We start from the raw sequence: 144,179 nt of genomic DNA, 5'->3' as shown, positions 1-144,179 counted from the left end.
AAGTTTGACATGTTAACATATGCAATTTGTATGGGGAAAATAAAAGGAGGGACAAAGGGAAAATTTTCCTTGAAAAATAACAAACTGTCACACATATTGCTTGCAAAAACAACTATTCATTTAACCTATTTCTTTATGGATTTCTTGCACAAAATTTATGATCATTACCTTCCTTTCCAATCCCAACACCATCATCAAACATGTGAATGAGGCATACCTTAATAACTTGAGAGAATTTGAGGGTGATTTCAGCGTTTGAGTGAGTTTTTAGGGCAAACAGAAGTTCTGGTCGCGCACGGGCTCAGACTGGTCGCGCGCACCTTTAACACTTGTGCTTTGCAGAAACTTGCCCGAATTTGCTCCTTTCGCCTCTAACACATATTTTTGGACTTTCAAATGCACAATAAGAGTGAATTGAGAGGGAAATTAGCTTTTATAGGGTCACTTTTAAAAAAAAATTAACTTTAGAACCCACTTTCTAATGTTTTCAACTTGCTTTGCTTTTAAACACTGTTTAGAGTCTTTTTGTCCTGAAATGAGCTCTTTTGATGCGTTTCACTCCGTTCTTTTTTTTTAGGTTGACCGCCTGAGGGACTGTAGTGAAGGAACCAGGGTTGTTGCCGGCACTTTTACAAATTCCTCATGACCTTGGATTTAAAAACAGGGTTTTTTAAATCCAAGGCATAAAGTGAGCTGTAGCTGAAGAAAATGATAATGAAACATATGTACAAAACTCCTTCCGGCTTGCTGGGCACTTGCTGACCATGACTCATGACCTTGAAATGATTTTGACTCAAAACCCTAGACCTAATACCATGGGACCTCAAGACAAAAACAAGAACAAGCATGACTCAATTACATTGTTGTATGACCTGATCCAGCAAAGCCAAGAAGGGAACAAAGACCGGCTCCTCCATTCAGTGTTATGGCATGCCTAATGAGATGCAAAATTGACACTGAATGAGACACCTAACTATGCATATGCAAAGAGCTATTGATCACTGATGGAGGGCTCAAGACCGACACTAACACCTACTACAGCTAATTCATCTATCCATGCAACTTCATGTTCTTCCTGAGCTGTTGCTTCAGCACATTCAACTCCTTCTTTATTCCATCTTATGCCTTCACATGATCTTCATGTCGCACTGTCACTTCATAGCCGGAGTCTCCGAAGTTGCCTTCATCATCAATGGACCTGCTTGAGCTTGCAACCTTGTTCTGCCTCCGTGTTGTCAACAACCCTCCTCTTGCATTCGTTGCATTTGGTATGTTGTCTTCAGTTGTTGTTCATAATGCTACTCATTGTTATGATGTTGTTGTCATATATTGATTTCCTTGTCTACGAACAACTTGATGTCTTCATGGGTAGGCAAGTCCATGGACACTTGATCGATTGCATCCCCAAGCGTGCTCTGAATGGTGTCTTCATCTCTTCTCTCATGTAAACCATTGTACCTCTATTGTTGAGAGGCAGATAAACACTTGCGATACCTGGAGAGATGGAAACACTCATGGCAAGCAATTTGTCAGTCGAAAACCAAAATGAACATGAGAACTAACTTGCAACATACCTGGGTGAATGATCATGAAGGTTGCGCAATTTCGACCGGGAGGTCGGGAGACCGACTGCCAAGACTGCTGAAGGAACAATCTGGGCTGCTGAGAGACTGGTTGACTGTTGGAACTGCGCAATTCATAGTCCAGTTTGGCTGCTGACTATTGGGATTGTGCAATGCGCAATTCTAGCTGGGAAGGACTGCTGGCCAAAGACAGATTTGCGCAATTTCTTGGGCCAAGCAGCCATTTTCCTCCAGAAATGTGCAAAACAGTCCTAGATGGTAGTGTTGGGTAGGAATGCACAAATCTGGACAGGAAGGTGAGCCTTCCTTTCCCAGATTGTGCAATGCAGCCTTGGTGAAGGCAAAGCCCGGGCCATGGTTGGCCCGACTCACCGACGAGCAACTGAAAGCAAGTAAGTCATTGAATGCATGGTGACACGAAGTGATAGTAGAAGTGATTAACAGTGCATGCAAGACATGAATGAAAGATTCAACAAACAGATCGACATGTATGTGGGTGAGGTAGTTCGCTGGTTGGGCGAACGTCTATGCAAAACAATTTCATGCATGCGACAGCAGTGAGATAGCAACGAAAATTGAATAGAGCTAGGACAAGCTAGTATACATGTAAACGACAACAAGCATTCAAATAAATCAAGCAAATAGTACTCCCACAAGCGAAAACACAAAAAGTGACAAAAATGCAACACTAGGCATGGGAAGTGGGCTTACCCCAAAACAGCTGCGCTGAATGTGCCAACTGCTCCTAGATGTGATGTGGGATGTCAAAACTACAAGGTTGATCTAATGAATGAGCTCTGTAGCATCCGGTTGATGAGTTTTGATAACATTGAGGTTGTGACACGCATGACACAAATCCAGGGGAAGCGACACTTTGTGGGAGGTTTTTGAATTTCTCCTTCCATGTAACCTCCAACTGCTAAACATAGATCCCTGAAACAAGGGATGCATTTGCATGATGCCTTGGGAGAAGTAACCCATGCATGCAAGTTTGTTTTTCTTAGCCCCGGAGGGAACCGGTCAACTCAGCTGCACATGCAAGAGACTGCTTGACTGCTGGAGAAAAATGCACATTTCTAGCTGGGAGCTAGGCTGTTGCCCAGAAGATTTTCTCAACTTCTGGGCAGAGCAGCTGACTGTTGTCCAGATTTTCACAAATCCTAGGCTGAACAGCCTGCTACTGGGAAAATTTGCTCAAATCCTGTTGAGAAGGTTGGCTGGCAGGATTGCACAATCCTGGAGCTCAGCAGGCTGTCAGAGAGGATTGCACAAATTATGGAGGGAAAGTTGGTTTCCCTCCAGAAATGCACAATTTTAAAGGGGAAGTTGCTCAGCTTGCAACTGGACCAAGTCCAAGTGAGCAACCTGTGAAGGTAAAAGATCAAACTGTGATCAATAGGTTGCGTTTGAGCAAGAAAGACACTGAAGCTTGAGGACTTGACGAAGCAAGGCAAGCTGTTGTGAAGGTTGGTAGGGAGACTCCAAAACAGGCTAAGGCAAAATTTTGGAGGGGGGTTGTAGCCGCTACAACATGTTAGTATAGTCCCTTATTGTTATTATTGTGCCCATGTATCCCCCATATTGTTATTGTGGTGCCCCATAGAAGCCCACTATTGTTATTGTTGTTCCCTTACATTATTATTGTTATGTAGGCCCTGATTATATTGTGACCCTTTAGACCCCTATATATACCAAGGAGGTCTTATCATTTGTATCATACAATGATTGTTCATTCATGTAATATAAAGGACATTTCCCCCTCGAAGAGGATAATTTTTATGTCGTTGATCTATCTTTTGTTTTGTTCTATGAGTTGGTTGCATAACATGATTCATCCAGTGATATTCATTTTCTTCAAGAATAGTTATAATTGTTATTTTTTCTCTTCCACCACTCTTCTATCTCTTCCAAAATCGTTATTTATCTATGCATATCTAATGTACTCAAGTATAGAAACCGCCAGCAGTGGAACCAATGTTATAATCTAGTGAATTGGATGCATTAGTTACTAGCAATATGTACACAAAGAAATCTTATACAACAAAATACATAATGAAAAAAAGAGAAAATAGATAATAAAAAAAGTAGTGGAGATCCATCCAAAAGCACACTTATATTATATATTTCAGAAGCCAACAACAACCTCATAGTGTCAAATGCATACATATTTATATTTCCTTTAAACAATTACAACAGTTATACCAACTAGCCGACTCGACTAAGGCTAGTTGACAAATTTATAATACATACCAAAACTTGATCAAATATGTCAACTCAACAAGGCTAGTCAACTAAGTTTACTAGCCCTTCCAATATGACTACGCAAGCTATGTCTCACTAGTAGGTGGTTGTGTTAGAAATATAGAGCACTACTGAGAGGGGAGGGTGAATCAATAGTGATAACCTTTATATTATTTTTAAAATATTTTTTCCAAATTATCAAATATCCACACACATGAACAACCTTAGCAGATCTAATGTAAAAGAAGCATAGAATCAACACATAAGAACCATTAAAAGCATCAACACAAGCATGGACAATAATACACAAGTATTTCTGAATCAGAATCTTAGCAAACCGCGCGCGCCAGAGATGGAGCTCCGCCCCCGCCTCTGAAACCCTGATCGTTCCCGCTTGTGCCTTGGCAGCCCTGCTGCCGGGCTTGCAGGCCCTTTCGGGCCCTCCCTGCTGCGCTCTTTGCCCCCCTTCCTTGATCTAGGGGCGGCCCTCTGTCGCTGCTCGCCCTCCTGGGCCTCCTGCCCTCCCCCTCTTGCCTTCGATGGATTCTCACGCTCCCATTCAGCCCGACCTTGAGAAAGCCTTTGCCTCTCTCGTCCCTGGAAATAACTCGGAGAGGATCCGACCTTCTGCCTCCAAATTTATCAAAAAACTTGATGAAATTCCAGAAATTCCTCTTCCCCTTTCTCTTCCAAGGAGATCGGCTGTAGCATTAGCTGAGCGAGGATTGGTTGGCCAGTTCACGGGGCTATGGCCCTCCCCTCGAACTGTCCAACGTTGGGTAGAAAGAAATTGGAATGCCATGGTCCAAGGAAAAATTGCCATAAGGTTCTGTGGAAGAGGATATTATGCATTCCTTTTTGAAACAGTGGATGATCGCAACCTAATTTTCAGAAACGGACCATACTTTATGGACTCAAGAGGCCTTTATCTCAATCGCTGGACCCCGGACTTCGATCCTGAAATGGATGTACCCAATGCAGTTCCCGTTTGGGTACGCCTTCCGCATTTGCCGCTTCACTGCTGGGCTGATGAAACTGTTCGAGCAATTGGAAATGCTATAGGTAAATACGTGGACAGATCAGAACCAAAGGAAAACATGTATGCATGCGCAAGGATCTGTGTGGAGGTAGACTTGGGCAAAGGCCTTCCAGAGGCAGTAAAACTCAGAGTGGACCAGTGGACGCATATTCAACAGGTGGACTATGAACAGCTCCCCTTCAAATGTAAGGTATGTCATGAGTATGGTCATTTTGCAAATAGGTGCCCTAAGTCCAAACCAGAAGTCAATAACAATCTGTCTGAATCTCATGAGGAAGAGTGGGAATTAGTAAGAAAAAAGAAGAAGTCAAACCCTCCTCCTGAGCCTGAGGCACCTCATGCCGGATCCCCTCTCTCTTCCCCTGTTTTCCCCTCGTCCTCCAATCCCTTTGGATCTCTTGCTTCAGAGGATCCCCCTTCTCCCCCTCCTTCCCCCAAAGATCCCAGAATCTCTCCCTCTTCCCCCCTCCGAACTTCCCCTCCTCACTCAGTGGATAGGAGCTTATTCAAAAATAAATCGAAAGTATCCGATGATGGCCCCCAATCTGATCAACCAGTTCTGACCCGCATTGAGCCCCCTTTGATCTCTTCGACCCCAGCTCAGCCAGTTCTCGGTTCTCAGCCCATAAGAACCACCAGAAGTTCCTCCAAAGACCTTGGTGCACCCGGTGACAACCACAAGAAACCTGGACCAGGCAGAAAATCAGCCAAGCAACATCGGGAAGAAAGCTCGCAAAAGGACATAGCTCTAGGGATACAGACCCCTATGGATTCATTCATAACAGGTTCTCAAGAGAAAGATATAGTAGCCAAAGAATTCGAGAGGCGAGCACCTCATCGACCGAACGCCTTATGATGAAGCTTTTATCTTGGAATAGTAGGGGTATGGGGCACCCCTCCAAAACAGCGGCCCTAAGAGACCTTCTTCATTCAGAAAGGCCTGAAATTGTTCTAATTCAGGAAACCAAGCAAAACCAGAATGATATGCAGTTAATCATAGATACACAAAAATCCTTCATAGGGATAAGTAGCAGTTCCAGAGGAGCCTCTGGAGGAATCACTACTATGTGGAATAAGCAGCAGTGGAATTGTGTTTCCTCCGTCATCAACTCAAATTGGATCAGGACCAATCTAGTCAATAAGGAAGAAAGCTGTGATATTATCATTTACAATGTATATATCCCCAATCATTTTAGGGAAAAGGATCAATGCTGGAAGGAATTGAAGCAGGAAATAGACAAGGAGCAGAATACAAATCTTATCATGGCGGGAGACCTCAATCTAATTCTCCACGCGAATGAGAAAAGGGGGGGAGTCTTCACCCCCGACCCTTTCAGAAGACAGTTAGAAACCATCATGGCTGAATGCGAATTGCTGGACATCATCCCAAAGAATAGAAAATACACCTGGAACAATAGGCGTATGGGGCCAGGTAACATTATGGAAAGGCTGGACAGAATCTTGGTTAATGTTTCTCTCCTTTCCTATTTTGCTGCAGGACACACCAAAATTCTAAGCGCTACAGCTTCAGATCATTTCCCCATCCTTCTATCGATGGACTCCCACGCCAATTTGGGACCAATCCCTTTCAGATACAATCCACTGTGGAGGAACAGCCCTGAAGCTGAGTCTATTATAGAAGAAACTTGGAAGAAGCACGTTGAAGGCTCCCCAAACTACATTTGGGAAACTAAAATTCGAAACACAAGGAAAGCTCTCAAGGATTGGGCAAAAGCTAGCTACAAGGAACCAGAAAAAATAAAGGAAAAATTACAGCAGAGATTGGAAGACATTCATAAGCAAATAGAAGAGCATGGATTCACTAATCAACTCAAAAGCAAGGAATGGGAACTGCAGGGACAGCTAACTCAAATTAAAAGGGCGGAAGAAACCAAATGGAGGCTCAAGTCGCGAGAAATATGGTTAAAGGAAGGTGATAAAAATACGGCATATTTCCATAAGCAGGCCACTGTCAAAAAATCAAGAAACATTGTAACTACTATCACAGATAGTCAAGGCAGCAGGCATGAAGATCAGGAATCTATTAAAAGGGCAGCATTCCAACATTACAAAAGTCTTCTCACTGAACACCAAGGCGACAGGGATTATACGGCCTTTCTCCAACACCTTCCAGGAAAAATCTCTGCTGAGGAGAATGAGAGGATGAACAGAGAAATAACTGAGGAAGAGATAAGAAATGCTATCTGGACTCTTCAACCAGATAAATCTCCAGGTCCAGATGGGTTCTCTATAAATTTTTACAGAGACCATTGGCATTTGATTAAAAAAGATCTTGTAAAGATGATAAAAGGAATCCAAAGAAAAAAGAAAATGGGGGGGTTCACAAATTCAACATATCTTGCTCTCATTCCCAAGGAATCCAGGCCTACTTCCTTCTCCAGGTTTAGACCAATCTCCTTGTGCAACACTTCTTATAAGATCTTTGCTAAAATCATAGCTGCTAGACTCCAACCCTTGCTTCCTTCTATCATATCTGAAAATCAGGGCGGCTTCATGACCAACCGACAAATTCACGACTCCATCTCCTTGGTTCAAGAAGCTATCCATTCTAGTACCTCTAGACAAGAGAAAGGCTTCGTCCTCAAGCTCGATTTAGCCAACGCATTCGATCGAGTAAGACATTCCTTCTTGTACGCTGTCATGAGAAAAATGGGCTTTAACTCTGACTTCATAAGCACCATTGCTGCCTGCATCTCTGGTCCATGGATCTCGCCTCTCATTAATGGCCGCCCCTGTGAAGCATTTCAATCTTCAAGAGGACTAAGGCAAGGATGTCCACTATCACCCTATCTTTTCATCTTGATGGCGGAATCCTTCAGCAGCAATCTTGACCACAACCGAAGAGTCGGCCTCATCTCTGGCATCAAGTATGGGAATGGAGTTAAAAATATCAATCATTCACAATTCGCTGATGATACCTTGCTAATTGGCGGGGCTTCCACCACAATAGCAAGGCGCTTCAAATCTCTCCTTGATCAATTCATGGAGTGCTCTGGGGGAGAAGTCAACTTTCAGAAAAGTTGCATCTATGGCTGGAACATCTCTAATCAAACAACTCACAATATTGCCAACATTTTTGGAGTTGCCTACAAAGAAAATTGGGACCACTTCACATATCTGGGGATGCCGGTTACCTTGGGCGCCCTCAAAGCCTCCACCTGGAATGAAATAATCGACAAAGTCAAAAGAAAGATGCAGCAATGGGGGACTCAATGGCTCAATCCAGCGGGCAGACTAATCTTGCTTAAATCAGGTATTTCCTCCTTACCTTTGTACCGTTTCACTCTTTACCAAGCTCCAGTTTCGTTCCACAACAAGTTAGAAATTGCTCTTCGTAATTTTTTATGGCAAGGAGGGAAAAAAGAAAGAAATAGATACAATTTGGTCAACTGGAAAAGTGTAATTCAATCTCCAGATAGAGGTGGATTGGGAATCAGAATGCCCAAACTGCTAAATCTCGCCTTTGGGATTAAAATGGCTTGGAGACTTATCAGTGAACCAAAAGCCTGGTGGAAACAGGTCCTTGAATGCAAATACCTATCAGATCACAGACAAAGACTTCTTGAATCTGATATCCCAACAAGAGACTCCACTAAAATCTGGCATCTCTGCAAAAAAGCAATCCCCACTCTTATTCAAAACACTTCAAAGATTCCGGGGGATGGGAGCAGCATAAACTATGCCACTGACAGAATTATGGGCCTTCAACCCTTAATTTCTGTTGAAGAAGCCATTCCCATCATTCTTTACCTGCACAGTAAAGGCATTCAGAAGTTGGATCAAATCTCAAAATGGGACGCAGAGAGCGGTGCTTGGCTTAGCTGGGAATTCCCGGTTATTCCCCCACACTTGGACTCTAGCTATCAAGTCCTCCTTAAGAATCTTCAAAATAGAGCTCCTATTAAAAAAGGAACTCTAGATGGACTCAGATGGGACCCCTCGGGCTCAGGGTACACCATCAAATCTGGCTACCAATTCATCTGCAACAACAATTATCAAGCACCGGTTTGGAACCAGTGGCGAATAATCTGGAAGTCAGAGGCCATCCCAAAGGTCAAATTTTTCATTTGGCTGCTGCTTAAAGGGAAAATTCTCACTTCGGAAAATTTGCGAAAGAGAGGGATATATGGTCCATCAATCTGTCCTAACTGCTGCTCCGAGGAGGAAACCATCCATCATCTTTTTCTTGACTGTGCCTTTGCGAAGAATTGCTGGATCTTTATGGCCAACCTTGGCAATATAACATGGCATCCTCAGCAAAACATTGCTGAGACAATCCAAGATTGGAAAAGAACCTGCCCCTGGAAAGATAAGCGGAGCAAGATGGTCAAAAGAACCTGGGACATCATCCCCCACAACCTTCTTTGGAAGATCTGGCTTACTAGAAACAAAAAAAATTTTCAAAATCAAGAAGGCAATGTTAGAAAAACTTGTAACAGTGCTCATCTTCTGGCACAGGAGACGATGGCTGTTAAATATTCAGGCATCATTAAAGCTACTGACTATACAACTGAAGAGAGAATCATGATCAGGCACATCTTAGGTAGCACAGGCCAACATCAGAGTACTCTGAGAAGTGGAATGAAACCTCAGCACAGGACCAAAGAATGGGAAATAAGGCTTTCTTCTCAGGATTTCAAGAGATGGATTCTGAGCAAAAACTGTCCAACTTTATTCTTTGATGGAGCCTCCAAGTCCAACCCAGGACCAGCAGGAGCAGGAGGAGTTATTTTAGATGAAAAAGGAGAAGAGATATGCAGCTATGAATGGAGTTTAGGAGTAAAAACAAATAATAATGCCGAGGCTCTTGCTCTGTTTCAAGGACTGCTGCAGTTAAAAAATAGGGGAATCAAAATTGCAACTGTTTTAGGAGACTCCTCCATAATCATCGGCTATATGAACCATCACAGGACCTCCTCAAACTGTAGTCTCCAACAGCACCTCCATCGCATCACCCTCCTCATCGATTATTTTGAAACAATTCGATTCTACCATATTCTTCGAATACACAATGGAAAAGCGGATACTCATGCTAATAAAGCAGTTGGGAACCAGGAAGGAACTCTAAGGCACAGTCAACGTACTACCTTCCAGCCCCTGCCATGAACCAGGCCAACTCTGACAATGCCCAAGCGCGCAATCCTAGCAAGCGTGTGAGGGGTATGGTGAATCCCGTCTCTGGAAACAGCTCGAAAAGCTCCATCAATCAACCTCAGAAAATGCCCGGCAGACCAGTGGATATCCCAAGCAAATCTCATATCTACAGGGAAGGACTGAGGAAGGACTTCACCGCCACAGTCAATCGTCCTAGAAATCTCGAAAAATATTTAATTGATGCAGAGGATCGGGTTGCGGATACGAATCCAGGACGCTGCAGTCGAACTTATCCTATATATTTGAGCATAGGAACTCATATCTCTCAGCATTGTGACCAAGAGCAGCTCTGTGAAAGCCAAGGAAGCGCCCAGGATCAGCCTCGACAGAGAACTCTCGCTCTGGTATCGGGTTTCTTTTTTCTGTTTAACACTTCTCTAATAAATCTGTTGATCTCTTACAGGATAAAACCTAAAGGGAAGCTCAGAGCTTCAGTTGCCCTCTTTCATAATCTTCTTCTTCCCCCACAGCTTCTGTGCTGGCCGTCGTCCTGCTGTCCGCCATCCGGCTCCCTCTCCTTGCATCTTTCTGACTCATTCCCCCTCCTTTCAATCTCTTATTCCCTTGTCCTGTGCGCCTTCTCTCTCTTTTATCCTTTGAAGTTGAGATCTGGGATCTCGAACCTCCTCTGCCTGCTCTTACCCCCTCTCTGCTCTTTCTTAATCCCCTTCAGACCCGCCATTAATCTCAGATTTATTTCTCGGCCCCCTCCCTCTTGTAGCCTGAAGAAGTCATTGGACTATTTTTGTGATCCCGCCTCTTTTAGAATCCATCCCTTTTCTGTGATGGCTCGTGCGGAGCAATGTTTCCATTGCCGAGACCTTCAAGCAGAATTCGACGAAGTCAGAGCTCAACAGCGAATTCTGGAAGATCAAGTGCGAAACATGGAAGCTAGGCATGCTGAGCAGATGCGATGTCTGGAAGGAAAATTTGAGGAGCAGTTCAGAAACATCCATGCTAAATACCGCACAGAAATGGGTTTATTTCTCCACAGGGTTCATTCGCTTCAGGAGCAGTTCAACGGGCTCAACAATAGATGCATTCATGCAGAGGAATCCTTGGCAATTTTAAGGGAAATTTTGGAAACCAAACAGAAAGAGAAATCAACTTCTTCAAGCGCAAAGCCAATGGAAGCAGATCAGCACCCAGAAGACTCTACTGCGAGAAATATCAGTCATATTTCCATTGAATAATTATGTATTGCAAATGCAAACTTTTGAATCATCAGTTCGTCCGGGTCTATAGTAGTTCTAGTCCTTTAGTAGTCAGAATTTTCAGGAAGCAGCTCAGGGATAGGAACCTCAAGCACTATCCTTGGATTTGTAATGCTTTTGAAGCAAACTATGTACGGCTTTATGCCCTATCACTCTTTTCAATCAATATATAGCAACCGACTTTTTAAAAAAAAAAATAATACACAAGTATTTCTAGTGGAAACACCACCCTCTTATTGCATTGTTCTAAATCTTCATTAATAAAGTATTCTTTTACATCAATTTAGCTAGCCTCCACTAGCAAAGAGCTACCACTCCCATGATCAGTATTGCTAGCATCCACCAACTAGGAATTCTCTACACACACGACTCTACAATCCACCACTTGTTGAAAGAAAGTTAAACACTCCCAACAAGCCTCACCCAGCTACCACTAGACTACCCAACACCACGGATGGAGATACAACTCCCAAAATATTATTTTTCTGGCTGCTACCAGCAAGGAGTGTTACACAAAAATATCGTCACCATGACTATTTGCAGTTAGTATGGGTCTATCATTACTTGTACTGTCCTCCTAAGCAAGTCTCAGACCTCAGCTCTTCAAGTCAAGCTTTGAAAATGAGAGAAAGACATTGAAAATCAACAAAGCTCTGGTTCTGCACTTTCTCTCACTGTTGCCTGTGGTCCCGCACCCTCTGTTCACAAAAACTGCGGACCTGCCCGCTCTGTCCCTAAAGGAGTGGGTGCGGACCCCTGTGAAAGTCAAAAAGGCGCAAGTTTATTCTAAAAAACTCACTTTGGGTTAATTCTAGATGATTCTAGAAGGAATTTTGACATGGATTGGTCGCTCTTAGGTGGTTCATGCATCCCAAAAGAGAAGGAGCTAATCCCTTGATGAGAGGAGCTATCCCTTTGAAGGAGGACCTAGTAACTCCCCTCCATTACACTATAAATTAAGGCATTGGGCTGGTTGCTAGGGAGGTTAGAAGCTGAAAATTTTTTAGGGTAAATGCTGGTGGAATTGAGACTTCCTAGTTAAGCTTGAGAGGAGAGATCACATACCTTTTTGGCTTCATTGGGAAGAGAGTGAAACTTGTCAAAGTAGAGGAGACTTCTTTTTGGACCCTGGGAGGAGCTCGTACAGCATCAAGGCACAGGTTGTAAAGTTCTTCTTTGATTTGAATTAATACAATCAGATTCATTTTTCTCAACAAATTGTCTTATGTCATTTGTTTCATGAATTCCTTGATCATCATGATAAGTATGCTTTATGATATTGGCTTTTCAGGTGCTATTTAATTTGTTTGCTTGTTTGTGTTTGCATATTCGCAACAAGGGAGCTCATTTGGATCAAAGGAGCGAGGCTTCCACAAACTTGCATTGGACCCAAGGTAGGCCTAAACACTTGTTTGCCTTTGTTTATAAATGCATATTTAGAGAAAGATAGTTTTTGATTGGCTTGCTTGTCACTAGATATCGTTAGATTCTGGAAAGGTCTATCTTGTCTGCAAGATCGACTCATTCCGTGTGACAAAATGGCGACTCCGCTGGGGACTTGATTTTTTCCTTGTTTTTACTTTGACCTGAGAAATTGTGTTTTTGTTTCTGTTTTTGGCTTGTTGTGTGTGGAATTGGGTAGATTTAGTAGATCTAGGATTGTTTTTTGTTTTTCATAACTTTGGGAGAGGACCGCACCCTCGGCTTGGGACACAGTGCAGACCTATCCACACTTTTGTTTTTAGCACAGAGCGGTACCGCACCTGTGTGAACTGTGGGCCTGCGGACCCTGTCAAAATTTTGGAAAACCTAAGATTTTCTCTGTTAGTCAGCTTAGTTTTTGTTTAGATGTTAGTATCCCCTGCCCAGACCTGCATATAACTTGTCAGAAGTTTTTCTTAGGTTAATTCCATTGGTGTTAGGGTTTTAGGTGAAATTCCTAGAAGTTTTTATTGTTGGGTTTGGTTTTCATTTTGGTCTTGTAGTAGCTCTGACCTTAGAAGCTGTAGAAGCCTCATATCACCTTGGTTTTTACTAGTCTTCTTATGAGTCTGACCATTTGCAAAATCTACCTTTGTTGAGGAATCCACCTTGTGTTTTCTCTTTATGAAACTTCGAAAAGGCTTGTGTTAAAAGTTTGGATTTCATTTTTAGAAAAGAAAACAAAAATTGGTTGTTTTTTGACTGATTTGTGATTTTGGACAAATTAGTCCTTAGTTTGCTTGTAGCTAAGTAAAACATCATTGAAAAAGACATCTTGTAAGCTTTGACTTCAAATAGGTTTTTATAGTTTATAGATCTCAAGATTAGTTAGTTCCACAATTTTGAGTGTTTTATAAAAAAAAAAAAAATCTCTTTTGGAAAAAGTTTGTTTTTGTAGTATTTGAGTGTTTTGAAAGAAAAGGGAAATTTTTGTGAAAATAACTAGTTGTCTCGTTTTGAGTGCATTGGAAAAGACAAAAAGCTCTTCTTTTAATTTGTTTGTTAAGAAATATTTGTGTTTACAAGTATTTGCATTCTCAAACTCTTTCCTAGCTAGAAGTTCATTGAAGGGAAAAGATTGCTTAATCATCTTAAGTGCATTTTTTTAGTGATTTCGAGTCGAGTCTTCACACCACGAGTTTCATCTCCGCACCTCTTGACTTAAACAAAAACCAATAAAAATAACGCTTAAAGTAAAAACACATCTCAACAATTTGGGTTAATGGACAGATTTATGAATTGGATAGCACAATAATGATTTCCTTGATTGCTACATAAAGTATATAATGAACTTTGTCAATGGATATAACCTCTTTTGAATGCAATGATTCATTACATTCTCTTTCCTTCATGCATGTTAGAATAGTTTACTTTCTTATTCTTAAGTTAAGACTAGGTTCCCTTTTCAATGCAACTTTCACATCCTGCAATTAGGCTAGTGTTTGATTTCCATTTCTGCAATTACGATTAGTGCTTACATTTGAGCAAGTAGCATTTCCATTTCTACAGATAGTTTAGGTTGGATTTCATGATATTCACTCCATTACATTAGATCAACGAAAGAAGGACACATTGTATGTTGCACATATTTTGTCGACACCTCTTAAGTTTGTACGAACCTCGGGTTGATAATTTAAGTCGGTAGCCTTGGGAGTTGCAATACTAAGGCTCATCATTTTTTGGTGTCATTGTTAGGAAGGTGTCAAAGTATGCATTATTTTCTTCCCTAGTTAATCCATTTCTGCAAAAATAAAAATAAAAATTGAATTAGGTATCTTTCATTTCAAAAACAGAAAATTGCATTGCATTAGCAATTTCATTAGAAAATTCTCCAACACCAACGCCCCCCCCCATTTGATCACGTGGTGCAGTAAGAACCACATAACCATCCACTTTTGCAGGTAGAAGAAGAAGAGGTGACAGAGAAGGTAGAATAAATGGATGGAGATGATAACAATGAAGAAGATCCTCTTGGATTTCCCATTCAAGATATTGATGTCAGTGTTCATATGAAGAACATCCCTCCATCTTTCCTTCCCAAATTCCATGGTATGAGGTCGGATCCAGAAATATTTCTCTTTGAATTTGAAATCCTTTGTAGATCTTATGGTTACTTACTAAACACTCAAAAGTTGAGATTATTTCCAGCAACATTGAAGGATAGAGCTCTTAAATGGTTCATGAGTTTAGGGACTAATTCAATAAGATCATGGAATGATATGCAAAAGATATTTCTAGAAAAATATAAAGATCGTGATCTTAAAGAATAAATATTTAGAATGAATCAAAAAGAAGATGAGAGCCTTGAAGATCTAATAAATAGGTTCATGTATAATGTTAAGAGGGCAAAATTACACCATTTAGGTTCCGACACACTAAAAACCCTCTTACCTAGAAAAATTAGGGATGAGTGGATTGATCTCCTTAATCTTATGAGTAAAGGTGATATACACCAATTATCATCTGAAGGAATTTGTGAAACATGCAAACACATATCTAGAGGAAGGGCAAGAGTAAGTAAATCAGCATCAAGATCGATAAGTCATGCTAAACTTGGAAATTTGTTTGATGACTTTAAAATAAAAATTCTTAGCAATCTAAGCAAATAAGTAGAAATGTTAAGAATGCAATATGAGGAAAAAGGAGATGCTAATATTTGTGTTGTCCAGGCAGAATCACATGTTGTTAAATATTTCCCATCATTACCAAGGTTGACATAAGTTTACCAAGAGGACAATGGAGCAAGTCAATCACCAAAGAAAATATGTTATGTAGCTCCAAGAGGACAATGACAACCTAGTCAACCTAGTATGATGCAATAACCTAATTCATAATTTCAAGGTTATGCACATCCACCTCAAAGTAATTGGAACACACCCTTTCCTTGGCAACCTTGGTCTTCTTAACCCCAAAACCAATCTTGACAACAAGGTTGTCAAGAAACTTATGGGAGCAATCCACAATATCCTCAATATTTTCTGAAATATCCTCCATACCTAACTCCATGTTATCCCTATCATCCACCACAACCCCAACCCCAACCACATCCATCTCAAAGATCCACTCCCACTCAACTACCTGTACCACCATTTCCAAACCCACACAAGGAAGTAGCTCAGCCCACTTACAATGTTGAGGTACAACACTTCCTAACATCTCCTCTTGATCTTAATGGTATTCATATTAACTCAGGAAGAGTATTGAAAAAAGGAGATTCTCTTGATGCCAATGGAGGACAACATTCAGAAAAAGAAGATTCAAATGAGAAGACCAAATAATCATGGGATGCACTTGACAAAGAGTAAACATCAAAATCGGAGATTGAGAAAGTTTCCTCATGCTTACCATTAGATCCTCCATGTGTTCAAGAGAATAATTTGCAAAAACATGAATATTTGAATGTCATAGTAGAAGAAGACATGAAGAATGATCCAGATAAGCAATCAAACCAAGGGAATCAATGTTATATTGAGGTTTGGTTCCAGAAAATCAACAAGATGGAGCATCACTCTCTTGTTCGACAGTACTTGATATCGTCAAAGTTAAAGAATTTGGTCTCTAAAATTCAAGTACATGTCAAAGTATACATTTCGAGCCTACACATGGGTTTATCTTTCATCTTGATGTGCAGATGGCTCCATTGGACTTATTCCTATACTTGAAAGAGATTTTGTTTTTCAAGTAGAGTGGGATAAAAAAAAGAAATGAAAAAGTGAAAATGAGAGAAAAATAAATAAAATCTTAAGTGAAAACCTCCTTTGGGGCGCCTGAGATTTGATCATTGATTGAAAACCTCCACAAGGCAGTCAATGGGTTGGAAAAAAAGATAAAAGAAATAATATCATAGGTGAAAACCTCTTCTAAGACACCTAGGCAGACCTACTAGTTGAAAACCTCATTGAGGCAACTAGTAGGCCTAAAAAAAAAAGAGAGAGAGAGAAAGGGAAAAGGATGAAGTAAAAAAAATATTTGTTTTTTCAGTTGCATATACGTACTTGCATGCAGGGACTCCTCCACATGCATAAGGAAAAGAAACAAACCAGCGCCACAAAAAGAGAAAAAGAAAGAAATGAACAGTGAGGCAAGCAAAAAGTAAAAAACAATCAACCTTTGGCTTCTTACCTTCTGTGAAAATTGCTCAATAAGGACCAAGGACATATCAATCCATCACCCTCAACCATTTCCATGACATTTCTCATCATTCCCAAGTGTTTGTCATGCATTTTCCTCGTTGTCCTAAAATGCTACAGGAGGGCTCTGTTTTGCTACAGGAGGCCAAAATACATAGAGCTGAAAATTGTTTTTATCATATCTTGAAAATCGTGCATCCATTGGCCAAGTTGTTTCATGGAGAGATGCATATGGATTATGGTAACATGCTCAAGTAATTACAACAAATTCCATTACACACTTTTTGAGAAATCGGCCTCCATCAACTACAACCATTTTTAATTTTTAATTTGTGCATCCATGGACCAAATTTTTTTAATGGGGAGGTGCATAAGGATGGTGGAAACATGCTAAAAAAAATCAGGTCAACCTAATTTACCATTTGAGAGATATGGAGGAAATAATGCTGTTATAGGAGACTGTCCTGAAATGCTATAAGAGGAGCCCAAAATGCTACAAGAGGCAAATCCAATTGGAGGAAAGGTTCAAAAGGTCATGTCTTCTTTAAGGAAGGTTGAGAGAGGTCCCCCAACACCACTTTCATCACTCATCCACTCCATCTAGCCAAGATTCATCTTCAAATTCCACTCTACCTTACATGAAAAAAATCAGAAAAAGCTTTTTCATCAACTTTTCCACCACCTACACCACCTCTTGATGATTTTAAACTTGTCCTTATACCTCCTATAACTTTCCATCAATCCCACATGCAGTAATGACGTCTTGAAGAGGAATTAAATGACTGCTACAGGAAGAGGATTCCTCCTATAGCAGCCTGTACAATTACAATAGAACTCAACACCATTTTTTTCCAGCCACAGAGCAAAATATCCAACCGCCTTGAGCATCATGAATCCATTACTGAAGTTGAGAAGGAACACATCCTCCTTAGGAAGCAGTCCATCCACTCCACCACCAGCAGATGGGACACTGGGAAGAAACCTGCGCACACAACAATTTTATCAGTGAAAGGATCATCAGCTAAGAAGACCTATGCAAAAGCAAACAAGGGAAACCAACACCTCCAATATCTTCATATTATGGAGTACGTCTCCATCATATAATAATATCCAGCAAATTGTCATCACAGGTAGGTAAAGGTATGAAATATTCTTCACCTCTTCTCTTGAGCGTGTTATGGTTAGAAATTTGTTGTCAATGCATAAGAGATTAGGCTTTATAAACTAAGGATGGTTAACAGTGTCGGTCACCCTCAACTAGTTAAGTAGCATCCTCCCTCCTCACTTTCCATACAATTGCATAGTACATGCATCATGTAGCAAAAACCTAAAGAGGTAAATTCCTTTGGAAATTTTGTTTTCTTATATAAGAGGGGCAAGGCAAGAGTAGAGGAAGTCTTTCACTGAGATAGGGGTATCATTCTTCTCTTTCTCTGACCAAAAATCAACCACCCTATCTCTACCTCTACACCCTATACTATTCAAAGAAAAATCTTGGAAATTCCTTTCAAATAATTTAAGGAGACAACAGTAGGAGCCATGGGGGGGAGGTTTCAACCAAATGGGAAGCAACTTTTGACATCCATGAGAATGCCAAACACTAAAGTAGCCCCAACTAAGCAGCTTAAAGCACAAACTGCCATGCTACAAGAGAAAACAGGGTTGCTACAAGAGAAACAAGGCTGCTACAAGAGAAACAGATTTGCTACAAGAGAAGACATTGTGGTACAAGAAAGTCCAGAAAGCTACTAAAATCCTGATTTTGAGCAACTTTACCCTAGATTTGAAGAGGTACATCTACGAAAAGGGTAAGTACACATTTTTCTTTGCCATTTATGGAAAAGAAACCTGTAAAACCTCTCATTCCTTCAACCAAATTCTGATAGCGGTTTAAGAATAATAAAAAAATTGAATGAAAATGTCTTTTTAAGTTAAGAAAGATAAGAAAGGAAATGGACTTGTTTTTGAGTTGAGTCTGGAGTTTTCCTTCCTCTAACCAGTATGGATAAAATTTCTCTTTTACCCCTATATCAGATTGAGAGTATTGGTTTAGCAAACTTTGGAAAATCACAATGACAATCACGGGGGGTGGTTTCAATTAAATAGAGTCCATAGACTCATCAAGGATGCTAATTATCACATATGTTATGGAGAATGTTCAAAAACTTGTATCATGGGAAAACAATGTGGACATTAACAAGGAGACTTTTCTTAAGACACAAGCACAATCCTAATTAGAACTTGGAGAAAATGATGGATCTACAGAAGGAGCTGGAGAAGAAGATGAAGAGAATGGAGCAAGATAATATGTGCCAAAATTTCTTTTGATGTAGCTTGGGATGTTAAGGAGGCCACTAGGGCCATGAATGAGGCACAATTAGGTCACTAAGTTACTCAGAGGACGAGCAACACTTTCAGCAGGTGGTATGCTGGGCCTTTAAATTAGAAATAAATTAAGGCCCATTTGACCATCCTTGAGCACATTAAACCTCTCTTTTTTGCATTAGACGACACTTTTTTGGCTTTAATATGTTCATTAGGAAGGTTTAGAAATAATTGAATATTTGTGCCTAATATTATTTATTTTTGTAGAATATTGTGAGAATATTGGACAAATTATGAAGATTTGGAGGAGGAGATAATCTAGGACTTGCTCCCTACTACAGGAGGATCAAGATTGGATAATAAATTAACAGAATAACTTGAAATTATTCACAAATTCTGGAGCTCCAATGATTGAGAAAATCTAGGAATGTGTTCCTTGTCATTTAATGTAGATTCCTAGTGTTGGGAACCAAATCCACTATTTGAGGGATTTTGGAGGGGAAAGATTCCTCCTTTAAAGGAGAATGCTTCCTCATCATTTTTTATAAGTACCAATTCGAATTTTCTTCTAGGGGCATGCATTTTTTAGTCTTCTTGTGGAGAAAACTTGTATTTTTGCAACTCCACTTTCATTTATAGCAGGGATGTACTTGGATTGATTCAAATAATGAAGTTTGGTGTCATTTTTAGCTTCTAAAGCTTAGTCTTCTTCATAGGAATTTGATTATCCTTGGGCTTGGCCATCCCAAGAGCCTTAGATCCCTTTTGTATAATTTGCATTTTTTCTTTTCACTTCTTATTCACATGCAACTCTTATTCTTGTTTTTCCTATTTCTGCATTTAGTATTGATGTTTCTTTTCTTGTAGGATTGGGTTAAATGATTGAAGTAAGTTATTTTGTAGGTTATTTATAGAGTAATAAGAATTATGTATCCATAGAAAAACTTTGAAAAGTCATCGAGCTACTTGGATTGGTTTACTAGTTCACAAATCTAGAATTTTTGGAAGTCCCTTGTAGCAAAATAGTAATAATTTCTGCTATTTTTTAGAATGTTATAATGAGCTTCATTTGAGTTGATTCCACTTGGATTAGGTCATAAAAACATTCAATTTAATAGAAAAACTTACCCCAATTCATTTTCACTTGATTAGGTTAGGCATTTGATAGGTTAACTAGCTCACTAGTTCTTAAATTTCCATTTTTTAGAGTAATAATTTTCTACTATTTTTTAGCATGTGTTAACATAGGTATTTTGGAGTGTTTCCACTTGGAATGGAGAACTAAAAAATCCAAAAAAAAAAAAACCATTTGAATTTGATTTACCTAGGAATTTATCAAGATTCTCGCCCCTGCAGCATTACATGCCTCTTGTAGCAATCGCCTGTAGCAAACCTATAGCATCACTTTCCTTCACCAGTTTTGATCCCCATTGCAACTTTGACTTAGTATAGATGAATAATGACCCCTATGCTCTAAATCCATGATTAGGGAAGACTAAATACCACATAGGATTTTCCTTTTTACCTCTGGAACACATCTCAATAATTTGGTTTAATGGACAAATTTATGAATTTGATAGCACAATAATGATTTCCTTGATTGCTACATAAAGTATATAATGAACTTTGTCAATGGTTCTAACCTATTTGTAATGCAGTGATTGATTACATTCCCTTTCCTTCATGCATGATAGATTATTTTACTTTATTTATTCTTAAGTTAAGACTAGGTTCCCTTTTCAATGCAACTTTCACATCTTGCAATTAGGCTAGTATTTGATTTCCATTTCTGCAATTAGGATTAGTGTTTAAATTTTGGCAAGTAGCATTTCCATTTCTACAATTATTTTAGGTTATATTTCATGATATTCACTCCATTACATCAGATCAACGAAAGGAGGACACATTGTATAATGCACATATAGTGTCGACACCTCTTATGTTTAGGGTTGATAATTTAAGTTGGTAGCCTTGGGAGTTGCAACATTCTTGTTGCAATACTAAGGCTCATCATAGCCTACCATTAAATTTGAGGATTCCATTGAAAATTAAAGAATGGAAAGATTGTGATGAAGGATCTTATGGCATACCTTTCATGTGTGGTTTTCAATGCCTGTTTTGTGCAACTTGAAAGTATGGTTCAACCGTCTCACTGCTTCCTTTATAAACAGATTTAAGGCCTAGAAGTGAGGGGTTGTTAGGCCCCTATACTACTTGTGTAACCCCTTATTGTTATTAGTACAACCCACTTATTATATTGATGTACCCATGTAGTTCCCATATTGTTACTATTGTGCCCCATTGAAGCCCACTATTGTTATTATTGTGCCCTTACATTATTATTGTTATGTCGGCTCTGATTATGTTATGACCCCTTAGACTCCTATATATAGAAAGGAGATCTTTTCATTTGTATCATCGAAGAATTGTTCATTTATGTAATGTAAAGGAGGTTGCCCCCTCGAAGAGGCTGAATTATAAGGCATGGATTTATCTTTTCTAATCTTTCTTGAGCTGGTTCCATAACATTTGGTATCAGAGCTTTGGATTCTAGGGTTTCACTGCTCCAAACAGGTCATAGTGGCATTTTTGCTATAACTTTTTTTCTGCGACATTTCAGAAGCTAAAAAAAAACCCATTTGAGAAGACATCGCTTTGAATCTCAAGTCCGAATTTTAGAGCTTTTTTCACTAGATTTGTGGAGATATGATCTGAGGAAGTTGGCCTTTTTGAAGACTCCTGAATTACATTCCAAACAGGTGACCTAGGGAAAATCGTCATAACTTTCTTTTTGAGAATCGGATTGAAATTTTGTAAGAAGGTATAGAAAGAGGACGGATTTTAATTTCTCGTATATATTTCTCAGAGCCAAAGGTCGAAATAGTGACTCGTGGCACGTCGTACAAGTTCGCTCTATTCAACTAGTCTATAATCAGGTCACTGTGGGAGATTTCACATAACTCTTCCTTGGAGAATCCAATTTGGATCACACTGGTGGCATTGGAAAGAGGACACAGAGGGCCACTACAAATTGCAATTTTAGAACTTAAAGATCCGAAAGTATAGAGTTACAGTCATTTCAAGATCGAGCTCCTAAAATCAAGAAAAAGCAAGACGAGGAAGTTTGATGGCAAGGATCCGGTAAATTGGATACTTCAGATGGAGCAATATTTTGATCTACATGGTGTACCACTATTACAAAAGGTATGTATTGCATCTTCATATTTAGAAATGGATCAATTTTTATGTTATGAAGGGCCTTGTTCTCGTAAACAACTTGTTACGTGGTCAATTTTCACGGAGGAAATGATAGCACATTATGAGAATACAAAGAGCAACACCTTCTTTAGAGCAACACCACAACAATTGGAAAGAGAAAAAGGGCTTTGTGACATAGTGGAAAGAAAAATTATGGAAACCAGGAATCATACGTCTCACAACTATAAAGATGGAAGTGTTGTTTCTCCTAGCCTTCCACAACCTACAAGGGTTACACCACAACAATTGGAATAAAAAAGAGAAAAAGGGCTTTGTTACAATTGTGATAGAAAATACACTAAAGGTCATAAGTGTGCTGAGAAGAAATTAATTTCCATAGAATATGAAGCGGAGGAAGAAAAGGATCAAGAAACATCAAAAGAAGAAGATATACGCCAGGACCCCACCCCAAAGAAAGAAGAAATGAATCAAACGATATCTTGTAAAGCATTGGCAAGAATTACCACTCCTCAAACTCTAGAGATAGAAGGACATATCAAGAAGAAAAAGGTTCAAGCAGTGAAATATCACATCGAGCATCAACAACAAGTTCTCCAACTTTTAAAGGATAACGCCACTTCAGTGCAAAATCGAATGAAAAAACAAGTAGATCAACATCACAGTGAAAAATGTTTTGATGTGGGTGATTGGGTATTTTTACCGTTACATCTCAAGCAAGCTATTTATGAGAAGGAAATGTTGGCAATACTACATGCACTTAAAAAATGGTGACCTTACCGAATGGGAAGACTCTTCAAGGATGAGGACGTGGAAGCATTGTTTTGTGCTATTTCTATTATCCAACCAGATTGGATAAACAAAGCAAGGGATGAATGGAAGAAGGACGAAGAAGTATGGCCACTTATTCAAAAGTTTCAAAAGATCCCAATTCAAACAATATTGCCAGAAATTGAAGAGGAAGGAAAAATCACATTGGAACCTGGAGCAGTCACAGAAACAAGAACCCGACAACTACGAAATCGATCAATTTCAGAGTATCTCATCAAGTGGAAGAACTTACCCGCTGAATATTCCACATGGGAGGACAAGAATTTTATACAGAAGCATCAAGAACTACTCAAGCGTTGAGGACAACACTTTTTGAAGGAGAGGGGCATGTTAGGCCCCTATACTACTAGTGTAACCCCTTATTGTTATTAGTACAACCCACTTATTAGATTGATGTACCCATGTAGTGCCCATATTGTTACTATTGTGCCCCATAGAACCCGGTATTGTTATTATTGTGCCCGTACATTATTATTGTTATGTCAGCTCTGATTATGTTATGACCCCTTAGACTCCTATATATAGAAATGAGATCATTTCATTTGTATCATCGAAGAATTGTTCATTTATGTAATGTAAAGGAGGTTGCCCCCTCGAAGAGGCTGAATTCTAAGGCGTGGATTTATCTTTTCTATCTTTCTTGAGCTGGTTTCATAACAAGGGTAGTATCCATACAATGATCATTTGTGCAAATAGCACAAAATTGAATATTATTCAGTGGACATTATCTCAAAAGATGTTTTTTTTTCTACACTAAGAACAAAAGATAGCCAAAGTTGTATTTTCTTCCTCCTACTCCTTTTTAAGTTTCAATGTATCTAACTGCGAGCTAAGAGTAACAAGGATTTCTATTTTAAAATTTCTAAAAAATATCCTAATTATGCCCTTGTTACTCCCTCTATAGAAAATTTAGTTATCCTAGAGAAAGCATCCCCTGCTCCTTTATTAGAATTGGCTCTACTTGGAAAATACCTTCTACACAAATCACAAATGTCATGAAATGATAAATGAGAAATATGACCAAAACCCATCAATTTAAAAATATATATATATATTCATCCTGGATTCCCCTCAAAAAAATAGTGTTAATTTTGTCATCACTTAGAGCACCAGTTTTAATTTTATTGTACATGAGCCTTTCAACGTGGTCCTCAAGACTATATTCTTCATGTTGCTACATCTTAAAAATTCCAATCCATGAGTCCCTAATTCTACAATAATCTCGGTATTTTTTAAGAAAAGTAATCTTCATATTAGCCTATTGGTGCACGGTATTCTAACAAACCTGGTATTTGCTTCACAGTTGGGCAACAAACCCGCTCAGCATTAGCCCTTTCGACATCGACCACAGAGTGGACGAAGTCTCACCTAAGATGCTATGGGGGACTATTGGAACCAAGTTTCTACAATCATATGAGATTCTTAGAATATATAGACATTGGAACTTCAACTTGCAGCGCAAGCCTTCAGATACTTATTAGATATACACCTATTACTCATTATGGGTTTATGTACCACACAAGACTTTGCGAATTCTACATTCACTAGTCAACACACTATTCATTACCTAGGACAAGAGTATGATAGGAACATCCTATTTCATTTCATGTTCTTATTGATATTAACAAAGCAAATCCTCATTCAGCAGCAATATGATTAACATACTAAATTATTGCAACATTACCAATCCTCTTAGACATTCAAGGAAGTAAAGGCCCTAGTTCAATATAATATCAATAAGCAGTTAATAAACAAATAATAATAACATAAACATACATTTTCATGTGCCAATATAGAGGAGGAAATCCATTGTTCTTTCTATTACTTAATCAAGAAACAAAAAGGGCACAATGCACTACAATACAGACCATCCATAACTCGGCTCACTGGCCTTCAGTAATTGCTCAGAGTGCAGTGTAACAACCAATACAGTGCAAAAAGACATAATTGACTCCACTATAGGATATTTCCTTTGCACTTATGTTGTGCAATAGCTACAGACATAGACACTTAGTATCTAAAACTATTATAAAATAAAGACACAGTCGTGGCAATCATTTCTTATTCTATGGCCCAACCCTCGAATAGTCTCAGACAAGTTCTTTTATTAATCCATCATAGCTGCTCGATCTTCTTCGACCTATGTCCCCATTCTTCCAGCTATCCTCCATGTTTGCTAATCATATGGGATATTTTATGACATATTTTCTCTAGCTTTCCCATGCCACTTAATTGTCTGGTCAAACCTGCTAAAAATATCTACCTCCAGCTCATCACCACTCTTCCAACTTCCTCCCTTCTAGAAATATCTCCATATTCTCTTGCCACAACATCCTTCCTCTCCTTTGCCATCATCTAAAAAGTCCTAATTGTCTGATTTATCCACATGCATCATGCCTACTAGACATTATTGCCTCCTACATGCAGTACCTCCCTACACCTTGTGCCTCTCTTCTGTGCCAATATTTACTACTATGTGTTGGATGCTTCTCTCCTACGTCGCTCTCTCTTATGCGCAGTCATCTGCAATGGCACAATAAAAATTTAAAAAAAATATGGCTTCCACATCCCAAGTCCTAATAGTGTGTTCCCCTAGTCCCATGAACCATCTTAAAGCATAGTATTTTAATGTTACATGAAACAACTTTAATTTATGAGCATCATCCACATAGTTATAACTCTAACACAAAATGTTCAATTGAAATAAAAGGGCGTCTGAATCCTTTGTAACTCAAAACTTTGGTGGGACCGATGGAGGAATGTTTCTCATGTTTATATTCAGTGTTGTGTCAAGAATAGGGAACCAAAAAGTGGTTTCACTCTCATCTTATGCATTCCTTTTATCCTCTGCCATGTTTCCAAATAAGATGAACTTAATCGAACATAGCAATGAAGGTGGTTGAACAATCAGATTTTGGTCGATGAGGAAGTTTTATTCAACACATATTTATGGCACTTTTGTTACAACAACTACCTCTATTAGTGATACAACAATGCTTTGCATATTCTTATGGAATCTAGTGAAGCATTCTGGAGTGTCTTATTAGTCCTATAAATTGATTTTTCAATCTTCTTGTTTTTAGCTTTCTTTCAATTTTACTCCTTATTTTCCTTCTTTATGGTAGATTTGGATCGTGGTGCAACTAGATCAAGGATCGATGTTTGTGTGGAAGCTTGTCCATTTCAACTTTTACCTACTTATCTTTAAGCTAGATTAGTAGGAGGTGTCATATGACTACTAAATAAATCAGGTAGAATTTCAGATGTTGATTTAAGAAATATGCCTTTATTGTCTCCAATATTAACCATCTAACCAAAAGTCCGAAAAGGTTTGGAAGGAATCACTAAAGTGAATGTGGAAACCTAGAACCTCTTTTTCAATTCTTTTAAAATGAGGCATTTTTTTATTATCTTAGTGGCTAGTTACAATTTATTTTGAGAAATAAATTTGAACTCATTATAAAACTAGTGTTGGCAATGTAAAGCTTCCTATGAAAGTAATTAAAGAAATCACACTAAAACTAAAGAATTTATGCCAACCCTTGTCTTAAATCCTGTAGCAAAGTCTTGGAGTACAATCTTTCACTCTTTCAGACAACGTTCATGCACTCAATCACAGGTTGGATTTGAAGAGTAGTGGGATTCTAACTCTAGCTTTTAGTCTCTCTCAACCAAAAGCTAAAGGAAAAGCATCAAAACATAAAACAGAGTATCAACATTATAAATCAAGTGTATATGACAATATTACCAACTAATGGTCAAGCAAAATATCTAATCTGGGTGTGAGATCTGCAATAATTTTCTACCAATCAAATACTTGTTAGACAATGTATGGGCATAGAGTATATAAAGCAGAGAAACTTATACTTCAAATGAGAATAAATCAAACTCATAGATACATATTATAAATGAACCAATACTGGACAGGTGTTATAGAAATGAAATATTGCAAATATTACATAGTGTAGCTATTCTTAAAAAGATTAAACTTTGATATGATAATGAAATTATTTTGCTATCCAAATAGGAAATCAAACTCCGATATATTGGTCGTGAATAACATTGGTGCTACTAATATATCTTTTAATCAACAAGGAAACCTTGAGTATGAAATTATGAGCAAAGTGACACTACTCAATTGTGCAAACAAAGTATCATAACCTCAATATGAAAATTAGAAATCAAGGTTGTTTCTTCTTCATGAAACTCAGAGCATATTTGTTATTTACATAGGTTGTTACACATGTAATCAAGTTCCATAGGTTAATTGTATTGTATGTGTTTCATAATAAACCAAAGGAAATAAATCAAATAGAATCACAACACTAATGTTAGTGTGAAATACAATCAATTTCAAGGGTTAATGCTTCATTTATATCTCGTAGTATCAAAGTGATTTTGGCTAAAGTGAAAGGGGGCAGAGCATTGTACAACAGAGGGTTCAACACGAGATCGAATTGACTTTAGGTTTTATTATTATACATTAATTTTACTTACAAATAAGTGTACATAGCTCCACTATATTAAACACTTACACGCAGTCATAAACACAATGTGTATTATAACACAAATCGAACGGATGGAATACTTACAGGAAAAATCACAAATATTAAAACAAAGCCTATGAACCATAAGTTGTGCTAATATAACGTACATGATAGCTACGTATATGACTGAGGAGACCTTCACACCGATGGTGTGATACTTAACTTGCGATCACCAAAAGAGAATCAATGAAACCATAGAACCAAGATGAATTTGTGTTGATAGAAACTTGTTACACCAAGCATGTCACTTCATTGCATAGAGAGATGTAACTTCACAGAGTTTACAAGGGGTTCCAAACATTATCTTTTTGTTAGATAACCTCTCAGATGATTATTTGGTCCTATTTATACATGATACAGTAAGTTATTACCTTCGAGAGGCTAGTTACATGGATAAGAGAGGCTCCCCTATTTTACGAAACATATCCACTCAAAATAAACAAGATACCAGGAAAAAAATATCACCTTATGCTCTAGGACCTTCACCAGGACAAACTTGGAGATGTGTGAAAAGGTTGTATCTCACCATATGTGTTATTCACACAACTATAACAGGGTTTGGTTGGTCAAAAGAGTGATCTCCACCACCGGTTTGGTTACAAGGAAACTAACCATGGTTTGACTCGATCTTGCTCTCACTTGAGGAATTTTGGGCATACACTATGGGAGGAAAATTATGTTTCCATGTGTGCCTTTCAAACCCATGTGATGGATTTCATTTGAGTGGATGTGTGTATGTTGAATGGTAACCCTTGGTACTAGAATCCTTCTAGAGGTACCAAAAATACACCAAAGATCCATCATTATTAATATCGCCTCAAAACTCACCTAAATCTAATAAAAACTTAGGAATTCAAAAAAATAAGCAACCATTACCTTAATATGCTTGTTAGGGGTACTTAGGCTTAAAGTAATAGGATTTTAGGGAAAATTGGACACGAAAAGTAAGAAAATAGTGAAGAAAAAGAATGGCTAGTGATGTCAATTTTGAAGACCAACTATGCATTTTCCAACTTCCCTACCTATGAAAATAAGCTTTATGCCCTTATGTAAGATGCGAGAAATCAGAAACACTACCTTATGGGAAAGGAGATATTAATCCACATAGATCACCAGCCACTATAGTACTTGTACACCAAAGTAAGCAACAACAAACCAGACATTATAAGTTGATGGGGTTTCTACAATATTTTCATTTAGTGATCAAGTGCAAGAATTACAACACAAACATGTTGCCTGACGTGCCTTCAAGGCCACTCACATCGAAGATCACAACTTTGGAAATTCTTATGCATATGGAGCCTTTAATCCATGATGCATACAAATAGGCATAAACATAGGATGAGAACTTCAAGGAGGTGCTTAAGTAGTTGCAAAGTGAGAGCCATATGCACAATGGTGACAACAAAGTTGACCTCTATCACCAAAATGGGTTACTCCAAAAGTTAGATAATGTAACGCCTCCATTTCGTATGCCTAACAGACACACACACACGTGTGTGTGTTGGAGATAATGTGTCATTGGGTGCCCCATAATTGATTACCATCCTTGGTTTTCCACATTCCTATTTTCAGTGTTTATTCACATAAAATGTAGGACAAGTGTATGGACTCTTGCTAGGCTCAATAAGTTTTCTTTGCAAGAGCTCATCAAATTCTTCTTTGAATATTTGGAGCTCTCAAGGTGATATGAAACTTGCAGATGCCTTTTGAGAATTTTCCTAGTAGTCCTTTCTATATGGAAGATATAAAAGATATTGCTCCTTTAACCAAAAGGCATATGTATAGTTTGACGTACAATTATTTTCAAATTTCTATTTTTATCTCTTTTACTTCATCTTCACCATGCAACTCTGCATTCCCGAATATCTTCATTTATCTTTGTCAAACTTTCTATTGCTTCTTCCACTTGATATGGTTAATCATCAAAGACTCTGATAATGCAATCATCCCTTGTACATGGAAGACAATATTAGTTTCATTTATGATAGCTACTCTATGCCTTCATATGAAGTCTTGAGCAATCAACATATCACATCCTCGGTCAAAACAATATAGGTTAATGCTTGTCTTTTGACCATTAAGAATAACGTGGAAATCAAGAGCAAAAAATTTGATTGGCATAATGCTTTTATTGATGGCTTTGAACTACACATTTGCTGGTTTCTAATAATAACAAAGGATTACATTGTATTTGGCACATGAATCCATAGCTCTTGTGTCAACTTGTGCCTCCGTGGTATATTTTTATACTCATGTACTTTAATTTCAACATGAATAATTATCCTATCCTCAAACCCTTTGATTAGGGACTTCTTTTGTACCTCCTAAATTTGGACAATTGTATCATTTTCATCCCCAAAAACTTCTTCCAAATGAATATTTAATTTATGTATTTCAAACTCAGCCAATTGTGCTCTTAACTTTTTTAGTTCTTGCATATCCATATTAATATAAGGTAATATTTCTTTAACCAAGTACTTTTTATTTAGAATATCAGCTTATTTCTCTTTCATTTGTTTCTTCAGACAATTTTATGTTTCTTCATAATCATTCGAAAACTCTAAAATATCTTCATATATAATATTTATCTGAAGTTTTGGATTTTTATTCCCATAAGATTTCCTTTGATGGAGATAAGGAATAACTTCCTTCTCTAGTTTGCCTCTTGATGGGTGGCTTTTAATAGCTTATAAATAACATGTTAACATCAGAAAAAGCGTACACATATTTGTACAATTCAGATGGCACCCAAAGTCATCCAGTAGAACATACAAGTGAAGATTTTCCAGCTGAAGACATCATGAAGATTTAAAAATTTAAATTCTCCAAAGGTCTCATGTATAGAATTGAGTTGTGCAACTTATCTAAATGAAAAAATTGACAAGTGCGAGGCTTTTCCTTCGATAGTCGTAGGATCGAAGAAAAATATGACTCAACGATTTGGGACCACTTCACACACTTGGAATATGGGATTCCCTGACATGTTCCAATCAAGGACAACATAATTTAAGTTTCCCTAAAGATATGCAGCCCCCAAGGGATCCCATTTCCCTACTCATGGGTCATTTTCTAATTAGTGGATCAAGAGAGGGAAGAAGGATTCAAAATTCTATATAAATAGGCCATTGGAGGACCAAAGACAGGAAATGTTATATTCGCAAAATTGTTCTCAAACAATCATGCATTTCATTGTTGAGAAGAAGTAGAGCATTATTGTGTTGGCAGAGTTGCTTCTTAGCAATCCATCATTCTAGTGTGGAGAGGATTTCACCATTGAGAGAGCCTTGATACTTCTTTGAGAGAGAGGAGAAGCTTGCAAAGAGAGTGAATAAAGGAACCTCCTTGTTGAGGATTTTTTAGCACCATTGCTCAAAGAATTCTCTCCAAGTCTTTAGTATTCATCTATTGTATTCATCTTCTACTTTCAACAGTCAATAAAGGGAGCCCGTTTCCATTATGTTATTGACTTGTTTGCTTCATCAAGCATTATTTATGTGTTTTGTTTTTTAGTTTTTAGTTTATGTTACGTATGCGTTGTTATTGCCATTTTCAATGTTGTGTTTCTCCTGCTTGTTCACTAACAACAACCAATTTGATCTGTGATTTCTTTGTATGGAACAACCAACTGGTAAGAAGGCGTATTTTGGTACCCCATTGCTACAAAAACATCCAAACAGAACCTTCTGGGAAATCCACCATGCTTAGCTACTGAGAGGAAGCAATTTGGCCTTGTAAATCTTAATACAGTACTGGTAGCCCTTAGCAAGGGAAAATTTTACAGCTAAAAGTTGTGATTTGTTACGTTAGAGTTGTTGGAGTTGTTGTTCTAAAGCTATAATATTATAAAACATTTTGCAATCGGACAAAAAGTCTTGATTTGACTCTTCATCATTTGTAAACATTCAATTAGACATGGCACCTACAAGCTTTTCATCATTTGTATCAGACTCTATGATTGATAAATATTCTCCTTAAGAAGATATAGTTGAAACCTTTTCCCATTGGTCAATTTCATAGACAAAACTGAAAATATCCATTATTTTATGTTGATGTTTGCTTTTGTTCTTATGAGGAAAATTATTACACCAATGACCTTTCTTGCCACAAATGTAACAGATTGATGTTTTGCAGTAGTGTTTCTTTTCTTGAACAAAGTCTAGTTTTTACTATATATTCTTTTAGGCTTTTTAAAATATGATCTTGGCTAATCCTTATATCTATAATCTTGGCATTTACAATTTTTACATGTACGTCTTGTTTTCTTTCTTGTTTTATCCTCATAATTTTTACATCCAAAATGGTAAGTCTCTGCATATACATAAATTTTTTTATAGATAATCTTAATTGTTTTTTGACATATTTTGCAACTTTTCTTTTGATGCATTCTTTCTATAAATTTAGAAAAAATTGATCTTGAAGTCGTGCTAGAGAAATATCTTCTATATCTATCTTTTTTGTTTCCATTCTTTCTCTAACTAAGTCTAGGATTTGTCCAGGCATTGTTGAAAGATAGTACCTTAAATAGGAAATATTATCTGGATCGGAGGTTTTATAGATAAAAGATATTGCATAGGGAAATAAAATTCTAGCAACTATTTAATATTGTAGAGCCAATGGCTCATAAACAAATCTCTAAAATGTTGCATTAGTTGTGGCACATCTCCATAAAACTCATGCAAACTGGCTTTTGAAAATTCATTTATTTGTTGTTTAGATTCCATAATCTAGATTTTTTCACGTGGATCTAATCTTTCCCACCAAAGATTTATGTTTCTAGTGAAACCCCAAGTAATTTGTAAGGCCAATCCCCCTAAGATACTATATTTCTAAAGGTTGCTTTTTGTGTCTGTCCAAGCATTGAGCTTCTGAATAATTGTGAGGATCTCTAATTTATATATGTAGTTAATATTTCAATTAGGGGTGCAAGATTAGTATTTTCTTTAATCCAACTAGAGTAACCATTTGTATTTGTAGGGTCATATGGTACTTTTTTACTATAACCATATTTTACATTGCACCAATGTTCCCAAGTAGAGTGGAGAGGATATCAACCACTATCTTACTCAGCAGTTCAAGGCATCTATTTTGCAGATATTTAAGGTTCCGCTTCTTGAAATTTTGGCTTTACCATTTTGATTTTAGGGTTCTAGCTTTTAACATCATAAACTTTTCATTTGCAATTTCAACACCTCGTTTTATTATATCTATCTAGTTATGTACACTAAACATAGTCAACACTGATTGCTCTAAGGATGGTGACTTACGGAAATGAAATGTTTGTTTATCAAACTCATCATAATTAATTAGACAGGAGGGTTCTTCCTTGAAGGGAATGTTTTTATTTAATTCAATCAAAGAATCCATAATTATAACTAGTTTAGAATTTATATCTTCAATCTCACTGACTAGTTTTCTTGATCCTTCTTCTATCTTATCTATGTTGTTGTGAAATTAGCTAAGATGTTCTTTTTTATGTGTGATGTATTGAGCCAAATCATTTGTATTGTGAGGTATACACAAAATCTGATAATTCAAATAATTTTGCAATCTTAATATGTCTTGATCTTCTTCATTGTTGCTTTCTATACTGTAGGAATTCTAGATCTGCAACAAGTGACCCAACTTTGAACCTAGGAGTATAGATTCCAGGGTCCGATTCTATTTAAGGAAGATAAAATTTCTCTTCCTTTTCCTTTTCTTTGGGTAAAGTGTGATTAAACATTTTCATATCTCCCTTAGGAATGATTGTTTTTAGACACTCAATACAATCAAAGTGTTAAGCATTGTGTCCTTCTTGTTCTATAGTCTAAAATGAACTTAAACTTGAAGAAGAAGATGGTGAGTAGAATTACAATGTTTACAATTGGGAACTGGAGTCAATCTATGAGTATCGATATGATTATTTATGCTTGAATGAGAATCAATGAGTCTTTCATATTGATATATTCTTAAGAATAAATTGATACCACCTCGTGGTGATCTACTAGATTTTAATCTTATAACAGGTCCCTTTGAAGACTGTTATTTGTAGCTTCTTAGGTTTTGGAGCTGGTAGATGTTTTTGGCTAAGAGGTTGGTAATGGTGATTCCATTGAATAAGCGAAGTCAATTCTAAAAAACCTAATGTTAACAGAGTAACGTTAATAGGGCCAACCACCATGCCTTCGTGTGCATCTCTTTGCATAAGTTTGGAATTCAGGGTTGAAAGGGTTGTATCCACAAATCTCAAGAAATCTATAGAATGTATTTTGGCAACTTCTAAATGATTAGACATATTAAAGCCTGATAGATTAAAGCCTTCCTCAGGGCCAAGAAGGAGCCTTCAGTCCGAAGGGTTCCTAAAGATCATATCATGGGTGTGAACCTTCCTTACATCCAGGGGACCACAGACAGGATTGCGAGGATTCTGAGGAAGTACGATGTGCCCGCAACTTTTAGACCTCTCAACACTATCCGTGGCTCCCTCAGGTCTGTGAAAGACCCGATTGACCCTAAGGACATGAAGGGCGTCTATATCATTCCATGTTCCTGTGGGACCCCTTATATTGGTGAGATTGGTTGCTCTATCAATCAATGGATTAGCGAGCATTCAGCTGACTTAAGACATGGTAGGACCAAGTCCTCAGCCCTGGCTGAGCATGCGGGGAAGACTATGCATCATGTATGTATAGAGGAGGCCCAAGTCATTGCCAAAGTTGCGCAGTTTCACCATCGCAAATTTAGAGAGGCCCTGGAGATTGAGAAAAGGCCGAACAATCTTAATAGGGACGATGGCTAGAAGATTAGCAGCTGCTGGGTCATAGCCTTGTCTGCCTAGCCTCCTCATTCCCCCTTTGTTAGGTCTTAGGGTTTCTGTCTTCCCCTCCTTAAGTTTCGTTTTTGGAGGTTTAGTCCTATTATTATGGAGGGCTTGATTTATTATTAAGTTATTAATTAATTTCGGGCTAATTATTGTATCCCGTTTATGATACTATTGGGTATATTATAATTAGATTAGATTTTTTGTTTCCATAATTTCAATTAGTTATGCTTATATTTAATTCTACTATACCTTTAACTAATGTCTAAAAAACCCTTTTAAACCCTATAAGTGATAATATATTTACCTAATGACATAATTAACTTTAATAATTTTATTGGAATAACAGATTATTGAATAAATATTGATTATTAATGAATATATATTATTAATTTAATTATAAGAGGAGATCTAGTTTACCAAATAACCATTAGGTTTAAAAGATAATTAAGAAAGTATTATAAATAAATATATGATATAACAATAATATTAGTTATACTATTATTAATAAACATGGTCTTTAACAACCCTCAATTAGGGTATTTACCTAATGTAACTAAATTCTAAGAATAATATTGATTTAACAAGAATACTATTTGTTTGTTTTTAATAATATTGGAATTATAAATTACTAAGTAAATATAGATTATTTAATAAACATATATTATTATATATAACTTATTAATTTAATTTCGAATGACCATTATATTTAAATAATAAATAAAAGTGATATATTTTAAAGAACAAATAGAGAGGGTCTAACTTACCATTGGACCATTATATAAACACAAAATTACCTAATGTAACTAAATTCTAAGAGTAAGAGTAATTTAATACCATTTAAATAATATTAGAATAATAATAATTATAGATTATTTGATAAATATGAACCATTATACAAGATATAATTTATTAATGACCATAATAAATATGGATATTATATTATTCATATACTAAAATTATCAAATGAATTTTAATTTTAGATATACATATACATTTATTTAAATTAACAAATGAATTCCTTTATTTAACTGTTTTAGCTATTTATAGGAATGTTAATAATTAAATTAGTGGTTTGACTAAGATCATTAGGTCAAATTTAGCCGTTGGCAATATAGCCGTTGGAATCTCTGCACACTCTATTTAATCAGCTAAGCCGGATTGGTTCTTCAACTTGTCCTGACGATGAACCACACTGGTTGGTTCGAAACGCGTCGACAAAAGATTGGTTATGTGATTTTGCCGAAGATTATCTAAACAAGATTAATATATGCTTGAAGAAGCTCATTGATATGGAGATTTGTTAAGGCAACTTGATATTGAGGAATAACACTGGACCAGACTGGTCCATTATGAATGGGATCTACAAACCTACCGAGAAGTGCATCTTGAAATTTATCATGCCTTGAATCAATAACACATGTCAAACATAAGACATTCAATCTGAGCTTGACCAAAGGATTGATACCAAATTGAATCAAACCAAGATGTACATATTTAAATCTATGCTCAAGACACCATTATATATCCTTAGGCTTTAGCAATGGAGTTTGATAATTGAGCTAAGATAAACTTATTGGAGTATTGACGTAAGTGTAACGAAAAAAACTAGAAACTCTAAATTTAAACATAGATAATTCATAGATCTGGTCAGTTGATATCTCTAGAAACTTCCAATTAGGATTGGGTTCATATTCTTGCATTACTATCCTTGAATCATACAGATGATCATTTTTCATTTTTTCATAATACTGGACAACTATAGCTTCTAATTATTCTTCTTTGAACTCTTATTAGTAAAATCATATGACATGTTATTGTTGTTTTGTGATGTTATTTCAACTATTGTAAATTAATACATGTTGTGTTACTTGAGCAAGTAAGATATGCTATAAGAAGAAGTAAGGAAACTATGCCCCTATGTGAATTGAATTGATCTTAGAGATCTCTAACGCCACTCCTCGACTCCAATGATCCAAAATGCAGTCTCCTCAACAAAAGCCTACTGTAGATCTCACACAACCATATTTCTCCTCAACATACCACGTCTCACTCAATAAACACCTAGAGTATATGGCTCAGTTACTAAGGTATTTTTGCAACAAAACAATACCATTTATATGCTAATCAACGTATGAAAATGACATCAATTAACGTATTTAAACCACATTTACTAATGTGATTGTGCTATTTTTTAGTGAAATGAATCATATTTAGATGTAAATGATATGTGGTGAGATATTTCTTGGACAACAACCATATTACATGGTGGTGGTTTGGTATGATGGATGAAGGTAACATGGTAATATGATGGCAATGCCACTGAGTAGTAGCAAATGAGGTTGATCATGGTGTGGCATAATAATGATCCATAATGGTAGACAAATCACAGACGAGAAAATTAATATGATAATGGTTATGGCACGATAGTGAAGGGTGTGGCCCTTTTTGTAGATTAAGGTAAAACTGTTGATAATTCGCACTAACAAATATAATTTTGTATTCCCATCAGAGGATTTGCTTTTGTAGGATTTCTTGTGTTGATATTGGCCAACAATTTTTTTAATTTATGTATTCAAGCTTCTGTGATCCATAATGAATTAAGCAAAGTCTTTCGGTAGAAATCACATAAGAGAAATTTTTGGCCGACGCGTTTCAAACCAACAAGTGTGGTTCATCATCAGGACCAGATGAAGAGGCAGACCATGGCAAAGGCTTAAATAGAGAGCAATGTAGAGACATAATTTCCAAGTAACGGCTATATTTGAACAATAATATTTAAATTATGATATCAATTTGTTAATATATTAAAAACAAATATTATAAAGTAACGGCTATACTAAATGGCTAGTTTTTGAAAAATAAAGAAATCAATACAGATATACACATAAGAAATGATATGATAATGCTTACAAATGAGGACCTTGTATATGTATTTAAGTGGAGAAGTCCTTTCATCAAGAACTATCTCTTTAAAACATGTCATTTCATTATTACGAATAATTATTTATTAATTATCATTGAAGGACATTTATATTTATATTCTTTATAAAATGCCGCATACAATCATAGTTGAGCATAACTCAATTACAAATTTTGGAATATTTTAGAAATTTTATGGACATGAGTGAAGTCAAATAATTAACTTTACATTTTATTTTTTGTAAAATGTTAGCTCTATCTTGCTATTCATAGGAATCAAAGATACATTACAAAGTCTAGAAAGACCCGATCTTCAAAAGATTCTCTCCTATGTACAAATATGCTCTATTGAGAATAACATTACCATACTAACAAAAAGATATTACATTTATATTACAAAAAATATCACATAACAACACTAGAGGCTTACAACCCAAATCCTTCAAGGCTGAGTATCTGCAAGAAAAAACAAAAGCTTTCTACCTGGATGAGACCATTACTATACCAATAATAGCACATATAAAGACCCAAAATAAGCAAAAACTAAGATACCAAAGGAATGGAGTCATAAACTTTAATAATTTACATCCCCCATGTCAACACAAGGCATGACTTCAGAAAATATGAAGGAGCCAGAGAATTTTTGGTCCCCATCCCTCCATTCCTCAAGATAGGCAGTACCTACAGAAAGAGAAATCCCCTGCGTAGATAAAAGAATTGCCATCATGTTGAAGTTCTTGCAAACATGAAAAAAAGGAAATTTGTTGGAATTATTGTGGAATTATTGCTTGATAATCATGATTTTAGATTTCCAAAAATAAAGATTTAATGCCTGTAAATTTGTCTTCCCTCTTAAGCAATCTATGATACACTTGGAGTCACCTCCCACCTATAACCTTGATATTCAAGTACTTCACAAAGATGAGAAGGGCATAAGAGGTTATAAGTTTGAATTTAGTATTGGACCCCTGACCTACCCCAAAACAAGCTTTCAAAACATGATTAGAATTTAAAGGCAAATCCCCCACCATGATGACCTCTTTGAGAGGCACCATCAAAGAATGCAATAGGAAGGCCACTAATTAGGTCAGGGGGAAGGAGGGCCCTTAATTGTTTTAGCTTGTTACTCATTAGATGTTCTCTGAAGAACGCTACCACATTAGCTACTATCTAAAATAGTAAGTGATATTTGCCTTCAAAAATGACCTTATTTCGTAAGTTCCAAAGACCACATGTTGTGAAAATGTTTGAAAGCTTTTCCTCATTAACACCCAAAAAGATAAACATTCCTCACAAGAATTAAAACTACTATAATATGGGATTCCATAAACAAAAATAACAATTTACCATAGCTCTTTTGCTACCTTGCAATTAATGAAAATGTGATCTATACTTTCCTCTCCATCATAACATAGACAATAGATATTTGGTCCACTGAAACCCCTTTTTTGCAAATTTTCCCATATCCATATTTTGTTTTCAAGGACCAACCATAAAAAATATTTAGCTTGAGAGGAAGATTGCAACTCCACATCTTGGAAAACCACCATTTTGGAGGAGTACACATTGAACAAGATATGACCTCATAAGCATAATTAGCCTCCACTTTCCCTGTCCCCGCTTATTTGATCCAATTCCACACTAAATGGTCTTATTCCTATGACAGAAAGACCCTATTTTTTTAGAGTTTTTCCACAAAATTATCCCATTCACGAGTGGGAGGTCCCTGTAAATCCATATCATTAGAGCTAAGCCACTAACTCTTAGAGTTGTTGAAGGGGAAAAGTTGTTAGCTTGGGCTAGGAGGTATAAACCTTTGGCATTTAGGAGAGCCACTAGGCTCTGAGAAAGGATAGTAGGACAAAAACCTGTCAGAAAAGGGTCCTTTCCCAATCTGACTTGGAAATTATTCCCAAATTTACAAATAAGCCCCTTGAAAATCCAATTAGCCATACTAAGGAACCCTCAAGCACCTACTTAGAGGTCAAGAGACGAATCCAGTCCACTAAAGAAGATTTTTTTATGTACTTCTTCTTTATCAGCTAACTCCATGGCCCGTTATTGTGGATCTCACTACCCCCCAAAGATTCTTTAAAGTTAAGGATTTCCCAAACCAAAACAATTTTTTAATACCCCACCCTCCGAAGCTTTTGTGTTTCAAAAGATATTCCCAACTGGCAAGATGGAATTTGTCTTTTTTTTACCCGACCACAGAAAGTGGAACATTAATTGTGTAATTTGATTTAGGATGTAGGAAGGGATTTCAACCAAGCTCATCTAGTAAATTGGGATACTTTCAAGAACAGATTTGACAAGGACCAGGCGACCACCCAAGGACAACCACCTATAACACCATCACCCAATTTTTTGTTCCACTTTCTGGACTAACCACAACCAGTCCTCATTCCTATTACAGTTTGGCTTTAACCATAAGTCTAAATATTTTAGACCTAAGTCCAAATCCTCCATTTTGTAGGGCCATAAATCTAAAATCTAAGATAAAATCGAGTATTCTATGTTGTTTTGAAGGAACATGAATTTCCCAATGACAACATCCATTCATGTTTCCCTACAAAAAGAAGAGATTATTTTGTTGTAAACCTTCCACTCTTCTAGTGAACCTTCACCCATAATAATCATATCATCTAGAAAGAGAAAATGGGTGATTATCATGGAAGGTGACACTTTGACTCCTTTAATCCTTCCTTCCCTTTCCTCCTTGAGGATAATTCTACTAAGGCCTTCAATAATCAATAGAAAAATCAGAGGGGACAAAGCACATCCTTTCCTTAATCCCCTAGATCTATTGAATAAATAGGAAGGAGATCCACTGATTAACACCACAAATTTGAATGAAGTGACACATGCCATGATCCAATAGGTAACTGAAAACCCCAATCCTATTTAGATCAGAAAGAGTCCGAGGAAATCCCACTTTACCCTATCGTTAACCTTTTCCATGTCCATTTTCAAAATTAGGGCTTTTAGATGTTTGTTTTAATTGTATGCATAGATTCCTGAGCAATCCCAATTACCTCATGGATTTGCCTACCTGGGAGGAAACCAAACTGCTCTAGTGAGATGACATCATCCAATTTCTCCTTCAATCTATTGGCAATGGTTTTGGAAATTATTTCATAGACCAAATTACAGAGAGAAATCGACCTAAAGAGGTCAAAAGCAAGAGCATTAAAGGATTTTAGAATAAGAGCTAGATAGGTGGCATTTATTTGGCTACTAACTGTGTCCTTGATTCTAGATTCCTCTGCCACTCTAAGTAGATAATCTCCAATAAGATTAGAGAAATGTGAGAAGAATTTTGTCGTCCATCCATTTTGCCTAGGGATTTTCTCTCTAGTGCATCCTTGACATTTCTTCTAGCTCCTCAAGAGAGACCTTTCTTTCGATAAAGTTTGGTTCTGGTGAACGCATCTATTCCAAAAAATTGTTTATGATAGGGCAGCTGAAATGCGAGGAGAAATTATCTCCAACAACTCTTTTAAAATTGTCTTGGGAGTTTTTTAAGATTCCATTCTCATCTTGTATCTCCCAAATGGCATTATTGACCCTTCCAAAGTTTGCATATATGTGGAAAAACTTTGTATTACCATCACCACAAGAAACCCAATTCTCCTACGTTTGATCCTCCAAGATTCTTCTTTGATCCTTAGGATTTGTTGCTTTAGTGACTCCAAATTACACAGATGACTTTTATCTTTGTAGAAAAGGAGTTTTTTATGAAAGAATGGTTGAAATGACTATATTTCAGTTCAATGGCTTCCAGTTCTACATTCAAAATCCTTTTCTTCTCCTTTTCCCAAAAGATTACCAACTTCCTTAATTGATTCAGTTTGAATGAGAGCTTGACCATATCTAAATGGCAATTGTGCACTTCTAAATTGCTATAGTAATTCCTAATTAGCACATTTAAGGACTGGTCGTTTAACCAAATGTGATTGAATATGAAAGGGGAAGAAGATTTATCGTCTTGAAAGCCCATTTCGAGGAAAATGGGCTTGTGGTCAGAAATACTCCCATGGTTTATCCAAGGTCTAAATTTGCCTAAAACTATGGTCAGGCTTTCAATAACAAGAAAGCAATTAAGACACTTTTTGATATCATCCAGACCCACCTGTTCATTCTTCCAAGTAGGGGCTAAAGGTTTGGGGCATATGTCAATCAGATTCTCCTCCTATAAAAGATTTGAAAAATATTGGGCCAGAGGATCACATTTATCCCTGCTACCCCAAACTTCATTGGCAAAGATCATAAGGTTTATGTCCCCTACCAGAATTAGGTTCTTACTTCCCAAGATACCACTTTGATGAAAGGAGTCCCAAAAGGCCTTCCTTTCAACATATGGTCGATAATAATTCACTATAGTTACCAGATTAATTAACCCTCTCAACTTCCCTTTAAGAATAATGTCGACATAAGAGGAAAAACCTGTAAATGAGGCCTAGTTAGGATCCCAAATAATATTGAGCCCCCGTGATAAACCAACAACATCCACCGCACAAACACACCAACCCAACCATAATTTAGAAATTAATCCTTTGCTCTATCACCAGATACCATAGTTTCTTGAATCAAAATCACAAACAACCTATGAGACTTAGATAACCTCTTGAGGGAATTTATCTTCGAGCTTCCCCCTACCCCTATGATGTTTAGGGAAGGTATGATCATTTCTTACCACTACAAGAGGGAAATTGTGCTCCAAGGGCCCTGAGGGAGGAGGAATCATTAAAGGGGATCCCAGTGAGGAAGAGCCTTGGGGAAACCCTTCCCTATGCAATTTTTTTTTGTTGCTTTTTTCTTCCTCGTCGCAACATTGACAATAGAGAGAGAAAGGGGCTCAACCAGAGGAGGGACCGTACTAGGAGGGTTCATAATCAGGAGAGGGGTGGCTTTCAAAACATCCCTGTAGGACGGGAGGAAATGTTCTCAGAGAAAGGATCACGAGTAACTGAAATCAAAGGGGGAGAGGACGAGATGAGGGGAGTAAAAGGGTTAATATCCAAGGTCCCTTTAGTTGAGACTTTTTCATTGAGGTGACCCTCATTCTGGTAAGAGGAGATTTATTTGGACACAGGTATTGCAATCGGGGCATCTGGTGACAAAGGAGGCGATAAAAGAGGGGTAGGGGGACAAAGGCCTTGGCCAAAATCTTGGCCCAAAGCAAGGATCTTCTAAACATAAGCATTCCCTAAAGGTTTCAACCTCAATAAAGTGATAAAACTTCTCATCAGTGAATCGCTTGATGGCGACAAAATGCTTTTTTTTAGAAGATGACTAACCCAAGTCATCAAGCATTTGGAGTTCATCAGGAGATAAATAAGAAATTAGTGAGTCTTGAAAGGGAGATACGTGGTTATCAAAGGCATCAGGAACCCTATCCAACTGTTGCGATTCTTCAGAAGACCCATCAGAGCACTATTGAATCTCAGGGGAGCCAATAAGTTGAGGGTCATTTCCTAAGATGCCATTGAGAGAAACTTCTAATATTGAAGACCCCAATAGGATATTCTATTCATCCCTACAAATTAACAACCCCTTCAACACATCATCCAGACTTTCCGACCACTTAAGGGGCTTCTCCGAGGTGGTTGTCTCCCTTTTCTCATAATCTGAACTTTGCACATCTATAGAGAAGGATAACTTTGAAGCCCTACCTTAATGAGAGATGAGGCAATCTTCCCAAAGGTGACCTGTCTTATGAAATGAGAGGCACCAAAAAAGAACCTTCAAGTAGTTTAGTAGTTGCTTATAGAATTTACCCCCACAGTCGACTACAAGTTCTTCGAACAGACCCATCTTTGTGTCCATTTCAACCAGGATCCACACAATTTGTTTATCAAACTCCACCAAGAATTTGTTGTCAAAGAAAATGAATTTGCCAAGGGTATTGGCCACCCTAATAAAAATATCCCTAGTCCAAACCTCGAGAGGGAATCTAAGAAGATTAACCCAAAAATACTTAAGCCTTGACTAATTAGAGCTAAGGTTGAAACCCTAATGCCATCGTTGCATCCACATAAAACCCCTACCAAAGACCCAAGGTTTCGCTAGAATGATGTTTAGGTCTTCTTCACTAAGGAAATGAAATTCCATCCAATCATTCAACAAGAGGAAAATATTAGGAGAGTATCATATTAGAGGTTTCCATGCCATTTCTACGCACCTTTGAATGTTATCCTTAAGAAAGAAATATAAAAAAGTCTGTGAACCAGGGCCCTCTGCATCAAACTTCCAACCCTGTCAATATTCACATCCACCCCCAAAGTGAGTAAGGGTTTTTTCAACCCTTGCTTCAAGTGCCTTCCGCCTACACCATTCCTTAGTCATTGTATCACTAAAAATAGGGAAGGTTGATTTAGTAATCGGGAGGCCTTCGATTGACCCTCCACTAGGATGGCCTAAGGCCGATATAGGGGGAATGGTTTCCTTTTGATTAGACTTAAACCTGGAAACAAGACCCTTCCTTTGATTGGTTGACGGGTGCATTTACCACCTGAGACACTAAGAGAAGCGAATCAGAAACAAAAGAGTCACGAGGAATGAAGGGTAGCAGATAAGAAAGTGACCAATATAGACATGTTTTTTTGAAAAATCTAGCGGTACAAAACTCCAAGGATGACTGGAGGACCTGGGGATTTGTAGTCGATACCCTCCCACCTATCCATTCCCTATAATTAAGAACTTCCGCACTATAAGACATCTCATGTAGAGTGAGCAGACCTTCTGACCAAAAACTTCACCGACAGAACCGCAACGACCCACCTCAAAGAGGGACCAGGTGTAACCACTACTACCAATTTCAAAACAACATTCCACATCCCCACTGCAACACCAAGACCCACGCCATCGAACACCTCACCATTGAGACCCTGTAAATAATAATATTGTAATAAATGGACACTATAAAGGCAAAAATCAAACCAAGGTCTTGGGACATGTATTCCAAGCTGAATGGAGGGGAAAACATTACAATGGGCATCATTTGTGGTTTATTATTGGCTATGGAAAATGACATTAGCATTGAAAAAGGCAAAGGGAAATAAATGGCAATTTAATATAAGAAATAAAGGGCAACATATGGCATATGTTATTATGTTTTATTTCTTATTGAGATCAATAAGCACATGTATTGGTTATTGTGTCAGTTTTATGATTGGTTTGTCATGGATTTATTATGCTTAAATGTTGGTTATAGGCATGGTTAAATATTGTGCTCTTGTTATGGACCTTGTTCATGATTCGATAAGTTATTGAATGGTTATATGAATGCATGAGCTAACAAGTGTTGTTGCAGCTAGCTTGAGAGGGTAGTAAGCCTTCTTGATGATTCTTTGATAAAACTAATGATACAATGAACATATATGCATTCATGACCTTTAGTTACTATGTTTATAAAGTGTTTGTCTAAATGTTTATGATGTATTTAGCAAGTTTGGGCAAGATCTGAGCCTAAGTATAGATTATGTATAACTATCATCATCATATACTGAATTCTGGAAAGTTATGGGTAGTGTCTTGTAGGCTATCCCTGCAATTCAGGTATTGAATCCAAGATTGTAGGCATAAAACAGGAAGATTTTGACTATAGCTACACAGAGGTTGACTTATGCGTGCGACTAGAGCCTTATGGCCTCATGGACTAGACTACATGCATGCGACTAGGTTGTGAAGCTTAGTAAAAAGATAGTTCCATCTCAGGGAAAGATCATAAATGGATGTTGTCTGACATCTGGGTGATCAAATGTCCCTATGAGGTTGCAGTAAGTTTCAGAATGGTGGACTCCACTTCCATAACTGGAACTTGGACGTTGGGTTATGCATAGTAACTCTCTCTCATGTTTTCCTAGTGAGCTTGTAAAAGCGGGTAAATGTGGGGTGGAGTGTTATAGAAACCCTAATAGTTCTTCAATGCATACGACTATACAAGAGCCCTTGAATCTGATGCATACATACTTAAGCAAAGGGTCAAGGTGTAACACATGGATGATTGCAAGAATAAGTTAAATATGGCCTTGCAATATTTGGATCATTTGACTAAAGCACTTACTCTACCAAATAATTAACTTTACTTGTGTTCATTATATTTCCAAAATATTCCAAAATCTCTTATCTACAAAAAAAATAAATGACAAATTCACACAAAAAGTTAATTTTGAAATATATTTCCAACTTAAAAGGATTTTACGATGTGTTTCCAACTATACTCACTGTGGATGGATGATAATTCGAATGCCTCACCACATATTATATATATTTAAAAATATAATATATAACTTAAATTCCAAAAGCTCAAATCGGAAAATGGGAAAATAGGATAGGTTGAAACAAGGATGGTTTTTTTCTTTTTTTTTTTTCTTTTCTTTTTTCTTAAGTTCTTTTTTTTAAATAAGGGCTATATATATATATATATATATATATATATATATATACATATATATATATATATATATATATATATATATATATATATATATATATATATATATAATGAAATTAATGATTATATATATATATTCTGGAGCATGTCTTAAAACTGCTTTTGCTTAGCTAAGAACTTGTCTTTTTTGGATGTAAGGAAACAGGTTAATGTCCCAAGAGCAAGAAGCATCTGGAAGGAGTGAAAGTCTGCCCTCCTATGGACCACCAACAGGTAATTCTTGGAGGTGTGGTTTTCCTTGAATAACAATGATGAGTCAACTTGCATTCGCGGATAACAACTAGTGATGGTTGTCTCCACTGCTAGTTTGACAAATGAGTTATGATAGGTTTTCCCACTGTGAGAAGAGGGTCTAGAGTATGCCCTAAAACTACTTCTGTTTAGCCAAGAACTCGTCTTCCTTATATGTAAGGAAACAAGTTAATGACCTAAGACCTAGAGGCATATGACCATAGTGAAACCCTGCACCCTTATGGACCACCAATAGGTAATTACAATTGGCATGTTTTTCCTTGAATAACAGTGATGAGTCAATCTGTATTTGTGGATAACAAACAATAATGACTGTCCCCTTGCTAATTTAACAACTAAATGATGATCGATCATTCCCTCATTCATTCCAAATTATTGAAAATTTTCTTTATCATTCATTCCAAATTATTGAGAGTCTTGAACTTAAGGAGAGCAAAATAATAATACTCTAATAAAGAAAAGTAGGTAAAAGTAATAAGCAACAAGAGGTGAAAGTGCTAGGTGAAAGACAAAATCTATGGGAGAGATGATATTAAGCCTATTCCAAAGTGAAGTGCCTAAGAATGGCCAGTGCCTTGACCTCGTAAGTGTGGAAGGTCACTAGACTACCAATGGTGAAAGGTAAATTGCTCCTACTGTGCCTTACAATACCTTGGACATGGGAGATAAAGAATTGAATTATTAAAGAGCTCTACTGCACGCATATTCTTCGCCCGATGGGATGGACTACTCTACCACATATCCTTCACTCACGACAAGCGAGATAGGAAATGAAAGGGAGAAGACCCAGCATGTCGCACAGGGTCTAGGTTTAGTTCGAGGTAAAGGGTCGAGGATAGAATTTCGAGGTTCCTTAGAAATTATTGAGAGTCTTGTTATTTTAAACTTAATCTAAAAAAAGTATATGAAGTATATAAGTATGGTTTAATGCATATGAATGGATGTTTGATATCATGCATTCACCATGATCAAAACTTTTTAAAATTATTTTGAAGATTATAATCTTATTAGATTTAAGTAATTTTAATATAGTTAATTAAATAATTTAATTATATTTTATTTTTTAATAGATATATTATTTTTTAAGTTAAATTTAAAGGGATGATTGTACATTTTCAACATGATTAAACAAATTTAATGGTTGCTCTAGGTAGTTTGATTACCTTGAGCGTTAGTTAAGCTGGCAATTTAACTATAGGTAGCTCCTTGTGAGTTGGTTACAATATTGTCTCTTAATTGATTTTATAATCTCTTTGCACAAGGAGTGAGTAATTTATGGTAATTATTTTAAAGAAAATTAAACAAAATATAATATAATAGATTTTGTGACTATTTTGCTACAATTTGAATGGACTTAAAGGTTAAGAGTATGTGTTTTCTCTCAATAGGTCACAAGTTCAAATACAAAGGGGTAGAATATGTATGCTTTCGTAGACTTTCTTTGCTTTGATTTGATTTGATCTTATTAAACCATGGTGAATCAGTAACTCATTGGAGTAATCTGGGTGAGACCCGAGATTAAACCTAATGGTTGCCACTATGACACCGAGAGTATATCCAACATCCCATAAGATAGATATATCAAGGATTTATGGCTTAGTAAGAGTCGAGTCTCCACAAGGGTGGGGGATTTTACTCCTTGAGCCTTGTCACAACGGACCAAAGATGTCCTCCTGTGGGATTTGAAACCAAGTGGAGGGGATAACATCCCATTGTGCCAACCACTCAGGCAAGACTCCACAAGGGGGGGGAGTTTACTCCTTGAGCCTTATCACAATAGACCAATGATGTCCTCCTATGGGATTTGAAACCAAGTGGAGGGGATAACATCCCATTGTGCCAACCACTCAGCCGAGCCTCCACAAGGGTGGGGGAGCTTACTCCTTGAGCCTTATCACAACATATCAAAGATGTTCCCTGTGGGATTTGAAACCAGGTGGAGGGGATAACATCCCATTGTGCCAACTACTTAGTCGTCCTATGAGGGGACTCCTTCGTGGACTTTAGTAGCTAAATAGTTGCACTAGGGTGGGTCCCTTGCCCCAAAAACAAGTGGTCTCATACATCGATTTGGTGTTTGGCTTGGATGTGACCTTAAAGCTCGATTATTATTGTTATGATATCCACTTTAAAATCATAAGTGACTATATTATTCAAGTGTATAAGGGTTTTTATAATTTAGTATTGTGCAATATCAAATTTTTTGGATAAATTTGGTGGAGTATTTAATAGTCTAATAATTCACTATGATTCATCTCTTATGAGTAATCATTTATTAAAGACCATTTTCTCATGAGTTTGAATAATACCCTATGACAACCCTGGTTAAAAATCCATGTAAAAAATATATAGGACCAAGATCATGGGACACGTATTCCGAGTTGAATGGTGGGAAAAACATCCTAGTTCGGGTCTTAATTTGGTTTATTATGGCTAAGGAAATTGGCAAAGGCAATGACGAAGGATTTGGAAAGGCATGAGACATTAATTGGCATTTTATTTATGAAAATAATGGAAATTAAGAGAAAAGGAAGGTGAAAGGTCACAGGTTGCATGTGAGGAGGAAATTGAAGGAAAAAAATGGAAAATGAAGAAAATAGAGGCCTCATTGATAAAAAAAAAGGCTTATGAGGATTAGTTGGTAGCTTTTTAATAGGTTTTGGTGGAGCTCTCTTCTATTCTCTCTCTCTCTCATACTCTTGGAAACTTAGAGTTTCTCGGAGCACTCTTAGAGGAGTGTGCCATACTTGGGATTTGGAGCAAGAAGGCAAGGAAAGCTGGAAATCGCAAGAGGACAGTAGGATCAAAAACTACAACTAGATTTCTTTGCAGGTATCGAGTTGCATGTATGGTTTCATTGCTAGTTTTGGCATGCATGACACATGTAAGTGGTTTCTTGGTTATGAGTTGTCATTGGCATGGAGGATTGCCTGGATTGATAGTATTTTTGCCTGGCCTTGCCATTTCTAAGATAACCATGGTATTGTGGGTTTCTCCCTTTTTGTTTTCTGGTTGGTTCTCATGTTCCTTTGGTTGTGGGTTGAGTTATTAGTCCCCAGAGCCTTGGTTAAACAAACACTCTGGATCCTTGTAACAACTTGGGTTGAGTTACTAGTCTTGGAGTTTTGGTTGGACAAATGCTCTGGAGCCCTTGGTGGGTTGAGTTACTAGTCCTGGAGCTTTGGTTGGACAAACGCTTTGGAGCCCGACAACAGATGTGGGTTGAGTTACTAGTCCTGGAGCCTTGGTTGGAAGAAACGCTCTAGAGCCCTAGACAACTTGGGTAGAGATCAAGCTGGTGATGGTTAGTGATGTCCGACCATGAGGTGGAATCACTGTTGAGGGTTGAGGTGGTTTGGCCTTTGGAAGCCCTAGTTTGGTTTATGTTGGTTTATTCCATGAGATCCCACGTTCATGCTAGGAATATGGCACAGGGGTGACTGGTTGAAAGAGAGATTTGGTTCAGCCTAGTGTATGGTTAGGTGGTACGTGGAAGTCCCAGACCTGGTTGCATTTTGCATATGTTAATAAGAGCTTCTTCCCTTGGTATATTCATGAGTAAAGGTATTTGTTGATGTTATGTGGATTTAATGGTTATTTCCTCATTAATATATCTTTGGTTATTTGTTGGTTATAAGCATGTTTTATGATAGTGATGATGTATGGATCTCATCATGTTTTGATTTGTAAATGAATGAACAATGAATATGTGACCTAATAGATGATAATGTAGCTAATGAAATAAGGCATCAATGCTTCTTAGCGATTCTCAGATAAGTATGAGACCCATATGCTCATATATGTTGTTATGACCTATAGAATGCATATTTGTGACATGTTTGATGAAATGCTTGTCATGGTTGGGCTTGGTTAGGTCAAGTCCTTGATCAAGTTTTGTGTTAGAGGCTTTGTCTTGGTGTCATTTATTGTCTTGGAAAGTCTCATCAAGTTTCGGGCAATGGTTGGAGACTAGCCCTGAAAAAGTGGCTTAAATCTCGCAGTCTCTGGCACAGAATTGCAGTCTCTCCCTTGCAGGCATTATGGAAGTGATTGGAGGGTCCCAGTGGCATACATGCCCATGTCATGGGAGCAGCTGGGGTTTTTTCAGTGCAAAGGCAATTTGACTTAGGGCTTGGCCACCTGGAGGGGTGGTTTAGCTCCTGAGGAAGGTCAGTAAGGTTTTCTTGTGTCGATTCCACTTCCTTAAGGTGATCTAGAAGGTTAAATCATATCATAGTAACTCTTGGTCACATGTTTACCCCGGTGGATTGGTTAACTTGGGTAAATGTGGGAGGACGTGTTACAAAGTGGTATCAGAGCGGATTCCATTCTCTTTGGGGAATGTCTAGTTTATGTTATCTTTGGATGTTACCTGACACTACAGAGTGGTATCAAAGCATGGTTCAACACTTGGACTGGATGGGCGTAATGTGTTTGTCATGCATGCATGAAGGATGTATATGTGCTTGTTATGTATGCATGGTAGTAGTCATTGTTACAATTGTGTTGCCATGTAGGAGTTGATAATGTTGTTGTTGGGTTGTGTTTGTCATGAATGCATGTTAGTTGTGTATGCATTTGTTATGCATGTCGGTGTTTATATGTTGTTATGCATGCAATGTCATGGTTATAGTTATGCATGTATAGTAGGTCTGACATGCATTGTGAAGTCATTGTATGTAGTTTGTGTCATCATGATTTTGTCGGTTGTTATGATGCTAATGTGTTGGTTGAGATAGAGCAGGAGATCTAGACCATCAAAGCGAGGTTGCAGCATTGAACATCGAGGTAAGAGAAGATAGTCATACACATTTGTATGTTTGGCATGCATGTATGTGGTTAATGGTTGTTATAAGCATTAGAGTTACTTATATGCTTGTTATTCTATTGTTATTGTGGTTACATGTATGATACATACTAGTTAATCAATGTGGTCATATGCACATGTGTCGAATAGTCATGAATGATAGTAACTTGTTGCTATATGCATTGTTGTTGTTGTTTTATGTTAGTTAACTTGACGATTATGTTATATGTTGTCGATAAGCATGTTATATGTTAACTTGTTGATTGCTATATGATAGTTAACTTGATGATTATGTTATACGTTGTTGATGAGTATGTTATATGTTAACTTCTTATTATTATATGCTAGTTAACTTGATGACTAAGGTTATTGCATTGCGATCTTGAAGTTATTATGTTTTGTGCTAAATTATATTGACCTATGCAGATGATCATGGTTATGACATTCATGTATGAGTTAATATATTGTGTATCGGATGGGGGTAATAATGGTGAGGGCCAGCTAGCGGCGCATTGGATCGTGGAGCCAAAGGGGCCTCCACGTGCCACACGAAGGAAATGAAGGGTCGTCGGGACCCGTACCCCACTCCCCATGAGTACTACTTAATGCAGCTCAGAGCTAGGAGGGTGGCCATTAGCAAGCGTTGGGGCGATGGCAAGAGAATGTTGGGAGAGGAAGAGTTGTGGGTTGTTCGCGTCCTAACTCAGGTTGTGGCTTGAGGCGAAAGTGTAGGGCGAGAACATTAAATGTGGATGGGAGGAGAATTGGCACCTGCAGAAAGCTTGGCCATGGGATTCGGGAGAAGAATTATTTGTTTGGCATGAAAGTTTGAATTGCTTTGGGGCTGGAGAGTGTGGGTGGGGAGCAACCACTAAGCTCTTCTCGGTTTGGCTCTATCTCTGGTTCGCGAAAGCTCCACTGGAGTGTTAGTTTGTTGGGAAGAATGACTTCCGGTGCCTTCTCTAGAGCGGCTCATTCACAACACGCCTTAGGACCAATGACATGCCTACCTACTCCCTAACAGGCTGCAAATATGGTGCTGATCGTCGGCACGTAGGGCTCTTCAGCTTTGGGATTGTCAGTGGAATTTCGTTTTGGTCTATTCAATTTAGAATTGTGAGGTGGGTTTAATAGGGCAGACAACACCCTCCCCATGGCGGTGCTACTAGTGGTGGTGGTGTTGGTTGTATGCCTCGACAACGAGGACATGACCGAAGAGGGGGTGTCGGCCCATAGATGGGTGAGCGCTAACACCATGGAGAGCCCAGCTTGGACTCTGAGTCGATCGAGAGCCGTCACTCAAATGCAAACATTGCCATGTCCCCAGGGCACCCCCGAGCCACGTCGAAGCACTGACCACCTTGGTGTCCATCGCGGCCTAGCTGAACAACATCCAACTCAACATGGAAACACTGAGGGAATAGAGATATGATGACATGACTGAATTAATGACTTATATCAACGACCTCCAACATATGCAGACTAAGGTCTTGGACTCCATAGAAGGTCTTCAGCGGCAACTCTGACGCACAAACGACCATCTTCGCACCCTCGAGACTCGGGTGGAACACACAGACTATCACACGCACGAGCAGGTCACGTTCTTTGCTGCTCCTCATGTGTTTCCCCTAAGTCCTCCTCCTTAATGTGTATTCCTGCGAATCGTATTTTTGCTCCTTTTGTGCTGGCAATAACCAATGACACCGACTATCTTGGCTTCTTACTGTTCAGAGCAAGGCTCGTGCTAGCTCTTAAGCTTGTGACACTGTATCTTGTTGCAGTGGTGATGTATTTTGGCGGTGCTGTGGTGATGTATTTTGCTAACTTTTTTGCTATGATAATATAAAGCTTGTTTTTTGATTGACAAAACAAAAAAAATGAGTTAAAATATTGTGATATTGTGTCCTACTAATCTAGATTGACTATGCATATGTGATTGTTATGCATGAATGACAATTGTTTATGAGTTTATGATGTGAACCTGTTAGCTAATTACTGCCATGGATATCATGACCTTATTTATGCTTGAGTTGATGTGTTGTGAAGTTATATTGTGCTAATCTAGATTGGTTGTGCAAACAAGGTAGCCTCCCCTAAGATACATTAAGGTATGAGTTTGCTTATGTCGTATACTTAGTGCTTGATTGTTTGATTATGTCGTTTATTTGGTATTTGAATGTTTGGTGTCTATTATGTTGTTTATTGTTTGAATGTTTGATTAATTGCATGATATGAGTATGTGTATATAAAATTGCATGAACGAATGATTTTGCTTTAAGATGGTTGTACTAACACATATGTACTTGAGAGTAAGTAGGTGATAGTTGTAGCATTATGTGTTATGACTGATGAATGTGAGTTGATTGTTGATTATGACATGGTTGTTAGTCTTGATAAAGACTGATTTCAAACTAATAAACATGATATCTTGATCTTTGGAACATATGATTGACATGTGTGAGCAGTTGTAAGGAAACATGCTTGGTATTAACATGACAAGGTAACAATTGATATATTTACATAACTAACAGTTGGGTGATGTGATAGTACACAGTAAGACTTGATTGCAACATGGTAAAAAGGTAAAAGAAAGGAACGGGACAAGAACTCATTTGGCTATGTTTGAAAACCTTAATTCCAAACAAATGAGTACTTTGCATACAAAAAGTCTTCTTAACCTTGATTTCGCCTGACGTTATTTGAATATGTGCTATATTCATAAACATGTATTTGACAAATATAATAACGGATATTTAATTATAACTAAATTTGTGGAGGGAATTTGAACTTCAAAAATAATGTGATAGTTTGTTTCTCAATTCAATATTAATATTTTCAATTTTTGTTGTCATATGATTAATGCGAAAAATAACTCTCAAACAATTTACAAATCCTCTATCAACCCTCTTTAATGATTTTTAATTCTAAGATTAGATGACTAAACTAACCAATTAAGCAGGTGTCTTATACTTTTTGCTTTTAATTTTGAACTTCATGACTCTCACTTATGTTAGAACGTTTTTCTCACTTCGATAACATATATAAATAATTTAAATATCGATCCTCTTCGCTAATTTTTCAGTTCAAGGGTTTATGCAGAACACATGAGGTTAAGGTTTGATAAGATCATTGAATGACACATTACGACTGACCTAGTTGGCTCTCAGCGTGGGAACCGATATCATGATTCTGTGTTGAATGGTTGCGAGGTTCTCCATGGTTGCTCGGGAACGTCTGCACGGTTCATTTCCATACTAAGCTTTTGCGAGGTTGTGTTGAAAGCTCGGGAACGTCTGCACGGTTGAAGAGAGAAACCCATTTCCCTTTGAATCCTTTCTCCTTTACTAAGCTTTTGGTCTCCCGCAGCATGCCCGTGGGTTTGAAATTATCGCCTCACTGTTCAGGCTGGGTTTGAAATTGTGATATATTTTATTGGTTTTCAAATTTCTTTGCGCTGGAGGATGGTAGAGTTGAAGCTCCGATTGTTGCAGAAGCAATTTTGAATATAATACAATGGAAACAGAGAACCCCCAAACCCCAGAAATGCTAGGCGTTCAAGCCCTCGACACAATTAAGAATTCCCACCCGCCTCAATGGCTCGCCCCTCCTCCCGAGCTTGCCAATAATGCAAAAACTGCCTCCAAATATTTGTTTTCTCAGATAGTTCCTAAAGCTCCCAAATGTCCCATCAGCAGTTTGTTAACAGACGATTTTGACGCAGAGCAGATATGGCAGCAGATCGATTTGCAGGCCCAGCCTTTGCTCGCTTCTCTCAAGAAGCGAGTCAAAAATCTCGACAAAACCTCCGAAACCCTAAGTCTCCTCGTGAATGATCATGAACCCAAATCAACACGAGGAGACCAAGGAAGAGAAGTTGATGACGCTGACGAGGACTCGGGAGATGAGGACATGGACGCCGAGGTGGAAAGAATGGTGTCCTCAGAATTTGAGGAAAGCGATGAACAGGATCCAGAGAAGGAGGAGGCCAGTGAGGATGAGGATGGGGAAAAAGGGGTTTTGGAGGACCGTTTTTTCAAAATTAACGATCTGGAGAAGTTCTTGAACGAGGCCGAAGTGCAGGGCCTTGAACCTCCTAAAGAGTCAGCAGAGGACGATGATGATGAATCCTTGGACGAGGAGAACGACGACGAGGACGATGAAGATCGCGATGAAGACGATAATGAGGATGAAGAGGCAAGTATTGTCCTTAGACATAAATGCACATGATATGTTTTTAGCAATTTGAATACTTTTTTTCAGGCAAGATAAAGCATCATTACAATTTAAACAAAATAAGAGTTTTTGTTCATGGTTTTTAAGCACTTCAGGATTTGCATTCCTAAACAGATATTATGTCTGCAAACTGAACCCCAAGACCCCCCAAAAAAACTCTACTTTTCTCAATCTTTTCAAAGTTACCAGGAGATTGACGGGGCAGAGGCCTAAGAGTAACAGCTTAAAAACTTGAGAGTTGACGGGCGAAAAATACACCAAATATCATGAAAATTTGTTTTCATTAATATAAAAGTTTCCATTGTTTATTTAATGTAAAATTTCAATAACATTTATTCTTTTGATGGTATTGTTGATGCTACATACTGCAGAATGTGATAGATTCCGGATGGTCTACTGGTTGTCTGCTGTGAACTTAGTTCAGAAAAACAACCAAACAAGTGTTTTTCTTTTTAGCTTTTTCCTTTTTTTTTTGGTTGTTTGTGTTGTATATTCAGATAATCGTTTCTGATCCATTAAACTTGTGAGTCAGACCTAGTCAACTTGATTTGCATTTGGTTTGTGTGTCCAATTTATACTCACGAGCCAAAATCATGAGTACGACCTATCAAACGGTTCATAGAGCACCTTATGGGCAAAATCTCGTTGGAAAGGGAGATCCTAATGGAGTGAGAAATGTGTTCCATAAACATTGAAAATTGAGATGAACTCTCAGCTTGTCACGATATTTGTGAAAATGCAATGTTTTTTTTTTTTTTTTTGAGAATGGGCAGAATTGGCAACTAGGTTGGGCTTGTACTTGCATGACACAAGGTCAATTCCAACTGCTACCACTATAACTTCTAGGGGCACCAACACAACCCCTTACATGGCACACAAGGCTATTAGGGGGTTTGAACAAGTGATGTCACAAAGAGTGCCTTAATAGTGCACCCCATCGCCAACTGATCTACACCCTTGGGGTAGAAGATGCAATGTTTTAACAAAAAGTAAGAAGGATCCATCTTTATGCTAAAATAGATTCACCAAAGTTATAATTTTTTAGATCCTATTAATCCGTCTAGCTACACCTTGAAAGTTAATTCTTGGTTGTTTAGTGATTTAGTAACCAAATCCATTCTAGAAGAAATTATAATTGTAAGTGAAATTTTATTCCAACTCCTGAGATGTTATTTTCTGTCAGTAGCAATTGAATGACCTCAATAAATCAGTCCTTTCAAAGTTGAAATCATAGTGGAGTCAATGACAATTAAAACCAGTGTGGAAAAAGTCGGGATTAAATCCCAAAATTGCGATTTTTTTGGCTGGCCAATTAAATTGGCCGACTTTTTGCCGATTTATTTACTTTCTGTATTCAGGCTTCTGTGATCCATAATGAATTAAGCAAAGTCTTTTGGTCGAAATCACATAAGAGAAATTTTTGGCCGATGCGTTTCAGATCAACAAGTGTGGTTCATCATCAGGACCAGATGAAGAGGCAGACCATGGCAAAGGCTTAAAGAGAGAGCAATGTAGAGACATGATTTTTTTACTCCCGAAAAAATTGGGATTAAATCGTAAAAGTCCTGATTTAATCGGGAGTCGACCCAAAAAGTTGCCGAGACTTCCCAGGTCACAGATAAGAGGCGGAAAAGTGGAAATAACTCATCCTTTTTCGCTGTTTTTGCTCCCATTTGTCCCTGTGGAGAGAGGAGCTGTTTGCCATTGCCCAAGAGAAGGAGATTTGCTAGTGCCGATTTGCTACTGCTAGGTATGTATTTTAATTTCTCTCTTAGTCTTTGTTACACAAATGGCTTTTTAAATCTTTCTATAATTCTATTAGTTTGTTTTTATCTTATTTTTGCTTAGAATTTTGAATCAAAACATTGTTTAAAATCTAGATTGAAGCAAAAATTCAACTTTTAAGAATCAAATGACAAAAAATCAAACCCTTGTTTAGTGAATTTGAGTGTGTTCAAGTGAGTGAGAAGAGGCATTTAAAATTTAAAATCAACAATTACATTTGTGTTTGCTTCTTATGTGATGGGAAACTTTTAATTTTTTTCATTTTTTTTTTTGTGCCTAGGTTCAAATTCAAGTTCAAAGTTTCAAACAAAATGCCAAGACTTTTGGACCCTATGTGGGAATATGGTGAACCTGATACTATATTCGAATTTAGGGGGGCCAATAGAATGTATCTGACTTGCAAGTTGTGTGGCAAGCATATGTCAGGGGGTATCAACAGATTAAAATTCCATTTGGGGCAAATTCCTGGGCAAAATGTAGACCTTTGCACAGATCCATCTCCAAAAATCATCCAACAAGCCATTAAATCGTTGATGGAAAAAGAGGGGGAAGTGAGAGTGGTTCATGAGCATCACCTTCCACACCCACATGTCCCAAACCCTCAGCTTTCTCAATTTTTTTGTTCCTAGAACCACACCTGGTGCACAACCTGGCATCAAATCGACACTTTAAGGAAAAGGTAGAAGTTGACACGTTGGTCAATGAGTGTCTTCTATGGAGTGATGTTCCTTTCAACATTGCCAAGACAAACCCATTCTACCAACCTATGTTTAATGCTGTTGTTGTCGTTGGCCTGAGGTACAAAGCCCCTACCTTTGCAGAATTGAGAGGGCCTCTTCTTCAAGATGAAAACACTGATTGCACTTCTAGATTGGAGGAGTTTAGGGCATCATGGGAACACACTAGATGCACAGTCATGTCAAATGGTTGGAATGACTAGAAGGGTAGGACCCTTCTTAACTTCTTGGTTAGTTGTCTCAAGGGGACAGTGTTTATGAAATCTGTTGATGCATCTGCACACATTAAAGTTGCACGTTTATTATGTGAGTTGTTGGACATCTTCATTTAAGAAGTAGGCTTAAGAAATGTTGTCCAAGTCATAACGAACAATGCTGCAAATTATGTTGCAGCTGGAAAGTTGCTTATGGAGAGGTATCCTAACTTGTTTTAGACACCTTGTGCTACTCATTGTATTGACTTGATGTTGGAGGATATAGGTAAGATTCCTCTCGTGAGGGATATTGTTGAATCATATAGGAGCGTAACAAGATTTATATATAATAATGCATTTGTGGTTAGCTTGATGAGAAGATTCACCAACAACAAAGAGTTGGTGCGTCTTGCCATTACACGATTTGCCATTACTTTCATATCTCTTCAGTCTTTGTTGAATCCTATGTGGGATGTGACGATCATGTTTCTTTCACAGGATTGGTGTGCTTTATCTATTAGCTGCAAACTAGAAGGAGAGAGCAAATGCAGACTAGTTTCATATGATCAGAGCTTTTGGGCAGGAGTAGAGGAGGTGTGTGCCATTTCAGAACCTTTGGTAAGGGTTTTTCGGTTGGTTGATGGAGACAAACTCGCAATGGGCTACTTGTATGAGGCCATGGATAGGGCCAAAGAAGCCATTCGTGCTTATTATGAAGATAAGGGAGATGAGGGGTTAGAGAAACAATAGGTCATATGGAGAGTGATTGATGGGCGATGGAACAATACCCTCCATCTCCCCATTCATGCTGCAGGTATCTACCTCAACCTCACATTTGCTTACTCCTATGGTTTTAGATTTGATGCCGAGGTGATGAATGGGTCCTTCACTTGTGTTGAGAGGATGGTGGCATTTGAGCAAGAACGTGAATATATTTCTAAAGAAATGGAGGTATATAGTATGGTAGGTGGCACATTTGTTTTTAACATGGCTATTAAGAATATGACGACCAAAATGCCAGTTAAGCTTCAATTTGTTTCAAACTTTCAAGTTTAGAATTTCAATGTTTTAACTTTTTTTTTTTTATGTTTCTCATTTTTCTTTTCACTTGTAGATGCTTGGTGGACAAGCTATGGTGGCAGAGTACCCCATCTCCAAAAGCTTGCCATTCAAGTGCTCAGCCAAACATGCAGTTCCTCTAGGTGTGAGCGCAACTGGAGTGTATTTGACAAAATACACAACAAAAAGCGCAATAGGTAAAAAAAATTCAAATTAAAATTTTGGAATTATTTGATTATTTTTAGTATTTAAATGTTCTAAGTACTAATTTACAATCTATGACCCTAATACAAATTGGAGTCCCAACGCCTCAATGACATGGTCTACGTCTACTACAATCTTCGATTGTGGGTAAGACAACTTCAAAAAACTCCTGATGTGGAAGCCATCTCATTGGACAATATTGATACCACTGTTGCATGGAGGGTTGAGATTGAGAGGCCAACCATGGACTCGATCCCTCATTGGTTAGATGTCGATCCAGAGGCACTAGTGGTAGAAGAGGTAGCAGTTGGAGGGGAGGGGGAGCCAGAGGTAGAGGAGGAGGAGCAGCATCAGGGTCAGGAGGCAGAGCAGGAGGACGATGATGAGGAGGAGGTGACACCATTTGGGATGGGCAACAATAGCATAGGACAAAGGCCACCTCTTTTATTGGCTTCTAGAGGATGACTGAGTCCATTTATATCCCCGGGGGCTATGCTTTCTTCCTCTAGAAGAAAAGGTAAAGCCATTCCCTATTCTCGTAAAAGGGGCAAAGGATCTTAGTGACTGATTACTTTATGACATGTAGATGGCTCATGATATACATTTATTATATTTTTTGTTGATATTTTGACTCTTGAGAGTTGAGTCTGAGACAAGACTCAAGATTCAAGAGTTGATTCACTATTTTGATGTGATTTAGCACTAGATTTCATATACATATTATATATTAGCTTTTTTTACATGTTTATTGTTAAAATGCATTTATTTGATGTTGTGGATACTTTAGATGCTAAAAAAAGCAAAAAAAAAGAATATTTTTGTAATTTTTTTTTAATTTTGCCGACTTTTTCAAAATACTCCGGACTTTAAAGAGTTTTTCATTTTTTCGACGCTTGCTGATTTATCTCGACTTCGACTTTGTCCACATACTTAAACACAATATACATTACTAAGTGGAGCATTAATTTCTTATGCTGTATGTCCATAGTGTAGAAAATTAATGATCTGCATCCTTACCCCAATTTACAAGTTTGCATGTGTTTATTTGACCCAACCCACATGTTTTGTCATGCTATTATAAATTTCAGAATGCATTAATTGTAAACATTCAAAGAGTACTTCTACTATTTTTCACTTTTCCTATTAGCTGCAATTAATACAAAATTTAGGCAAACATTCAAGCATGCGAGACACTTATTTTTGGTCAAGGTGACCCCAGAAAAACCACCCCTGGAAAAACCCCACAACCTCTTGGGGAAAACCGGTCTTCAAAGGAGGATTTTATTGCTCGAGAAATTAGTCTAAGTAAATAAAATTAAACATAGTACTTATCTCCCTTTCAGGTGAAGCATTAAATGCAAATTTGGAAATTTGTGCCCACTGATAATTTTCAGATTTTACAATTTTTTCATGCCCAGATTTTTTGCATTTTCTCACAAGCCAACTCTTCGAAAATTGTGCTTAGAAATCTGCCTCGAAATTTTTGTTGAAGCAACCTAGATTTTTGTGCCAAATTTGCCTCGAATTCTGCACTGGAAGTGATTGGAAACCCTCAAAATTTGTGCCAAGGACCCTCCTTGAAAATCACGTTGCTTGTAGTAGCAAAACCGAAAATTCCTCCTCGATTTTTGGGCCAAGTCAATGTTGGGGCAGACCTTGAAATTCATGCTTAGCAGCCTCGAAATTCGTGCTGTTGCCCTCGATTTCTGTGCTGCTATTTGCCTCGAAATTCATGCTGATTGTCTCCTTGATTTTCATGCTCCTCTCCTTGGAATTCGTGCCTCCTATGGCTGCCTCCCTCCTAGAAAATCGAGCCCTCCTTCTCTAGTTGCAAATTCTCCTTGAAGTTCTCCTCTACTCTTCTCCTCATGCTCTCTCAAGTGTGAAGTGAAGAATGAGCCTCCCTTTTCTCCTTTTGTCTCTTAGAAAATATTGAATCCCTAAACCTAGGATCCAATGGATGAGATTTAATCTCCAAATATCAAGATGTGTGGTTGAGATTAACTCTCCCAATTGACCCCCCTCACACATTGGCCCCATTACTTAAAATCCTCCTATTACATTTTTCAAGTTATGTGTACCTTTTTCTATTTTTCTCGTAAAGTGGATTTTCAACTCGCTTTAATATTAGAAAAGTACACTTAGTACTTTACACATAAAGTCACTTTATAAAGTACAAGTGACTTTAATATTAGAAAAGTACATGGTACAACACTTTTAAGTACCTTTTCCACCCATGACATTAATATAACTCATAAATGTCACCAAGACAAAAGTCATTAATGTGTCTACTAGGCTAAAAGGGATAAATGCCTAGTAACACCTCTCCTTGGTACTATTTCCAACACTCCCTCTTACCGAGGAAGGTGTTGTTCACCACTCCCATCCTGTCTCTGAAGAAAACATGCTTGCCTCTTGGCAAAGACTTGGTGAGAATGTCTACTACCTGTTCATTAGTGGATATATACTCAAGCTTCACTGCCCCTTGCTGAACCTAGTCTCTGATGAAGTGGTATCTGATCTCTATATGCTTTGACTGATCGTGAAATACTGGATTCTCAGAGAGTTTAATACAACTCTAATTGTCACAGTAAATCGTAGTTGGTCTCAACATTTGACCAAATAGACCATGAAGCATCTTGTGAAGCCATAATGCCTCGCACCCTGCCTGACTAGCCACCATATACTCTGCCTCTGCACTGCTCAATGGTAATGACTTCTGTTTCCTGTTGAACCATGACACAACAACCGAGCCCAATGAGAAACAACATCCGAAAGTGCTCTTCCGGTCACTGACATTGCCAGCCCAATCCGAGTCTGAGCAACCAATCAATCTAACCCCATCACATCTGACATAGTCCAACCAATAATCCACTGTGCACTGTAAGTACCTCAACACATGTTTTGCAGTCACCCAGTGTACTCTCCTGGGCTCCATCATAAACTGACTCAATGTGTTGACTGCAAAACAAATATCCAGTCTAATGTTCACTAGGTACATCAATGAATCGATCAACTGAAGATACAAAGTGGGATCCACCCAATGTTTTAAAAAACGGCCGAATCGAATCCGAAATGGCCGAGTTGATCCGAGTCGTTGGGATTTTTTGTGATCCGGCAGAAAAAACAGAACGAGAGGCCGAGTCATGACTGACTCGGCCGAGTTATTGCATGACTCGGTCAACCCGACCGGTTCTGCAATAACTCGACCGAGTCAATGAATGTGGCCTGTAACCCCAAAAAAATGCGATTTTTCATATTTTTAATTTTTTTTTTAACTGTTAGCTGAATGTTGGGGACTCCAAGGTGTTTTCTAAATTAGTTAAATGCTATTTGGGGTCCATTCCCCTCTCCTAGTATTGATATGCTATTCAAATTTCATGGTAATGTTAAATTCTTAAAGTAAAAGTGACATTCTCCTTAATCTTCATTTTCAATCTTCATTTTCACCCTTTTACTTAAATTTTTAACATTACCATGAAATGACTCAGGGTGTTTGAGAGTGGTTCCGGCCTCATTGGATTTCATATGGAGAAAGTAGAATTTTAGATTTCATTCAAAATCCAACAGACTTATCAGTTTTTTAGGATTTCAGGATTGGAGGATTGCAATGTTTCCATTGAATTTTGTCATGTATTAGGGTATGGAACTCGTATTTAATCAAGAGCACCAATCCCTCTATGTACCTTGATGTTAGTGACATTGGTTGTCGAACTCCTCTGGGATTCGCTCCCAAACTAGGAGCTTCTGAAAATGTCGCTCTCGCTCCCTTTTTCGCTCTCGCTCCCCACTTTCACTCCCGCTCCCAAGTAACACTGAGCCAGATGATGTTGGAAACTCTAGCAGTAGCCAGTAGTACTGGTCACAGACTTTTGTTGTAGAGGCCATTTATAGCCTCCTTGGTTATGTGTTTTTGTTTTGATCTCTATATCATCATCGTGTATGTATTGGATAGTGCACTGGGTGCCATTTTGATATAATGGATATATTCATGAGCCTACTTTGATCATATGTTGTCTTCTATCTATATTCTAATGCTATGTGTTTGGAAACATGAATGAAAATCTTTAAAATTATGTCCTTTATAAAAAATAAATATTTAATGTATTTTTTAAAACGACCGAGTCATTGAAATCGAGCTGGCCGAGTCGATACCGAGTCGGAGTCGACCCTCGGCCGAGTCGGAGTCGGAGTTTTAAAACATTGAGTGGGAGCATTGATTAGACCAAATGGCATGACTAAAAACTAGAGGTGACCATAGTGGCGTTAGAAAGCTGCCTTCAACACATCTTGCAATCGATCCCGAATTTGATCACAACTCATTCAGTAACTCATCGATCCTGGGGATAAAATACATGTTCTTGATAGTCTTCTTGTTGAGTGCTCGTTAGTCAACACACATCCTCCACGTTCCATCCTTCCTTTTAACCTCCAGCTCTATAGTATGTTCAAATCCTCTTTTTGGAGGCAATCCTGGAGGAATATCCCCAAACACTTGGCCATGCTTGTCTAACACTCGTTGAATGTCTGCTTTGTATTGTGGGCTACTACAACTAGGTGTCTTTTGGCTTCTAATCATGCATTCAACAACATATGCTACATCTCCATGCCTAAATATGGCCTCCATTCTTCTGGCAAACAACACTTGTTGGCCACCATTTACCATGCCTCTCAAAGCCAACTTATTGCCATCAAGGTCTATAAATTCCATTTCCATTGCTTGGTAGTCCATAATGTGCTTCCCCAACGAATACAGCGATTGAACCCCCAATACCATATTGATGTCTGCAAAGATCTATTACATAAAATTCGTTAGTGAAAGTATAATTACCAAGTGTTATGCTCAAACCTGGAATCATTTGTGTGTAATCCAAGCTGTACTCGTCTGCTACAATCACATCAAGGCCTTTGAACTCTTTTGTAGGAAGTCCTCTCTTTGCTACTAATGCTACATCAATGAAGTTATGTGTAGCTCCTTTGTCAACCAATGCTGTGATGTGTTGTCACTTGACGACTCCCCTGATCTTGAAGGTGTAATACCTAGTGGTCCTAGATATGGACACAATCTTAACTTGCGGTCGGTTTTTCTTCTCTTCGTGTGGTTTCTCCTCTTCTTTAACTTCCTTATGGGATTGTTCTTTCTTTGCGTTGCTAGGCTCATCTTTTGGGGTGGGTTCTCCTTCGTCCTCCTCATCGTAGACCACTTCGATGTAGTGGATCTTTCCCTTGCCTAAACAGCGATGCACTAGCTCACATGGCTCCTCGCAATTAAAACAAAGCTTATTTTGCCTTAGTTCGCCTTGGGTTTCCTCATCCAACTTGCCCCTTTTGGGCCAATATCATTGAAATGGTTTCTTCTCCTTATCTTTTTGAGGGATGAGAGGCTTGAACAGAGCCTTAGATCTGGTTACTGCATTTCCCATGTCTTGAGGCTTCTTAATGGCATCTTGAAGGGTTGTGGGATTGAATGCCTTGACCTAGTGTTGTAGGGGTTCGACTAGTGCCTCCATGAAAAGCATGGCTAATTGTTCTTCAGATATGTCGTTCACCATGATTGTGATTTGTTCAAATTCTGCGATAAATTCTTAGTGCGATCCGGTTTGTTTGAGTTGTGCCAATTCTCCGAAGTGTATGTATGGGTTCTTCCGATTAAATCTATCTATCAACCTCTCCATAAAGTCTACATAAAAAGTGATGTTTGCATGGCCCAAAGTGACAATTCCATGATACAACCAATCATGTGTGTCTCCTTCTAGGTGTAGTGTCGTGATGTTGATGGCTTCAACTTCTAACATAGGGTTGAATCTGAAGCAGGTGACCAATTTTTGCACCCAAGCCCTTGCTAAAGATTTAGATGATCCATCAAATGAGGGGAGATAAAGTTTACCTACCTTGCACATTAGGTCAGAATTCCGTTGTTCCCTGGGTTTATTCTAGAATCTCATATTGCTATATTCCCAGAAAGTTAGGGCTGCTCGAGTGTTTTCTTCCAGTGTTGCATACTCCCGATAATAATCATCAAAGAGTCTATTTGGCTCTGTTGCTTCTAGAGCTGTCGTTGCTTGACTATTTATAAATTGAGGAAGTAACGTTTGGGATTTCTGCTGCTGATTGCCCTAGTGTTAGTGTGTATAGGAGGACGGGGGTTATGGTTACTGTTATCTTCAATGTTGGTCCTGTTGTTGCCAACAACGTTTAGGTTACCTAGGAATTGAGCCATCAGCTGATTGAGTTGTTACTGTCCTCGAGCTATATCCTGCTGCCCTTGAATCAACTGTTGACTTTGCAATAATATGCTGGTCATTTGATGCTGCCCCTGGAGTATTGCATTTAGCAAGATGCTAAAATCCTGTTCTCCTTGCCCTGCTCGCTCCCCCATGGTGGAAAATGGGTGCTTTTCTTTCTTACTGTGATGTTGCTGGTATCTGGTGGAAGCACGCAATGCTCATGAACTCACAAGCTGGCAGGATGCTCGTGCTCTGATACCACTGTAGTGTAAATAGGGATTTTTTTTTTTTTAGATTTCCCTTTAGTAGCTAGGGTTTCAATAAAATTTATCTTTTGTGTGTAAAAAAAAATCCAACAATCTGTCAACCAGTGCAATAAATATAATCCAATCTGACCCTGGTTAATTCAACAGTAAGATATTGATTCGAATCTATATGCAAACTGATAAATGCTATATGAATTCCGTTTAATCAGAAACCCTAGACGACACAGGTCCACACTTCAGTGATCACACCTCAGGTCTGCACTTCAATGATCACACCTCAGGTCTGCACTTCCATGATCTCAATTTTGTTGCTAGAATAACCTTCGCACATCCACCAAATTCCCTGTTACTTGGTTACAGGGCTCGCACCCTCCTTCAGGATTCCGGATCTTATGCCTCTGCCACAGAGATATCAAATAATTATTTTTGTATCTGGTCTGCTACAGAACTCGTGAATTTATCTTAAATGGATCTTGCTCAGCTTCAGAAAAAAGTTAAAACACAACTTCCATCCTGGATGATCTCCAACCTGCCTCAGTTGAACAATTCGATACTTCAATCTCCAGGAGGTCCCGACTGTTGCAGATTGATCTCGGCCTACTGTAGACTAGTGAGAATTAGGGCTTCAGACAGAATAGGTTACTTCACTGCCCAGGATTGTAATTCTGTACAGTTATTCGTCTACCTAAGGAGTGCTCACCTTTGGGTTTCTGCGTCCTGCTACAGGATTAACTTCTGCTGCCTCAAGTGAATTTTCTGGCCTTAGAAAAGAATGCCGATCTCCTGTTTTAGCCAACAGACTCTCAGCATACTCAGACATAATTCTTCCCTACTTGCCAGATCAGAAATAGAAAGAAAATGAGAAAATAAGCTTAACAACTAGGGTGGAATCTTTCACCATCGAAATTGATAGGAGAGAAGGGGTCTTAAAACCTTCAGAGCTAAAGCTCAAGAAAACAGATGAATTGGTCCCCAATTGATGAGGCCTTATTTGATCTCAACCCAACCCTCTTCTATTTATAGATTTTCCATGGGCTCCAACAATATGAGGGGTTGTGTGTGCAACCCCTAATTTAGCCCCAGCTGATTCAATTTCTGCCCAAAGTTGCTCTAGCATAGGAAAACTTGGGCTTTTACGCCTTTAACAAGACTATAGCCTATGGGGTCGGATAGGCTATTTCGTCCTCCATAAGCAATCAATTTGGAGAGGACATTACAGTCACCATTGTGTTATTTGGTGAGTTTGAGTTTTGATTTTTTAGTAGTTTAATTTTTCTTCTTCCAGTAAATAGAAGATAGATAGTATTGAGTGTTCCACATTCTCTATTTGCTGTTTGTAATTTCCAGCAGTATGTGTTTCTGGATTAACATATTCAGAGATTTCTGTTTTGATTAAGACTTTCAGTTTTTTAAGCTACCTAGGTTTAGTTTAATTTATCTGAGTGCAAAGAATGTGCTTACCATGGACTGAAATTTTAACACAGCTTGCTCTAACAATTCAAATTATTCAGAAAGCAGAGTTTGTTGGTAGGGTGGGAATATACCGTCTTGGACTGCTGGCACTTTACTTTGTTGCTTGATCTTCACATGCTGAGCAGAGCTCCATGTCTTCCAAAATGCAGATTGGTATCTGCTGTCCACTTTTGTGGAATGCTGGACAGTCTACCAATTAACTAAAATACCATATCATTGCTGGAATCTGGCAAGCTTTGGATCTTAAGTTTTCTCACAATCCTTTGCTGATTTTACAATTTTGATGGTATCGATGGATTCAGAGACTTTCATACCCTTATATTGCAGTTATAGATTGATGAATTGCATCTACCACCTTCAAAATTACAGTTTGAAGATCTGTGCAATAAGTATACTCAAAAACTCAATGAAAAAGTGGCAAAAGACACTAGAATGTGGGTTGCTTTAGTCAAATGTTAGCACACACTGAGGAATGCTAACTGAAAATCTGCTGACCTCTTTGCCAAAATCGGATACTGTTGAAATGCAGGTAGAACTGTTGTTGGAACTGTAGGTAGAACTGTACTCTTGGCCATGTTATTCAGAGATTCTCAGGCTATGGCTTACTCACGGGCTGAAATTTGCTTGCCCATAGTTTTCAGAAATTCATGACTTGTCGAGCTGATGAAACACAGTTAATACTGGCTTGTTTATGCTTGAATTGCAGACTTAATCTTTCTGCAGTGTTTAATCTGCTTGGCTCTTTGAAACTGTGGATTGGAACTTCAGCCACTTTGAAACTGTGGATAAAAACTTCAAGTTCAGACCATTTTCATTTTTGAACCAATATAATATAACTGTAAATTTTCACTTAGAATATTCTTACTGGGATTCTGCATTGAGTGTAATGTTAGCATCTGTTTCACAGACTGGCGAAGATTTTGGGAAGGGTGGTGACTTCGACAAAAGTACGAAATATTCCATGTGGGTATAGAACCCTTGTTGTAAACACACAAATTTATGGAAGTTGTTGCTACTATAGTTGATCTAATTTGGTTCACTATTGGTATTTGACTGATGTCCAGGTATGAAGACTTCTTTGGTGGTAGAAAGAAACCACAATCAAAAAAACGCTTTGCTTCTGATAATGAACCCCAGGAGATGAACTCTGGTGATGATGACATAGAGATGAACTCCGGTGATGATGAGATCCATGACAGTGACCAGGATGCAGAGCAGGTTTGCCTCATCTTATTATTTTATTTCATGTTTATGATTCATTATTCATCTAAGAAGAGCCTACCTACACTATATTAGGGCTGTGCTTTGCACTATTTTTGTGGTTAGGATTATTTTAGCAGTGCAGTTTGATTGAATCTGATAAATAAAATATATCTTCTTGCTGTCAATAAAATACTGCCGACCATACTGGGTACTCAAGACATCAGGTCAAGTAACTTGGATCTAATTTCTTAGATTCCCTTGGGACGGTAAATGTTAACTTACGAAAATGTACAGCATGGGCCTCTGTTAGATTTTGATGAACTTACCATTCCAACAAAGTTATCATTGGTGAATGTTAAACGTACTTATTTATAATGGTTTTCAAGAAATTTAGATGTTTTGCATATTTGAATGGCATTTATTTTGCAATGGCTTGTGGCACAGCCAACAGGGAAATCTTCCACCCATGAAAGACAAAAGGAGAAGATTCGCAAGAAAATTGAGCAACTGGAGAAAGAAAACTTAGAGACAAAGTCCTGGATAATGCAAGGAGAGGTATGACTTTTATAATTGGCTAGATAGTTTGAAACTTAAAACACGGTTTGTATTTTAACTTTATTTTTTCTTCATTGCGTGATAATTTTACATGTTTTGCTTTTCAATGCACGGTTGCGTGTTAGGTTACAGCTGCTAGAAGACCCAAGAACAGTGCGCTTGAAGTTGAGTTAGACTTTGTTCATAATACGAGGCCTGCACCAGTGATTACAGAAGAGGTTACTTCATCACTTGAAGACATCATAAAGCGGCGAATTGCTGAGGTAGTTTTCACATTTTTAATGACCATGGTTTGAATTTGATTGAGATATGATCTGCTGTTGCAATTTCCAGCATTGTGTAAACGTAAGCTGTGATTGTTTAATACTTGCTAAAATCTCAGATAATGTCTATAGTCCTTTCCCATATCACAAATCTCTCTGATACTCAGGTTGTCATATGCAATATTTGATTTTTTTTTTTTTTTTTGATGTGCTGTAGCGCAACCCTTCTCTATTTTGTATAAAACAAATGAATTAATTGGTTTTATGTTATGCCGAATTAAGTATTTTGTAGAAAATGGAACAACCATTAGGATGCAAGGCATTCTTTATAACAAACCATGGCAAGCTTGTAAGAATGTGAAATAGAGAAGCATGCTTGAGTCATAGCTCTAGGGTCCATAATGATTAAATTACTTAAATGGTAAGTACAGTTCTTGTGGCTTATATGTATAATCTTTAGCATCCATGCGACTCATAACATTATGATTTAATTGATTAGAAGAAGCTTTTGTTGTATCTGTTTTTCCTTGATTCACAGGGCACTAAGAAACAAGCCCTTTGCACACATTTGATGACAATGGCTATTGCCACAGATAACACAGCATTTTCTTTATTATCAAAGCTGAAGGCAGTTAATGTCAATAGAAAAGTGTTTTGTAGTCCTCGCAGTTGGTTGCGGGAAAATAAGTTACAATTACAGGGGGAATAGAGTTCAATGAAATTTTGTATCATATTTTTCTGTTATGATTTTGGCAAGTTAAGTTGTTAATCTATGGTTATCTCCCATGATAATGGGAGCTTGTATACCTACATGAATTTACCTGAAAGTGTTATCCTACCTATCCATAGCCAAAATAGAAACAATACAATGCTTGTCAGATGTGCACATGAAGTCATAGCATTGATGATGAAGAATATCTGGTAAGTCTTAAAGCAATGAATGAACGATTCATTACTGAAGCCATGATATGAAAGGGGATAAAACCATTGTGTTTGAAGATGAATAGATTAATAATTTTGCATCATACAATCATTATTGATAGATAGTCACAATGTTGGACTTTTGGTACCTCAGAAAGTGTAAGTGTCCAGCAGAGCACCATTAAAAGAACCAGCAAGCATGGGTGCATGCAGAGAAGGTGCAGTGGCAGGTACTTAAGCAGATATTCCATACAACAGTCTGTATAGCAGCCTTAATGACAGCATAAGCAGCACTATGCCCTTCTTCAGTAGTTCCGTACAGCAATATTGAGGGTGCAGGGGCTTTTATGGAGGAGAGGGAGATATAGGCCACGTCCATGTGCCATCCTCAGTTTAGTTCCAGTTTAGATACTTTTCAAATTTATTAGTTCAGTTCTATTTCTGAATTTGTTTTAGTTAGTAGTTGCGTCCAAAGTTAGTTAGGGTGTTTTACATGTGGAAAGTTTCCAAGAATATATGGGGTGCAACTCCTTATAAGAGAGAGATGCATGCATGCATACTTGCACTCTTCTATAGTGGGTACACCTTCCTAGGAATAGACCTTTTGTGCTGGTTGAGAGTGCAAGTCCCAAGGTCAGGAATAGATCCAGGGTTTATATTTATTTCAGTTTACGTGCTGTTGTGCATGTTTCCACATTTATTGTACCTACTGGTCTATAGAGGACAAGGCAGGGGCATAGGTATTATTAATTAAGTTTTTCATAGTAGGAAGCAGTGGTGAAGGGTAGGGTTTGAAGCATTCAGTGTAATTCCTGCTTTCAAGAATAATAATAATCAGTGATGTGATTTGACTTTTATATGTGTGTATTGGCAGCTACTTTCTTCAGTTTGACATGTTTCAGTTCTTAATAAAAAATCAGATTGCAGTTTTGATAGAGATTTCAATTTTTTGTTTTCCTAAAGTAGGCAGGTTATAAATCAGACTCTGAATTTTATGATGTCCTGCAGAATTTCCACATGGTATTAGAGCGATGTGTCTGAAGCCTTCTATTATTTCATGCATGGAGAGATCAGCCTTGAAGGAAAAAGAGCTGTTGGAGGGTTTCAGTGTGCAGTATGTTAACACATCAATGACTTGAGTAGATTTGTGCCAATGATTGGCACATGGATCTGAGATGGGTGTGGGGATGTGATACCCTAGTTGATCCAGTGAGTGGAGATTGAAGTTTATTTAGTGGAGTTGCAGTAATGGCCATTCGCAATATGCAGCATTGAGAATTGCAGAGCTCAGATTGTCGCTCGAGGTTTTCAAAGGTAGAGGGAGCCGATTATGAGGAGACCTTTGCTCTAGTTGCTCGGTATACTTCTATTAGATCAGTGGTCTCTATGGTTGTAGAGATTGGTTGGAGATTCACCAGATGGATGTGAAGACAACACTTTTGAATGGCATTGTTCAAGAGGAGGTGCACATTGAGCAACCATAGGGGTTTGAAGTACATAGAAGGGAGTCCCATGTTTGTAGGTTGAAGAAGGAACTTTGTTGATTGAAGCAAGCTCTGAGAGCTTGGTATTCTCAGATAGATGCTTACTTGCAGCATTTGGGTTTCAGTTACAGTGATGCAGATCATAACCTTTATTACATTGTGGTTGGTGAAGATCCTCTCATTCTAGTACTATATGTGGATGACTTATGTATTAAAGGTGCAAAGGGACTCATAGAGTATTGCAAACAAGACCTTGATTCCGAGTTTGAGATGACAGATCTTGGATTCATGTATTATTTCTTGGGATTAGAGGTGTGGCAAGAAGAGGGGCATATCTTTTTGGGAGAAGACAAGTATGCAACAAATGTTTTGATGAAATTTCATATGGAGCACTGTAGGCCCATGTCCACGCCTATGATTTCCAATTGGAAAAAGCTTTATGCTTCCGAGTCTGAGTTAGTTGATCCCACAATTTATTGTCAGTTGATAGTGTTGACCCTGCTGCCTACACCTACCTACAAGTCAATGAGAAAAGCCTTCAACTGTACAAGGTGTGGTTGGTGGCTGGGAACTCAGAGAAGGGGCTGTCACACTAATCCCGACTCTCTCCGTTTGAGCTATCTCCTAGGTTAGCTAAGGGGGTGGTCCCTAATGAAAGTTAAGTTAAAAGATGTGAGTTTCTAGTGAAAATGGATTACTTCTAAGGATTTTTGAGCAAATATGAAGTGAACAACTTGAAATAACAATGCCAATCATTAATATGACAACAACCATAAAACCAATGCCTTATAAGGAATTTTCTCAACAATTTAAAGATATGTTTGCTCAAAGTAAAATGCAATGCTCTCAAAAGAGAGAGCAAAGTAACCCTGAAATGTAAGCAAAAATTGTTAGCACAAGATATGTAAGATACAAAATGTTTTTGAGATAATACTCTTTATAAATCAAAACATGTGAAACATATCTTGCCAAAACCCAAAAAATAGTAATTAACTTGGAAATGTAAAAGAAAGGAAGTGCTAAACCAAGACATCAATATGCAATTAGACTTGAAGCATGAAAAGCAATCACTTGTTTGAAAGGATTACAATACTTTCTTTTGGAATAGACTTTGTATATGAAAACTCAAACCATCAAGAGACAAGTAAAGTAAATGTAATGGAAAGTGCTAATGGTTAATTTTATTAATTATCTCTACAACAAGATGACAATTTAACTCTTCAATCCTCAGACTTACCTTCGCCCAAAGATATGAATCTCATAGTGAGGAGTCAATAGAGGAGTAGATGATCCCTAAGATGTCTACTTCAACCAATTTATGTTGGAGGTAAAATTTTAATGAGGCTTGGGGCCTTCCTATACTAAAATGCCTAGATGAAATGACAAAGAGTCATGGATGAGGAGGGAAAAGAAGAATCCAACTTGCGCCATTGGCTCCTTTCTCTCAGCTTAAGTATGGAGTAATCAATAATCAAAGTTCATGAACCTTTGTTCAAGGGCTATCTCAGGTATCTTGTATTCCATGGCTCCTATGAGACACTCCTAGATGGGCATCAAGCGCCTCTTGGTTATTGGTGACATCAGGATGACTTGGCTGAGGATCACCATTATGAAACATGTAGAAGAGGCCCCTCCAGTGAGCCATTCGAAGTTTTCATAATTTTCAAATATCGAGTCACTAGGGTGATTTCAAAATTCTTGAGAGATGCTTGCTTCATGCAACAAGCATTGAATTTGAGGTTTAATGGAGAACATGGGTTTCGTGCTTCCAGTGGAGTCGCCAAGGATCTATATTGTCGTATTGGGATCTCCTTTACAAGGGAGTGAAGGTAGCTCTTCAGATTCAGAGAGAGAGAGAGAGAGAGACTCGCTTCGTCCTCAACAACAATGCCAAAAATGTTGCCGCAAAATCTAGTAGGCCTTGGTGAGGGGTATGTTACAAGGCTATTACTAGACCAAGGGACAATAATGGGGTAGTGCTATGAATATAAATAATTAATAATTATTTTTAATACTGATTAATATACTGAGAAGGCATGTCTCAAAGGACATGACTGTTCATGAAAGGGTACCCACCTAGGTATATATGCTAATTTTGAGTTAACATGTTCTTTGCATGGGACAATTGCTTCAATGATTCATATTAGCCCATTTATCAAACCATTTATTTCCATTAGCAATCATATGAGTCACAATAACTAAAGAAATAACATGAATGATCAATGCAGAAGACAAGCCAAGACAAGAGAACACAAAATATGGCTCAAGCCAGGGAAAAACCCCAAGATGGGGAAAACCCTTGATCAATTCTTCTTATTATTAATATCAAATGTTCAGCAGAGAGAGAGTACATTGACTTGCCAAATTGATGATAAATGAATGGCCCAAAAATGTAATTCTGAAACAAACTAATTTGCCCTCTGAAGTTGAAGTCAAACTGTTGTAGGTTAGGGCTGCTTACAACTCATTGCATTTTTACTTGACAACCTTAAAATATCTTCATACAACTGTGGCTCTTCAAGATAGGCATGGTGCTTCCCTTCGTTTGACCTAGGGCTGGTCAAATTAAGTTCATAGATTACTTGGGCAAATCTGTGGCTTATTTCTTGAAGCAACACTCTTCCAAATGGGCAGCAACCTTCCTACCCAAGATGAGGGTTCACAATAATTTCAAGACAAAAGTTCTAGGGCTTAGTCTTTTCTGCAATGTCAGGGACATGCCTAGGGCTCCTTGTAGGCTGCTTCAAATAAGGGATTCAGACCCTGCAATAGTGTTGAAGAAAGTGTAACTAGGTTCGGTCTTCATAAATGTAATTTTGATCTTTGTACTTGTAAAAGAAAAGAAATATTATTTCTGTCATTTATAATAATGAGTTTCTTGCTCATTGAATAGGTCAAGCACATGTTTGAGTGCTTCTAGGAAGTCAAAAAATCAATGTATTTGTTGAAGACCCTTATGAGCTTGCTACACCATGTAAAAATATGTAATAGAGTCAAAAGAAGACCTCCAAGAAAAGTCCCAAGCCTCCTCCATATGTCGGCATCATAAAGGGAAGAAATTTGAATTATAGAGATCAAGTCGGCCTCAAGTTATCAAGTTGGCCTAATAGGAGGGGCAGATTCCTCTATAAAGGGCCATTCGACCTCTCCAATACCAAGCAATTCATCTCTGAAATCTATGAAGGAGAAGGGAAAAGTGTACGAAAAAGTCAAGGAAAGGGGCCTCTAGTGCAACGAAGGAGGAGGGAAGAAAACCAATTTTTAGAGGGTTGTTTTAGGGCCTATTACAGTTAGACGTGTGAAGGAAGGGAGGCTCATTATTCTATCATAACAATCCTCCTATTGCAGTCATTCAAAGAGAGTTAATTGGGCTAGAAAAGAGTGCCTATTAGGCCTCTTACTCAAGCGAAGGAGGAGACTACTCAAGCGAAGGAAAGAAAAGGAATCACGCACCATTTTCTTGAAGATATCATCTCACGTGTGAAGAAAACCTAGTACAACGAAGGAGGAGGGAAGAAAACCAATTTTTAGAGGGTTGTTTTAGGGCCTATTACAGTTAGACGTGTGAAGGAAGGGAGGCTCATTCTTCTATCATAACAATCCTCCTATTGCAGTCATTCAAAGAGAGTTAATTGGGCTAGAAAAGAGTGCCTATTAGGCCTCTTACTCAAGCGAAGGAGGAGACTACTCAAGCGAAGGAAAGAAAAGGAATCACGCACCATTTTCTTGAAGATATCATCTCACGTGTGAAGAATTAGGGCCACACTACTGCTACATCAGATCTGCAACCATATCAAAAGGAAGAGCTCGATTGGGTAAAGAATAAGGTCCTCTTCCTGAGTGAGGAAGTCTACATCTCAAACAAAGGAACAAAGAAAAATATCATTCTAGGGCAAGCATATCTAGGGCTACTATCAGTTGCTGGAAAAAGAACATAATGGGAGGACGAAGTGCTGGAAGGAGGAGGATGAAGTGCTGCAAAAGAAAAAGGCTTGACTTGTGCTTGGAGGATCTTCTTGTCAAGGGTCTAGGGTTTGGTATTTGTCACTTGAAGCTTCAATAAGAGAAATTTGCAGGAGGGTTTTCCTCTCTAGGAGAGAGAGGTTATGCCTTGGCTGGGAGCCAATATCTTGTGTTCTTGTCTCTTGTGTTTTGGTAACTATTTGATGAAGTGAAGTAAGAGAACATACAATAATAATAATAAGAAGAAGATCATGTTAATAAGAAAAGTAAAAGTACTTAACAAATTGTTATCGTTGTCAGAAGAATCTCTTTATAACCTAGATGTCCTAGATTATTCAACAAATAGGACAGAGCCTGCGGCCCAACAAACTGACGAAGAACCCTCTCCAATCAAGCACAAGAAGCCCTTAAACATGCCTTATCCTGCTCGGACTTATAGTCGGGTGCCTGCGGTCCTCAATCACCCTTAAATGTAACCCAATCACAGTCTTCTAAGACTCCTTACAGACGACAAGCCTCAGTTAATGCGGCCTTCCTTCAACAGAAAAATGACACCCAAACATAGATGATCCTCCTCCCAAACTCGGCTCCTGCTTTTGGACGTTGTAACCTCAGACCCACACCCTATTTCAGAAGAACTTTGTGTCTCTATCATGTCTCAAATGAAGACGAAGGCACCTCTATACATAGGAATCGATGGGGGTCAAGGGACGCGTCTTTTGGACTTGTTGAGCCGACATAGAGATAAGGCCGACCTTGATTAATTTTTCTGTGAGAGAATAAATTCAAAAACCCACTTCTACTTATCCAAATTTGACGATCTTTAGATCGATTTTGGTCCTCTCAAAGAGATGAATTTAATGCAATAATTTTCTTCATCAAATGAGGTGTCGAAAGTGGAATTTGTCCCTAGTTGCCAATTTCAGCAATATATATGGAACCCATAGTTGAAACCAAATCATATTCTCATACATTTTATATATATACTTGTATCCTGAATGGACACCTTCATATTGCAAGTGTTTAGGAGTATTTAACTTATGAACTTTGTTCATTACATTGGTATTGGAGCTGTTCAATCCTTTGGTTGCTCAATTGATGCATAGAGCCAGTGTGATCTGACCTTTGGCCATTAATCTTCATCAAGTTCGTTGTCGTTGCAATTGACGCTTTTAGCCACATACAACTTTTGAAGGTTCTCCATTTTTCCGTCATGCCTTTGACCATTAAAAAATAAAAACCAAAAAAGAAAAAAAGAAAAAAATTATATATAAAAAAATTGGATAATATAAAAAAAATTATATATAATTTTTTTATTTATTGAAAATATAATATACATATTAAAAATATATATTAAAAATAAAAAATAAAAAATCACTTGGTTATATGTTGTCTACATATAAACGAAAAAAAACAAGCAACCTTTCGTGGTTGAGCCCCCAAATTGCAATCGCCGCCATCCCTAGCTGAATTTGCCGACATACTGCAACCATCGCCGCCCATATCTGCGAACAACTTGCGAGTTCCTCCCTTTGCTGCTGCTCCCTATCGACCATCGATCCTAGTGTGTATGCCTACCATGGTCCATCGACCCTTTTGCCTTTTCCTACTAGCAACTATAGTACAAAACAACTGCAACTAGGCATACATGACTATACGAGCTACTCAATTAAGCAATTAAGGTGTGCCATCAACTAACCAACACAATTTTTTGTACAATAAATATATTACAAAATACTTGCCGTGGGTTTAAAAATTTTCTATACAAGGGGCACTACTGTCAAACATTGCAACCCTTGCTCTTTTGTTCTTCTAATCACTTTTCCATTATAAATAATGCAATGTTAAAATATAAGTGGACCATAGTTAATTATCAAGGAGGGTTATTGTAAAGTTTTAGAAAGTCTTGAAGATTTTATTACATGTAAGGGTATGCTTGCCATGGTCCATCGACCCTTTTGCCTTTTCCTACTAGCAACTATAGTACAAAACAACTGCAACTAGGCAGACATGACTATACGAGCCACTCAATTAAGCAATTAAGGTGTGCCATCAACTAACCAACGCGATTGTTCGTAAAATAAAGATATTACAAAATACTTGCCGTGGGTTTAAAAAATTCTATGCAAGGGGCACTACTGTCAACCATTGCAACCCTTGCTCTTTTGTTCTACTAATCATTTTTCCATTATAAATAATGCAAGGTTAAAATATAAGTGGACCATACTTAATTATCAAGGAGGGTTACTATAAGGTTTTAGAAAGTCTTGAAGATTTTATTACATGCAAGGGTATTAACAAAGAGTTCCTTTTTTAATTTATGAGATAACATTAAGACTACTTCTGATAAAATTATAAAAAGGAGAAAGACTACTCAAGGTTATAAAAGGATTATTCAAAAAAAATTCTTTATTTTCATAGAAGGCATTGAAAATAAACTATATCAAGGTATAAGTTCTAATTATTAAAGATTTAAGATCTAGCATTATACCATGAAGATAAAAAAGGCTATTTAAAGAGGTTAAAATATATATATTATAAAAGTTATAAATAAAGGGTAGAAAAAAGTTGAGATATAAAGGATTAGGTTATATTAGAGAGTTAATTGAGGATATTAAAAGTTGGGTTCATATATATAAAAGAACTAGTACTATCAAGGAAGTATAAAGGCATATTGAGGAAGTGGGGTTTTTTACACTTTGTATACTCACTTGTTACGAAAGATACATAAGCTTCATAGTCGAAGTCTCGCTTGATGAAATTATCAACGAATGCAAAACAAAATCAGTAAGTGAAGAAGAAAAAATGGATTATAATACGAAAACAAAGGGAGGAAATTTTTCCTATAACGTTCTTCCAATCATAGATCACCGATTATTTACATTAGAAGGGAGTACCCAAGGGAAAGAGATTAATATCATTATCAACACAAGCGATAAAGAAAATTACATTTGTATTAATTTGGCCAACTGGTTATCAATTCTAGAGCCAAATTTATGTGAAAGAGAAGACTTTTTTTTTGGCAAGAAAGAGTATGAAATTAATGATTTACAAGTGACAATTGTCAATCCGACCATACCATGCCCTAGGAGCCTGTTTGAGCCCGTATAAAGCTTTCTTCATTTTGCATGCATGAGTGCATCTCTCATGAGTCTCGAAGCCCTTTGGCTGTTCAATGTACACCTGTTCCTTTATCAACCCGTTCAAGAATGCTGTCTTGACGTCCATTTGGTGAATCTCCCATCCCATCTGAGCTGCTAGGAATATAACTGACCGAATAGAGGTGTATTTGGCAAATGGGGCGAAGGTCTCCTCATAATCTATCCCTTCTTTCTGTGCATACCCCTTTGCCACAAACATAGCCTTGTACTTCTCTACAAATCCATCTGCAGCATACTTGATCTTGTAGATCCATCGAGAACCTACAATTGACCTGTCCTCATGTCTTGGCACCACCTCCCAAACATCATTTGTCATGATAGAGCTGTACTCTTCTACTATGGCATCTACCTACACCCGATGTTGTGTGGCTTCGTGAAAGCTGGAAGGTTCTGCAACCTGAGCTACTAATGCTTGATATCTGTTAGGTTTTCTACGCTGCCTTTTGTTCGTTCTAGGAGTTCCAACAAACTCCTCTGCATCTTTCAATGTCCGACGAACCTCTCTGCTGGCTCGACCACTAGTAGTGGGAGGTTCTACCAGCGCCTGCTCATCCTGCTCCCGCTGCTCCGTCTCTTGAGATCTTATTGGGTTCCCTGCTTCCGAGGAAATACTAATACTGGTTACTATACTGGATCCCTGTGACTGTCCCACTGGTGGTCCTGTGGCTGCGCCTATTTTTGGACCAATGGAGCTTCAACTGGCTGATCCTGATCACTTGCAGACATCTCACAAGATCTCTTGAAAGCTCAATCTTCCATGAATCTTACGTCCTGTCTTACTACAATCTTCCTATTGCTAGGAATGTAGATCCTGTATGCCTTGGAGGTCTTACTATATCCAACAAGAAACCCCCTCTCTGCAGTCTGATCCAATTTGTTGCACTTGTCATCTAGCACGTGGCAATAAGGAATGCTGCCAAAGATCCTAAAGTGAATAACTTCTGGCTTCTTCCCTGTGAAGACCCCTTCTGGCATTTTCTTCCCCAATGGTCTATGAGGAGTTTGGTTCTGAATGTATACCGCCGTGCTACATGCCCCTGCCCATAGAAAGCTGGGTAGATCTTGGTCATATAACATTGCTTTTGTAGCCCCAACTATGGTTCTATTTTTCCGCTCTGCTACCCCACTCTGTTATGGATTATATGGAGCTGTCCTTTCTCTTATGATGCCTTCCTTCGCACAAAATCTGTGAAGTCTTTATCAATATACTCTCCACCATTATTTGAGCGAAGCACCTTGATCACCGTCCTTGTCGCATTCTCCACGAGGGCCTTAAACTCCCTGAAATGATCGAAGACCTCATCTTTTGTCTTCAAGAAGTAGATCCAAGTTTTCCTTCAATGGTCATCAATAAAGGTGACGAAGTATTTGGCAGCATCGAGAGCTCTAGTGGACATCAAGCCACAAATATCTGAATGTATTAGTTGTAACACGCCATCTGCTCTGTTGTCACTTCTTAGGAATGTTGCCTTAGCATACGTTCCAAGTACGCATCCTCTACACACATCATCGTGTTTCGTGCCAAGTTCTGGAATCCCTGTTACTGTTTCCTTGAGCATCTTGAGTGTTCCATGGTGTAGATGTCCCATTCTTCCTTCCCACTGCTACTGTCACTGCCTATTAGTGCCATTGGAGAGTCGAGCTGCAACCTGTATAATCTGTTGCTTTGAATTCCAATCTGTCTTACCTTCTTCCAACTTGATTGTTTGACAAACACTTTCCTCATACGAAGTGGATATCATATCCCTTATCTTGTAATTGGTATACTGAAATCAAGTTCATACCCAATCTTGGCACATGCAATACATCTGTAGCGCTGGTGCTTGCTCCTGACTCCCTCCGAAAAATTGATGGTACTTGTCCCTACTGGAGTACACTTCGTTTTGTTTCCCATAGTAATCAGGAAGTTCATCTGCTCCTCCTTGTAGCTAGAGAAATATTCTCTAACCCCTATCATATGAGCTGATGCTCCACTGTCTATATACCAGACACCCTGTGAAGCTGCTCCTGACAAGCAAGCAAATTCGTCCTCCAACCTGGAAGACAAGTATGAAGCCTCCTGAATGTCAATTTTGTCCATGGTCATAGACAATGTGTGTGCTATTCCTCTTCCACCCGACACAGATTCTGCAATTGCAAACTGCTAAAAAAACCCTCTGCATCCAACCGGAAATTTGCTCAATGAAAATCCGAGCTGTAATTTCTCCCTTTGACTGCTGGAATCACTCTCCTGTGCAAATTGAATTTTCTGCACTCATGCAACTGAAAATCGAAATGTTAGCCCAACAATTTGGCCTACCTATTTGGGCACTGAGCTGCCTCAATAATTTCGGCTTGATGCTCCCTCTATGTAGTGAAATTCTTTCTTTGCATCTTAGCTTCTCGGCTGATCACTCACGCTCTGATACCATGTGAATATTTCATCTATTGCAACAACTGGAATTTATTCTTGTAACTGTAAATATAATTATGCAGTTTATTTGCTACGACAAACAACGAATAAAATCACAACTGTAATTTTCACCATAAAAATACTGCGGAAAAATAGCGAACTGGAAACTGAGATGTTAGCACACAAAATTTTGACACTGTTATTTTGGACAATTTTCCCCGGAAAAACCCAATGCGGGAAAACTGGTGCAACAAATGGGGGTTTTATTATTATTATGCAGCAAAAATTCTGACCGGAGGAGTTTCCAGTTCTAGAGGAGTCAAAAGAGGAGGTTGTAATTATTTTCCAGGAGGCTACGCAGGGGCTGCCCAGTGCCTCAGGAAGGGCAGTTCGATTTAGCTTTGGAGTAGGTTGTTCAGGTGCTGAAAGCCGGGAAATTTTCCAGAAGGCCTGGACTGAGACTTCCAGCAACAGAGACAGGCAGGATGTTTGCTTGAGAGGGAGTTCTAAGCTTAGTGTACAAGGCACTGTGCAGAGGTTAACGCGGATCATTCTATGGGTCAATTTTTGAGCCCAGATTGAGTCGAGATTGCTTGGAGAGGAGGGTAAAATTCCCTCAGATATTCGTGGCTAGAACACATCCGATGCTACAGAAACTAACATGGCCAACCCCATTATCCTTCTTATAGCCTTCTTGGTGTATGATAGGCCTTAACAAACCTCCTTTTACCCTTGGGTAGCTGCCTTTTAGGCCCTATCCAGTCCCGACTTGCCTTATTTAGGGCTTGGCACCTCTTTTGCTGGCTCAACTGACCTTGCCAGGGTCCTTTGGGTTGCTGTCTGCCTTGGTTAGCCTTCGTGCGACCCTCCACTTCAGACCTCGACCTTGCTCCAGTAGACCTGGCCTCAACCTCGATTACCTCAAATGCTTCTTGCGGGCTGACAGAAAAATTTACTCATCCTCATACAATACTTCTTGTTGTGTCCTTCAAGCCTTACTCAGTCTCCTTCCTTCTTTGGTAGCGACTCCCTTTATCTAACTAGAACACAAAAAAACTCGACCCTTCTTTTTTTGACTAACAGACTGCTCCTTTAACCCACTCAAACTTCCCTTTTGACCTCTATAATATGTTTCCTTTAGGTGGCTTGGGAGTCAGGTTTTTCCTTCAAGAGACTCCACTTTACCACTCAACAATTAATTAGATTATAAAATTCATTTTCTTGGGTTCGAAGGCCACTCCCTTGGGTCAAAACAAGAAACTTTAGGTGCCTCACCCACAATTCCCAAAGGCTTTTCCACTCTGAAATATCTTGCGAGCTACCAAATTTCGACACTCACTCTTACTGAGGAAGGTATTTCCACCATTGCCTGGAAGTGGCCATGCATCTGAATCTTATTCACAACCATGTCCTTTTGGAAGACTTGGATCTTCGAGGACACCATGCTGATAGACATATTTAGCTCCATGACTTTACTTTGCATGGGCATGAATTCACTTTGCATGGCCATGAATTCCCTGCATGTGCCTTGACTTTTCCTTGCATGATCATGACTTTCCTTGCAGGGTGCATGACTTTCCTTGCATGGTGCATGAATTCGTTGCTTGTACCATGACTTTTCCTTGCGTGCACCATGACTTCCTTGTATGGTATACGACTTTCCTTGCACGCGCCATGACTTTCCTAGCATGGTTTATGATTTCACTTGCATGGCCTAGAAGACTCCATCCACTTGCTTGAACTTGAAGGTTAGACTTCCACTGGGCGACTGACTATCCTTCACAGTCTCCCTTTGAATCTAAACTTTGTCTGAGCCTACACAACCTCCCCTTGGCTCACTCAGCTTTTCCTCCCATAAATTGTTGCAATTGAACTTGTGTCCTTTCAATTTCAGTCCCGAGCTGCGGTTGAACACTTGGCCTAGTCCACTGTAGACCACCACAACTCATCTCTGCAAGTGTCCTCACCCCTTGAGTCAAACACTTTATGCACATGGCTCCACTACCAGATGTGCAACTCTGCGACACACTGAGGATACTATCTCGCGATCAACTTGCCATCCGCATGGAGCTACCTTGTCCATGCCAAAGCACTCCCTGCCAAGGTACCTAAACTATCTCAACATGCATCAACAAGTTAACAAAAGTCCATCAATGGTGTTGGCAGTTCACCACTCAACATACTGTTGTGCACCAAGTTCTCCACCGGTACACAAGAACTCCCACCCTATGTTGTCACCAAACCAATCAAGACCACATCTCCAAACTGTTCTGGGGAACCTCCCACCCCATGTCTAGCCAACTCACTTGGAAACTTTGTTGCTTCCTGCAACAGTTTCATGGCTCCCATCCTAGAGCTGACACTTGTGCACACTTTGATTCAATTACCCTTCAAAGTAGCTTTGATCCGATGTTGGAATTTCCTGGCACCCTAGGTTTGATCCCAACTTTAAACAACTTGACACGACATAATATAATAGCAATGAGATCAATAATAATACTTAATATTTAGGGCCCAAAACATGTTCCTTATTAGTCCTTCAATAAGAAAACTTAGGCCTACTATACCAGGGATCATGGTTCTTTACAAACCCGAATACAATTCTATAACACAAGTTTGTCCTTTGACTTATAGCCTAGGGCTGAGGCCAATTCCCTTAGGTTCTCATATGCCCATCATACAAAACACAAATAATCACCATACTATTAGCCCAGGCCTTCTTCAATAGACATTGGTTTGCTTATTCTGGCCTCCACTAGGCCTTGCCAGTGTTGTGTAGGCCTTGACCTACCCTCCTTAGCACCTAACAGACCTCGGCTAGGTATGTTACAACCCTCGACCTACCTTTACCAACCCTCATGTTCCTTCCTGCCTACTACTTAGGACCTCGACCACCTATTCTACCCTTCGGACAACCCCTTCAGCCTTCTTGTAACCCTCCCTTTAGCCTTCCTAGTCAGTAGCAGGCCCTAACATGCGTCCTTTTACCCTTGGCCAACTACCTTTTATTCCCGGTCTAGCCTTAGCCTGCCTTACTTATTCCTCAACCCTTGTTTTGTTGGCTTAGTTGACCTTACTAGGGTCATTTGGGCTACGGTTTGCCCAATTTAGTTTGCTTACGGCCCTTTACTTTAGAACTCGACCTTGCTTCAACATACCCGACCTCAACCTTGGCTACCTCAGATGCTTCTTGCTGGCTGATAGATTCTTTAGCTTGGCCTCACAAAAAACTCCTTGTTGCGTCTTTCAAGCCTTTACTTGACCTCCTTCTCCCTTTGGCAACGACTCCCTTTAGCTAACCAAAACACAAAAAACTGGGCCATTCTTTGCTTTGACTAGTAGACTGCTCCTTTAGCCCATTCTACCTCCCTTTTGGACATATATATATGCTTCCTTTAGGTGTCTTAAGAGCCATATTTCTCCTCAATAGACCCCAGTTCACCACTCAACAATTAATTAGAATATAAAATACATTTCCTTGGGTTGCAAGCCCACTCCTTTGGGTCAAAACCCCAAACTTTGGGTGCCTCACCCACAAAACCCCCAAGGCTTTTCTACTTAGAAATACCTTTCGAGCTATCAAATTTCAACAAAAATCCAAAATCTACACTATGAGCATTAATGTTTCCTTAGATCTATTGTGTTATGCTTGTGCATGTAATAGATAAAAATGTGGAAAATGGAGAACAGTGAAATAAACACAAAAACCACAATGAATGCAAGATATGATTTGCGAAACCCTTATGGGATGAAACCCAACTAGAAGTTGAAGCTACTCTGCTCTCTCTTTCTTTGGATGGAAATGGGCAAGTACAATGGAGTGAGACCTATGGCTCGTTGGCTGCTACAATACACAACTCTCTCTCTTTTCTCCCTCTTTATCCATTCTCCGCTACTCTGCTCATCTATGAAACAAAATGCACTCCAGTAGAATGCAACCCCTTTTCCTCCTAGTGGCTTGATTATAACATAGCTCGATAGCCTACTAATGGTTAAGTTTGACTCCTTCAACTCTTAACTAGAGCTACACATATGACTCTTCTAGAGTATTCTTCATCATGATCACGTGAGTAGCCCTATTTTCATGAATAAATGGTGCTGACATGGCAACCTCTTGAATCATGGTTATCAAAATAGGAAAATCAACTTCCAGGTGGCACAACTTTTGCATACAGACTCTATTTGAGGTCTTTCTTGCACCGTTGGAAAGTTATCTGAGTGTGCAATAGCATTGGGGGATGTAGTTCTTAAGCGACAAAGTTTCACTCCCCAAAAAACACTATTTAATGCCTCAAACTTCTTTCGGAAGTGTTTAGACCCAATTTGCCATACTTGGACCCACCAGTAAAAATGGTCTTGTGAACTAATTCCTCAAATTTTTCCACATTAAAAGCATCAAGATGGATGACAAATAATATTAGGATCCAATCTGGATCACTTCTCTCATAAACATATACTATGATTTGTTGGTCCATGTCTTCAAACTCCCAAAAAGAAGTGATAGGGTCCATGATCTTAATGGCAAAATCTACCCTCTCACTAAACATCATCCAACACTATCTTCAACCTTTTTTGAAGCATTTTGATCCTACTTTCTCCAAAAACACAAATACTTTGAAATAACCATGCATCCAAGAGTAGCTTTGACCTTCCTCAACCTCATAAGCATGATGGATGTGGAGGCAAACCATGTATTTGCAATCTTTAATATTGATAGTATTGCACACAAGAATCCACACCTTTGTGTTAATGACTAATGAACAACTCATCCATATGACGTGCACCCACGTATTTTTCAAGAGCCTCCAACATTTTCAATAACATTGGTCCATTCTCTGATGACACCATGAAATTGATGAATAGATGGCGCATTGGAACCATCCATTCATCAGCAACAATACGAACAGTTGTGAGGGTCATGATGATTTGATAGGAGCCAGCAGCTTATTCACTCTCTTCTTTGCCATAACCAACAATGTGGTTCTAATCTTCATAGATCTTGGAGGGATATACCCAGTTGGAGCCTGTTCAACTAGAGTTCAACTCATCCCAAAAAACAAAAGAGGCCTTACAACATTAAAAGGAAGAAGGTTGAGATAGAAAAAGAACCCAATGGTAGGATCAATCTTCCTTGCAGCCCTTGTTAAAGAGCTTCTCCATTGGACTGCCATGGGTAGACTGCCTCGTCTTTGTAGGCTCTCAGTTCCATTCTCATTTCTACTGGATGGCTTTTTCAAGAATTGAGGAGGATCTTCATCTCTACGAGTCCTACATGCTGCTGCCACCTTCTCCAAGAGTCAAGACAATAGAATCCTCTCTTTTCATACTTTTTTGTTGGCTCAGATATAGTAGCTTTGAACATCCTTCAATTCCCCTATCCCTAAGGGCCAACAAATGGTCATTCACTTGGTAGTTGATGCTTCTGAATCTATCAGTGCAGAAATAATACACCAAAACAACAATTTCTCCCACAACAAGCTTTACTCTGGGCCCTTGTTTTCTTCTTACACCAAAGTGGGTATTTGCTTTCTTGCTGTATCAGGGCTATTTACAGCTTGGCAACTTTACTTGTAGCAGATTGAGCAGTAACAGCAATGCATTGACCTGGAAGAGGGGAGCAACAGTGATATTCTTCCCTTCCCTTTGACCTTTGACAGCAGTCTTTGATTATTGAACCATGATTTCTGTGGTATGAATGAGGAAGAGTGCTGCTCTTGGATAAATGCAGAGTTAGGATTCCTTTAAATCTCATTTTTCTCCTGAACCTGCAGACCATTTGAGTGATTTCCTGGAGGTGAGAGTGAACAAATGAGGGAAAAATTACAGTTTTAGAGGGCATTTTCCCTCCCAATGGGTCATTCTTTGCCCCGAGCATGTCAGACATGTTGCCACAATCCAGATCTGTGTGTCTAACATGCATTGGACATGTGTCCTATGTCCGGATGTGTGTCAGATATGCAGGCCTAGAGTGTCATGTGTCAATGTGTCCGACACATTGACACATGACACATGACACATAGGCCTCCCCCAACGTGTCATATATCTCAGATGGCTGGCAAATCTGTCTATTAAATGGAATATGAATATAACAACAACAACAACTGTGTACTCTTAAGTTTTCTCAAAATACTGAGTGGAGAGTGGCATCATTCTCTTATCTCTGGTGTTTACTAGAAATCTATGTCTGATTATCTTGTTTGTGGGCCCTTTTCCTTGTGATTGTTGTGTTTATGATATCTTCTAAAATTGCAAGATTATCAAAAATCAAATTGGCATATCCCTTGTTGCGGACTTTCATCCACATTAATATGACTCAGATATAAGGAGGCAGAGAGATGTCAAAAGTTTATGAGCTGTAAAATCTAATGTTAAGATTCCACTCAACATGCATGTGAACTTGTGCGCAAGCAGTGTCGAGGTTTTAATATGATAGTTTTTGGTAATATGTAGTAGCAATTGGGAATTTAGGAAGATATTTTGGATAAAAAGTAGGAAGCACATCTATTACTTACTCTAGTTTGATTTCTATTTGTATTGATGTATGATCTGTTGAGTTTTATACTAAGTTACCAGGATTCGGATCCGGATCCGCTAATTTTTTGAAAAGCCAGGATCCGGAAACGGCAAGGAAACGTCAAGTACAAGCAAATAAAAAAAAATTAAAATTTTTAAAATTAAAATTTATATTAATATAAAAATAAAATCATAAGTTAGTTTTTAAATATATAATTTTTACATACAATAAATAATTATTGTATAAATAATTTCATATTTAATGTATCATTTATTAATATTAATTAAACATTAATTAAATTTATATAAAAATAAAAAACATGTGATTTTTTAAATATATAATTCAATGTAATACTTTAAAAATAATTATTAGCTTAATTATAATAAAATTAATGCATCATTTATAAATATTTAAAATAATTATTAATTTAATTATAATAAAATTAATGCATCATTTATAAATATTTAAAAATCAATTATTAGTTATAATATTTATATTGAGCAAATTTTTAAACTTATTTTAGAAAACTTACTTTTTAAACATGAAGAGAAATTTTAAAATTGATTAAAATAAAAGCTTACTTTTTAAACTTTAAATATTTAAATTAACAATAAGTCTATTATAATTTTCATCACATCCACGTTCATTAAAGTTTATAATGTCTTGTATTCTAAGTGATTATAATTTTCCTATGTTACCAGGATTCGGAAGTTATAAGCGATTATATTATAAGCGATTATAATTTTCTTGTGTATTTTATATGACGTTTGAATTTTTTTTTTTTAACCTGTCCGCTGAGCAACAACGGGCAGCAACGAGGCGGTGGCTGAGCACCGTGGCTAAGCCTTGCTGGGCAATGACTGACTGACGGCAGCATGGGGACAACGGCTGACTGACGACAGCGTTCTTGGCTGGCTGAGGACGCATATCTAAACTTACAGCGACAATCGAAACCTAAAAAAATTCCGCTTTTTCTGACTTTTCGGCGACCATTTCACTGTTTCCGGCAGCCACCAGCGGGATCCGTATCCTGGGAAAGTTTACTGTTTCCAAAAACTGTATATTTATAAAATATGTATTTTAGACGTATTTTTGGTGTATCGTATCCGGATCCGGTTCAGATCTGTGGATCCGGCAATATTCCTCCTGCCTCTGCCGGATCCGGTAACATAGGTTTTATAGTGTCTTCTATACTGATAATTACTTCAAATGATTTAAATCTTTTTCACATTCTTATTTATTATTTCATCATTAAGTAATTACACAAAAGACATCAGCGAAATAAGATTTATGACATTAGGATCATGAAGAGACAGCAACACGAAGAACGCAAGTGTTTACCCTAGAAAAACCCACATGGGGGAAAAACCAAACAATCTTTTCCTTAGGGAAATCATCAAGATCAACAGAGATACATCAGTCAAATACAAGGTCAACCAAACCGACAATGTAGCTAGATCAAACCAGTGTTATCGGGACCAGACCGAACTGGTCTGACCTGGCTGGTTAGACCGTTTTGAGGCAAAAACCGGTTCAGACCGGTGATTTGAACTTTTTTTGGCTGGTTCGGTATTGAACCGGCCAGTTCTATAATGGAACTGGCTGGTTCAGTACCAAACCTGCCATTTTCACCAAACCAGCCGGTTCGGTACCAGTTCAGTAAAGCTGCATAGAATGCAGCAAGTGGGGTTTGTTTTCCTTTTAATTTTTGTCTTGGCTGGGCACTAGCCCACAATAGGTGCCTAAATTTCAAGCCTATGGCCATACTATTGCTATGCAATTCATGGTAATGTTAAATTATTAAAGTAAAAGGATGATTGAGAGTGGTTCTGACCTGTTTGGATTTCATATGGAGAAAGTAGAATTTTACATCTCACTCAAAATCTGGCAGAGTTAACAGTTTTTCAGGATTGGGGAGATTGCAATGTTTCCATTTGATTGTCATGTATGACGGTATCGAACAAGCATTTAATCAACAACAACAATCCCTCTTTGTACCTTGATGTTAGTGGCATTGTTTGTTGAACTCCTCTATCATGATCCTACTAAAAATGTACCCATCACTCAAACAAAATCTTGAATTGACATGCTAAGCATTTTAATCTTATTTTAATGCTTAGAGGGTGATATTGATGACAAAGATCCCAATATAGGCAAAGATTTTGATGATATGTAGGTATTTGTTGTAGCATGATTTTTTTTGGATGCTAGAGGCCATCTAGGTCTTGTTTTTTGATGTATTTTCGGTTCAAATATGGATTGCACTCGGTGTTATTTTGGTTATGTGCACCCTTACATGCTCTATAAATGAGAACTTTTGCTTATTTGTGTATAAATGGTTTGGATTCATATGGATGCACATGAATATATGTGGTTTTCTTTAAAATTTGAATATTTTATGTGTTTTTGGTTGACTGGTTTTTTGGTCCAGTGTTTTTACCCGGTTCTGACCTGGTTCCTGGTCCGGGGGGTGGAACCAGTCCAGGGGGTCTACTGGTTCGATGATCGGTCCTGTTCTGATAAAACTGGATCAAACCTGGTCCACTGCCTCCTAGTCAAGTCAAACAGCTTGCCCAAGGAACTTGCTCTGGTCTGCTCAGCTAGGGCATAATTTCATCTTCGTGCATCCATAGAACTCAGTCCTGCAACTCCATTATATCTCAGAAGCTCGGCCTTATGGTCTTAGAGTCTTGCTTCAGAAATTCACTTTTCAACGGAGATAGATAAGGTGTCATCTCAGAAGCTCGGTCTGCATTTGAGCTAGTGATTTGTCCTTAACTTATCCTTCTTTGTTGCCTTCTCCGCATGCCCAAACAGAAGATTATGCCTCAGAATATTAGCTTGTCCTTGCCTCAGAAGTCTGAAATACTTGAACAGAACCGAATTAAATGTTGGAGGAAGGTCAAATACCTTATATATATAGTAAACTGGCTACCCGAATGGGTGCGTCTTACATTGGGGCTGACTTAGCTAGGAGGAGGGCTGACCTGGCTTCTTGAAGCCAAAATTTACATTTTCAAAATTCAAAATTTTCTTCTTTTAAAAAGACGTGAAGAACATGTCAAATATTTTTCTCTTTTGATAACAGCATGAAGAACATGCTTTACAAATACATTAATGACTAAAATAATTATAAAGACTGACTATAGCTACAAAAATTCAACATGGTCTAGACTCTAGATATGTTTAATTTATACTGTCATGTGTTGGCAACAAATCTGCATACAGATAGATCTCAGCTTGCATATATAAAGCTAAGGGAATTCTATGGCTCTATTAGCAATGGCATTTGGATCCAACTATATCGAGAGAGTTATTGTTGTAGCAGGGTAGTCTTTTGTGACTAATATTCTTAAATTACTTTTTTTTGTAAATATAATTCCTAGGTAAAATTAATAAAATCATAAAGTTGATCTCAATATGTTAGTTTGATTTTTTATGTATAAAATGTTAAATATGAATATTTTTGTGCCAAATCAAAAACACTATATGATAGTTTAGATTTTTATTTTTTTAACTCTTACCTTTTAGTTATAAATTCTTCTCTCTGGGCCGATTTCCCAACCATTTATACCTTGAAGATTCCCTTGATTTGCAATTCATAACCTTTCAGTTCCTTTAATTTATTCGAGTCACCATGTACATAAATAAAATTTTAATTTCAATGCCAATTTCTCTACTTGAGTTCTTCTACTTATACCAATAATCAGGAACAGATCTCTGAGATGTTGCATTTTCCTTGTGTTTAGAGTTAGCAGTGACTCGAGTATCCATGCCCACAATATTGAATTTCTATACCAGAGTCAATTTACTTTCCTCAGGCTTGCAAATTGATTATTACAAATTTCTGCTGCATTTCTTTTCAGACAGTTTGATTGTTCTTGCAGATAATATTTTACAAGTTTGCTGTCTAATTGTTATTTCAGGAGCAGTTTGATGATGTGCAGCCAAAACCTACTTTACCTTCTTCTGCACCGAAGGAGCAGATTAAGTTGGTATGTAGTCTTTCATGGTATAATTTGAAGTTTAAGATTGTGACTGACTTTTAAGTTTTAACTGTCTAGTTCATGTGTTGTGTCTTTTATTTGTTAAATGTCTGTCTCTGGCAGGATAGATTGGTGTTTTTCTCGTCATTTCAAGTTGTCTGCATGCATTTGACTTTTTTCAATCTTCACAATTTTCTAAGGGAGGAAAAACAAAGTTTCCATTAAATTAGAAAAGCAGTAGAAATGGCACTGTTAAACCTTACTGTATATTACTAACTAAGCTTTTTATCAACAAAATACAGGTAACTAAACATTCAAAATATGCTGTTCCATTAGAAGATGCATCTCTTGCAAGACAATTACTGAACTGCATATAAGGATCCGGATTCTTGGGGCAGCTCCATAAAATCCATCCCTATAGTTTTGGCAATTACTTAGAGGCATCCTTTCTTTCATCAACATCAATTGCATTCCTTAAACAGCCTAGTCCTGAACTCTAAATTAAAGTATAGTATCCAATTTTACTAAAGTGAATAGGATCTCTGTTTCTTGGAAACTTGGGAACATACATGTGCCTAATATGACTGTGTTTCCCAGGAGGTCAAACACTGAATGGTATTAGATCACGAAGGTCCTTATCAGTGCAATTGCAGCAACTTATTACCTTTTACTGGAGCTCCTTGAAGCAACAAAAAAATTATTCCAAGTGCAATTGTGTGTTTTAGGTCCTCACAGAAATCCTTAGTGTTACTCAATTCTGAGGCTTCCTGCTTCCCATTAGCATCTCTCTTAGTTAGACCCAGCTCCAAATCATAAAGGTTTGCTGTTACACCAAAACCCAAAGGCATCAGTGGACAGTTAGTCCCATTTAGGCCTTGAATCACATCCAGAAACTCAGTGTGATAGTTGGTAAAAGACGCCAAACCTACTGCAAAGAACAAAATCACAATTACTCTTTGAATCTTCAATATTGCATCCCAGCCTGGAAAGACCTGTCACCTTTTAAGGCACCATTAAATTTTAAGGGAGGCTTTTCATGACCAGTGAACGTATCTGTACCAAAACCCCTTGTAGGCCACCTTTCATGTTTAACAGAAATAATTTTTGGATCTTTTGGTTGACATGCATTTTCTAAATACTGCAGTGTTGATCTAGACAGGAATTTTGGCTGTCTAATGCTGTTGACAATCTGTAGTATATTATATATCCTTCTGATGCTAAAAGTGACATGTGCAGGATGAGAATAAGAGTGAGAAAGGGCTGGCTGAAATATATGAGGTTTGTCCTTGTACTATTTGCATATGGATCTATTACTTTTTAGAGTTGCAGTTCTAAAAATTTGGCTACATTCTACAATCTCAGGGCTGTTATATTCCATTATGTTTCTTGTATTCTGTTTTGCTATGTACTAGACTCAGAGTTTAGGATTTTTGATTTGAAGAGTGTCCATCCTAATATTTTTTCCTGGTTTCATGTTATTTCCATAGGCTGAGTATATGCAGCGCACTGGCCTGGCTTCTGCTCCGGTGTCTTCTTCAGATGCATTGAAAAACGAGGTGTGATTTTGAACCCTATAAGTACAGCTGTTCTTTAAGATTAAATAGTAAATTTTTCTAAAGGCAAGCTGCCTGTTAACTTAATATGGAAGATATTGTGTAGGAGCTAGGAATTCATTCGTGATGAAAACTATGTTCTCTGTCCATTTCCTAGGACATATTCTTATGGTATTGTCTTTAGAGAGATATAACTAGGCCCTCTCCTATATATCTGTAATTGACTTTTAATCCAGCATAGGATGTTTCTTTCTGTGCTAGTTTCTGGTTGTTGAAAGTGAAAATACATAGTGCTGATTGTGCACATCATTAAGTGCCATTCCAGGTATATGAGAACTTGAAGTTGTGATTGTAAACAGCATGGGGCTTAAGATAGTTTTTTTATATTGAAATGTTGTACTGTTTATTGACAATTGATAATCTGAGATCACATCCTACTTTTTTGATGAGTAAATAAGCCGATAACAAGCTTGTTGAAAACATGATGTTTTCCCAAAATTTTCCGCCTTTATAGATGATTCAAGAATGTGTTTATCTACTGGCATGAAATACTGGTGAAACTTCCATTTTAGTTTAAAGAGAAAATAAAGATTCTGTTACATATTATGGAAAGTAGTAATATCTGTGATATCAAGTGATTAATGTATGTGATAGTATTTATATATTACTGAAAACAATTTTGATGGAGATTAAATGTGGAGTGGATGTAGAATCATGGGCAGAGTTAATATTTTTTAACATATTCTATTTGAAGCATACAAGATTGAGTTCCCTACAGCAACGACCGAAACAGTTTTAGATGACATCCAATGATGGAACCATGTTGCTGAAAGACTATGGTTGAGGGTTTTAAGCCTTTTCTGTTACAGTGGAAGATATAAATTTTTTGTTGTACGTAATTAAATTGTGACCCATTTTTTGGCCCTTTGAGAATATCTTAATGAGGTTGATTTTCAAGGATATTCCGGATTGATTTGATGTCAAAATTTGTTTTCTGGTTATGAAATCTATACCAAAAATGAAATTCAACTTTGTTGTCAAATCATGACTAGATGTGCTGTTGTATTACCTGCTATTCTTGTGTTTGACTTTGCAGTCATAGACATACAATCTGTTTGACTGCAACCTAAGTCTGGCTGGAAGAAAACAATGCAAGTGTGGGAAATGTGGGGTTCCCCAGTTCATAGCAATGTTATCAGAATTGGACCAGCCATCTAATCGGTAGAACACTCGAACCCGGAGGCGGTCAGAACCGGTAAAAAAACGGTCCAAAAAACCGGTCAACCAAAAACACATAAAATATTTAAATTTTAATGAAAAACATATATTCATGTGCATCCATATGAATCAAAACCATTTATACACAAATAAGCAAAAATTCTCATATATATATATGTTGAAATTGGAAACTAGGGCCAACTTCCACCTTAGGATAGCTCATATGATGGCGATGATTATTGCATTGGATTCCTCTTTCCGAGAGGTACAATTTTGATATAAAGATCATCTCATTCTGACAAGCAGAAATGAAATTTTGAATTTATTCTTTCTTATGGACAAATTGTCAAGGTCTGCTTCAATCAAATGTAGCAGAGGATCCACATTTTTCTGTGGGATAGATCTAGGGTTTAGCTACCTCCTCGAATGGGTATAAGGAACAGTAGAACCTAGATCAGCCTCCTCTCGGCATACCTGTGATCTGAAGATGATGCCCTCGGATGGATAGAGCAGATAAGGCAGCGTGTGATCTGGGCCTTCACACATACTACTGTCTTCACTATGATATACCTGTAGCAGCCTCAACATGATGTATTGCAATGGTTAGGGTTATATGAAGAGGATCTATATTATCTCGGTAGAACCATGGAAGGAGTTTCCATGATGATAGAGATCCTCGGCATACAGTATCATTAGTTACTACAGCTCTCGGATTTATTATGATGCAGACTTGACGTGCTACAAGGAGCAGTGACTAGGATCACAATCTTGATCCTGACATAACCATAATCACAGTAACTATAGATCATGATTTTGTATATCAGTGTTCTCATTGTCTCAATGATCTCAGTGCAGCAAGAGATGCATTAGCAATCGATCTTAGTAATATTGTTGTGAAGGCCTCCATGTTGCAGTAATGGTGATTTCAATGAAGACACAACAACTATGGTCTTGGTGAAGAAAGCAACAAGGATGATCTCAGTTAAAAGTGCAGCAGTAGTGCAACTATGATGACATCAGTGTAAGCAACAATGATGATGATGATCTCAGCAATGGCAAGAAAGAGGATTGATGTCTTGGTCTTGGAGAGGCAGATTGTGTCAAGGGTCATGGTCACGCATAAGAAGAATTTATGCTTGGGTTTTCCTCTCCAAGAGGTAGAGGTTTTGGCCCTGGCAGAAAGCTAAACATTTGAGTTCTTGTCTCTTTTGTTTTGGTAGTAGTTCGATGAAGTAATCATATACACTAATAATGAATGGAACATCAAACTAAGATAAATTGTTTAAATACTTCACAAATTGCTATCATGTAACAAAGAATCAACTTAATTATGCATGCCCTTAGGTTCTTCAACAATTAGCATACACAAAAAAAGCAAGGACATTTGGAGGACAATCAAGCCCTGTTTCAAAAGACTGAGAGGCATTTCTAATAGCCTTGTCTAGGCTGAGCACATTGACAATCAAATCGAAGTTTTGGGCACCTCTTATCAACCCTCTTCTCTATAACAAAATTGCAGACCTACTCTAAAAGAATGAAGGCATAAAAGTTCATTTTTTGAAGGACGAAAAAGACAAATCTAAGCAGCTCAAGGAAGGCCGAGTGTCCTGACAAGGAAAGCGAGGGTCTAGGGGGACCTTACAAGGTCTGAAATATGCATCAAAAGTCCCAAATTTTGTGCAATATCTCATGTATGTAAGATCATCAAAATATCTTTAAGGGTATTCTAGACCTTGTTGAAGGATTGTTCCGAGCATAAGCTTTATTAAAAGAATACAGAGATCCATATTCTATGCATGTGCATAAAAAGAATCTTTGTCATGTTACAATTATCTTAGACTCAATCTGAAGGTGAAAAAGTGACTACAGTCACCATAGAAAGAGGGAGCGGAGACCTCCACTACAAGTGCGCCTTGAGACCAAAAGACCTGTGCAAAATTGAATTGCTTCACTCATCTATATTCATAAGTTCGCAGGCTTATGCAATGTCATTGAAACCATCAAAGTAGTAATAGTTTTGTGCACATCTATAGTGTCCTAAAAGACAAGTTTGACAACTAAGCCTATATATATAGTAAGAAGACTATCATCATTTGAAGAGGCAACCAAACATCTCATCTCAAGACTTGTGCATAAATTCAAGGCCACTGTCACCATAAATAAAAGGAACCGAGAATCCTATTTTTGGGCATAAGTACAGTATGAGAGGTTTAAGGTATAGCCTCAGTTAGGTTGTGAGAAGGTCGAAACATTTTTCTAAGCTTGTGCACCATAAATCGAATTGTTTAACAGGTTTGCCATCCATCCTCTAGCTCTCTACAATCACCCTAGAGGAGAAAGCAAAAGGTCTGAAGTATAACCTCAAGTCCAGGGCCAAGAATTATTTTGCAGACTTGTGCGCATTGGAAGAAAGCTTCAGTCATCCTCTGTTGAAGAGAATCATAGTAAGACAAGGAGTTGAGGCCAAAATATAGTGATCTACATATATATTCAAGTTAGAATTATCACTTATAAGACCCGACATTGTGACGTTCATTGACTGGAGAGAGAATATTAGAACAACTTCTGAATCGCGTAGTCTAACGAGGTGGAGTTGCCCGGAAAGTTATGGAAATTTCGGTCATATTTAGAGAAAATTTGGCAAGGATTTTTGTAAATCCGAGTTATAGTTGTTAAACTTCAAAATTTTAGGTGTCCTAGACGTTTTTGATGGTGCTGAATCCATTTCCACCATCGAAAACATGATTCAAACACTGCCTCTACAAGATTTTTTGAAAATTTTTTGCCCGGAATTCCGGCCACTTTTGGTCGTCCGGGCAATTCCTCCGCCTCGTTAGACGACTTCCTTCTGAATGGTTGTCAAAAGGCATACTTGAATATGCATCAGTTTGATGAACCGACTATAACAACCAAAAGTCGTATACGCAACGGAAATCTTTAAAATACTTCAAAGACGTAAATGTCCATTGCAAGACATGTAACTGTATATTGAATTGATGTAAGATGATTACAAATGAGAATGAGGGTCTACTTATATACCTTAGGCAGGTGCCCTTTCATGAATGGTCATGTCTCTAAGACATGCCTCTTCATTACTAACTAACTAACCATTAGTTAATTAATTATTAATTATTATATTTATATTTATTATTTTTATATGAATTATATTCATAACATTGCCCCTCTCTTCAAAAAGCTTTGTCCTCAAAGCTTACTGATGAAAGGTTGGATCTCTTTTTTCTGCTCGTCGCGGAACTGTTATCTTCGTTGTTACATGACCATATGATCCTTGGAGTGATAAATAAAATTGTCGAATCGAAAATGGATTTGACCATCCTAGATTAATCCTCTGTGAAATCTTTCAGTCACTGGAAATTTGTAATGAATTATTATCATCAGATTGGATTCTGCAAACTTCAGTATTCTTTGGAACATAAATCTGTTGTTTTCATTTTGAGTGATACTAGTATGTAGATTGATTGGAAAGTCTGCTCTTGTTGGACTTCTGGTTGGACTTTCCCTTATCATGTTAGTGGCAGTTCCCTAATTTCCTTCGGGTGTTCTTGTTGTTGAGTTGGCATCGTCATTTGGAATGTCCGTTGTTGAACTGCAATTTCTAAATATGTTTTAAATTGTTTTGGTTTCTCATCCTCTTGAATTGTGATATTAACTGGATCGGTATTTATTCCTTTATATTCAACTTGGACTGACGACTTCGACACTTCTTTCGTGATAAGTTCTTCTAACTTGTTTTCCAATGATTTCCTATCATCCTTAAGTTTCTTAATTTGAGTGAGTAGACATCGATTATGGTTTCTGAGATGTAAAAGTTCCTCATTTTCTGAGTCAACTTTATTTTGGTATTCAAGCTTCTCATCTTTTAAACACTTGATTTGTTCTAATAACCTTTGGTTAAGGTTCTTTAAGCATAAACTTTCCTCTTCTTTTCCTGATAGACTTTCATTGAGTTTCTTTTCAGACATTTCATTTTCTTGTTCTAATTGGTGTTTTTTAGGTTTACATTTTCTTACTTGTGTAAGTAGCTTTTGATTATGCTCCTTTAAACATGATTTTTCCTTATTTTTGTTGGATATGACTTCTTCTAGCTCTTTCTGCTTCTTTGATATTGTTTTTGGATTCTCTTGAAACATCGGTTTCAAAATATCCTTAAGATCTTTTGCTGAAGGCATTATCAGTTTTGATTTCCTTGTCATGTCTTGGAACATGACCATCTTCTTCTTGTAAGGGAACATCAAGAATTTGTTTTCTATGTTTAGAATGAACGTACCTAATTCCTTGAACCAAGATCGATTGAGAATTATGTCAACCTCTTTGTCAAGCATAGTTACTACACAAAATTGAGATATGTACTAATAATGATCAGTTGTCACTTGTAAATCATTAATTTCATATTATTTTCTGCCAAAAAGACCTTCTCGTTTGTCCATATTTGGCTATAGAATTAATAATTGATTTGCCAAATTAATATTAATGTAATTATCCTTGATATTTGTATTAATAGTGATACTAATCTCTTTCCTTTGGATACACCCTTTTAATGTAATTAATCTAAAATCTACAATTGGAATAGCTTTATAGGAGAATCTTCCTTCTTTTATTTTCAAATTAGGCTCCATTTTGCCTTTGTTGATAATTTCGTCGAATGATTTTTGAAACTTGTATATTCTTCGTGTGAGTAACGACGTCTTCAAAATATAATACATCTGTTTCTTTCTTTTTAATTTTATTTTTAAATTGACTCCCGTATAATTTTTATAGAAATTATTCTTTCATTCAATAACAACACCCCTTTTTTTCAAGTTATAAAAACCTTGAAACCCTTTTATAGCTTTTTTTTTTTTTTTCCAAAGAAAAAATCTGTAACCTTTTATTTAAAAAATGAAAAGTTACAATTGCAGATGCATGATGCATTTCCATAGCTGCCCGATGGGCACTGGTGCCTTGGCACCCTTCGCAACGTTAACGGACTAACGTGCAAAAAAGATGAGAAAAGAAGAGAGAGAGAGAGAGAGAGAGAGAGAAAAAAGAGAGAGAGAGAGGAAAAGAATAAAGAAAAAAAACTGAATTACATTTGTGACCATGCTTCAAGTTTTTCTTCCTTTTTTCTTTTCGACCTTGCGCCATACTCCTTGAGTGGGCTCGATCGAGGCAATGACTAACTGTGTTTCTGCTTCCTGCATGCCTGATTCCTTGTCTGAGTCTGATGTGTCTGATTTGTGGTGCCGCTTTATCCCTCCCATGTTCTGTTCCTCATTTGTCTTCTCTGCCTGATTTTGGTGAAGCTGTACAGCCTTGGTATCTGTTGTGGTTTCCTTCTGGTTCCTCGTTTCCTGGGGAGCCTCGGCTTTCTCTGTGGGAGTGTCTTCCTCTTCAGCTTCCGATTCTTCGTCATCTGAGGCCGGAGGGGAAAAGAGCCAACCTTTCTTCTGCTTCCCTTTCTGCTTTCTTTTGCTGTTCACTTTTTTTGCTTCTGGGCATGTGCTTTGCAGGTGTCCTGTTTGTCTGCAGAGCCTACATCTAAAGGCAGTATTTTCGTAATCTAGTGATTGCAACCAAATCTGCTGTTTGTATATCAGCCTTATGTTGTCAGGCAGCCCTTTACTTAAGTCCACTTCCACACAGATCCGTGCGAAAGTGAAGATCCTTTCGTCAATCCTTTCCATATCTGTTTTGATGTATTTCCCGATACTGTTTCCAATTCCTTCCAAGACTTGTTCGCTCCAGAAATGCAGGGGGAGGTTGTGAAGGCGAACCCATACCGGCACTTTGGTAACTGTCATTTTGTTTGGATCGAAGTCTGTAAACCATGGGGTTATAAACAGCCCCGCCGTTCCCCAGAACCAAGGCCCGACATTGATAATTGTATCTCTGACTTCCATGGATGCAAATCTGACTATGAAGAAACCTTTGGAGCACAGGTGTATATCGCATTCCATGGTCCAATTTTTGAAGATCCAGTGGAATAGATTCGTTGGTGTTGGCCAGAAGCTGTTGAAACGGCATATTAGTGCCTGCGATTCATATGACTTAACATAGTCATCCATCCCTGTAAAATCAAGATTTAGGGCTGGAGATTGCCCTAGCTGTTCTACTATGTATGGCCGAGGTGTATATCCACCTTGATCTGGGGGAGGTCCTGACTCTCTGTTGCCTTGAAGTATGTTTTTATATGATGGAGCTCCCTTAGGTTTATTCTGGGGTACTGATTTCCCCTTTTCCCCTCCTGAACTGCTTGGCTGTCCCTGAGAAGGTGCTACCCTTTTATAGCTTTTTAACTTTATAATTTCCCTTAATAACTAACTTTTTTTTAACTTTCTTTTTCTTCTTCTTTTTTAACTTTATTTTGTTATTTTTTTTATAAACTTTTTTTTAATATATATATTTATATATATATATTTTTTGTTTTTGAAAAGTTACAACCCTAATGAAACGTGGCTATTCACCTCTTTGGGGTATAATATAAAATATATGTCCACTTATGTCCCTGTGACTCGATGAATTTTCTCCACGTTAAAAGTAAAACTTACCATTCACATAAAGAGATTTTGTATTCCTTTTGTTCTTCTTTTACCTTGAAATACCATGGGCAATTACCATGGGTTGATAAAACCACAAGCTTGTAAACCACTTAATGAAGAATCAAGATAATCTTATCTACTCTTCCTTTTCTTACATATAGTTTTAAAGATATTCGGAAAGATTCCCTTTTGACTTTATCATGCATTTTTTTTATCAATAATGTAGAACTTTTTTATATATATGAATGTTCTCCTTCAAAATTTACATCTGATTTTTTTTTACTAGAATCATAGAAATGTCAATGGCCAAAAGCCTTTTTTTTTTAAAGTGGCAAAGGGCCTGACCGAAAATGGGGAAACTCCAACTCGTGTAGCGAAACACTTAGTTGCGACGACAAGTTGATGGCCAAAGGACAGGCTCTGCCAATGTGGCTCTGATACCATTGTAATGACCAAAAGTCGTATACGCAACGGAAATGTTTAAAATACTTCAAAGACGTAAATGTACATTGTAAGACATGTAACTGTATATTGAATTGATGTAAGATGATTACAAATGAGAATGAGGGCCTGCTTATATACCCTAGGAAGGTGCCCTTTCATGAATGGTCATGTCTCTAAGACATGCCTCTTCATTACTAATTAACTAACCATTAGTTAACCAATTATTATGATATTTATATTTGTATTTATTAATTTTATATGAATTATATTCATAATACCGAACCATTGAAAGAATGTCATCTAGCTACAGTCTTATACATGGTCCAAATTTTGAACAAAAGTCAAGATTTCTTGTGTTAAGAAGGATACTATTCTGGGCATATACATATTAGTGGGCCGAACTCTACAGTGACCACTGAAGTCGACTTTAAAAGGGACCTTTTGAAGCCAACCTGATTTAAGAATCTTTGGCATCATCTCTTAGAAATAATAGTATTAGTATTGCATATTAGATTGAAGAAGAAAACCTATAGCTGCTCTATTGTTTTGGGTAACATCCAGTCCCCTGGACTAGATATGACATTGAAAAGAAGAGTCCTTCGAATGACTTGTAGCAGCGATCATTATTCTTGAAATTCGAGGCAATTTTTTTACCTTGACAATATAAGAATTCTTCACTTTTAAGAACAAGCAGAAAAGCAATGACATACTGATCATGAAGCAAAAAGAGGTAAGTTGATGCACACCTTGAGGAAAAACGATGAAGAAAGCATGGCATCCTGCAACAGGCATTGTGGCAGTCTCTATAATCATGAGGTACAAAGGTATGCAATCATAAGGTACGTATAGCATATTGATTTTGTAGAAATTTAATGATCTGCACCCCAACCTCAGTTTACAATTTTGGAAGTGTTTATTTGACCCAACCCACATGTTTTGTCATGCTGATATAATTTTCAGTATGCATTCACTATAAACATTTAATAAGTGCTTCTACTATTTTTCACATTTCCTAACAACTGTAATTAAAATAAAATTTATGAAAGCATTCAAGCATGAGAGACACTTATTTTTGGTCAAGGTGACCCCAGAAAAACCCCACAGCCTTTTGGGGAAAACCAGTTTTCAAAGGAGAATTTTATTGCTTGAGAAATTAGTTTAAGTACATAAAAATAACCACAATACTTATCTCCCTTTAGCTAAAGCTTTAAATGCAATTTTTGGAAATTTGTGCCCATTGAAATAATTTCCAGATTTACAAAATTTCATGCCCAAAAATATTTGCACTTATCCACAACTCAGCTCCTCAATCTCTGTTCTCAGAAAACAACCTCGAAATCTGTGCATAAACAACCTCAATTTTTGTGTTGTCTGTCTCAATTTCTTTGCCACAAGTGCCTCGAAATTTGTGTTATAAATAGCCCCGAAATCTGTGCTAACTGTGCCTCGATTGATGTGTTATCCCTTCTCAGAATTTCGTGCCTAGAATTCTCGGAATGTGTGCAACTAACTCAGAAATTGTGCAGCCCATAGCCTCAAAATTCGTGCATCTGCCTCAATTTTCGTGCTCCCCTATGGCTGCCTTGCTCCTCGATTTCTGTGCTGGTGTAGCTGCCTCCTTTTCCTAGGAATTCAAGCTCTCCTCCTCAAGCTGCAAACTCTCCTTGAAATTCACCTCTCCTCTTCTCTTCTCCTTCTCTCAAGTGTGAAGGGAGGAATGTGCCTCATTTTTCTCCTTTTGTCTTTTGGAAAAGATTGAATCACTAACGCTAGGATTCAATGGTTGAGATTTAATCTCCAAATCTTAAGATGTGTGGTTGAGATCACTTTTCCCAAGTGACCCCCCTCATACATTTGGCCCCTTTACTTAAAAGCCTCCTAGTACCTTTTTCAAGTTGTATACCTTTTTCTAATTTTCTCATAAAGTGAATTTCTCAACTCACTTTAATATTAGAAAAATGAACTTAGTACTTTACACATAAAGTCACTTTATAAAGTCCAAGTGACTTTAATATTAGAAAAGTACATGGTACACTACCTTTAAGTATATCTTCAATCCATGACATTAATATAACTGATAAATGTCATCAAGTCAGAAGTCATTAATGTGTCTACTAGGCTTAAAGGGATAAATGCCTAGGAATACCTCTCATTGGTATTATTTTCAATAGATTTGAGGTCTATCAAAAGATGGTTTAGGGTTAATTGCTTATGTGGTTCTAGGGTATACTATTGTTTTTATTGAAAATTTATATTTGTAGGTTTGAAACCCTAGATAATTCATATAAAAGCCCAGCTATATGAAAACCCTAACACTGTTTCACTTGTTCCCTCATAAAAACCCTAACCCTTGATTTCTAGGGTTTGTGAACTATCTAGAACATGTGACAAAGTAGTGATTGATAAGGATGAATAATATGACATCTCATCCAGGATCTATTCCATGGAAACCCTAGAATGACTAATGGACATCATGCTTTCATATATTTGCTTGGTTGTGTTTGTCAATAAGTGATGCAAGTACATCATCTGAAAACCCTAACACTGTTTCACTTGTTCCCTCATAAAAACCCTAACCCTTGATTTCTAGGGTTTGTGAACTATCTAGAACATGTGACAAAGTAGTGATTGATAAGGATGAATAGTATGACATCTCATCCAGGATCTATTCCATGGAAACCCTAGAATGACTAATGGACATCATGCTTTCATATATTTGCTTGGTTGTGTTTGTCAATAAGTGATGCAAGTACATCATAAGAAGAAAGAAGGATAAGTAAAGAAGATCCTTTGTTTTGGCAAGCATGATGGAAGGAGGGAACTATAAGGACCTTGATAATGGTTGGATCCTTGGGCACTCTGATATATAAAGATAGATTGATGGTATAATTGTGTGACTGTGGATGCCTAGATGAGTTAATAACAACATATGAAAGAATTAATGAACCTGATATAACAGTCAGCTAGCCGATATAAAGATTTTGCTGCAACCCGATAATAAGGATTCTTTATGGATCCTCCTTTGTGTGTCATGGAATGAGTTCTTCATCTTAAGAAGAATGACCATGACGATATCACTATTTTAGTTTACTCTCTCATTTGGAGTAGGGTTCTTAAGAAGCTTTGTTGGTTTAGTTGCAACAGGATGGACCTCATCCTGAAAATGATGAGCAAGGCTAAATCACTGGTTGAGATATGTTGATGTTCCACTAAAAGGCTCTGATGAAGATTGAAAGAGGACCATGATGTTGATGATGACATGATATACTGTTAGGTTCTGCACAATCTTGCTATATGAAGAAGAATCATTTTTAAGTAAGATGTGATGACTTTGTTAGGTTGTTGCCTTGGTACTTGGTTTGAGGAGCTGATGAAAAATCGCGATGACAGATGTAAGAACAGGTTGCATATGGAATCTGGATCGATGATCATGTCCTGGTAAATCACTTTCTTGTTCTTTAGAGGGAGCCATGTCTGAGCTCTATGATTATTGATTCATGAAGATGCAACAAATGCAGAGTGATGATGTGGAAAGTGATGGTGGACCCTGTCTTGATGATGTTGTTGTATATAGAGGGCTCAGTGGTTTTCAAGGAGAGCTCGCGTGTGTGATGATGACGATAGAGCCTTGAGATCTACTGTTATAGTAACTGCCGGTGGACACTTTCTCTAGTTGCGAGGGAGTGATGGATTTAGTTCTTTGTTTCATGTGTCATGCACTAGACCAGGAATAACATTCGTAAGTCTTAGTCAAGGCCATGAGGAGAGAATGGCATTTGTAGGATTAGGTAATTGTCTGAGACAGATACTCCTTGTGGATTTGGAATCCAAGATAGGAAGTAGGTTGGTGACCGACACTCTTTGTGGATCTGATTGGGTATCCAAGACAAGAGTGGTCAAAGAGGATCAATGTTCTTTGAAGATTGGGAATCCAAGATAAGAATAGTCCTAAAGGGACATACCTGTTAAACATCCAGGTGAGGTATGTGCCCTAAGAGGTAATGTGGTGTCCCACATAAAGACTCCCATCATTGTGCTTTGATCTATTGAGTGATAGGGCTTGTTAATCAAGGCCTTGCTACGTTGTATATTGATCGTAATGTTGATGCTTAAGATGGCTTACCAATCTGACTCTTCTTATGAGAAAGTTTCAATGAAAGTATTGTCCTTTTACTTATGGTTATTTATGAATACCTCCCTAGTTAAGAGGGAGTGTTGAAATGTAACTAGTGTCGGTCTTCATTATACTTGAGTCATGACTTGATGTAATTATTGATGTACTTGTCAAAAGAAAAAGAAAAGAAAAATTATTATTATTGAAATGGGTTTCTTGCCCATCATGTTATGGCCCTTGTTACCCACCATTTTGTGGGTGATATTCCTAGGAGAAAATTTTCTCCTAGATGGTCCTCAATCGACAACCAGCAACCCCATTTAGCCACCAACTAGGTCGTTGTGCCATTTCTCCCACCACCTGAGCCAACCATGTGGTTTCTCACCCATCTTTCATGATTGTATGTTTGAAGGTGGGCCTCCCGAACCTAAAGGTATGCCTTGTCACTTGGTAATTGAGTATTGTAGTTTGCTTATCATGGACATTTTTGGGCATGGATTAATAGGGGGATTTGGCAGAAAGAGTGGGCTAGGTCTGTGCTTCTGTCCCCTAGACCTCTTTTGGATGTTACCCTTGGATCATAGTCCCGTGGGATCTCTTTTACTGACCTTTGGGTTTTAGGGTGGTACTACATGGGAAACCTCAATTTTGGTTGCGTGGTTCCGATCCCTCATCCACATACATTACTCCCCTTCCATTCATTATAGCCGCATTCATTATTCTTCCCACTTGGGTCCGTATTTCTCCCACTGGATCCACATAGGGTTGGCCTCCCCTTTTTCCCTTGCCCACACCTTGGGTCAGGCTTGAAACAATGCCCCAGAGGTTGATGTAGCTGAAAAGAAAAGTAAAAGCATAATTGGCTACATTCAATAGGAAAATGCACCACACCATGCAAAAGATGGTCAGGGCAAACACATTTAGCACGTGGGCAAAAGCCAAATGCATGAGCCCTACCCCATACTCATAGCCATCACCTTGGTTCTTATAGGCCCTAGATGAGCCTCCTTTATCATTCTGGAACCCATGATTGTCACAACCCTTGGTGGGCAATGAACCACACTAACTTAAAAGGGGTATCCACTGTTATACCTTACACATCATGCTCTTATCCTTTGAGCCTCGAATAGTTAATCAAAGAAAAATCATAAAAGGCAAAAGGCATCTAAAGAAGGGTGGAAAAATCAAGGCCTGGGTAACTCATGTACCATGATTTATCCCTCCTATACATTATATACCCAAGTGTGGGCTTTCCCTTTATTAGCTACCCTTGTACCTTGGCATGTGGCCTAGGATTTCCCCTCTCATTCTCTCTTCCATTCATCTCTTTATCACATGCCACCACCATTTGAAGGATGTACCTTGGACATACTATCCCCTTTAAAGGTAGAAGTCACCTAATAGGATACTCGGTTAACCCCATTTGGAGCTTGGAGACATTAGCACATGCTAAAGCCCACTACTGAAAAATATGCCACTATGAAGTGTCCACCTATTGTCCATGGTTTGTAAGCTCTTTAACTCGGTTTCTTTTGATGACTTGTTGTACTGGAAGGCCAGGAGACGCATTGGATCTTATGTAGGATTGCAGATGGTCTCCATTTTGGGTTTGGTCTCCATATATGGGGTCCTAACCCTCTAGAGGCCTACATTGGCACATGTAGGGTGTGTGTAGAGAGCCATGGGCATCCACAGCAGTAGACAACACTCCATGGATCCCCAGAGATGTTCAGAGATTGCTCGAGATTCACCTATTGGACGAGGAAGATGCACCTGGTTCACCATGCCCAACTGGCCCCACAGTTGTACCATGCACTTGGCAGATGACTCAGGACTTGTATGCTGATGTGGTATCACTTACACCATCATCTGAGCCCTTACAAATGATCTACAAGCATCTTCGACCTACTTGGAGACCCATGAGGTTACTTGTGTGCCCTCACACCCATTGGGAGCACCACAGGTTTATTATTTGGAGAACAAGGGGCCAACCCCTTGTCCACTAATTTTGGGAGTCCTATTCATAATTGTGGCACTTATGGACCAAGGTTACTTGGGAGAGGGAGTGACATTTTTAGAAGCTCCCGGTTTGGGAACGAGGGAGCGATTTTTTATATAATATATATATATTTTATATTTTGATGCATATATGTCAACAAAAGCATGTAGAATGATGAATAAGATATAAAAAACATAGATTGAACCATTTAACGACAATCATCTAGAAGTTATAATCTTCATCAACCACGTCCACAAGTTAGTAACATAGTAACATACAACATATTGAGTCTCATGATTCATCAATCTTAAAGTTTCAAGCTTTCAAAATTCAATTAATAACATTTATCAACATTGATCACCAAATTTGTACTTGTAAGTTAAGTGTAACCATTACAACAAATAATATCTCCCTAGGGGACCCAATGAGCTAGGCCTAGAAAAGGAGACGAAGTAAGATGAATAAGGTTTAAGGTCAAGAAGGCCTCAAAGACAACTTCACTTAGCACTAGGGCAACAACAAAAGCAGCTTCAAAGACTTTATACTTCGTTTTGCAAGATCGATGTCTTATCAAGATGAATTTCAGTAATGAAACATCCCTAGGAACATTCATTCATTATACATGGCCCATACATGAAGCATTCACTATCTAGAAACAAAATTTCCACAACTTTGCATAAAGAGATGCAGCAAATAAGCCCTAGTATAGTGAAATCCCAACAACAATGTATGTGACAAAAATAGAAATAAAGACCGTGCTATGGACTTCATCAGGCTTCTTAGAAGGCCCAATGACAAGTATTATTGATCATTCGACCTCTTGAAAGGCTTATTCTTTTGTTTATGAGTTAGTTTGGTGGGCTTGTCACCAAACGTTAGTTGTTTTACACATTATTTTATTTTAGGGGCTAATGTAGGCCCAAGTAGCTAAATCGAACTCATTAGAAGTGTATAAATAGAAATGATGAGGATTCATTTTAGCATCATCACTTGGATTTGGAACTTCTATCTCTTTAGAGATTTTCACTATCCTTCTTTGAGGACGAATTTTTGGAGCATGGAATGAATTTTGATGTTTGGATTATTTTCTCATGTCTTGGAGCTTCTTGAATGGAAAAATTTGGATGGTTGGATATATTCTTATACATGTAAGTACAATTTAATGTTATTCTTTCTTTCTATTTTTGTCACATACATTGTTGTTGGGATTTCACTATACTAGGGCTTATTTGCTACATCTCTTTATGCGAAGTTGTGGAAATTTTGTTTCTGGATAGTGAATGCTTCATGTATAATGAATGAATGTTCCTAGCGATGTTTCATTATTGAAATTCATCTTGAGAAGACATCGATCTTGCAAAACGAAGTTTAAAGTCTTTGAAGTTGCTTTTGCTGCTGCCCTAGTGCTGAGTGAAGTTGTCTTTGAGGCCTTCTTGACCTTAAACCTTATTTATCTTACTTCCTCTCCTTTTCTAGGCCTAGCTCATTAGGACCCTAGGGCATCATTTATCTTGCAAACCACCCATAAAAAAAAAGTCGATCTCTTGGCCCCTACTGCGTTGGTGTGTCTCCTAGGTGCCCTCCAAATTTGAAGAAATTTTGACGGTGGGATATTGAGATATCTCAAGCCCTAGCCTCGAGATTGAATCTTGCCCTTGGTTTCCTTAGGCTAGACGCCTTATTGGGACCCTTACATTGTCTTGCTTTAAAAATTCTTTCCTTGGTCCCTTTCTCCCTTCGGAATAGGTCAAGCATATCATTGGTTTCTAAATCCTCCACCCTTGAGCTACCCCCCGAGTCCACTTGGTTCCATGTGGTCCCATACACTTGGTTCCATGTGGTCCCATACATTATTAAGGGTAATTCTTCTAGGATCACTTGGAATCCAAGCTTTCACAAGAATTTCAAGGCCCAGGAATCTCCATTATAAGATATATGCCCCAAACCTAAACCTTGAAGTTCCCCTCAAGCGCTTCCTTGAGAGCTTTAAACCTTGTGTCCAAAGCAAGCAAGCCACATATTTGAGCCTCTCTTGTGAATAGGCTTTTAGGATCACCTCTCATCCTATCATTGATCCATTCAATTTTATGATCCTTATTATAACGAGTCTCCTCCCATCGATGAAAGGCCGCAAAGAGTAGGGAGCCTTAGCCGAGGTGATAGTGGGCTATTGCTCCATTGTTGCCCTTGACCTAGTGGTGGCCCTTCAAGGATCCCCTTTTAGGACTCCTGCTAGTTTGAGCGATAAAAATCCTAGGTCAAAGCACCTATTGAGTGCTCTAGGGGTCTTGTTGACAAGTCAAAGGGCCAAAGTCATGATGTCTAGAAGCCTTTAAGAGATGAGTCCGCCAACTCTCTTCATGTCGGTCCAGTGTGGCCTAATTCTCTCTTTTGAAAGCCTACATAAAGAGGAACCTCACCTCATTTATGATATGCATCAATCAAGCGGTATATCTCTGTATCTAGCAAAGTCTGGGCAAGGAAGAAATAAGGAGAGTGAAATTCTTGAAAGCTAGTGAAGTTATTTGAAGATCAATGAATTGTTTAAGGAAGGAAATCCTTGTCCCTATTGCCCACACGTGCGAGTTTTGGAGGAGAACCTAGGGTTTCCTCAGAGTTGTTTTGCAAAGTTTTTTTTTTTTTAAGGGTTTGGTTGGTTCATCTCTTGGAAGGTTTGGTCTTGGGTCAAGGTGAAGGTCTTGGAAGTCTTCATTGAAATTCTATAAGAATATTTTTTTTAGGTTTTCCTCTCTAGGAGAGGTTTTGGCCCTGGCTAGTAGCCTATATCTAGTGTTCTTGTGTTTGCCTTGAGATCTTCTTATTGGCATTTGTCTTGATGATGAACAAAACTAAATAATGATGATAATGTCCACACACACACACACACACACATATATATATAGATATATATCACAAGAAAATGTCAAGGATTAAGGAGAAATCAAATTAAAATAACTCTATTTACTTTGTCTTAGATTTCTCAACACTTTAGAAGTAAAGATCCTTCACTTCTTCCTTCTTTTCCTTCTTCTCAGGTTCTCCCACTGCTTTGGCCACATGAGCTTCACTTTGGTCCATTCTCTTATTGTTCTGTTTGTTTAGACAATTCCTCTTAAAGTGTCCAAATTCATTGCATCCAAAACATTGCACCTTGGACATGTCTTTCTTCTTGGACTTGCCAAACTTTCCTTTCTTCATCTTCTTGACTCGGGCTAGAAATGCTTGAGATTGCTCACCAAATCCAATGTCATCCTTGACCTTGATCCTTGATTCTTCTAGAATGCATTGTACCCACAAATCATCAAAGGGAGTTGAATCCTTCTTGGAATAGACACTTGTTGCAAAGTTGCTCTATTCTGGTGGCAATGCATTTAGAACAATACGGTCCCCTCAGAATCAATGATTGGTTCCCCGAGTCCTTGCAAATTGTCTCTCAACTGAGAGACTCTCATGAAGAAGGATGTCATATCCCCATCCTTCGATTTCTTCATTCCATATAACTTGTTCCATAAAGACATCTTTGTCTTGTTGTACTTACAAATTACAAGTTCACTAGCTTGCCATACATTGCCTTTGAAGTCTTCAAGCTTGCCACAAAAGGAACAAGAGAGTCCTTGATTGATTCCACTATGATCCTTTGAGCTCTTACTTCCCCTTTCTTTTACCTTGCTAGTTCTTGTATTTTGTCTTTCTCAAGTTCAGTAATTTCTCTGGTAACATATCCCATTACATCTTGCTCTGTGAGTATCAATTCAATCATTTTCTTCCATGCTAGATAGTTTACTGCCCCAATGAGCTTGTTGCTCTCCTTGTAGAAAGAACTTACATGACTTGAAGACTCGATGATTATGAGATAGTACAATACTTACAAATTGCCCGGAAGGGTCTTATAAACATTATGTTGACTCCTTAAATGTGCTACTATCCTGTGACCCACTGAATAGAGATAATGATCCATAAAACAAGCCCACAAATAGACTTAACTCACCTCTGCTCGTGCGTCCTGATCTGGCCAAAAGTCCGTTGCCTTAAACCATCTTGAATCAGCCCTATGACACCTCCTTGCTGACTGTTCCAAGCCCAGACATCTGCGACCTCTCTCTGCAAGGCATCCGCACCTAAGAGGGAGACCACCTTTACCACAAACTCGTGCTCGTTGCCTCCTTTCCCTAGCCTCATATTTGCTACCCTATTTGAGATATTCAATGCCCATAGGATGTGTCTCCAAATGAGGTTAGAGGACACATATATATACAAATAGACATGACGATTTGTCCTTATGGAGGTGAAGTCGACCTTGACACTTGTGGAGGCAAATTTAAATTTCAAATTTTCAATTTTCCTGCCTTGATAAGGTCATGCCTTATAAAATTTCTTTTGAATAAATAAATATTTTTCCTTATCCAAATTTAGTGATTTTTAAGTCAATTTTGGTCCTCTCGAAAAAAAGAATTCAATGCCATAAATATCTTCTTCAAAAGACCTGTTCAAAGTGGAATTTGGCCCTAGTTGCCAATTTTAACACTCCCTCTTAACTAGGGAGAATTCCACTTGTCAATCCATTTGTTATCATGCCATCCTGTAGTCATGAACCATTTATCTTGTCTCATCTCTACTGAGCATTGATATAGATAATGAAAAAGAATTGATCGAGAGTGAGCCACAAGACCTTGCCACCCTCCTCTGACAAAAGTCAGTTCACATAACCAAGGGTCAAACCCCAATCGGACTTTATCCCAAGTGATCAAGTTTTTGAACATCATGCATCCTACACATAGGGAGTACGATATTACATGATGCATCCATCAGTAGTGTTATGGTCCCTATCCACTTTTCCCAACTCATTGGCCAGATGAGAGGTACTTCCCATGTGTCCCGGACTACATGGTAGGATGATATTGGAGTGATAACTGGGAAATAATAAGTCACACCCTGCTCACAACCATATGTAGGGAAAGGATGAACCACATCATACAGTGATATATCACAACCATCGTAGGGAAAGGATAAGCCACATCCTACGCAAATTCACCGAGAGTAGGGAAAGGATGAACCACATCCTACATGCATGACAACCAACAATCGTAGGAAGGAACCTACACGTGGGGAAAGGATGAACCACGTCCCCCAACATGTCAACCATCGATCGTAGGGAATGAGCATCCTACATGTGGGGAAAGGATGAACCACGTCACATTGACATGTCCACATGTGACAACTGACAGATGCCTATATGCATCTCACACTGTGGTGTCCACAGGAGAAGGTGAACCACTCATCCTATGCATATATCATCAGCTACAAGGGAAGGTGAACCACTCACCCTGTGCTGTCATCTATCATCATGGAGTATCATAGGAGAAGGTGAACCACTCACCATATGGTCGCACATAGCATCAAGAAGTACCCTAGGCCCCCAGGAGCTCTAAGAGCTCGATGTTCAATTAGGACCCTCTTTGTAGGGTCTGTCCACGACTCCCCGCTTGTTATGCAAAATCTACGACTGCGGACATAAGTATCTTCCCTAGGCCTGGTGGACTGACCTAGAACAACATAAAGACAAAGACACTAATGTTTTCCTTAAAGTAAATAGATAACGAGATGAAGCCTACCTGGAATCTGTCATATGCTTCGCTCCTTCCTTGGCTTGAATGCTCCAATCCTAGCTCTGATCGCTATTATTAGAACCTGCACAGTCAGATAACACAAGCCAATGATCCATAGAATCTATGTAGCATCATCTAATCACTTTATTCAATAGATCAACATGGTATTGAAATATATGAAACCATAACATCATATATAGGAAAACAAAGAACTCTTTGCATTAATAGAAATGGAGTGAGTTACAACCAAAAATAGGTGTTGATCTTGTAAAAGAGCTCCTCCAAGTTGACTTGTCATTTCCTTGTCACAAAGTGCACCTCTAATCACCCTAATGCATGGAAAGATATCTCTCACATCAACAGCATAAGGGTAGAATCACTCTCCAAAAGCCAACCCCTTGCCTATGGATGGCAGTAAATATATAGGTGAAGGAGGTAGTTCATGAATTCTTATCCTTTTACCAATTAGGGCTTGAGATCCACTCTTGATGGGAGGATAAGCTCAAGGGATAAGGGATGAAAACTCCAAGGTAGGATAGGATATGATTCGAGACTTTTATCTGAGATAAATGGTTACAACAGATCTTGGAAGCTTCTGGAAGAAGAGGCTTCGGGATTCTCTCTCTTTTTCCCGAATTTCTAGAACCAACGCAGGTGCATAGTGGAGCAACTTGTAGGTGATCAATGCAGGCCACAGTGGAGCAACCTGATAGTCAACCCTATCCAGTAGGAGACCAGAGAACATTGGTCCTTAAAATGATTGAAACAAGGTGTTCTTAGGCAGAAACTTTGGGATTAGAATGAGTCATGCTTAGGGCTTTGTGCAAGGATGATGAAAAGGAGGTCAAAGGATGTTGATTGATCTAGTTGAAGGCTTATTGACCAGATGTGACAAAATGGCCTATAACACCGCCTTTCCCTGAAGGAATATAAACTTGAACATATTAAGAGGCTTTGTGAGGATGTTGGTAATCTGTACATCCATCCTGCAATGTTGGAGCTTGATTGATTCCTGCTTTTCCATATCCCAAATAAAGTGGTACCTAGTGCCAATATGATTGGAGCAATCGTGGAAGACGGGATTCTCTTGAAAGCGAATCCCACTCTGCAATATAGAACGGTGGTTTCCAGTGGCTTCATAATAAGCCATGCATTCAACTTCAATAGTGCTCCCAGAGCATCAAAATCAAGAAATATAGCACTAGATGTACTCCTTTTACTCATCACACTGCCAACCGAGCCAATATCAGAATATCCATGGAATCTTATATTCTGGCAATGAATTTCTGACCATAAATAGTAGCATCACAGTGATATCTCAACAAGCAACTATCCAATATATGAGGCACATCCATAGCTTGACTTAGAGGCATGTGATAGGTGTTTATCAAGAAAACCAGGGATCAACAACTTCTCCATCTCATCAAACTTTTAAGTGTAGGAAATAGTGTATCAAGGATTTCCATCTTGGCTTTGAAAGTCTTATATTGATATCAACAAACATCATTAATAGCTGCATTTTCAATCATTGCTCCCTCTAAATATCGGGAAAGTGACCTTACCAAAATCATTAAGGAGTTAACTTCATTCATATCATCATCAAGAAGTTTACATCAAGGAGTCCAAAACATCAAAGAGTTCATCATCAATGAGTCCACAACATCATCATCATCATCATCATCATCATCATCATCATCATTCACGAGTCCACATCATCATCATTCGGGAGTCTACATCATCATTATCCATGAGTTCACATCATCATCATTCACGAGTCCACATCATCATTATCCACGAGTTCATATCAACATTAAGAGATTATGTTAGCATCAGGAGATCCACATCATTTATATAATCAAGAAATCCAAGGAATAGAGTATATAGATCAACTATATCATCTAATTCATCATTATCCAGATTATCATCATCAAAGAGTAAGTATCAAGGAGTTCAGATCACCATTAAAGAGTCCAATCACATTATTCATGACATCAATCATAGTCAGCAAGGAGTACTTATCAACAAGGAGTACATATCATTTATCATTTTATGGGTTCATATCATCACCATCATCATTAAGGACTTTACATCATCATCAAGAAACATTAGTGATGATCATTAAGGACTTTACATCATCATCAAGAAACATAAGTGATGATAAAAGACAATAAAAGAGATGTACAATACTTATCTTTTGAGATGTGGACAGCTTCGTCTTAGTCTTCGCATTCATGCATCCAACCTAAGGGATGATTGTAGAATACTCGGCCTTCTATGACTAGCCTATTCTTCCAACACAGGAGTATCATGTCTGCCATGCTAAGCGAATAGCAAGCTTTCCATTATGAAAGATGAGGTCTCTCATCATCTGAACTTTCTGTCTGCCATACGATTAATATAATGTCATATCCATATGAGGATCCTGTCTGTCGTTAATATAATGTGCCATATCCATATGAGGATCCTGACTTCCATTAATACAATGTGCCATATCCATATGAGGATCCTGTCTGCCACGTAATATGTCATATCCATATGAGGATTCTGTCTGCCATTAATATAATGTGCCATATCGATACGAGGATCTTGTCTGCCATGTCATAAAGATGACTTCCATATCATACATATTGTCTGCCATGACATACATATCTAGGGTGTCTGCCATGTCATATATACTGTCAGCCATGTCTTTGTCACTGTTAATGGCATACATACTATAAGGGTGTACACAAAGTCTCATCATTACTTAGCGATAGTTATATAAATCAATTATATAATAGCAACTTTGGATAATGCTACAACATACTAACATACATACTCCAACATACTTCACATCATATACTGTCGTACCTTAGGAGATGGCTTGGATTAAATGCATACCACTTGCATCAGATACATATTATGTTGTACATGTTGGAAACTCTATGCAATTTGAGCACTACATATAACAAAACTTTGACACTGAATCATATAAATTGTGTAACGATATTATGTTGTAGATGTTGTATACTCTATGCAATTTGAGCACTTCATATAACAAAACTTTGACACTGAATCATATAAACTGTGTAATGCGTGGATCAAGCAATTGTAGCATTTGTCACCTTAGAACAACTTGGATCTCACAGCAACATACTCACTGTAACATCTGGCAATATGAAGTATACATTTTAATAGTATCTTAGAAGCTATGAACTTTGTTCTTCGGATAAAGATAGGAGACTTGAGTCATTACAGAGTTGTCCCCTCATATCATAGTTATTTTGCCTTGGACACATCACTCATAAACTCGTATTACTATCACGTCAAGCCAAGGAAGAGGCTTGTATTATTGTTGAGTCAGAAGATGATATCAGAAGTGTTGAGCATATTACGGATCTGAGATGACTATTCAATCAATACGGTCATTTGAGATATATTATAGTGCCAGGACTAACTAAGACCAATCATAATACGGTTTTGCTGCTGAAGTAATGTCCATACATAACATAGTGATGTAATTCATATCAATATAAAAGAGTTGGATAATTCTTACGAGTTAACAGACCTGTAGCTGTGCAAATGCGAGACAATCATAAGGGAGGGATTATCTCTGACACAGAGATGCAAAGTGATATTTCTAGAGTGAGTTACAGTCCTGTAGAGTGTGTGGGGTCCTTTCTGAGGTATACGAGTCATAGACCTGAAACAGATGCGAGCTATAGTCCATTAGCAGGTAAGGATTGGTCACTTGAATGGATTTGGATCACTTCTCATATCAGAATGCTTCCCTTTGATAAGGTACTCAGTCTTAAATGGTAATTTGACTATCTTCTTCGAACTCTAGCACAGGGATCATGGGTACTTGATCCTTACTCATTTGACTGTAATTTAGTCACTTACTAGGGTTTCCCAAAAGGTTTCTCCCTCTGCTTCCATTTGAAGATTTCGAGACCCTTTTCTTCTAGAAAGATAGACACAACACATGTGCACTCATAGTCCATTTCATGTTGTCTTATTTTGCAAAGGGAGGAGATTTGTCAATAAACTTCTCCTTGTGATTTCTTTTTTTTTTACTCTTGCTTGTGCATGTCCTCTCCTGAGCTCTGATACCATGTTAATTTTAAGTAAACATGTTCTTTGCTTAGGATGGTTACTTCAATGATCCATATTAGCCCATTTATCAATCTATTCCACTTCCATTAGTAATCACATAAATCGTTGACAATAATTGAAGAAAGAACATCAACGATAAATGCAGAAGACAAGCCAAGACAAGAGGACACAAGAATATGGCTCAAGCCAGGGAAAAATCCCAAGATGGGGAAACCCTTGATCAATTCTTCTTATTATTTGAATCAAATGTTCAGCAAAGAGAGAGAAAATACATTAATTCAAAGTCAAAACTGACTTGCCAATCTCTGTCCTTGGATAAATAGATGGCCTGGTCAGAGTTGCAATTCTGAAGTAGTCAAATGATGTCTTCTGAAGCTGGTGACATACGCTGCTGCTGCTCAAGGGTTTTGAGGAAAGTACTGAGCTTCAGTTAGGGTATCACAACGACCCTAATCCTTCTTTAAGACACAGTTATACTTACTGCCCTTCAACACTGCCTTCCTGCACTATTGTAGGCCTTGAAACCTTCACAGGTCACCCAACAATAGACAGATCAAACACAACACTATATGCGGCCTTCCTAGGACATGAAAAACACCTTGGTTAAGCCTCTGCTACCTCTGTATATCCACAACTTGCTGTAAGTTGATTGCGGCTAGGGAAAACACCCCTAGACTAGGTCTTTTGGCTCTCACAACAGTCCTTAAACGTGCTACTTGTTGAATAATGTAACTAGGTTCAGTCTTCATAAATGTATTTGAATCATTATGTAATTAACATGTCAAAAGAATGAAAAAGAATTATTATTATTATTATTACAATGACATTAAAGCATGGGTTTCATGCTTGGGTCATCTTTTATTAGTCAAAATCCCCATTGTGGACTCCTAGGATTTATATTGAGACATTAGAGTCATTGTACATTTTATGAGACCCTTCTTGGGCTTTTGAATCATGTAAAAAGGTTTATTATTGAGTCAAATTAGGTATTTGACACCTCCACACGAAGTCGGCCACACAAAGTCGGCCTAAAGGAGATCAAGTCTGCCTCAAACAGGGCAATTCGACCTCACCTAAAGGCTAAAGCCTATATAGACAAGCAGTATGAATTTATTTGGAGGCATCTCTCTAACAAGTTCGATATCCAAGAAGAGGCAGAAAAGTGTGAAATTCCCAGAAGAGAAGAAGTGCTAGAAGGATCGAGGTCAAAGTTTTTGGCTATCTCTTTCTCTCTCTTATGCAAAGTTACTGGGCAAATTTTTGGATCGAAGTTTCACTGCTGAAAGGGTCGAAATTTTGAAAGTGCCGGGTCGAAGATTCTGCTGTTGGAAGTTCGAAATTCTGGTTTTGCTGGGTCGAAGTGTTGATGCTTCAAGATCGAAGTTGCTGGAAGAAGAGACTGACTTGGTGGTTGGAGGAGGTATGTGTCTAGGTTGAAGAGTCTCAAGAAAACTATTGAAGGAAGAGATTTTGAGTATGTTACGGTGACCATCAGGTCTAATGGCTGGATCAGCGGATCCCCGGATCAGAGACGGATTCGGATCCGGATCCGCAAAGATCCGTTCCGTCCAGCTTCTCTCGGGTAAAAAACTGTCAACGTCAACGCACAAATCTGCAGCAAATGTCAGAACAAAATTCCAAAACAGAAAATTTAATCATCCAGACGCAAGCCAATTAAGGAATGATAAGAAATGGATTAATGAATCGATGTCCACGAAAATAAATTTCTGTTCCATCCAGCTTCTCTCGGGTAAAAAACCGTCAATGTCGACGCACAAATCTGCAGCAGATGTCAGAACAAAATTCCAAAACAGAAAATATAATCATCTAGACACAAGCCAATTAAGGAATGATAAGAAATGGATTAATGAATCGGCGTCCGCGAAAATAAACTAGGGAGTCTGCCAACGCCAATTTATTATTTTATGTTATTTGACCATATTATAAGGTTTAATACAAAACATTATAAACTTTAAAGTTTAATGCAGGTTACGTGAAGTTTATAATCCACTCATATTTATTCAGATATTTTAAAGTTTAAAAAGTAAGTTTTTATTTAGATATTTTAAAGTTTAAAAATAATTTTTATTTTAATCAATTTTAAAGTTTCTTTTCAAGTTTTAAAAGTAAGTTTTCTAAAATAAGTTTAATAATTTGCTTAATATAAATATTATAACTAATAATTAATGTTTAAATATTTATAAATGATGTATTAATTCTATTATGATTAAATTAATAATTATTTTTAAAGTATTATATTGAAGTTATATATTTAAAAATTCACATATGTTTTTTAATTTTTATATAAATTTAATTAATGTTTAATTAATATTTATAAATGATACATTAAGTTTGGAATTATTTATATAATAATTATTTATTGTATGTAAAAATTATATATTTAAAAATTAGCATATGTTTTTATTTTTATATTTATATAAATTTAAATTTTAAAAATTTTAAAATGTTTTATATTTTCTTGTACTTGCCGTTTTCGGATCCTGGTTTTTCAAAAAACTTGCAGATCCATATCCAAATCCAGATCCGAATCCTGGTAACTTAGATTTTGACTAGGTTTTCCCCTAGATAGGGGTTTTGCTCTAGCAGAGTGCCTACATCTTGTGTTTTATGTTTTTGTGATCTTCATACACACATAATTTGGTAATTGCTTGATGAACGATAATATAACAAATAAGTAAAAGAAGGCAACATAATTCACAAGTAATTATCAAGAAAGAGTAATCTAACCCTAACTCTACTAGCATTGATTTCTCAACATGGTATCAGAGCTAAGGTCAAGGAAGATTGAAGATCACACTGTTGGCTTGAAGGAGATAATTACTCCCTCTATGATAAGAATGGGAATCAATACTGCAAGAAGCTGGATCAAGAAGATCTTCTACTACTTATTCAACAAGGTCAAAAGTCAAGGGTTCTTAGCTGCACTTACAAGTTCACTTAATGATGATAATGCATGGATTATTGATAGTGGAGCATCAAGGCATATGACAGGGGAGAGTAAACAACTTCACACTCTATCAAAGGAATCATCTTCTCATGCAGTGGAATTGGGAGACAACAAAAGCTATGTTGTTAGAGGCCTGGGATCAACATCTTTGAAGCTAGAGAATGGAGCTAAGCTACATCTCAACAATATACTATATGTTCCAGGTTTGAAAAAGAATTTGCTTTCAATTTCTTGCTTAGAAGATAAAGGGGATAGAGTTGCTTTTGTTGATGGAAAGGTTTTGGTTTGGGGAAAAGATTCAAGTATTGATAAAGCTAGGGTTATTGGAGTTCATGAAGGAAGCTTATATAGAGTCATAACACCATCTCCTCAAGCTCTAGTTCATATGGAAATCAATCCCATTGAGCTATGGCATAGAAGATATGGTCATCTACACTACAAGGTCATTCCCACTCTAAATCAACTAGTTCATGGCATCCCCAATATCAAAGAAGATTGTGAAGGAGTTTGCAAGGGATGTTCTTTGGGTAAACATACAAGAAAACCATTTACAAATAGTGAAACAAGGTCTAAAGAAATATTAGACCTCATTCATTCTGATGTGTGTGGGCCTATGTTTGACAAATCACTTGGAGGTCATCTTTACTATGTAACATTCATTGATGATCACTCTAGAAGGACATGGTGCTACCTTCTCAAGAAAAAGGATGAAGTATTTGAGAAATTCAAGGAGTTTAGATCTGAAGTTGGAACCCTAACTGAATGAAAAATAAAGACTTTGAGATTCGACAATGGTGGGGAATACACTTCTAAAGAATTGTTTGCATATTGTAAAGAAGCAGGAATTAAGAGGGAGCTCAATTTTCCCTACTATCTCGAACAAAATGGAGTGGCTAAAAGAAAGAATAGGACAATTGAAGAAGGTATACGAACAATCATCCTTGATCAAGGCTTACCAAAATTTCTATGGGGAGAAGCAACAATGACAGTAATATATATTCAAAATAGAAGTCCTCATAGAATTCTTTAGAATATGACACCTGAGGAAGCATTCACAGGGACGAAGCCAAGTGTGGACCATCTCCAAATATTTGGGAGTCCTGTCTATATCCACGTTCCAAAGGACAAGCAAAAGAAGTTAGCTTCTACAAGCATCAAAGGGATCTTTGTTGGCTATAGTCTCTCCTCAAAAGCATATAGAATCTACATCAAGGAAGGAAGACATATTGAAGTAAGCAGAGACGTTATATTTGATGAAAATCATGCCTACAAAAGATCCAAAGATATCCCTATTGATTCTGATGACGAAGATACACCAATATTTGAAGAAGAAGAAGTACACCATGACAATCCCTCTACAATTCAAGAAGAAGAAGAAGGACCAAGTGAGCCTATTCAACCTGTGATCATACCGAACACAAGGAAGAGGCTAAATTGGTTAAAAATTACTCTGAAGATGTGAGCTACGAAAGGAACCTTTAAAGAAAGCAAAAGACCGAAAAGATATTTTGGATATGCTACATATATGACAAAACTGATTGAAGCTGAACCATCTACATTTGAAGAAGCTACTCATCAAGAAGTATGGAAGAAGGCAATGCAGGAAGAATATCAATCCATCATGAAGAATGGGGTTTGGGAAATTGTTCCTAGACCTAGTGACAAATCGGTTGTCACCTCCAAATGGATCTACAAGATCAAGCACACTGTTGATGGAAGTATAAACAAATACAAAGCTAGATTTGTTGCAAGGGGTTTCTCTCAAAAAGAAGGCATAAATTATGAAGAAAGCTTTGCACCTACCGCAAGGTATACTATCATTAGATCTTTGGTTTCATTGGTTGCTACAATGGGATGGAATATCCATCAAATGGATGTAAAGAAACATTTCTAAATGGGACCATTGATGAGGAAGTATACATTGAACAACCCGAAGGCTTTGAAGTAAATAGCAAAGACACTCATGTCTGTAGACTCAAGAAGGACCTATATGTTTGAAGCAAGCTCCTAGGGCGTGGTATGCAAGAATGGATGCATACCTTCTAAGAATTGGGTTCGTGAAGAGTACTGTTGATCCAAATCTCTACATCAAGGTTGTGGATAATGAGCCAGTCATTATTCTACTATATGTGGATGATCATTACAAATGTGGATTGAAGGATACAAGAATGTAAGAAGATGTTGGCAGCCGAATTTGAGATGAACAATCTGGGACTGATGCACTATTACCCATGTCTGAAAGTATGGTAGAGCTCTGGGGAGATATATCTGGGGCAAGAAAAGTATATCATCAAGTTGTTGCAGAAATTTGGAATGATGGATTCCAAGCCCATGACTACTATGATCACCAATCTCAAGAAGTTGAGGAGCTCTACTCAAGTCTTGTAGATCCTACCTTCTATTGTAAGTTGGTGGGTTCTCTAATGTATCTGGTAAATACTAGGCCGGATATATGATTTGCTGTGAATATTCTTAAGCAATTTCAGTTGGAGCCTCGTCATGATCACTAGATCTCTGCCAAGCATATATTGAGATATCTCCGTGGAACTATACATCACTACCTAAAGTACAATAACAAAGAAGTCAAGCTGATTAGCTTCATAGATTCTGATTAGGGTGGCAATGAGACCGATGGAAGAAGCACTACAGGTGGATGCTTTAGTTTGGGATCTGCCATGATCTCATGGATTAGTAGAAAGCAAGATCCCATTGCTTTGAGTAGTGCTGAAGCAGAGTATGTGGCTGCATGTGAAGTAGGAAAGGAGCTTGTATGGTTGAGGAAGATTTTGACATATTTGTTCGAGAAGCCTCTAGATCCTACTGTGATATTCAAAGTTGCATCAAGATGTCTGAAGATCCCGTGTTTCATGCTAGGACGAAGCATATCAACAATAAGTTCCACTACATTAGGAACTTGGTGCAGTACGGGATTGTGAAGCTACAGTATGTCCCGACAGACGATTAGGTAGCTGATATGCTAACAAAGTCTCTTCCTAATAAGAAGTTTGAATATCTTAGAAGCGTGCTTGGTTTAGTGGAGATTGTTGATCTTGTTGATGATGATAAAAGTTTGGAAGAGATTTGTTGAGGCTTTGTGTGTGAGAGACATTGCCTGGGAGGACAGCTGGCTGACATTATGTGTTGATATCTAGATACCGAAGTAGGGAGGGTGGTGTTGGTCATGGAGCTCTGATCTCGGATACACACCTAGATCCTTGGGTTGATGGTTAGCAAGTAAGCCTGATAGTACCTAGACAGGCTGAAAGCTTTAGTCCATCTTAGTCCCACCTAGATAGATTGCCTTGGTCAGGAATCTAGTCCATGGCATTGCGGTGCCTAAACTCTTCATAGTTCATATGTTTTGAGATCTTCCTTGTACTTGTATATGTTGTTATGAATACCTCCCTAGTTAAGAGGGAGTGTTGAAGAATGTAACTAGGTTCGGTCTTCATAAATGTATTTGAGTCATTATGTAATGTATTTGTCAAAAAAATGAAAAAGATTTTATTATTATTATTATTACAATGACTTATTAAAGCATGGGTTTCATGTTTGGACCATCTTTTATTAGTCAAAGTCCCCATTGTGGACTCGTAGGATTTATATTGAGTCATTAGAGTCATTGTACTTTTATGAGACCCTTCTTGGGATTTTGAATCATGTAAAAAGGTTTATTATTGAGTCAAATTAGGTACTTGACACCTTTGCACTAGGTCGGCCTCAAGGAGATCAAGTCAGCCTCAAACAAGGAAATTCGACCTCACCTGTAGCCTATATACAAGCAGTTCGAATTCATTTGGAGGCATCTCTCTCACAAGTTTGATATCCAAGAGGAGGCAGAAAAGTGTGAAATTCCAAGAAGAGAAGAAGTGTTGGAAGGATCAAGGTCGAAGTTTTTCGGTCTCTCTTTCTCTCTCTTATGCGAAGTTACTGGTAAAATTGGTGGATCAAAGTTTTACTCTTGGAAGTGTCGAAATTTTGAAAGTGTTGGGTCGAAGATTCTACTGCTGGAAGGCCGAAATTCTGGATTTGCTGGGTCGAAGTTGCTGGAAGAAGAGGCCAACTTGGTGGTTGGAGGAGGTATGTGTCTAGGTTGAAGAGTCTTAAGAAAACTATTGAAGGAAAAGATTTTGACTAGATTTTCCCCTAGATAGGGGTTTTACCCTGGCAGAGTGCCTACATGTCGTGTCTTGTGTTTTTGTGATCTTCATACACACATAATTTGGTAATTGCTTGATGAAAGATAGCATGACAAAGAAGTAAAAGAAGGCAACATAATTCACAGTAATTATCAAGAAAGAGAAATCTAACCCTAACTCTACTAGCATTGATTTCTCAACACTACTATCGTGCAGCCCATTGAATAGAGATAATGATCCATAAAACAAGCCCACAAATACACTTAACTCACCTCTGCTCCTACGTCCTGATCTAGCCAAAAGTCCGCTGCCTTAAACTATCTTGAATCAGCCCTAAAACACCTAAGAGGGAGACCACCTTTACCACAAACTCGTGCTCGTTGCCTCCTTGCCGTAGCCTCATATCTGCTGCCCTATTTCAGATATTCGATGCTCAGAGAATGTGTCTCGAAATGAGGTTGGAGGACACATATATATACAAATAGACATGATGACTTGTCCTTATGGAGGTGAAGCCGACCTTGACACTTGTGGAGGCAAATTTATATTTCAAAATTTCAATTTTCCTACCTTGATAAGGTCATGCATCATAAAATTTCTTTTGAATAAATAAATATTTTTCCTTATCCAAATTTAGTGATCTTTAAGTCAGTTTTGGTCCTCTCGAAAAGAGGAATTCAATGCCATAATATCTTCTTTAAAATACCTGCTCAAAGTGGATTTTGGCCCTAGTTGCCAATTGTAACAAAAAATCATAATTTGAATTTCATAATTCAAATTTCATATATATATATATATATATATACCCTTGACGAACCCATGCACCCTGTTTCAAAAAGTGATGTACCCACCCTCATAGTTGTATCTGAAACCGTGTTTTTTGGCAACTTCGCTATATACATGAGAAAACTTTTCTTATTATGTCTCAAATGGTTTGGAATTCTTAAAATAATTTTTCATTAAAATTTAATTATTTGATGTATTTTTTAGTGATGTGTTTTTCACTGCTTGATTCCAATGGGCTTCATTAAAAACGTATAAATTTATGTGCACCCATAAGATTCCAAACCATTATACAAATATGCTAAGTTTCTCATGTATACAACAGGGTGCATATAAGCAAAATAGCACTGGTTGCAATCCATCTCTGAGCCAAAATACATCAACAAAGAGGCTCTAAATGTCCTATAGAGTCCAAAAAAGTTCATGCTAAAACAAATAACTACATATCATCAAAATACTTGCCTATAATCAGATCCCCATCATCAATATCATCCTCTAAGCATTAAAATAGGTTATAAAAAGCTTAACATATGCAATAATCAAAGATTTTGCTTAAGGGTACATTTTCACTAGGGTCGTGACAGTGCTTGGTGATCTTGATTAAATGCTAGCTCCTTACCCTCATACATGATACAATCCAGTGGAAGGTTTGCAATCATACCAATCCCGAAATCCTGGGAACTGTTCAGTCTGCTGAATTTTGAATGGAATTTAAAATTCTACTTTCTGCTTATGAAGTCCAATGAGGTTGGAACCACTTTCAAACATCCTGAAAGAGTTAATGGTAATGTTCAAAATTTAAGTAAAAGTTGACATTCTACTAGGGTCGGATTTTGTAGGGCCATAGGGTTAGGTAGTTTTTTTCCTTTTAAGTAATTTTCCTCTTTTTATAAAAGAATTAAGATTTAGTGGTCTCTAGCCATGATGTACAACACCATACCAAACAGGTTGGTTCTGTATGGAACTAGATAGTTTGTTGGTTTAAGGCTCTATTGAACCACCCTTAACTGGTCTGAAACATTGAGCTGGACCAGTATGGCGCCAATACCGTTTCTTCTACCTTTTAAGTAATTTTTTTATTTTATTTTATTAAAAAAAAGATTTGATGGTCTCTAGCTGTGCCATACATTCCTGTACTGAACCAGTCAGTTCTGTATGGAACTAGAGAGTTTGTTGCTTTAAGGCTGGTTCTGTATCAAACTGGCCTTAACTAGTCTGAAACATCAAGCTGGACCAGCATGGCACCAAAGCTGATCGGACCGACCAGTTTCGCTGGTTTGGATAACACTGGTACGTCCTGTACGGATCTGCTCATGTATGGTTGCTTCTTTCCTGAATCATCTTTCTCTGCTCCTGGTTGCTCAACCTGCTCAACTGTTCAATTGTGTCCAACCCCTCTATCTTCACCAGTCTTTCTATTTATAGCTGAAACCAAAACCCTAATCAACCAAAGTTACCTGAAAATTTGATATGGTTCTAATTTCTGAAATGGATGTGTTCTGGAAAAGCCCTTCTAAAGTTTTAGTAAACAGGGAAATGACGTATTTAAAACCCATAGGAATAGAGCAGGCTCATCTCTCAATTATTCTATTTTGAGAGAAGAGGGTGCCTTTATTGAGCCAGCAGCTGTAACAATTATTGCAAGAAGGCAGATACAGCTATCCTGTGGCATTACCATGTCATGATGGCCAGTCTCAGAATGGCTGGGTGTCAAGGTTTGAACCTGGGCCATTGTGGCGACAACTGCTCCAAGTTGCCCTTACAGTCTAGACCACAGCTCGATGGACTCTCTCTCTCTCTCTCTATATATATATATATATATATATGCAAAAATAGAAAAGTGATGAGTGTATTTTAGAATGTGCTTCCATTCTGACACTCTTGAATGTGCTAAAAATTGCCTCTGTGCTGGAAACAGCCTCCTGGAGGAATTTTAGGAAAGGTTGAAAAATACAGATCAGCTTTTTACAGAAACTGCTGAGGCCATTTATGGGTGGTTTCAGGAAATTTTAGAAACTGCTGGCTGTTTCTAGTGTTTCTACAAAATTGTTTTTATCCTTTATTTAAAAACTTACGAAGAATGGAAATAAAGCATTAAAAGATCTTACCCAATGGTGACCCTGCTAACCCTAGAGAACTTGAATAACAGACACTTAGAGACGAAACCATGAAGGACATTACAGGCTGTGTAGCAGTGAGGAATCTTTTCATCTAAGCATTGAGACCGAATTTATAAATTCATTTTTGTTGCTCTATGTTCAATGAAATTATAAACTTTCTAGATAGATGAGAAAGTGTACTTATTTTCTTCTGGTTTCCAGAAACTGTATCGTGGTGTTACCCCTGTTTTCATGCAGTTTACTAGGAAATTCACATTAACATTCCCATCCTTACTAACTTTTGCTATTTCTGGAAACTCCTTTCCTGCTCTGTCCCATATTTTTGTTATGCTCTTGGGGACACTTGGGTGTGGATGTGTATCATCACAGGAGGGGCACGAAAATTTGTGGGAATTCATTGTCATTAACTTGAATTCAAACAGTGTTCCTCAGGGACATGTCCCTCATGCTGTCCACACATCCCAGGTGTGATTTTCCTTGGGGATGCTCCCTGCCATCCCTGTTATGCAGGGAACATCAAGGGATGTCAGTGGGAATGTCCCCTGCTTAAATCATGTAAAGTTCAATATGGTAAGCATCTGGAAGTGCTAAAATGTAAGGTAAAGCTCATTACTATTTGCATATAACAGGCATTAGCTTTGGTCCCCTGGTACCATATATGTGACTATTTTGTGCAAGGCACCCATTTTTTGTTCCAGTTGACTGAGATTAATGTGACACATCTAAATGTTCATAGGTCTCCACAAAGTTACAGTTTGGCTGATATTGTGTCAATAGTAATTTGAGGTGCTAGTTTCTATCGGGAATTCCAGGTTGAAACCTCAAATCATCTAACAAGACCCCCCTTAAATTTGCATGTACCAATTTGGAAGTGAGACGAAGTTTGATCAGTGACAGGACTTACTCCCTGTTCCCTGCTAGATATCCGAACACCTTTGGTTTGTAGGTATTTCTGGCTGATAAGAAGGTGGAATGATTCCACTTTGAGAAATGTGATCTTGACCCCAAAACACTGGAGACATACCTTGAATAGCTGAATGTTGGGGTCACTGATTAGGATCTGAAGAACCTTCACTGATTTTTGTGGCACCACATCTAAAGGCTTACTCTGCTGAGGTTCTGGATTCGGCTGCACTGAGGACAATCTCGTATTAAATGTGTCTGATACTAGCTTGCAAAGCAGGCTTTGGGTAGGTTTAAATATTTGGCTTTGTGAAGGTGAGTCCCCGTGGTTGTGAATCACTCTATGCTGAGGATGTCCTTTTAAGGTTAACCCTGTTAGAAAATCATGAAGGCAGAAAGATTTTCTTATCTTGATAATTACTTGTGATATTCTTGTATTATTATTAACATCTTTATGTCTTCTTTAACTTCTTTTCGTCAAGCAACTATCAAAACATTAAAGCATGAAGATCAATGACAGAGGATGTAGGCTCTCAGCCAGGGCAAAACCCCTTTCTAGGGGAAAACCCAGTCAAACTCTTCTTCTATAGTAGAACCAAGTCAAATTGAGACAACCAAGACCTTTGACCAAGACAAAGACCTCCTCCAATCCACCAAGTCAGCCTCCCAAGATGATTAGCCAAATTCCAAAGTCAACTTAAGTCAAACTGCATCAATACTGCATTAGTCACAAAATTGCATTCCTCCTGCAACAGATTTTCGACCCTATTGCAGACCTGCAACTTCGGCCCTCCTTCAGCTTTAGTTTCTTTGCACGTGTAAGTTAAAAGAGAGAGAAAATGGTATTTTACTTATTCACTAGTGCTCCTCCTTCACTAGCCTTCTTTGCACTTTTCTCTTGGTATTTGCACTTATTATCTCCTCCTGCAACTGTAGATCGAACTTGCTTGGATGGATGATCAAATGAGGTCGAGTAGTATAGTGGTTCGAAGCTCCTTTTGAGGTCGACTTGAAGAAGGGCAGACCGACTTGGTGGAAGAGGGTTTACATGACCAATTTATATCAAAATAATTTTCTTTCTTGACATACAAAGCTCAAGAGGAGTCTATTACATAATGACATGGACAAGGACTCATGACACAAACCCTATAAGCACACAATGGGTGCTTTGACCTAGAAATAAAATAAATTAAGCATGAAACCCATGCTAAATAATAATTTTTCAATTTTTCTTTTACAGATAATAACATCATGACTCAAATACAATTATGAAGACCGATACTAGTTACATTTCTCTACCCCACACAAAGATGGGGACTAACCCTGAATGAGTTCCTTTTTCCATCAGGGATCAAAACTCATATGAACCTTTTAGTAAACAAGTCCACAAAATGTCTCATTTGAACTCAATCCAGAAGGATCAGTTATGGTTGAAATTATGACGCGAGGGTTGCACATGGGCCAAAGAACCTATAATACTTCACGTTCCTTGTTAATAGCATGTGCAAATATTTGGACCCTAGTCTTCCCTGGCAAGAATTCAGAGAAACACCTTTACCCTCCCAATCAAATATGCAGAATTAAATAAAGGGTTCCTTATCCGTAATCTTGAGCAAAAGTATAGGATCACTCCCTCACTCCCTTTTGTTTCAGTTTTGTTTTAGCTCAATGCGTTCAGGATTTCTGTTCTTTTGCATATGCTGAAAGTTCATTATCTATAACTTCATAGACATTCCCCAGTGCTCTTTCACCCGCTTTGTTTTAAAATTGGTTCTACAAGAAACTGTGGGAAGCTTTATTAATGTTGCTTTTCTTTTAGACTTCAGTAATCAAAGATGTAGAGTAAAACTTACATTCTTTAGGTGTGTAAAATGTGTGTAAAAACATGAAAGCAATTTCAGCGTTTGCATGGTCCAACTATTCAATATTGGGAAGCATTTGTATTTTTATGATTGCAGTATTTTGTTTTTATTTGTAGAAGCCTAACTCTAACTGTTCAATCTTGGCCCAAACATATGATACTTAAAACTTAAAAGCATTAATTTATTTCATCTGAAGAAGTTTGTGAATTACTATGTTGACTTTCAGGCAGCTCTTTTGTTCAAGAGGCTATGTTTGAAGTTGGATGCACTCTCGCACTTCCAGTTTACTCCAAAACCGGTATGTGCTATCATTGTATGTTTTGTTGTCTTCATTGACATTGTAAAGCTTCTTTAATAATTCTTATAGTTAAATTAGGAATTAATTTGGGAATTGCATTCTTTGTTGGCAGGTTATTGAAGATATGTCCATACAAGCAAATGTCCCTGCTCTTGCAATGGAAGAGGTTGCTGGAACTGACATTTGTCTAGGCTGGCTATTAGTAATGTGAAAATTGTTCATGATATCTGACTGCATTGTGATTTTTATATCTGACTGCATTGTGTCTTTTATATCTGTGGACAGATAGCTCCTGTGGCCATTTCAGAGGCATCTATGCTTGCTCCCGAAGAGTTATTTACAGGTGAAGGGCCTGTTAAAGATGAAGGTGAGTTGACCAGGGAGGATAGGAAACGTCTGCGAGCAAGGAAAAAGCACAAGCGTAAAGGTATTGAATACATTCTATGGCATATGATACACAAAAAAAATCTGTGAATGAGAAGTAAACTTCTGTTGACATTATTCAAATTTTGATCTGTAGCTGAAAAAGGAAACAAGGTAATCAAAACCAAAGTGCAGATTATCTCCAAAGACCACGGTGAAAAGCAAGGATATAAGAAAAATAAAGCAAAAGACCAAAAGCTTGCTCAAACACACTATGGAAAGTCATCAAAGGTACTTGGCTTTTATAGGCTATCAGTCTGCCTTTCATTCTCATCATTGTTTATGTTGATATTCTGTAAAGTTAGTCTATACGATTTGTATAATTGCCGTACCTTTGTTTTGTTTAGGTCTTCTCTGACCTTGATCAGGCAAAAGATAAAGCTGCATCAAAGTTATCACAGCATAAAACAGACATGCCACATCCTTCCTTCCTGAAGTTATAAATACAGGAACGTTGGATATTAGCACACATTTTATCATACTTCATAATGTACAAGTATCATGGGGTTAGGAAGCTGTTGCTTGCACAGGTGACTCTGATTCTGAGTCGATCTACTTTCCTGTAGTTCTTTTGTTCTCAACTTTGAAAATATCTTTCCCAGTCTCATTTTTGGGAGCCAATGCTTCGGTTATTTTGAGTGTACACTGTTGAAGTTGCCAAGTCAACCATTTTACCATACATGATCTGAAGTTCATGTTGTCTGTTCCTTCAATTGTAGTGGAAAGGATCAGTTTGCCGTGCATATTGTCTTAAAATGGTGAACGGGAATAGGAGGATAACTTTCTATGTTCAGAGAAGCATCAATTTTGTTTATCCAAATTCAGATAACCTCAAAGCAGCGATTCAAATTTAGAGAGAATCTAACTATTAATTTCCTCCAACATAAACCTATCATGCACTTCTAACATCCCGTTAAAACCATCAGGGCAGCTATTGATTTTTTCACTTATCATAATGCTTACAATGCAGCACTGTATATTTCTTCCTTTTTTGAATCTGAAGCTAATGTTTAAACACGATTTGTGATACAACCTGAATCTTCTATTGTTGTTGCTTGGACAAGCATACATCTTTAATGTCATCATCTGTACTGTTGGACATTGGATAAACGAATGCTCCCCGTGTGTTTCGCGACATGGACTAACCGCCTCTCTTGGATCCTTATCTCTGGCGATGCAATTGTTGACTAACACCTGCCGGTTCTGGTCTAATGGAAATCGTGATTCCCAACCAGTGGTATCAGAGTGTAGGTCACAAGTTCGATACACACCTGACTCGTGTTGGCAGGGAGATTGTTGGACATTGGATAAACCAACGTTCCCTGTGTGTTTCGCAACATGGACTAACCGCCTCTCATGGATACTTATCTCTGGGGTTGCGATCGTTGACTAACACCCGCAGGTTTTGGTCTAACGGAAATCATGATTCCCAACAAAACCCTGATCCAAAAACTTCTTGCTGTTATGTAATTTTTGTACACTAAATAAAGGCTGATAAGCTACAACAAAGCCTATTCCGGAAGAAGCTCCTTTTGTGCAATAGAAGAGGTCGTCCTCTACCTGCAATGAACCCTTAGCAAAGCAAATTCAAGGACCAAAAATTATACAATAGACTGACCTGAAATGATGTCCTTCACCACATGTCCGAAGTATAGATAGCAATTTTTCTGTGGACACTCCAACAAAGTTGGAAGTGTAGATCGAATTTTGTAGATACCAACAATCGATTGCTCCTCCTTTAACAAGGGAATCTACAACAAGAACGAACCACCAGACACAAAAAGGCACCGAACCCTAACCCTCCTACCCTCCTATTATTCCTGCGTTAGATGCTCAGAGGTGGCCGAAAATTACAGAGTTCTACTCACAAGATTATTCGTTGAAAGTGCATATCTTTGGAGATGAGGAAGGGCTCTATATTTATAGATATAAGAGGGGTCCATAAGGTGAACATTGGAGAGCATTTTAGTAGATTGTTGGAGAAGAAATAATCTTAATAAACTTTGAAAAAAAAAATTAGTCGTTGAAGGGCTCCATTAGGTAGACATTAGAGTAGGCATTACTAGGAATTTAAGGATTAAATTTTTTACATTAAATGAGCCTTGTAATTTAAGGAAGGAGGATTGTGAGTTTTATGTGGGTTTCTCCGTCTTAAAATGATTCTTGTAGATAAATAATTTTTACTTTAAGAATAATATATCAATGTTAATTATTATTTTAAGTTAAATTTTTATGTTAAAGAATCAATGATTGACTTGGTGCATATTGTATTATCGTCTTACCCAAGTGTGAAGTCAATTGTCCTACCCGAGTGTGAAGTCAATGATTGGTTTACTACTTTTGGATCTTGAAGTTGTTCAATTTATACGTGGTGAGATTACGGTGAGGATCCCGGTCATATATTGACAACCATAGGTGAATAAGCTGTCATGTCTCTATCCCCTGGGGTTTAGCCCACAAAACTGGGTCTTCAACTTCAACCTCAATTTTCTCTCAAACCAGGAGGAACCATGAGGAGTACCATATATCAATGAAAACATCTCATCGATTAGAATCTAGAAGGATCTTGACATAAGATTCCATGAATTGCCATGTCAAATTTGCCATGATAGATCGGGGTAGCTCTTGGTGCTGCTTGGATTGACATCAATGACAACCACCTATCAACATGTACAGTAATGAAAGGTTAAAAAACCGTGAAAGTTAGTTCAATTGGCTGGTGACACTGTTAGGTTGTTGCTGGTAATCTGGCGTGCTGTGCTCTGTAGGGCCCCTGTTCAATTTCTACAGGATAGGGTGCACTAAGTCTATTTTGTCTGCTTTACAATAGGTACCATCGTTGAAGTGAGGAGAGTTACCTAGAAGTCGTTGAAGTGAGGAGAATTACCTAGAAGTTTTACTGGGATTTATTTCCTAGGGAACCAAAGAAACATCATAAACTAAATCACCTTTCAATATGGGCAGAGATAAACATGAAGAGATCGATTGAACTCCAAAGATGAAAAAAATCTCTTTTGTCGAAAGATACATAAAAAAACATGCATACAAGTAGTTAGCTCTGTTGTCTTTAAGACTACTATACTAATCATGTAGGACATACTTTAGATTAGGATTGAGCTGTGAAAAAATTCTATAAATGGTGAAACCAATCAGTTTTGGTGTACTAGGTTTAATCAGTAAGCATGCAGTTGTTTCCTTAATTATTTGACGTTTCTAATCCTTATGTTAGAATGACACATGAGATAATATACTGCAAAATACCTACATGATTTTATGGAATAGAATAGATCGTTGTCTGTTGTTTACTATATTTATGTGCCATATGAGCAGTACAAGCATTGCATCTACTAGGTTATTGATCTCTAAAGAAGAACCTAGCTCGGGAACTGTGATGGAAGCTTCACATTCCCGAACGGTGTTAAAAAGCTTACAAATATAATGGACATTAGAAATAGGAGATTGATTATGCTTTCTTCTGGAATAGCTGGTAGGAACTGTTTTAGTCTTTTAGATAAATATGCTAGTAGTCAGATTAATTCTTCATAATTTGAACGAACACTCTGCAATCATTGGATGATTGTTGTAGTATTTATTCCATCATATAAAGTTCACAGCAGCATGCAAATTATTTATAATAACTGTAATAATCAAAGTAACTATGGTTACAAATTAATCAAATAAGATTTATCTTCATATAACTCATGTTGTGATCTATGGGAAAATAACTAATCTGCTTGTTGTGATGATTCAAAACTGCATTTTCAATGTCATCAATCACCGGCAATCATACATGCACATGAAAATACACCATTGATACATACTAGGATGACATAAAGTTTGAATTGGTCATTTTTTTCAAAGCACTTTCTTTTTTGGTTTGTTAGTATGTTCATGGCTTGTGGGACTAGTCTATTGTCTAAGAAACCATGATTCTTTTGGGTATTGAAGCCATTAAAATTACCTAGGAGCCACACTTTTTTGGGCCACATCAATCCTTCACATGACTGGATCTTTTTTAATGCTTCCTCCCAATTATCGTGAACTTCAAACTTTCATTGCCTTATATAATGGATCCCTTGAAATCCAATCATGCTAATAAGATTTGACCTTTTTGCATATTCAATCATGCTAATAAGATTTGACCTTTTTGCATATTCAATCATGCTAATAAGATTTGACCTTTTTGCATATTTTGGTACTAACACTGTTAGTATTGTATTTTGCATGTGCAATGCACCTTAGTTTTATAAAATGATGACTCTTTTGGTCCGTTGAGCAATATAACCAAATTTATTGTTATGAGTGATTTTTTATATGTATTTATGCTTAATTGTATTCTATTGCTAATACTGTTACTATTGTATATTTGCACATCCTCCAACTTCATTTTATAAAATGAGGAAATTTTTGAACTAATTTTGTGAGTTAATGCTTATGCACTCATGCAAAGGAAGGCAATTGGATGATGTCGCCCGACACTTGTAGCATTTTATTTTTGTATGTGCAATCCGCCTAGAGCTTTATAAAATGATGAAATTTTGTTTGCTAGACGATATGGCTGATCACTATCCATCTATCAAACTAATGATACGAGTTAAATGTTCAATATTTGTGTGCTTTTGTGAAAAACACAATGTTAAGACCTGATGTAGAAAGAGCTTTCATGGATTACAACTTCCATATTTATCTTTTAAATGTAAATGTAAATGTAAATATGATTATAAGTTGTGTGCAATGAGACGTAATGTAAATATGATTATAAGTTGTGTGCAATGAGACGTAATGTAGGAAGGGAGCTCATATAAGGTAAATGTTTTTGGATTTTTTAAGACTACAATTTAACTGAAACCTCTTCATTTATTACGGCTTCAATATTACTTCAATGCTATATATATATATATATATAGATATAACTTGTTTCCCAAATAATTTTAGAAGGAATTCCAACCGAAAAAGATGCAAATTGGAAATAATATTATAGCTTCTAAATGGTTTGACTATGCAAGGCAACTCTATGAGCAGGGTCCCAAGGTTGATCCTCCTCCCTTGGTGAACACTGATACTGAACTCTTCATGGTACAAGAGGTAGAGATGGGTATCAAGAAGTTGGGTGTTGGAAAAGCAAAAGACTTAGTTGAACTCCAAGCAGAATATCTAAAGTGGGGCTAAAAAATTCTTGCATCTCACATTACAAAAATCTTCAACAACATCATACAACAAGGGCTCCCCACAGATTGGACAGTGAGTCTAGCAATACCTCTTTTCAAGAGCGGTGACGTCAATAATCCCTCCAATTATAGGACCATCACGATCAACCCTTTGTTTGCAAGGCTATTTGGAAGCATGCTAGAAAATAAAATTAGCAAGTGGACAGAAGAAAGAGATAAGTGTGCTAAAGGGCAAGTAGGTTTTAGACCTAAACATTCCACAGTTGATCATTGTATAACTTTAAGGCACATCATCAAAAAAATGTGGGAGAAAAAGGAAGAAGTCTTCTGGTGCTTTGTTGATTTCAGAAAAGCATTTGACTCGGTTCCTAGGGATAAGCTTTGGCACAGAATGGAGGAACTTGGGGTTCCTAAACATTTGAGAGCAACTGTGCATAGGCTGTATGAAGAGGTGAGAGTCAAAATTAGAACTTTAGCAGACATTTTTGAAAGTTTTAGAAGCGATATCGGGGTCAAGCAAGGTTGCCCACTGTCTCCTACCCTTTTTGGTTTATATATCGACAAGCTTGAGGAGTGGTTAAATTCACAATGGGGTGATGGTATCTATTTGGGCAAGTTTGTTATAAGGCTTCTTTTGTATGCAGATGACATTATTCTTATTGCTAAATTGGCGCTTGGTTTGCAAGAGCACTTACTATCCCTCGAACATTTTTTGTACAACTGTGGGGATGCAAGTTAATATCAGCAAAACGAAAGTAGTGGTCTTCTCTAAGAAAAGAAAACATAACCAGCATAAGTTTTACTTTGAAGGCAACATTATGGAAGAAGTTGCGAACTACAAATACCTCGGAGTTGACTTCAACAAAAATCTAAGCTGGACTGGTTGTAGAAAGAAAAGAACTTTGGGGGGTTGGAAAGCATATTATGCTTTTCAAAATAGGTGTAGAAAGGTAGAGTTATGGGATTGGAACGCCACTCAAACTCTTTTTGGGCTTCTAGTGATTCCGGTAATTCTATATGGTTGTGAACTATGGGTCAGCAGTACATCTGAAATGCAGTGGAAACAAATTGAGAAAATTCAGAAGCGTTTGATTACAAACAAATTTAAGATTAAAAGTGCAGTTCTTTACGATATCTTGCTAAGTGAAACAGGGACCGTTCCTATTGAAGCAATTGCTATGGTGGGAGTCATAAGGTATTTAAAAAAAATTGAGCAAATGGAAGAGGGTAGATGGCTTGAGGTTGTCTTTAATGATAGATTGTGCAAGAGCAAAAAAACTTGGGTGTAACAAAAAAACAAATGGTTTAGTAAATGGGGTATTTGCTTGAACGTGTGTCCCATAAACAACAAAGAGATAAAAGCTTTTGTTATGGAAAAGTTCCATAAGCATATTTGGGACAAGGAGCTAGGAAGAAAGAAAAATTACTATATTGAAGTGTTTAATCCCACTCATAATCATCAACCAAAGGCATACATAGAGGCCAATATCTCTTGGAGAGCCAAAATTCTTATTGCTTCAGCTAAGGACTAATTTTCATTAACTACGTTGTGAAACAGGGCACTGGAAGAGGCCAAAGGAAATGTGGGAGGAAAGAGTATGCATTTTTTGTTCTTCCGGAAAAGTGGAAACAAAAAAACATTTCGAATGTGAGGTTTTCAAAGAAAACATGGAAAGTTATGCAGATACACTAGCAGCTAGCTCTTGGGATAATCTATTTAGCGAGAGGTTTGTCGAGAAGCTGGGAGCATTTATTTTGAAGCTTCACAGAAAAAGGGCCGAACACATCAAGCAGATGAAGAAGCAAGTTGTCCCATAGGCTATCTTTAGCCTCATGGACGTTAAAAATAATTTCTTTCTTTCTTTCTTTCCAACCAGTGATGGGTGTGACAGAGATATTTGTGAAAAATGGTCTTAATTTATGGGAGGAATAATCCCTTGTTGCAAAGTATTAAAGTATTAATAATATGAGGGCAAATTTTTTTTATTGAATGCCAAAATGTGTGCAAGAATCATTTAAAATTTATCTTTAGATAATTAAGATAAGCTTTGGATAAGACAACTATAAAAATTTTAAGGTTTTATTTAAGCATTGTTCGATGGAGGTTATCATTTTACAACTTATATAAATGGTCTAGATAAATGGAAAAGCTCTGGGAAGTTCACTTACAAAACATACAATGGGGCAAGTGTTGTTGACTACTTTATTTGTTCACAAAGCTTAATAGAAAGGATATGTGAAGTTAAGATTGGAGAGCATATGTGGGACTTAAAATCAAGCCATAACCCAATTTATATAAAGCTATCTTGGTTAGAAGAAAGTCAACATAGGAGGAAAACCCAATGTTCTCGGCAATCGATATCAAGGGGCAAAATTTTTCTGACACAAGAAAATTGCATTATTCTCAAAACAATGTTGGAGAGATCAATTCAGAAAGGGAAGAGTGGCTGCCAAAGTCTCAATAGTCATGAGTTAACAAATATAATTTAGAGTGCACTTGAGAAGTGCAAAAGAGAAAAGAATAGGAAATCTGAATCCAATTGTTTTCCTGTAAATGTTTGGTTTGATGAGGAATGCAAAATGACAAAGAAAACCTTGAAAAAGGCAGGCGAGGAGAGGGTGACTATAAAGCTATATAAGCATATTGTAAAAAAGAAAAAATGTGTGTTCATGCAAACAAGATAAGAAGAGTTAATATATCTAGGCAAGAGTCATCCAAAGCGTTTTTTGCAAGAGCTTCAACCGAGGAAGAAGCAAATTGGAAATAATATTACAACCAATCAATGGTTTGACTATGCAAGACAATTCTATGAGAAAGAATCAGAGGAAGAGCCTCCTCCTAGGATCAGCTCAACCACAAAGCTTTTCACATTACAGGAACTAGAGACGGGAATTAAGAATCTGAAAATAGGAAAGGTAAAAGACTTGGACGAACTTCAAGCAAGATATCTAAAGTGGGGAATGAACATTCTTGCACCACACATCATGGAAATAATCAGCAACGTCATTCGGCAAGGATTCCCAAAAGATTGGACAACTACTCTAGCAATACCCCTTTTTAAAGGTTGAGACATTAATAATCCTTACAACTATAGAATCATTATGATCAATCCTTTGTTTGCCAAACTCTTCAACAACATGGTGGAAAATAGAATCAATAAGTGGGGAGAAGTCAAAGAAAAGAGGGCAAAAGGGCAAGTAGGTTCTAGGCCGAAGCATTCTATAGTAGATAATGTTATCACATTGAGACATTATTGAAAAAGTTTGGGAGGGCAAAGAAGTATTCTGCTGCTTTTTTGACTTCAAAAAGGCATTTGACACATTCCCTAAGTTGTGGAGTAGAATGGAAGAACTTGAAATTCCTTTGCATTATAGAGTTGTTGTCCATAGGCTTTATGAAGAGGTAAAAGTCAAAATTAGAACCTCAGTAGGCATTTCAGAAAGCTTTAGAAGTGACATTGGAGTCAAGCAAGGCTACCCTTTATCCCCTACCCTTTTTGGTTTATATATTGATAAATTGGAAGAGTGGCTAAATTTGTAAGGTGGTGATGGTGTTCGATTGGGGAAGTTTGTGTTAAAGCTTCTTTTATATGTTGATGACCTTGTATTGATTGCTAAATCGACCCAGGGATTGTAGATGCACCTATATGCCCTTGAGCATTTTTGTAAAGCAGTGGGGATGCAAGTCAATACCAACAAGACCAAAATAATGATTTTCTCAAATAAAGAGAAGCAGAGCCAACATACATTCTTCTTTGAAGGCAACATTCTTGAAGATGTAAATGAATTCAAGTACCTCAGGATTGATTTCAACAAGAAGCTTAATTGGGAGCACTGTAGAAAGGAGAATTTTAGGAGGGTGGAAAGAATTATATGCTCTTCAAAAAAAGATGTAGAGAGGCATAGTTATGGGATTGGAAAACAATAAAAGTGCTTTTCGGGCTCCTAGTTTGTCCAATGATATTATATGGGTGTGAATTGTGGGCTAGCAACAATCCTGTCTCAAAATGGAAGCAATTTGAGAAAATCCAAAAAAGCTTGATCATGAGCAAGTTAAAAATAAAAAGCTCAGTTTCTTATGACATAATGTTAAGTGAAACAGGAGCAACTTCTATCGAAGCAATTGCTATGGTGTGTCTCATAAGGTATCTTCAGATAATTGAGCAAATGGGATAAGGTAGATGGCCTAAAGTTATCTTCAATGAAAGAATGAGTGAAAAAAAAAGAAATAATGGATGAGACAAAACAACAAATGGATGCAAAAATGGAATATTTATATCAATGCATGTCCCACAAATAACAAGGATTTGAAGAGTTACGTTATGGAGAAGTTTCGTAAGCATATATGGGGAAAAGAGTTGGGTAGAAATAAGTACTATGTTCAAGAATTCAACCCCATGTGTGATCTCCAACAAAAAGGGTACATTGGAGCTATAGCATGCCATGGAGAGAAAATATTCTTATTTCTCAATTAAGAACTAACTCGCATCAATTATGGTGCAAAACAGGTCGGTGGAAAAGACCTAAAGAAGCTTGGGAAGAGCGGGTGTGTACTTTTTGCACGTATGGGGTAGTGGAATAAAAAAAACTTTTCATTTTGGAATGTGATACTTTCAGAGACATCAACGACAGTTACAACAATATGTTAACATCGGTTCCCTGGCATTGTCTTTTCAGTGAGGGGACTGGTGGAAGGTTGGGTCAGCTCATCATTAATTTGAATAATAAGATGATTGAATTGCAAAAAGCAGGGAAGCTACGGGTCCCATAGATTATAGCTAGTCTCGTGGACGTTAAAATTTCATTCATTCATATAACAAAGGTTAACATGATTTGCATTACCAATTGGGCTTCCAAAGTTGTACAACAACTCATAACCATTGTATATAAATAGGAGGGATGTTAACATGTGTAAAAGGAAATTTATAGGAATTTTTATTATATTTAATTTATTTATGTTTTTTTTTAGTATTTATTGTATAAGGTATTTTTGAGTGTGGAATTAGTGTTTTTTGATATTCTTCTTTTAATTTGGTGTATTGGTGGAATTAACAAATAGGGTAGGTTTTACGTGCTTAATACAAGGTTGATTTTCACTGTTACCACTATAACCTCTAGGCATATGAACATAGCTCCTCATGCGGCACACATGGTTAGTTGGGGTTTGAATCAATGACATCACAAAGTGTATCTTAATAGTGCACTCTATGCCGATTGATCCACACCTTGGATGCATGTGGAGTAAATTATTATCATAGAATATATTGTCCAAATCCATGAATTGGGCATTATTAGGGTCTTTGGGTGTTCCTTGGCATTCATGTGGTTGAAACTTGCATTGTACTACCCCTAATGTTGGAAATATTGTTGTCATTGATGTCAAAGGCAAGGGGATACTATAGATGTCCAAGATAAAGTTTGTAAGATGAAGATTGTTGGAAATATTGTTTTGAAGTCTTGATGCCTAGTTTGGATCCCCTATTTTTGAAAGTCTTTTTACTCTAAAGACCTAGCTCAAATCTAAGCAAAGGATATATGGTTGAAAAGATTATTGCAAGACCTTTCCAACAATATATGGCACTCTCAAACCCCATAGGAATGAGGTGATATGAAGATTTTGTTAGGTAAACCCAACCAGAAGTACATGTTGGCTCAACCAAGTTTTTACAAGTCGGTCCCACAAGTGAACACAAAAACATTATAAACAATGGATATATGAGCGCATTTGAAGTGTATCCAAGCAAGAAGATCAAGTAAGTACGCAAAAGAGATCTGAGGTGCACAAGAGGTGCTAATGAGTATTCTTGGGGTTTAAAGTTGTGTAAGAGGAGTTTGAGGAGTTTTCTTAGAGTGTCAAGGGTGTGTTATGAAGAACTAAGGTATATTATGTTGTGAAGTGCATTGTCTTGGGGTTGCGATGTTATGAAGTGCATTGTTTTGGGGTTGTGATGTTGTGTAGTGAACTAGTTTGGGATTATATTACGGGGAATGATACTATGAGGTTGGCTAGGGCATGAAGGATAAATTTGACTAGGCTTTGAAGCTATGATTGGAGTATGAAGCAAGGAGAGGTGTTGGAGCATAAAAGTTAAGGATATGATGATAATGTGAAATTCATGAAGTATGAAGCACACAGGGGAAGTTAGAAGTACTCCATGTATGAAGACATTAGGTTGTTGCTTAACCAAGGAGACCGGTGTTTCCAGTAGGTTGGCGCCTACACAATATCTTGCTGAGTTGATGCTTAGCTAAGGAGATCGATTTATAAATTCAAGTTTTGTGGTTTTCTTTTGTACGAGTTTTCATGTCAAACTGTATGTACTATAATTTGAGTTTGTTAGTTTTTGTAGCATCGAACAGGGGCTCTAGTCTCGACTTTGGTCAAGGAGGCTAAGGAACACAAGATCTCTAGAACCTAGAAAAAGTTTAGGAGAAGACACCTAGAGATGGCTCAATTAAGTTACAATTAAGTTAATTGATCAATAATTAAATATTTCCCAAGTCTAACTTAGAAAAGGTGATTAATAACCAAAATTAATTGATAAAGTTGAGAATTCTCTAGAAACTCACATGGATCTAGTTAGAGATGATCTTAGTCATTGATGGAGATCTAATCATGGTCGTTGGTTCACCAATGAGAGATTATAAGAGCAACTTGACGGGGATGGAGAACACACACTTGAGGGGTTGAGTTCCTTGGCAGATTGAGTTATCCAACAATAGTGATTGAGTAGGGAAGAAGAGCTGTAGCCAGAAGGGACGCAGAGACAGAGAGATCAGAGACAATGATTCCGAAGGAGTTTCCAGTTCTGGAGAGGTGGTAGCAAAGAGGCCGAGTTATTCCACAAGAGATTGCACGAGGATCTGCGCATACAACTTTAGTATGGCAGTTTGATTTAGCTGAGTAGGGGGTCGATGCAGTGGCCAGAGGGTCAGAGGATCACTTCCAGTAGCAGCAGTAGGCAAAACGACTTAATCAGAGGCATATTCAGGCTGTGTGTATAAGGGTCTACACAAGCACTGTGCAGGGGCTTGTGCAAGGGTTCTTGAAGCCCAATTTTCTAAAGCAGGTTATGTTGGGATTGCTTGTGGAGAGAGAAAATTCTCTTTAATAATTTTGGCCAAATTATTTGCTAAGGATTGCTAGTTTTGGTCCTCCATATTGTACTCAAAATTTCACTAATGTATTATAATAATAAAACCCTCATTTGTTGCATCGGTTTTTGTGTATTAGGTTTTTACAAGGACATTTGTCCAAAAATAACGATGTCATTTTTATTGTGTGCTTTATTTCTTAGTTTGTAGTTTATTTTCCACATTATTTTTATGGTGAAGAAATTGTAGTGTGATTTATTCGTTATTTTGTCGTAACAAAATAAAATGCATAATTAATCAATTAGAAAAAAGATCCAATTGTTGCATTTCAAGGAATTTTCACATGGTATCAGAGCATTGGTGAAGACAAATTAGGAGCTTAGTAGCGAAGGAGAAATTTCTTTGTTCAAAGGGAGTCTGAGCGAATTTCTTCCAGATCAATGCAGAGGACCAACCAAACAGTTCGAATTGTTGGGTAGAGGTTTCGATTTCCAGTTGCAGGTGCAGGAAAAGTTCGAACAAGCTCAATAGAAATTCTAGCAAGCAATGGTGTTGCCAGGAAGCAGTTTTGATGAGCAGATCAGAGAGTTCATTATGCAGATCTGGGCGCATTTGTTTTTGTAGCAATTTTGCAGTAGCAAAATCAACGCTAGGTGGAAGAGAAATAGCAGACATAGGATGAGACTTCTAATTTTCTCAAAGGGTTTCCAGATCCAGGTTCAGGAGGAAATCGACAAATCCCAGTTGTAGCAAGTCGTGCAAGTTTTGCCAGAGTAGCCAATTTGAGTTGTCGAGATTTCATATTGTGTGCCATTTCCCAGAGAAAGACATCTAGAAGGCTAAGGGGTAGTCTCAGTGAGAAGTTGAACGAAGTACATTGGTCGAAGAAGGATTTCTGAGGCAAACAAGAGCATATCTACACATTCCTTAGGGAGTGTGAGTAACAACAACGAGGCCACAAGGAAGAGAGTGAGTTTTCAGCGACAATCTCCAGTTATTTGAGTTTCCCAGATTTTACAGTATTCAAATATGGTCATATGAGATTGCCAAAAGAGGTCGTGTGAATTAGCCATAATGCATATCTGGGCAACAATACGACTTCCAGTTGCCGGAGATAGGTGCCCAAGATTGTGTGAGGTGTTTAGTGCGAGTTGCAAAGCGAATAAGGGTCCCGACCATGGACAAGGCTCGAAAGGAGATAGTGAGGC

The 144,179-nt window shown here is 37.8% G+C and overlaps 1 protein-coding gene across 1 annotated transcript; it reads left to right on the top strand.

Moving 5' to 3' along the window:
- The first annotated feature begins 54,299 nt into the window (after window positions 1-54,299).
- Window positions 54,300-131,451, top strand: LOC149249259 (U3 small nucleolar ribonucleoprotein). The gene is made up of 13 exons (XM_089458663.1): window positions 54,300-55,218; window positions 68,110-68,165; window positions 68,267-68,420; window positions 68,850-68,960; window positions 69,086-69,223; window positions 91,585-91,653; window positions 92,881-92,922; window positions 93,132-93,200; window positions 130,214-130,285; window positions 130,398-130,451; window positions 130,571-130,712; window positions 130,806-130,939; window positions 131,056-131,451. Exons 1-13 carry the CDS (start codon window positions 54,538-54,540, stop codon window positions 131,149-131,151), a joined length of 1,818 nt encoding a protein of 605 aa, XP_089314789.1. The 5' UTR covers window positions 54,300-54,537; the 3' UTR covers window positions 131,152-131,451.
- The last annotated feature ends 12,728 nt before the right edge of the window (window positions 131,452-144,179 follow it).

Source organism: Pinus tabuliformis, chromosome 7, assembly GCF_031772625.1.
Source record: "Pinus tabuliformis cultivar Carrire ecotype Pingquan chromosome 7, CPIR1, whole genome shotgun sequence".
Classification (NCBI taxonomy): domain Eukaryota; kingdom Viridiplantae; phylum Streptophyta; class Pinopsida; order Pinales; family Pinaceae; genus Pinus; species Pinus tabuliformis.
Note: the sequence above shows the minus strand (reverse complement) of the source record. Positions and strands in the feature narration are given on the sequence as shown.

What these genes read in the sequence shown, in the direction of transcription:
- LOC149249259 (XM_089458663.1), top strand. Translation starts at nt 54,538, where the DNA reads ATGGAAACAGAGAACCCCCAAACCCCAGAAATGCTAGGCGTTCAAGCC. An exon ending in CGAAGGAGCAGATTAAGTTG is followed by an intron (nt 91,654 to 92,880) that starts GTATGTAGTCTT and finishes TGACATGTGCAG; the next exon opens with GATGAGAATAAGAGTGAGAA. An exon ending in GAAAAAGCACAAGCGTAAAG is followed by an intron (nt 130,713 to 130,805) that starts GTATTGAATACA and finishes TTTGATCTGTAG; the next exon opens with CTGAAAAAGGAAACAAGGTA.